The following is a 134,104-nucleotide window of genomic DNA, read 5'->3' on the forward strand; positions in this document are numbered from 1 at the left end:
ATATTTCCCTTGTGATCTCTTAACATGCATCTAGTTCCACACTCCCCTAGGTTGCCTCTTGACACATTGTGAAAGTTTACCTTCACCCACCCTTCCTTTTGTGCTTTCCATTTCACTCCCTTCTTTAAATTAGTAGAAAAATCAACCTGTTGGACTTGTGAGCAAGGGAAAAAATATGAAATAATCAGTGGAGGGAAAATGATAAATTAATTAAATAATTATAACACAATTACCATATCCCATTCTTCACTAATCAAGGCTTCCATGATCTTCCTCGTAATAGTTTAAAAAGATAAATCAAAGATTCGGCTCAAAGATTAAGATAAAAATATTAAGGATCAAATATCAAAGATCATGGATCAAATATTAAGGATAAAAGATTAAGTAAAAAGATCAGAGATCAAATATTAAGATAAAAAGATTAAACGATAAAATGATAAATATAATATGTCAAAATATAAATCAACAAGAAAAATAGAAAATGATAAACAAGACAATAACCAACATATCTCTTTCCAAAAGGATAAAATCAATGTAGATAGACAACACCTAATATAGGAAGGATACATCCATCAAGGCATAGATAGCTAGATAAGGCCTGATATAGGAAAGATACATTTGTCAAGGCATGACTAGATGCATATCTAGATAGTTACAAGATATATTAGGCAAGCAAGAGTGTTGGAGGTCGACTTAGTTGAGCATCAGTATTTCACTTATGATTTTTCGTGAAAGATCAATATCTTATCTCATAGAATGAAAAGTTTTGATCTTTGTTGTTGTTTTTGGTTTTGTTTACTCAAGATAATGATGCCCCTAGCTCCACTCCCATGACTAGGTCAAGGAGATGCCCCTAGCTGGGTATGAGGTATGGCGGGATCTAGGAAGGGTAGACAAATATTTATTGTGGTATGTTGATCTTGACTTGATCTTGTTGATTCCTACTTTGAACTCATGAGTTTTGATCCTCTTCTAGTAGCTATGACAAAGATAGTTTTGATAAGCATGCAAATAATAGCCAAATATGAAAGCTAAGAGATAAATCATGATAAAAGGTAGTATGAAAACACATAGATAAGATAAGGAATACATGATGGAGGATATGGATATGATAATTAAGATCACATAAAGGAATGAAAAATGAATTTGGATAGGATGAGGCATATATGATGGAGTGGATGACTTAGGGGTATATACAGATTTTTTTATGAATAAGTTTGGATGTCAATATACTTTGTGCTCTGATATGTGTTTCTTGGATATGGATGGTGGGATATTGTGGAGGATTAGGATCATGAGAGGCATTTGGGGGGATGTTGGGATCTTGAGATGGAGATGGAGAAATGCTTAGAGTTGCAATAGAAGCATGAGATGGAGTGGGGATATATTTCTTTTGACATGTAGGATTATCATTAGATGAGATGAAAGGGATTATTTGATCTTGTTTTGAAAGGGGATGATTGTATTTTATGGAAGGTATAACTTGATCTAGACAATCTATGGTGCATTCATGTGGAAAGGAAGAATACTTAGCATTGTTGGAGGGCTACCTTGTTAGAGGTTTCTTCTTTTCCATGTTTAGGGAGCAGATCCTTGTATGTATTAAGATCATTGTTTAATGTAGGAGTTTCTTCAATAGTAACATCACCATTGTCTATAAGGTCTTGGATAAGATGTTTCAACTTTATGCAATTCAAAGTTTTATGTCCTTTGAATCTATGATAGTCACACAACTCATTCTCTTTGTACCATGGGAGTTTCAAAATTGGTTCTTGATTTCTTACTTAGGTAATGTGATTATTTTAGCTTGAACAAATTTTTGCAAGGTGGTTTCAATATGTTCTCGTAGAGGAGTGAACTTATTTTTTTCCTAAAGGTTTTCTTATTGTTAGAAAGAGTAATACCTTGATCCTTGTATGTATTAAGATAATTGTTTAATGTAGGATTTTCTTCAATAGTAACATCACCATTGTCTATAAGGTCTTGGATAAGATGTTTCAACTTTATGCAATTCAAATTTTTATGTCCTTTGAATCTATGATAGTCACACAACTCATTCTCTTTGTACCATGGGAGTTTCAAAATTGGTTCTTGATTTCTTACTTAGGTAATGTGATTATTTTAGCTTGAACAAGTTTTTGCAAGGTGGTTTCAATATGTTCTCATAGAGGAGTGAACTTATTTTTTTTTCTAAAGGTTTTCTTATTGTTAGAAAGAGTAATACCTTGCATGTTTGCTAATATGGTAAATGAGGTTTGGATAACTTTTGAGTCCACTACACTGCCATTGGCAAAATTCTTGTTCTTCACCCAGAGACAATATTTATCACTAGATGTAGAGGAATTATCCTTGTCATCTTTGTAAATCTTTGCAATGAGGGCCTCTCCAATGGTGACACCTTTTTTGATGATTGAAATAAATATATTAGCACATTGGATCTTTAAGTGAAAATAAATTTAAATTAAATTTTTGTTTTGAACAAATATGTTGAAAAGTTGCTTCTTTGAAAGGTGATAAGAGTTCATTTAATTGCTAGATTTATCCATAGTTGCAATAAAGAAGTGAATGTCTCTCAATTTTTTTGTTTTGTGTTGTATAGGTCATTCATGGAGACTTCATGTTCAATGTTGTAAGCAAAGTGTGAAATGTATTAATTTTTTCCCAACTCATGAAAAGTTTTGATCCCATGAGGTAAATGTGAAAACCACTAAATAAATTGACCTACCAACCTATAGGTAAAAGGTGCATTAGGCAAGTATCATTATAAGCAACCTCCATACAAGCTAGGTAAAATTCCCTAACATTCTCACGAGGATCATATTTTCCCTTACAATTGTCAAAGTTAGGTGTGTCAAAATTTTGGGGGAAAGGTACCATTTGTATAGATCTATCAAGGGGATAAGGGCATATGTCCTCAAGTGTTTATCTCTTCTTAGTAGGTACCATTCACATATCTATCATTTTTTACTTCAAACACTTAAAATTTGGATGAAAGTCTCTTAGGGATGTCCAAGGAGATGAATTGGTATGAACATGAGTGGAGATAGGAGGTTAATTTTGTGGGATTTATGTGGATATGAGAGGTTGGATTTGTGGAATATAAATGTTAGAGAGTGGTTGTTTAGGAAGGATATGTGTGGGTATAAGTGGTTGACTAGGTGGAATAAAAGTGGAGACAAGTGGTTCACTCGATGGAATATAATTTGGATTAACTATGTTGCATGGGATGCCACTATATGAGTTTGTTGATAGGTAGAAGCATGAGACTTGCCCTTGGTTCAAGTTTTTGGTGGTTGTAAATGATTTGGGATATTGTTTATTGTGGTGTAGATATAGATTGAAGCAATGATGCTACATTTCTTGCTTGGGATGGATCTAATGGAAAGGACATGTTTGACACATGAGTGGTAGGTATAGAAGGTGCAATAAGAGGCTATTGATTTGGCGTGAATTGATCATGTGTCTCTTTATATGAATTCTATTGAATTATGGGAATTTTATATGGTGGAGTCATTATGTTAGATAGTGGTATACTTAGGATAAAAAAACTAACTATATTTTTTTGGCTAAAGGTAGTAAATTCTACGAGATCTTGTTCCTTATGGATAGGGATAATAAAACCTAGAGGTAACTTGACATCCTTAGCAAGTAAAAAGTAAAGATAGTAATCAACATTTGAATCAAGGATCATTTCTATTACACACATCCCTTTAGGATCCTATTAAAAATTTTGTATGCCTTCCAATGTAGGAGCTCGATTAAGATCTTCTATCAAAACCTTTAAAGATGAAGGTGGAATGTTTTGAGATTCCTCTAGAGAGAGTAAATATGAAGGCGTTCCATACTTATAGCTTTTGACTTGCCTCCAAGTTTTTATCATGTTTTGATCATGTGGTTGTCATGTGTAAATTGCAAGTTTGTAAGTTTGAAGCTTGTTTCAAGTGTTATTTTAAGTTTGTTTTGTCTAAAAGTTTCCTATTTTGCAAGTGTTAATATCTGATTGTATGTTTAATTTGAATATTTTCTAGAAAGTGTTAATGAACAAAGGTGCAATGGGATTGTATAGAAGTACAAAAAGATATTTTTAAAAGAACAACTCCATGTTATAGATGTCTAATACAAATTTATAAAAATATAATTCTAGATTATAAATGCACAACAAGAATGTATGCACAATTTTAGGTTGTAAAAGTGTAGCTTCAAGTTTTGAAGGTGTAGTTTTAGGTTGCAATAGCACAACTTTAGGTTTCAAAAGTGTAGCTTTAGGTTACAAAGATACAATAGAAAGTTGAAAAAGCACAACAAGATTATAAAAGCATATTTTACCTTAGTGTTTTCAATTTTAGCAAGAATCTAAATCCAAAATTGACTATCCTTTAATGCATAAATAGAAAATACTTAAAATATACCCAAATGTAGATCCAAGGATCCAAGGATAAAAAAGAAAGTTTTGTTTATTTTTTATGAATATGTGATTAAATATGCAAGCACAAATAATAAATAAATGCAGAAGGTACAATGTCCTTATGGCTTAATTTGGATAAATGTCCCCTTTTGGTTCAAGTAGGGAGGATAATCTAAACACTCAAACACACAAGACATATGAACAAGCCTACTCAAGTGGGTGTATCAATCTTGATATGCACAAGGAACCACAAGAAAATATGGCCAAAAATTTTCAACTAGGGGTATCCTCAATATGCCATAATGGTATGTTGAGGTCTAATTTCGTAGATGAAAGGGAACACTAACAAATAGCTAGGAAGAAAGGGTAACCCACTCTCCACCTTCATTTCTGTAAGGTGTAAAGGTATTAAAGGCTTTGTTCATATTGATAATACTCCACTTTCAATAGGTGTGTCTTTCATTTCATCCCCCTCTCTTTATACTTGGTTGGGGCATAGGAATTGAGGTCGTCCCCTAGAGTGATCACTTCTGTAGGAAGATTTCCTAAAAAAGAAAAAGAAAGATCACTTATTTTTTATCCTCAAGATCACCATACGATGCGAGAGGAGAGCATATGTATGTAGACCTTGAGGATTGAAAAATACTTGTTTATTTTATGTCCCAAATCCAACTATGAAAGGTTGATTTCAATCTCAATTTCAATATGAGGAAGACATAAAAAATAAGATAGTCTAAAGCAAGCAATAAATTTATTATGAATAGTAAAGACTATGTCACTTGAAAATGTAAAGAGGGGGTTAAAAATAAGTGCACCCAATTTTAACTCTTTCCGATCTTATTTAAGAATCCTTGACTCAATGTGAAGAGCTCCAAGATTGAAACTTGAGATACGATACTTGCACACACGCAAAAAGAGAAACCAAGAAAATGCTAGAAAGATAATGCTAGTGTTAATTAGAGGGTTAGATACAACACATATTAACTCATATTCGTAATATTTGTTTTCAATATTTGCAAATAAAAAATTAAATTAAAGTAAGTGTGATAGATGAAAATGGAACTAGGTATGACTAAGACTGAGATCCACTTTTATACAAACATTGGAATATGAAATCACCTAAAGGAGTGATCGAATTTGACTTTTTCTTATAGAAGAAAGTGAAATGACACTTTCAGGGTTTCCACTCCTTTTGCTGCTTTGGAAAGTGAATGAACTATGGAGATATGTTGAAGTAATGCAAAGCTATGAAGTAAATGAGAACTTAGATTGCTGCAATTGACTGATAATTAAATAAAGATTTTACGACAGAGACAAACTTAGATGGGAAATCTAACTGTTCACCTATAATTGCAATCTAAAGTTGAATCTGTAGGTCCAAGACACTCAAAACACCTTAATCTTTTGAGTATAAGCCACTATCTGGAAACCTGCACCATGAGATTGCTTGAAAATTACCTACGAAATCTGGTGAAAAAGTTTGAGGACAAAGGTGCCCCGACCACCTTGGCCTGAATAGGGGCACCCCAGCCGCCCTAGTCTAGACAGGGGTACCCCAATCGCCCTGGTCATAGGAAATCAAACCCAAATTCTGGGAATAGACATGTACTAGCTTCCTGATGTTGTTTTAGGATTCCTAGCTCCTCTGGATACCTATAGTTGCACACAAGAGGAAAAAAAAGGGTGTTGTGGATAGGGGTTTTCCTAGGTCAAACCCTAGGCTAGAAATTAACCCTAATTGAAATAGAAATTGAATTGGAAAAGCTTGCCTTTTTAGGGCAAGGCTAGATTTGAAATTAAAATACTTGAATATAGATGATTCTACCTTCAATAGGTGATGCAATGCTCTTAGGATAAGTCTTCCATGTGTTGATGCAATAACATGATAAATAACATAAAATGTTGGCAACAAGGCAAAAAATTGAGAGGGGGAGTGAATTAGTTTTCTCAAAATCTTTACTTAACTCAACCATAATTTAAGATCTGATAATTAACAATGAAAGCATAAATCAACACCACATCAATAACATACATAGCACCGATATTTTTGATGTGGAAAACTCGGTCAAGGGAAAAACCAGGGTGGGAACCTACCCACAATATGATGATACCCTGTTAGAAGTATATGAAATATTACAATGAGAATGCACATGCATTCAAGCACACTGCCTAGAGCTCATTGCTCAAAAACAACAAAGGGCTACAACCCAGGAAAGACTCACTGTCTTACAAACATATTTGAACTACATCTGGAAGATCATGAACTGAGAAAATAACATCTCCTAATGCCTGGTTATAGTTCTGGTAAAGCACATGCAACTTTTTCTCTTTCTCACTTCTTCACACTTCTTCGCACTACTTCACTACTTCTGAAAGATCAAAGCATTATTTGCACACACAGATACCTCTCTCATATTAGTATTACATTTATTTATACATATCATCAACCTATCTTTCAAGGTTGGATCAACATGCATCACAAATTACAAAAAAAAACCATACACGCTACAATATTAGCTGTGGACCAAAACAATGTTGGCTAAGACATAGTATGGACCTAAGTCAACACCTCGAACATGAAACACCTCCAAGAATTATTCCTTAAACATCTGCAACGTGCTACAATCATTATGTTGGCCAAGAACATGAAGAGCACCACCAGACTAAGAAAATCATCAATAACGTGCACAACAATCAATGCAAACCACGACATGATCTAGAAACATCCACAAGCATCATGGATTACCACAGAAATGTCTGCACCAACACCGCTTACTAGAATCTTCATTTTCATTATATCGAACTTTAAGAACACTAACTGCAATGACTGTCAAACTGAGAGATTCACTTGCGGACCTCCAAATCATGAACCATATGAATTGAGGACACACTAGAACATCCCAAACACTCTACCAAATCCGCAAACCAAGATATTGCAATGCGGAGCAATGCGGAGGAAAAAAACAAAATATTGACCAACATTGAACAACTGAAAAACCAACTGCAATACCAAACCTCATAACTCGATCAAATCACCATGCGAACCACTAAAAATTGAGCTAAATCAACTAGAGATACTTATCTCAAAATCCTTTAATCTACAACAACTCATCTACAACACACTAGCCAAACCAACTCACTTAATCTGACTACAACACTGAAGCACAAAGAGGAATATGTTGACATCAATGACAACACATCACTCAATCAATCCAAACACATGTTTGCACATTATCCTGGCATAAAATCCATCATGAAATCATAACATAATACAAAAATGTCTTGATTTAGTTTGCCACTCCTTGAATTAGATTTGCTCTTGAAGAAGAATAGTTGCTCTTAAATTGGAGTGAGGGAATGCCATAATAATAGATGTCAAAATGAATTGAGAGAGATGCCTTATATAGGGATTTCATAATTAAAATCACCTTTAGGCAACTTATATTTGGTGTACTTTCACATAGATCTAGATTTGGATAGGGTAGGATCGCCTTATTATCCTCATGAAATTCGAGGAAAAAAGTGTGGGACCAAGGGGGTGTCATTGTCTTGGTCTCAACAACTTTATCCCAAATTTTTAGGGATGCAAGATAATAGGATTCTAATGCGAATTTAAGCTTGGTGGTTAAAAATTTGATGTATAGATATATGAAAAAAAAATTGGAAGTGGAAATTGGGGTAGAATCAAGGATAGATCATGATAATAAAAGACAAAGGGCACACCTAGATTTAAGGGCCCAAATAATAGAGTGTTGATGTAATAAAGTGGAATAATACTCATAAGACTAAATTAAATATTAATTTAAATCAATAAAGGTCCTATAATGCATAGAGGAATGAGAAATACTAAAATGAGCACTAGGAGAGTGTGAAATTGGACACGCTAATAAAGGTGTACAATTTACAACACTACAGTAAGATCTAAATGCCTTGTTTTCCTCTGCTCAAAAGCATAACTATATGATGTAGTAGCACAAAAATATGGTGTAATAGTGTGAGAACGGTGAGGAATAGTGCCTAAAAAAGTTACAAAAGCACCAATTTAGAGGTGCAATAACATTGAAACAGGGTGCAAAAGCATTAATCCATAGGTGCAAAAACATTGAATTTTTGTGCAAAGTGTTGAAATAATTTACAAAAGAACTAATTTATAAAATAATATCATTGATTTAGAAGACAAAAGTGCTAATTCACTAAAACAAGACAAAGAAGGGAAAAGATTAGTGTAGATGTGCAAGAATGGGTTGCAAAAGCACAAATATGATGAATAAATGCACGTAATCTCAGTGCAAAGGTGTTAAAAAAAAAAGAACTGAATCATAGGGTAGATGTGCCAAAATAGATAGCCTATATGGAAGTCAATTTATAAAAGAATTAAATCAGAATAAATACACATAATTAATGAACAATAGTGCAAAAAATAGATAGATGCACTACATCATAATGTAGACGCATTGAATCAAAAAAATTATGTACGTCTGAAAAAGGCTTCAAAAACTACAATTGAAAAATGAGTGTCAAATGATGCTTATATATCAAATACACCTAATTTCAACCCAAAAACATTGAAAGCTTGTACCTTTTTAACCTCTAGCTCTTCTTAAAAACACATTTTTCTTACAAAATATTGTTAAGATCAAGGAGATGGGTCCTATCGAGCCACAATGTGATAGATAAAGTTGTGAATCTAGATAAAACAAAACAATACAATGCAAGATCCAATTCACAGTCACACTCAAAAGACTACGATCTATGCAATAATCAAATGATAAACAATAATACAATAGAGAAGACTTTATATTCCTCCATAGTTTACTTGATAAACTTGAATTCTTGATGTATGTTGCTCTCAAATTTTTAGCATAACCTTAATATCATCATGATATGATGAAGACTTGATTCTTGATGCTTGATAATGAATTCTTGATAGATGCTTACTTGCTTGATAATGATAATTCTCATGAAAATGCTAGCGATTTGATAATAAGAGTGATGTGATAATAAAAATTCATGTTCTTGATTTTTATAAAATCTTTTCTTATATTGTGTATTTTCATAAAATATCTATGTTTTTTTTCATAAGAGAATCTTGTAAAGTTATTAATAATATACTTAATTAAATTTTAGCACTCCTTTATTTGAATATATAATATTTTAAAAATTAATTTACTAATTTAATTTTATATAGTATTTTTTATATAAGAGAAATTGTGTCAAGGTTAGGATATAATTATAATAAATATAATATATATTAATAATATAAATATTATTACACAAAGAATATAATAATCAAATATGTAATTAATTCTATAATTTAATAAATTAATCATTTATATTTGACTTGGGTTAGGTTTATTTATACATACCGATTATTAAACTCTTTTAGACTAATTAATAATAACAATATAATAGTAATATAATATAATAATGAAAATATATTATTAATAATATAATAAGAATATAATGATAAAAAATTAGTAATAGAATAATAAAATAATAATCTATTAACTAAAATATAAGAATAATAATACTATAATAATAGACAAGGAAGAGCCTCACTTACTTCTTTAAACAACATTTGAAAGTGAAAGATGACAAAAAAATTCATTCCTTAATAAACTCAATCCATGTAAACAAACAAACAAATCCATGCTAACTAGCAACCTTGGTCAAGTTTCAATTAATTGATGACTGCAAGTTTCCAAAAAACAAAAATCACCATAAGAGAATGTTTTGTCAATTATGCTCTCTCTCTCTCTCTCTCTCTCTCTCTCTCTCTCTCTCTCTCTCTCTCTCTCTCTCCCCCTCGTATACATGTAGTCCTTGGTTGTCCCTCCCTATCAATGACACTATCTCCAACTCTCTATCTTTATTGCTCTCTATAACTCTCTCTCCTTGTATTTTTCATATGTGTATCTCCTTATCTCTCTACCCCTTCTTTATTTGTATCTCATTATCTCCACCTCTCACTTATTTCACTCCATCTCTCTTGCTCCATACTCTCTCTCTCTCTCCACATCTATCATTATCTTTCTAGATATCTCTCTCTCATTCTCTCCCTCTCTCTCCTCTCTACATATGTATATCTCCCTTTCTCTACATATGTATCTCTCTATCTCCTTCCCTCCCTTTATCTCTTCCTCTTTTATCCCTATCTCTCCCTCTCTTTGTTGCAAATATAACTGTTGTCGCAAAAGTTCACCCGCTTGATAAGCAATCCTGGTCATCAACCTTGTACAACATGGAAATAGCCTCTTAAGTGTGGGACCTTGCACTATTGTGATATTGAATCTCTAGAGAATGTCGACATCCTTTCAATCCAAATGCAGAGTGTTGGACCAACCCAACACATGAAATTCCTAATCTATTGATCTGACAAGGGAAAAGGATACTAAAAGAGGGGAAAATGGGTTTGCACCTAGATTGAAAGGGTAAAAGTACAAAGTTGTGTCACACTTTTATAAAGGAAATGGACAATGTTGATTCAATTTTTTAAATTAAATCAATAGAAAGTGAAATATATGTTTTGAATTCTAAAATGATGTAAAATAATAAAATTTATATTCTTTTATCTATTTTATGTTTGCATTTTTTATAAAAATTTAAAAAATTATTTGAATGTAGTTTTTTTTATAAAGTAAACACTATAATTTAGTTGCTGATAAAATACTGAAATTGAAGTTACACAAACCACCACACTTCATTTAGTAAATTTTACCTTTTTTTCTTCAATTTTATTGTGTATATTGATAACTTGAAACTTTAGTGCATGGATATATTTTTTACTACTTTTTATAAATATACAGTTTTTAATAAATTTGAAAAGTTGTGTGTGCTGAAATATAACTATTTCCAATTCTCACCACTTTTTTTCTTAATTATTTATCCAAATTAGAAAAGAATTATATCATCTTGACATAGATTATTTTCTCTATTGCATCATATTTTTTTCAAAAATTTTAAATAAATTTTAGTATATTTCCTTGACAAGACAATCAACCTTACATTTTAGTGTTGATGATCTACTTTCAAATAAAATAAAATATAAAATATAAAAAATTAATTAAAATATTAAAAGATATATATTTTGGAAAACTCACTTATATATCTATTAAAGGGTATTTTTGCATTTCGAAAAAAAAATTATTTATAACAGTGGGAGTTGTTAAAATATCAATTTTTTTAATTTCACTTATTTTTTTGGTAATTAGACCCAAAGTGATATAAAAAGTACATCACTTCCAATTGGAAAAGTTGTGGCCCATATATAACTTAGCTATAATGAATCTATATAGACCATATGTTTGACTAAAATTAATTTTCAGTTAGAATTACTTAAATTCACTTGTGCTGATAAGTTGGCCTGAAACTTGACACAATTTTGTGCTTTCACCCGAAACTGTGATCTTCCCGCCTATAACTACACAAAACATCAATAGAGCTACCCAAGATATACACAAACTTATATCCTAATTGGTCATCCAAGTGTGAGTGGAGGTTAGACATCTTGCAAGATGAAAAGAGGAACCAAGATAGTTCACAAATGACACTTGAGGAAGGATTAATATAATCACCTACAACTCAAAGAAACAAGTAGGATGCATTCAAACAATAAGGTAGAAATATTACACAAATTGAAAGAACTAAAGCAACGTAAGACAAGAAAATCTCTTGATATGAAGGCAAGGCAAAATTTACAGTCGCAAAGAAACATAGTTTTCTGCACGAGAAAGAAAGAAGATCCTAAGGAAAAATACAAAAAATGCCTTTATAGTTTCAAGGCATGACTCAAAATTGAGTCACAGCTAAAACCCTAACCCTCCTAGGTTTAGGTTACAAAATATCTGCAAGAGGAAAGATTAGGTCGACAAGAAAGATCTGATGGCGTGCAAAATCTCCTCTATGAGTGTCTAACATCTGGGAGGAAACAAAACTACTCTGTTGATGAAGCAACCCCTGCACACAAGTATGGTCGAGTAAACTCCTGGGTGAAAAAGTCTCTGACCCATAATAATGAGCATGGATTGCATATGAGAACAAGCCATAAAGTCCAAATTTAGAGTAATGGCGTTGAAATTCGACAACTACATTGAATTTTGATTGGATTTAGGGTGCTAACTGAGCTAAAAAAAATGTCCTCGACCATTGGGTCTGCAACCACCATACAAGGAGCATTTAAATTCTAACGACCACCAAGAAATTTGAATGTCAACCGTCGATCAAGAGATGTCACATGCAGATGGACGTGCGAGATCTCGCCACATTAATGCCCAAAAGGTCCAATGCACCGTTAAGTCGCAACTGTTCGATAAGAGATAAAGTGATCATCAACGATGGAGAAAGGTTGGGCCCACCATGTCTCATATTTCATTGAGACCAGACATTTCAGCAAGACTAAAAAATGCATACTGCGACTAAGAAAGTTAGACAAAAAAGGCCTTTGCCACTCAAGGCCCACACTTCCTATGTATCATGCGTCGACATGACATCCCTCGGTCCAGGTGTATGTCATTATCCATTGTGGGTCCTACATGCCACATCATCAATGATGTTGCAGAGTTAGGCTTCATGCACATGTTCAATCAATCACACAATTGCGCGATGATCTTGTCCATTAGATCAAATAAAAATGATTCTCCATAAAGGTGGTGAGAGAAAGTGAAAAGCACATTGATCCTCTTTGAAAATTGGCTGAAAAGAACCACCTTCGCAATCCCCCAAGTCAGGTCCCACCATCATATATCATGTAGTCACGTGAAAATGGAACATCGAAACAGGGAACAAAAGGAGAAGTGTTCTTGACCAATGCGATGGAGCGATAACAAACTCTACCAACCGATAGTGGGTAAAAAGGGGGCGGTCTCACCATGGACTTAAAACCCTTCAACCGGTAAGCTTTAAGCGATCTAACCGCCATGATCAATTTGTTAGACAAATCAGATAATCGGAAAACAACTGAGAGGGGGGTGAATTAGTTGTCATAGATTACAGGAACCATTAGCAATTTAAAATTTAATATCAGAACCCAAAACATTAATACCGAAATAGCAGATAAACCAATTAAGCATAAATAATAATCACATAATAAAAGCCATCCACATAACACCAAGATTTATACGTTGAAAACTCGGTAAAGGGAAAAATAGCATTGGGAAGCATACCCATAGTCAGATAATACTTTTGTAGTAAGTATGTGAATTACAATGAAGGGGCCTGCACTTGCAGCAAGGCCAATAGCCTAGAGTGCACTACTCATCACAAAAGGAGCCTCACTAACTACATACAAATCTAGACTACAAAAAGATAGCATCTCTTATGCCCGAGTATAGTTCCGATTAAGCTCAATACCAGAGGACTAAATCCTCTTACATAAACCCAATTCAATCTCCAATGATCAACCAACTCCTCTACCTGAATGATATTACATTATTTGCACGTTATATTCCTTGACCATGACTCTTACATTAACCATGATGATCTACAATGAGATCTTACGTCTATATATACAAACCCTCGACCATAAACAATCAGGTCAACCACCAGACAATAAACCGATTACATAATTACAAACCATATCGGCCTTAGACCAAACAAATAATATAAGACATCCTGAAAATACATCAATGGATTCTATCCACATGTTACATTAAAGCTGGTCCATAACCTAGATCAATCGGGACCAAGTATAGGTCCACACCCTTCAGCAATGATCTCCAACCGCCAAGTCTCGAACATGATCACCAACAACATCCTAAAGCTCCACCAGAAGCTGCACCAACACCCCTTATGCAATTCATCAAAGATCTCCATCAAAATCTCTGCCGGTGAAACCCTCGCCGAAACCAGAAACCAATCTTCTAAGCAAGCAGGATAGCATCCTATCTCCAGACCAAAACCAACTGACCAAATATGAGTATAAGTATCATGAACAATCCAATTCCATCATCAGACTATACCGGAGCCTGTCGGATCATGTCGGATCTAAGTTAACCAAAAACCACTCAACCTACCGGGACTAGAAGGGTGTCGGTAAAGCATCCAAACAGCTAGTGTTGGCATCAATGACAAAACATCAATGCAACACATAATCAATTCCACCAAATCGCCAACAATCTCCCCCTTTGGCATTGATGGCAACACTAGATGTGAAAAACATCTAAGTACCAAGAAATGCCAAACAAGTCTCTCCCCGTGGAAGACAACCAACAAACTCCCACATATAGCTCTGAGTATTACTCCCCTTTTCACTTTCTTTTTCATATCAATATCACTCCCCCTTTGACATCAATGCCAAAAATCTGACAGAAACATCAAAGCAAAAACATAAGTCTCTGATTCATAAAGTTGACTACTCCCCTTGAGCAGTACCATCCCACATCAGTGCCAGAATAAATAGTATCTCTGATAATGCATGTCGGACTAATGCCAAACCACACATCAATCAAGTCTCTATCGGAGGGGCAGAAACTCCCAATTTGTCTCTCGGGTACTCAAATGATTCCTTGGACAAAGGTTTAGTGAAAATATCTGTAATCTTCTCTTTAGTGTTCACATAAACTAGTCTAACTTCATTTACTTCCACCTTCTCCTTCAAAAAGTTATACTTGATAGATATGTGCTTTGTTTTAGAATGAAATACTGGATTCTTTGATATATCAATAGCAGCAGAGTTATCACAGTGAATAACTATCGGTGCATCACAATCCACCTTTATATCCTTCAACATTTTCTTCATCCATAAAACTTGTGTATAATTAGTAGCAGCAGCAACATACTCAGCTTCAACAGTAGATAAAGAAGTACATGACTATTTCTTGCTGATCCATGAAACCAACTTCTTTCCAAGAAAGAAATCTCCACTGGAAGTAATTTTCCGGTCATCAACATCTCCAGCCCAGTCAACATTTGTATATGCACATAAAGTAAAGTTATCATCCCTAGGTACCACAAACCATATTTTGATGTACCTTGCAAGTATCTAAAAATCCTTTTCACCGCCATCTCATGATTTTCTGTAGGATCACTCTGAAATATTGAAACAATACAAATAACATTCATAATGTCAGGCCTAGTTTGAGTTAAATAAAGCATACCTACAATCATAGATTTGTATCTTGTAGGATTTACCAGTGTAGAAACAGCTTTTCTTGTCAATTTCTCACTTGTGACCATAGGTGTACTTACCGGTTTAGAATCTCCCATACCAAATTTCTTCAATAATTCCTTAGAATATTTAGTTTGACAGATAAAAATACCTTTCTTAGCCTGAGTAATCTGCAAACCTAAGAAAAATTTCATCTCACCAATCATAGACATCTCACATTCTTTCTCCATATTCTTATAAAATTCTATGCATAACTTATCTTCACTTCCAAAAATAATGTCATCAACAAATACTTCAACAATCAGTATATCATTATCAGTGATTTTATAATATAAATTACTGTCAGCACTGCCCTTAGTAAAACCAAGCTTCAAAAGATATTTATCCAACCTTGCATACCAAGCTCTAGGTGCTTGTTTCAATCCATATAAAGCTTTCCTTAACCTGCAAACCATATCTGTATCATTTGATAGTGAAAAACCATTAGACTGCTCGATATAAACTTCCTCATCAAGATCCCCATTCAGAAATGCACATTTTACATCCATCTGCTAAACCTTGTAGTTGTTAGGGTTTCAAGCAGATCCGAAGCAAATATGAACTAACAATTATATGCAAATTTAAATACAAAAGATAAAGAAATAAAATAGGACACATATAACATAGAGATTTAACGTGGTTCACCCAAAATGGGTTACGTCCACCATACACAGTTGTCCAATCTTTCTTATTATCCAGCAAAAATAGTACATGAACATCACAATGCCTTAAGCATCCCAACCGCTTATAACATGTGTTTTTAGGGCACCAAATAAAGTCGGCCTTTTTAGGGTTTTATTAAAACGTCAGTTTTCATCAACAAAAAATGTCCAATTTTTTTTTTCTCAAGGGCTGTCGCCCTCGAACCCCCGCAACAGGCTACCGCCCGCGTTCCTGAGGCCCGGCCTAGCTCGGCCCCGGACCCCGACGAGAATACGTGTTGACTGTACAATACTTTGTTGATCAGTCGCCACATATCAACAATAGTTTTTATAAGCAACATAGGCAAGAAATAATCTCATAGCTTCAATCCTAGCTACAGGTGCAAAAGTCTCTCCGTAATCAATTCCTTCCTTCTGAGAATATCCTTTACAAACCAATCTAGCCTTATTCCTTATAACTTGACCATCCTCATTCAATTTATTTTTAAAAAACCCATTTGGTTCCAATAACATTTTTAATTTTAGGCCAGGGAACCAAGGTCCGTGTGTTATTTCTCTCAATCTGATCTAATTCTTCTTCCATAGCTTTCAACCAATATTCATCTTTACATGCCTCAATTACTGATACCGGTTCAACTTGTGAAATTAAACATACCTCATTAGTTGCTAGTCTTCTTCTTGTCATCACTCCATTGCTCTTATCCCCAATGATTTGATCTTATGAATGATTCAATCTCACATACCTAGGGGTCTTCTAACTTTATGTTCCTCTTCTTTGTTCTTCAGTTACTGTGGAATTCTCCGATGTTGTCGAAGTAACTAGTTCAACTCTTTGTTTTGGTAAAGGTGCTACCGGTTCAGATATAATCATTTCCACTACCGGTTCCTTCTCATAAACTTTGATTTGACTTCTGTTCAGCTCATCTACTTTAACATTAGCACTCTCCACAATTCTCTGCAATCTCTTGTTATAACATCTATATGCTTTGCTTTCATTAGAATAACCAAGAAATATGCCTTCATCACATCTAGGATCAAATTTACCAATAATATTTGTTGGCATTTTTTATGATTATGTTGTGATTGTCATTGATGGACACACACTTGCATTGAGATCACTTTTATATGTATGAGCTATGCTCAACCGGCAATTGTTCCCAACCGGTATGATGCATTATAGTCCTTAGACTATTGGTGTTTTGCAGAAAGTGTTTACCAATTTGAAGCGGTATGTTGACCCCAAGTGGTTTGAGGATCTCAAGCGGTACGAAGGATCAAAGTGATAGAACACATATTTCCCAATCTTCATTTTGTCAAACCGACAACCGGTATTTTGCTTAAACTGGTATTTTGTATGAACCGGTAATACTCTGTGATGAGTTACCATCTGACATTTTGTGATGAGTTACCATCCACCGATTGTTTGACGATGCCGACACTTCAATGGTGCTTTTTGTGTCATGTTACTAGATATGTCTAGATGCATTGAACCTAGGAAATTATATTGTAATCATATTGGACCGACATGAAATCAGATTCCTTTATAAGGACATCATGACTAGGGTTTTAGGTTGTTGCTTGGGTTTAAGGTGGTTGAAGAGTTAGAGAAAGGGTGAATGTGTTGAAGACTGAAGTAATGCTAGAATGCATTACGAATGAGCTATCAAGGATCTAACCAAGCAATCTGTGCTATTTTCTAGATCACTCACTTGTTGATTACTTACATCTTCGACAAGTCTGAAGCCCTTAACCAGGTAGGCCCAAAAGCCTTTTGTAAATCCTCTAACAAGGTGGTTCACATCTGTGGATCTAAAATCCTCTAGAGGTAGTCTTTAATCGGACTTATCTCCTAATAGAGATTGAGATTCCTAACAGGATCTGTTCTGGTAAAGAACATTGTATGACCTTAACCGATCTGGTTCCTATTCTGCAGATAGTTACTTGTGAGTTCCATCTCACCGTGGTTTTTTTCCCATTTGGGTTTCCACGTCAAAATCTCTTGTGTTATGGTGTTTGTGCTTCTGTGGGTGAATTCATTATTTTCTATTTGGTTTGCATGTGTGCTAACCAGTTTGTCTGCTAAACTGTTTTACCGGTTTACTGTTAGTCTAGCAAAGTGTTTGAGTACACTGATTTTTGGCATGCTAATTCACCCCCCCCTCTTATTATTCATCAATTGGTATCAGAGCCTACCTTTCTATAAGTCTAACCACTTGGAAAGAGATTTGGGTAATACACTATGAGGGAACTTGCTCATCAGCTCACTCAGTCTGAGCAAGCCTATGATGATCTTATGGTCAAATATAAGGCCTCTCAAGCAAAAAGGAGAGAACATGTTGAAAAGCTGATAGAGCTATCTGAAAATAGTTCTTCTGATGAAGCGGACATGAAATCCCTAATCCAAGAAGTAGAAAAGCTAAATGAATCCAATTCCAATCTGAGAAAGGAGTTGGAAGGACTGACTATCCGAATGTGCCAAGAGCTTGAGAACTAGAGGAAAGTTGAAGATTTGATAAAAGACAAAGATCATGAAATCTCCAAGTTGAAGAAAGAGATCAGTGCCCTAACTGCTCAACTCCATGTGAGAAAAGTGGAAAAGGAAGACATGCAAGGAGAACTGAACATGACCATCTCTGAGAATGCAAATCTGATGGAAACAAATGCTGCTATTTCCAAAGAACTCTCTGAGTCAAAGGAAATACTTGCTAAGTTCAACAAGAGTTCTGTTAAGCTAGAGAAAAAGCTTGAATCTGCCAAACATGTCAAGAATACTAATGGACTTGGTTATTCCAGTCATGAGGAAGGTGAGACCTTTGGTACAAATGCTAGAGCATTGAAGAAATAACCAACATCAAAGGATAAAGGTAAGCAAAAGTTTAAACCTGTTTGCTTTAACTATCTTAAAAAAGGACATATTGCCAATGTGTGTAGGAGTAAGGCTTACAATAATTTTCCTTATTTTCTAAATGATAAGCCTAGATCCTATAGATTCAATGGTAACTGTTATGCATGCAACAAGTTTGGGCATAAAGCATCTGAATGCAGGTTTGTTATGAACAATGCTGGAAGATATCCTCAGAGGACTCAAGGAGTTGGTCTGGAACCTTTTGTGAACCGGAATCACAATCGGTTTAATACCTTTAATTATCAGTCAGGAAGTGGTGGCTATCAAGCGACAGCCGGATGGAGAGAAAATTGTTTGATCTGTCATGGTCATGGTCACACTGCTGCAACATGCAGGAGGAAGAATGGTAACATGAATAATAGACCTTGGAGAGCACCTGGAGTGGTCTGCTATCATTGCAACAAACCGGGTCACATTGCCAAATTCTGCAGAACAAGAAAGAACATATCGGATGACATACCAATCACTCCGGAAGGAAAGATTGATATTGACACTGTTCAAGCGGATATGAACAAAACCTGGAAGAAGAAACTAACGGTGTTGCAAGAAGAACCAGTTTTTGCACCTAGTGTGGAAATAATGGAACCAGCAAACTAAGCATCAGAAAAGCTTAGGGGGAGCAAATGGCGAAATGTTTCAAACCCCTAGTTTACACCGATAAAAGACCTTAACCGGTATGCGATACTTGTCATTTGGCGGAAGATCGTAAACAGTAAAAGGCAAATTAGGGTTTACGTCCTAATGGTGGAGCATTAATTACGGTGGGTGAGGAATATGCTTAAAAGGATTTTTCAAATCATTTCTCACTATCATTTTTCAAGCGAAGAAGGTTTTCAAGTGCAGAGCGACGAAAAAAGTGATTTGTGCTACGATTCAGAGAAATTTAGAAACCTTGAAGGAGATTTAGAAGCAAATTACAAATGGTCAAGAGAAGAACGCAAAGCAGTGATTCTACAACCGATGAAGTGTGAGGCGAAGTAGAATCTGAAAGCCCTAAATTCTTGATTTCTGAAAGGTATTTCTCAAGTTTTCTATTTTTATCATGGCTTCCGCATCTCATACTAGCTCTAGTGCATCTGTCGATTCAGTAAGCTTCATTCAACACAAGTCCAAATACAATGCCCTATCACAAGTTCCTGCTGGAGTAATAGTGGAAGAAGGAATATCTGATTATATAGACTGTAAAATTGAAGACCTATGGTCTCTAGCAATCCACTCCTAGCTAGGGCTATTTTGTGGGAAAGATAAAAGATCAAACCGGAGTATAGTATTTTGGAGAAGAAGAAACTTCACAATGCGGTTTACTTCCTAGAGGATTTCACAGATGACTACATTAGAATCATTCTGAGTAGAGTTCATGGTGACAAGATGTACCTGGAGAGAACGCATGATATCACACCACAAGATGTTCATGTCGTCACTAGTTTCTGCAACGTCGGTGAAGTGCCAGCCTTGAGGAAGATCATCAAGACTGAAATGACCAAGCTCACCGGTTCAGCGAGCGACTCACGAGGAATGACTGTTAATTTCATCAAGGATGACCTCATGAAATATGCATGCATGGTGATTGGATACCAGATGTTCCATGCCAGCAGAATTAACTCTGCATTTGCTGCAGCGGTAAATGTCGCTTACTGGATGATCAAGGAAGATGCATCGTTTGACCTCTGCACCGGTATGCAAAGGCAACTCTTGTTGAATCTTAAATCAATCAAACATGATAATGCACTAAAATTCAGATTTGGACAACTACTAGTAGGACTATTTTTCTACTTCCAAGGTTACTTCCCCGGAGTGGGAGATATTCAGTGGTCTGCAGACCAACCAGTTACCAAGCAGATCAAAGAAAGCCTGCAAGCAGTTGGAACCAGCTACCCTGAAGTTCTGAACAAGTACTTTGATGAGTTCAGAAGCAAGATGAGTCTGAGGATGAGGATATCCAGTGACATTGTCAAGAAATATGAAGAGGATATCTGCTTTATCATCAATGTGGATGAATGCATAATGGAGGTCGTTGAGCCCAGATAGGAAGAAGTAGAGCCTATGGGCTATGAGGTGATGTATGATATGCTGGATGGGTATGCTTCTACCCTAATCGCCTCACCTCTTGATCCTAAGGCAAAGAGAACTGACACCTATCTGGAAAGGGTTGCACTGGTTGTAGAACCTTTTGAAAAGAAAGGAAAGGCAGTGCCTTCAACATCGACACTGGTTACTGCAGCCAGTCCCAAAGTGACCAAGCAGTCACCTGCAAAGAAGAAACCGAAAGCAGCACCTGCTAAAGTCTTCAAGAGGAAGAGGAAGAGGAAGAGGAAGACAAGGAATAATTCACCAGACTCAGAAGAAACTGTGTCTGAAGAAAAACCCAAGAAGACAAGACAAGCAAAGAAAAAGACAAAGAATGAACCAGCATCATCAACACCGGTAAATATTGACATTTTTTCCTACAAACCTTTGACACATTGTCAAAGAACCATCAAAAATATTAGGAGAAAAGAGTTGAATGATTTGATTGATTGTTTTGATGATTTCAATGATGATGAAAAGGAAGCAGTTGAACAAGAAATCATTAATTATTTATGTGTTAATGATCGGTCGCCTTTAGAAATTAGATCTGAGACACTGGATTCTTTGTATAACTCCTTAGACAATAAATGGCACATTGCCATAGAAAAGGAACAAGAAATGAGAGAGAAAATTTTTGCTCAACATTTTCCTGATGTATCAAATTCAAAACTTTTCGAAGTTATGAATAAATACAAAGGCCTCTTCTTCATGAGAAGAAGAAGACTCCTGTTATTGGAAGGAAAGGGTAAAGAAGTGATCAAGAATACACACACTCTTGCTCACGAAGCTCTTAAGATGCATCGAGTGGTTGAAGCCAACAGGAAGGCTGAGCAAGAACAACCAATAACAAAATTGGATGAAGTGTTTGATACTAAAGGAAACCCGGTTGTTGAACCTACAGACACTATTGATGTCGATGCTCTGGATGTAGAAGATGTTGTGCAAGACACACCATCTGAAGCAATAGGCCAAGAGAAGCAGGCTAAACAGGTTGAAAAGCAAGCAGAGGACAAACAGGAAGAGGTAGCAAAAAAACAGGCGGAGAAGAAGAAAAAGGAAGATGAGGAGAAAAGGAAATAGGAGGAAAAGAGAAAAGAGGATGAGAAGAAAAGAAGAGAAGAGGATGAAGAGAAAAAGAAATAAGAAGATGCAAAGAAGAAGAAAGAATGAGAATATAAGGAAGAGAAGAAGAAAAAGGAAGAAGATGAGGAGAAACAGAAATAGGAAGAAAAGAGAAAAGAGGATGAGAAGAAAAGAAAGGAAGAGGAGAAGAGAAAGGAAGAGGAGAAGAGAAAGGAAGCAAAGAAGAAGAAGGCAGCGGAGGATAAGGAAGAGGAAAAGAGAAAAGAAGAGGAGAAGAAGAAGGCAGAGGAGGACAAGGAAGTAGAAGTGGCAAAGAGCACGTAGATGGAGACTCCAAAGACAACCGGTAGTCAAGCCAAACCGGCTGACCTCACCCATCCTATTGACCTCCAGTCTGCAAACAAAATGGAGCTGCTACAGAGCATTAAGGTTGCTCAAGAATGCCTTGAAGTGTTAAGGAGGAAGAAGGAGGAAGATGTGATCCAAGCTGCGGTGGACACTCTTACCGGTTTGTTACCCAGCACAAACCTCCCCAATGTTGATTCATCATTGGCACAATTGAAGCTCCTATGCATAGTAGTGGATGATCAGGTGCAGAGCCCAGAAGAGGTAGCAGAGGCAAATGCCAAGAAATATCATCAAAAGGCTCTCAACATTGCCCTGGTGAAGAAGCTTAATGAGCTTTGGTCCGAACTGCAGAAAGCACAAAAAGATATAAGGAATGCTCTGGATGAGAGGAATCTACTACTGAGTAAGATTTGCCAACCCCATCTCTTCTATGATGATGTGCTTGTACAGAAGCAAAAGCTATAAACTGACTTGCAGTTATATATGAGTACCTTCAAGCTGTCGTATGACTCTTTTACAACTTATGGGCAAACCGTTCACCGGTTTCATATCCAGTATGCCAAAATAGAGCTGGAAATAAGCAACCAGACTCAAGATTTGCAGGAACTCCAACTAGTTCTAATCCCACGCCTGCAGATCCTTTAGAAATGTTATCTCAATCTGGATGCTTAATGGTGACTCAAGAGATGAGCACAATAGATGTCATGGAAGAACATGTCTCCCAGATGCAAACAGAGAAGGAAGTGGCTACCTCCCTACTTGAGTCCTGGTCCTTATCTATGAAACAATTTTTGTAGGACTTTAAATCAGTTTTTGACAAGTTTTATTCTTTAATGTCATAAACACTTATTATTTTAATGAAACAGGGGTTAGTCTGTAATATTTTATTGTCATTGTTGGCAAAGGGAGAGAAGTATAAATTTTGAATGTTTTGATGTATACTTTCATGTTATTTTTGTTAAGAAGTAGTATACATTGTATTTTTCTGCAAAAGGGATAGTGTATATGCTTAGGGGAAGTAATTTTGATTATGGCATATTTTTGTTGTAAAACGCTTAGATGTCAAAATTTCCTAAGTGTTGCCATCAATGCCAAAGGGGGAGATTGTTGGCATTTTTGATGATTATGTTGTGATTGTCATTCATGGACACACACTTGCATTGAGATCACTTTTATATGTATGAGCTATGCTCAACCGGCAATTGTTCCCAACCAGTATGATGCATTATAGTCCTTAGACTATTGGTGTTTTGCAGAAAGTGTTTACCAATCGGAAGCGGTATGCTGACCCTAAGCGGTTCGAGGATCTCAAGCAGTACGAAGGATCAAAGCGGCAAAACACATATTTCCCAATCTTCATTTTGTCAAACTGGCAATTGGTATTTTGCTTAAACTGGTATTTTGTATGAACCGGTAATACTCTGTGATGAGTTACCAACTGACATTTTGTGATGAGTTACCATCCACCGATTGTTTGACGGTGCCGACACTTCAACGGTGCTTTTTGTGTCATGTTACCAGATATGTCTAGATGCATTGAACCTAGGAAATTGTATTGTAATCCTATTGGACCGACATGAAATCAGATTCCTTTATAAGGACATCATGTCTAGGGTTTTAGGTTGTTGCTTGGGTTTAAGGTGGTTGATGAGTTAGAGAAAGGGTGAATGTGTTGAAGACTGAAGTAATGCTAGAATGCATTAGGAATGAGCTATCAAGGATCTAACCAAGCAATCTGTGCTATTTGCTAGATCACTCACTTGTTGATTACTCACATCTTCGACAAGTTTGAAGCCCTTAACCAGGTAGGCCCAAAAGCCTTTTGTAAATCCTCTAACAAGGTGGTTCACATCTGTGGATCTAAAATCCTCTAGCAAGGTATTCTTTAATCAGACTTATCTCCTAACAGAGATTGAGATTCCTAATAGGATCTGTTCTGGTAAAGAACATTGTATGAACTTAATCGGTCTGACCTTAACCGATTTGGTTCATATTCTGTAGATAGTTACTTGTGAGTTCCATCTCACCATGGTTTTTTTCCCATTTGGGTTTCCATGTCAAAATCTCGTGTTATGGTGTTTGTGCTTCTGTGGATGAATGCATTATTTGCTATTTGGTTTGCATGTGTGCTAACCGGTTTGTCTGCTAAACTGTTTTACCGGTTTACTGTTAGTCTAGCAAAGTGTTTGAGTACACTAATTTTTGGCATACTAATTCACCCCCCCTCTTAGTATTCATCAATATCATCTCTCCTGATATGACATTTACTACCAAATATTTGGAAATACTTAACTATAGGTGTATTGCCAAACCATAATTCGTAAGGTGTCTTACCAGTTTCTCCTTTGATATGTACTATGTTGAATGTATAAACCATTGTGCTCACTACTTCTCTCCAGTAGATATGAGGTAGACTAGCTTCCATCATCATTGTTCTAGCAACATCCAAGATATTTTTGTCTTCCTTTCCACAACTCCATTCTGCTGAGGTGTCTGAGGAGCAGAAAATTGTCTCCTTATACCATGCTTGTCACAAAAGTTATTAAACTCACCGGATGTGAATTCACCACCATGATCTGATTTTAAACATTTAATCTTCAATCCTGTCTCGGTTTCCACTTTAGCCTTAAAGATTTTAAACTTTTCAAATTCTTCAAATTTTTCTCTTAGAAAAGTAACCCACATCATTCTAGAATAATCATCAATTATTAGCATAAAATATCTATCACCTTAAAAACTTTTAACTCTAGCAGGGCCACACAAATCAGTATGAATAAGATCAAGAACATCATTTGATTTATCTTGTATACACCTAAAAGAGGTCATGACCTATTTACCCATTTGATATTCTTTACATACCAGATTATAGGGCTTCATAATCTTAGGTATATCCCTAACTGCCTTAGTTGAACTGACCTTCACAATGCAATCAAAATTCACATGACATTGCCTTTTATGCCATAGCCAACTCTCATGAATCTTTTTAATCAAACATGTCTTTTCACTAGAGTTCAAATGAAATATATTACCTTTTGTCTATGTATCGGTTGCAATCTCCAAGCTAGATCTATTAATGATTTTGCATTTTCCATCTTTGAACTGTAATTGAAATCCCTTGTCTACCAATTGTCCTACACTCAAAAGATTATGCTTCAAACCTTCAACATAATAAACATTGTCAGTATTGTTCTTACCATCCAATGATATAGTTCCATTTCCTTTGATCATACATGCCTTGTCATCTCCAAATCTAACTAGACCACCATCAAATTCTTGCAAAGACAAAAACTTCCCTTTATCTCTAGTCATATGATGTGAACAAGCACTGTAAATTACCCATTCATCCTTGTCTTCAATTTTAGCAGCAAGTGCCTTCTCTTCAGGTACATTCTCTTCCAGCGCTGGATCATCTTCCTTGATAGCCAGGAATACCCATTCTTTCCCATTGCCAGATCCACTAGCAGAGTATTTTGTCAGTTCATCATCTGAATCAGTAATGCCTTCCTCATCCACTATGTAGCATGATTTGTCTCCATTTTTCTTGTATTTATACTTGTTCTGATATCTAGGGTTAGGCTTAAATGATCTTCTAACTCTTTCTTCAAATCTTGAATTTCTTTCAGGACATATAGATGCAAAATGACCAATCTTACTACATGCAAAACATTTAAAAGGTTCTTTTCCTTCATACTTACTTCCTACCGGTCCTTTAGGTACTCTTCTAGCAAATCATGCTTCAAGTTTCTCAAACTCGTCATCTTCTCTTTTCATATCTTCCAATTCTTTTGCATATAAAGCTTTCCAGTCTTACTTACTGGTTATAGATGTAGATGCATGAAAAGCAGGTTCAGTCTTTATAGCTCCAAAAGGTCCAAATTATTCAAGCTCAAAAGCAAATAGTTTCCCAACCAAAGTATCTATGTTGACAGATGTATTAGCCATTGTTCTCAACTCATTAATAGTAGTAGCCTTCATTTTGTAAGTGATTGGTAGGGCTCTCGGGACTTTAGAAACAATTTCATCTTCGCTCAAATTTCCACCACAATATTTAATTCCCATAACAATCTCATTTACCCTTTCCATGAATGCAGTAATCCTTTCATCTTCTTCCATCTTCAAGTTTTCATATCTCACCCGGTAACCATCAAGTTTAGCAATCTTCACTGCAGAGTCACCTTCATTAAGAGTCGCCAACTTATCCCATATAGCCTTTCCAGATGATTTGTTTGTTAATCCCACTATTTGTTGATCAAAAAGTGCACACAAGAGGGCTTCTCTTGCTCTAAAATCATTCTCAAGCTCCTTGTCCAGGTTTGTCAAAGGACGATTGACAAATCCTGGATTATAGGGTGTGACACCATTCTATGTGATCTCCCAAATCTTCTTGCCAAGATATATCAGATGAGTCTCCCTCTGAATCTTCCATATTGTATAATTTGTTCCATCAAGCCTCAGAATATTCCTTTGAAAGATAGCTCCAGAAGAACTGGATGAACTTGAACTGTTAGTCGCCATAGGATCTTCCTCAAGTGGTTAAGCTTTCTACAGAGAGGACCAAAGCTCCGATACCAATTGTTAGACAATTCAGATAATCGGAAGACAACTGAGAGGGGGTGGAGGGTGAATCAGTTGTCACATATTACAAGAATTATTAGCAATTTAAACTTTAATACCGGAATAGAAGATAAACCAATTAAGCATAAACAATAATCACAGAATAAAAGCCATCCACATAACACTAAGATTTGTAATTGGAAAACCTAGTAAAGGGAAAAACCACGGTGGGAAGGCTACCCACAGTCAGATAATACTTTTGCAGTAAGTATGTGAATTACAATGAAGGGGCCTGCACTTGTAGGAAGGCCAACAACCTAGAGCGCACTGCTCATCACAAAAGGAGCCTCACTGACTACATACAAATCTAGACTACAAAAAGATAACATCTCCTATGCTTGAGTACAGTTCTGGTTAAGCTCAATACCAGATGACTAAATCCTCTTACATAAACCCAATGATTGACCAACTCCTCTATCTGAATGATATTACATTATTCGCACATTACATTCATTGACCATGACCTCTTACATTAACCATGATGATCTACAATGAGATCTTACGTCTATATATACAAACCCTTGACCATAAACAATCAGGTCGGCCACCAGACTGCTCCTACACCGATAGTGAGCTCATCTAATAACTAAGGTAGATGCCTTAGGGGTAGGCAAATTTCATGGAAGATGATGCATATGCCCCTCGAGGAGATTCTGGAAGATATTTAAGATATTGGAGAGGATTATCCAACATTGATATATTTAGAGTGAGATCCAGTATCATTCACCGACAGTCATTTATGTTAACAAAAAATTAGTGTTTTCTTGATGGATAAAAGGTCAATTACACTTCATTATTATTCACCCAACATTCAGAGTGATTTCAGAGTGATTCAGATCGACTTAGTGCAATCAGAAGCTATTTAGAGGTGATCAAATTTCTTCTTGTGCGATCACACTGACATTTGGAAGGATTTGTTGAAGATTTTCACCAGCACCATTCTAAGGGTATTTTTCTTAATCATGGAATCTGGATCATCTTCTGCTCCTATTTTTGTTACAAATCCAACTGTAGTAGAAGTTAAGGACCGCCCCAGGCCAATTTTCAAATGGTATCCACATGTGGCTACCAAGGAAGATTCGGTTGGAATGTTTTCTCACGTCCTAGAGGGAGTGGTATATGTGGAAGATGTTAGGGCCTATATTCATTGTCATATAAAGGACTTAGGTACTTTAGAGATCAAGGGGATGTATATGAATGAACTCGTGGGAGAATCTGGTAAAATCAAACTGGCATATCAACACATTGAAGATCAAGGGCTCACTGATATTCTAGATATTCCAGAGTTTGAGGATGAGATAGTTAGATATATATTGAGAAGAGTACATGGGGAATTCATATGGCTGAACTGACCCTACAAAATCACTAAGGAAGCCATTCAGGCAATTACTCGTTTGCCATCGGTAGGGCAACATTCAGATAAGAAAGTATCAAATGACTTCATAAGGAAGATCACCGACTCCATATCAGACAAGAGATTAGTGAAGGTGAGTACCATCATTGACACCAACATCAAATTTGGAAGCATGGTCATAGGCTACAAGGTAACTTAGTCTAACCGACTATGTTCAGTTTCAAGTTCATGTATTTTGGCCGCTTATAGGATGATGAGAGAAAATATCAAGTTAGATCTTTGTGACTGGATGCACTTTCCGGTATGGAAATCTATTAGTATTCTTAATGTTATACTTTTTGAATGATACTCCCGGTTCTGGAAGGAAGCAATGGGCTTTTGACATTCTGGTAGGAAGACAGCTTAAGCAATCAATTGTTGCATTGGGAAGTCTTAGAGATGACAAGGTATGGGGTTACTTCAAAACTTTTTAGAAATCTTAGAGGTCTAGAAAAAGATTACCTGAGCATATAGTAGAGAAATACTCTACTGACATGTGTTTCATGGTCAAGAAAGATGAGACCCTCATAGAGGCAGTCAAGCCCCAGAAGATTTGGATAGCTGAAATGGGCTATGAGGTGGATGCATTAATTCTTGATGTATATGAGAAAATTCTACTTGATGCAAATATAGATGAAGTAGGAAAAACCTTGTGGAACAACACATCAAAAGACTCTTGAGGTTGAAACTAAGTGTTAGATAGTTCAGATAACCAAAAGACAACTGAGAGGGGGGTGGGTGAATCAGTTGTCACAGATTACCGAAAGCTTTATCAATTCAAAATAATAATACTGGAATAGAAGTTAATCCAATTAAGCATAAACAATAATCACAAAATAAAAGCTATCCACAACACCAAGATTTGTACGTGGAAAACCTGGTAAAGGGAAAAACCAAGGTGGGAAACCTACCCATAGCCAGATAATACTTCTGCAATAAGTATGTGAATTTACAATGAAGGGGCCTTCACTTGAAGGAAGGAAAACAACCTAGAGCACACTTCTCTTCACAAAAGGAGTCTCACTGACTACATACAAATCCAGACTCTAATCCGAAGAAGCGTTGAATTGCAAAAGATAGCATCTCCTATGCCTAAGTACAACTCCGGTTAAGCTCAATACCGGAGGACCAAATCCTCTAACAAACTCAATTCGATCTCCATTGATAGACCAACTCCTCTGTTTGAATGATATTACAATATTCACACACTACAGTCCTTGACCATGACCTCTTATAATAACCATGATGATCTACAATGAGATCTTACATCTTATTTATACAAACCCTCGACCATACACAATTAGGTCGGCTATCAGATAAAAAACCAATTACATTATTACAAACCATGTTGGCTTTAGACTAAAATAAATAATATCCAACATATAAGACATCTCAGAAAATACAACAATAATTCTTGTCAACACACTACATTAATGTCGGTCCATAACCTAGATCAACCAGGACAAAGAATAGGTCCACACGCTTCAGTAATGATCTCCAAACGCCAAGTCTCGAACAAGATTACCAACAACATCCTGAAACTCTATCAGAAGCTGCACCAACACCAATTATGCAATGCATCAAAGATCTCCACCGAAAGATCTGTCGGTGAAACCCTCATCGGAACTAGAAACCAATCTTCTGTGTAAGTAGGATATCATCCAATCACCAGACCGAAACCAATTGACCAAATATGAATATAGGCATTATGAACAAGCCAATTCCATCACCAGATTATACCGAAGTTAACCAAATCATGTCAGATCCAAGTTAACTAAAACCACTCAACTAGTGTTGACATCAATGACAAAACATCAATGCAACACATAATCAATTCCATCAAATCGCCAACAATCTCCCCCTTTGGCATTGATGGAAACACTAGATGTGAAAAACATCTAAGTACCAAGAAATGCCAAACAAGTCTCCCCTTATGGAAGACAACCAACAATCTCTTGCATATAGCTCTAAATGTCAATGTTTCTCCCCCTATGATTTTTCTCTTCTTTTTTTTTTTGTCTTTTTCACATCAATATCTCTCCCCCTTTGACATCAATGCCAGAAATCTGACAAAAATATCAAAGCAAAAACATAAGCCTCTAAATCTCAAAGTTGGCTACTCCCCCTGAGCAGTAGCATCCCACACTAGTGCTAGAATGAATAGTATCTCTAATAATGCATACCAGACTGATGCCAAACCGCATCAATCAAGTCTCTACTAGAGGGGCAAAAACCCCCAATCTGTCTCTCAGGTATTCAAAAGATTCCTTAGATAAAGGTTTAGTGAAAATATCTACAATAGGTTCTTTAGTGTTCACATAAACCAGTTTAACTTCATTTGCTTCCACCTTCTCTTTCAAAAAGTTATACTTGATAGATAGGTGCTTTGTCTTAGAGTGAAATGTCGGATTCTTTGATATATCAATAGCAATAGAGTTATCACAGTGAATAACTATCAATGCATCGCAATCCACCTTTATATCCTTCAACATTTTCTTCATCCATAAAACTTGTGTACAATTAGTAGTAGCAACAACATACTCAGCTTCAGCAATAGATAAAGAAGTACATGATTGTTTCTTGTTGATCCATGAAACCAAGTTCTTTCCAAGAAAGAAAGCTCCACCAGAAGTACTTTTTCGGTCATCAACATCTCCAGCCTAGTCAGGATCTATATATGCACATAAACTGAAGTTATCATGCTTAGGATACCACAAACCATATTCTGATGTATCATGCAAGTATCAAAAAATCCTTTTAACCGCCATCTCATGATTTTCTCTAGGATCGCTCTGAAATCTTGAAACAATACAAAATAGCATTCATAATGTCAGGTCTAGTTTGAGTTAAATAAAGTAGACCTCCAATCATAGATTTGTATCTTGTAAGATTTATCGGTGCAGAAACATCTTTCCTTGTCAATTTCTCACTTGTAACCATAGGTGTACTTACCGGTTTAGAATCTCCCATACCAAATTTCTTCAATAATTCCTTAGAATATTTAGTTTGATAGATAAATATACCTTTTTCAGCCTGAGTAATCTGCAAACCTAAGAAAAATTTCATCTCACCAATCATAGACATCTCAAATTCTTTCTCCATATTATTAGAAAATTCTATGCATAATTTATCTTCACCTCCAAAAGTAATGTCATCAACAAATACTTCAACAATCAGTATATCATCATCAATGATTTTATAATATAAATTACTGTCAGCACTGCCCTTAGTAAAACCAAGCTTCAAAAGATATTTATCCAACCTTGCATACCAAGCTCTAGGTGCTTGTTTCAATCCATATAAATATTTCCTTAACCTGCAAACCATATTAGTATCATCTAATAGTGAAAAACGATCAGGTTGCTTAATATAAACTTCCTCGTCAAGATCCCCATTCAAGAATGCGCTTTTAACATCCATCTGATAAACCTTGTAGTTTTTATAAGTAGCATAGGCAAGAAATAATCTTATAGCTTCAATCCTAGATACAGGTGAAAATTTTTCTCCATAATCAATTCCTTCCTTCTGAGAATATCCTTTATAAACCAATCTAGCCTTATTCCTTATAACTTTACCATCCTCATTCAATTTATTCCTAAAAACCCATTTAGTTCCAATAAAATTTTTATTTTTAGGTCGAGGAACCAAAGTCCGTGTGTTATTTTTCTCAATCTGATCTAATTCATCTTCCATAGCTTTTAACCAAAACTCATCTTTACATGCCTCAATTACTAATACCGATTCAACTTGTGAAATTAAACATACCTCATTAGTTGCCAGTCTTCTTCTTGTCATCACTCCATTTCTCTTATCCCCAATGATTTGATCTTCTGAATGATTCAATCTCACATACCTAGGAGTCTTCTAACTCTCCGTCCCTCTTCCCTATTCTTCAGTTATTGTAGAATTTTCTGATATTGTTGGAGTAACTAGTTCAACTCTATTATGATAAAGGTGCTACTGATTTAGATATAATCATTTCCACTGTTGGTTCCTTCTCATAAATTCTTATTTGACTTTTGCTCAGCTCATCTACTTTGACATTAGCACTCTCCGCTATTTTCTGCAATCTCTTGTTATAACATCTATATGCTTTGGTTTCATTAGAATAACCCATAAATATGCCTTCATCACTTCTAGGATCAAATTTCCCAATAGCATCATCTCTCCTGATATAACATTTACTACCAAAGATTCTAAAATACTTAACTGTAGGTGTATTGCCAAACCATAATTCATAAGGTGTCTTACCGGTTTCTCCATTGATATGTACTCTATTAAATGTATAAATCGATGTACTAATTACTTCTCTCCAATAGATATGAGGTAGATTTTTCTTCCATCATCATGTTCTAGCAACATTCAAGATAGTTCTATTTTTCCTTTCCACAACTCCATTCTGTTGAGGTGTCTCAGGAGAAGAAAATTGTCTTCTGATACCATGCTTGTCACAAAAGTTGTTAAACTCACTTGATGTGAATTCTCCATCATGATCTGATCTCAAACATTTAATCTTCAATCCTCTCTCAATTTCCACTATAGCCTTAAAGATTTTAGACTTTTTAAATGCTTCAGATTTTTCTCTCAAAAAATTAACCCACATCATTCTATAAATATCATCAATGATTATCATGAAATATCTATCACCATGAAAAATTCTTAACTCTAGCAGGACCACATAAATCAGTATGAATAAGATCAAGAACATCATTTGATTTATCTTGTATACTCCTAAAAGAGGTTCTGACCTATTTACCCATTTGACATTCTTTACATACTAGATTATAGGGCTTCATAATCTTAGGTATATCTCTAACAACCTTAGTTGAACTGATCTTCACAATGCAATCAAAATTTACATGACATGGTCTTTTATGCCATAACCAACTTTCATCAATCTATGTAATCAAACATGTCTTCTCACTGGAGTTCAAATGAAATATGTTACCTTTTGTCTACATACCAGTTGAAATCTCCAAGCCAGATCTGTTAATGATTTTGCATTTTCCATCCTTGAATTGTAATTGAAATCCCTTATCTACCAATTTTCCTACACTCAAAATATTATGCTTCAAACCTTCAACATAATAAACATTGTCAGTATTGTTCTTATCATCCAATGATATAGTTCCTTTTGCCTTAATCATGCATGCCTTGTCATTTCCAAATCTAACTAATCCACCATCAATTTCTTGCAAAAACAAAAACTTTCCTTTATTTCTAGTAATATGACGTGAACAACCATTGTCAATTACCCATTCATCCTTATCCTCAATTTTAGCAGCAAGTGCCTTCTCCTCTAGTACATTCTCTTCCAATGTCGGATCATCTTCCTTGATAGCCAAGAATACCCATTCTTTCCCATTGTCGGACCCACTAGCAAAGTCTTCTACCGGTTCATCATCTGAATCAGTAATACCTTCCTCATCTGCTATGTAGCATAATTTATTTTTCTTGAATCTAAACTTGTTCCAATTAGGCTTAAATGATTTCTTAACTCTTTCTTCAAATCTTAAATTCCTTTCAGGACATCTAGATGAAAAATGACCAATCTTATTACATGCAAAACATTTAAAAGGTGCTTTTCCTTCATACTTACTTCCTACTGGTCCTTTCGGCGCTCTTCTAGCAAATAGTGCTTCAAGTTGTTCAAACTCTTCATCTTCTCTCTTCATATCTTCTAATTCTTTTGCATATAAAACTCTCCAATCTTGCTTGTCGGTTGTAGATGTAGATGCATGAAAAGCGAGTTCAATTTTCACAGCTCTAGAAGGTCCAAATTCCTCAAGCTCAAAAGCAGATAGTTTCTCAACCAAAGTATCTATGTTGATAAATGTATTAGCCATTGTTCTCAACTCATTAATAGCAGTAGCCTTCATTTTGTAAGCCAATGGTAGGGCTCTCAAGACTTTAGAAACAATCTCATCTTCGCTCAGAGTTCAACCACAACATTGAATTCCCATAACAATCTCATTTACTCTTTCCATGAATGTAGTAATCCTTTCATCTTCTTCCATCTTCAGATTTTCATCTCACTCGGTAACCATCAAGTTTAGCAATCTTCACTGTAGGGTCACCTTCATTAACGGTCTGCAATTTATCCCATATAGCCTTTCCAAATGATTTGCCTGTTAGTCCCATAATTTGTTGATCAGAAAGTGCACACAAGAGGGCTTCTCTTGCTCTACAATCATTCTCAAGCTCCATGCCCAGGTTTGTAGGAAGAGGATTGCCAAATCCCGGAGTAAAGGGTGTGACACCATTCTGTGTGATCTCCCAAATCTCCTTTCCAAGACATCTTAGATGAGTCTCCATCTGAATCTTCCATACTGCATAATTTGTTCCTTCAAGCCTCGGTATATCCCTTTGAAAAATAGCTCTAGAAGAACTAGATGAACTTGAACTCTTAGTCACCATAGGATCTTCCTCAAGCGGTTAAGCTTTCTGCAAAGAGGACCAAAGCTTTGATACCAATTGTTAGACAATTCAGATAACCAGAAGACAACTGAGAGGGGGGGGTGAATCATTTGTCACAGATTACCAAAAGCATTATCAATTCAAAACAATAATATTGGAATAGAAGTTAATCCAATTAAGCATAAACAATAATCATAGAATAAAAACCATCCACATAACACCAAGATTTGTACATGGAAAACCCGGTAAAGGGAAAAACCACGGCAGGAAGCCTACCCACAATCAGATAATACTTTTGCAATAAGTATGTGAATTACAATGAAGGGGCCTGCACTTGCAAGAATGCCAACAGCCTAGAGCACACTGCTCATCACAAAAGGAACCTCACTTACTACATACAAATCCAGATTACAAAAAGATAGCATCTCCTATGCCTGAGTACAGTTCCGGTTAAGCTCAATACCAGAGGACTAAATCCTCTTACATAAATCCAATTCGATCTCCAATGATCGACCAACTCCTCTACCTGAATGATATTACATTATTTGCACATTACATTCCTCGACCATGAACTCTTACATTAATCACGATGATCTATAATGAGATCTTACGTCTATATATACAAACCCTTGACCATAAACAATCAGGTCAGCCACCAGACAATAAACCGATTACATAATTGCAAACCATGTCACCCTTAGACCAAACAAATAATATAAGACATCCTGAAAATACATCAATAGGTCCTATCCACACGTTACATTAAAGCTGGTCCATAACCTAGATCAATCGGGACCAAGTATAGGTCCACACACTTCAACAATGATCTCCAATCACCAAGTCTCAAACATGATCACCAACAACATCCTGAAACTCCACCAGAAGCTGCACCAACACCAGTTATGCAATTCATCAAAGATCTCCACCAAAAGCTCTGTCGGTGAAATCCTTGCCAGAACCAGAAACCAATCTTCTAAGCAAGCAGGATAACATCTGATCTCCAGACCAAAACCAATTGACCAAATATGAGTATAAGTATCATGAACAAGCCAATTCCATCATTAGACTATACCAGAGCCTGTCGGATCATGCCGGATCTAAGTTAACCAAAAACAACTCAACCTACCGGGACTAGAAGGGTGTCTGTAAAGCATCCAAACAACTAGTGTTGGCATCAATGACAAAACATCAATGCAAAACATAATCAATTCCACCAAATGGCCAACACAGTCAACCCAAAACTAGAACACGGAGCCTGAATAGATGAAAAGACTCCAACTGCTCTCTACCAACAAAATGTACATAACACACAAGTTATGCAAAAACTTAGATCGATTATCTGCATGACAGGGTTGACATAAAATGGTCAACAATAACATGAACCTATTGATAATGAAGCTTGATTATATTTCTGATTTAAAGATTCAATTCTTTCACGTGTTTGGACCTTGAAATGGATGCACAGTTCTTTTGAAGCTATCACTTCTCATCTGAGAACTTTGTTGCACAAAAAATATCAATTTCTAAAAGGATTACCAATTGACCTCATGTGTTGTACAAATATATGGAATACATAGAGTAATTTTTTCCTCAATAGACCTTCCACACCTCTTTAGTGTACCCATTACTAAATGGCATGCCCTATCCCTTTCTATCTCTTTATATCACAATCTATATCTCTCTCCCTCTCTACCATCCCCCTCTCTTCCTCCCTACCTATATCACTCCCCATTTTTCTCCTTCCCTCTTTATCTAATCTATCGTTATCTCTCAATATCTCCCAATCTTACTCCCTCCCTATCCTCCCATCTCTTCCTCTACTTCCCTCTTGTAAGGACCCGCAAATCCTAACCTTAGAAAAATAACATAAATAAATCCATCATACATTTATTAAAGTCTACATACATTTACTAAATAACAAATTACCATTAATATGAGCACAAAATTCATCATGAATACCAACATAATAGTTTAACATGCATTTTTCAAATGAATTTAAATACCGTTAAGTTAAAGTACAAGATTAATTGTACAGGCAAACACGCATTCGTATAATAAATAAAGGTGAGATAACGCTAGATGTAAAGTGCATGTATAAGTTAAGAAAATAAAATGCAAATATGATAATTATCACAAACCCGGAGTTAGTGTGCATATAAAATAATTTAATGATAACTCAAAATTTACGAAATGCTATAGCAATTAAATAACTATTGTAAACTAGAGTTAAGGTGCGTGAGGAACTACGAATATCTATTGTTAATGATTTTAATAAACTAAGGTTAATGTGAAAAAGAGTAAAGATAACTTATCAACTGAAATCATATCATGCAACCATGCATTCATGAAAGAAATAAAAGGCAACTCATCAATGAAACACATAAGAAATAAGTCATGCACATGATTGACACGTTAGTAGGTTAGTGGGTTGGTGGGTTTTCCTTACTTTCTGTTATTTACATTCTCATTGCAACTTCCTATCACATGTTTGTTAGTAGACCTTATAGGCCCTTTACATAGCTTACATAGCTTACATAACTTGATCATGAGACCACATTGGTCAATTTTACAAAATAATAATATATAATAGTCCATAGGACTTTACAATGAATCTTTGTCTTCCGATGTATTGTCTCCATTGCCATTGGACTCACCTCCATCTGCACTATGGAAGATAGACATATCACCCAGACATTTTATCTGCCCAATCAAATGAATCTTACGCTTCCCAGTGCTCATGATGAGCTCTCGTCACTCACAACGGAGTTCCCTAACAAATCGGAACCAACTGTTGGGAATGGAACGTGTGTATGCATGTAGTATCTAACAACCAAACTATTGAACTTAGCTACATGTGTTATGGCAGGGAGAAAATTTAAATAACTTTTTAGCCAAATTAACCCTATTGGGGTAGGTGAAAAGAAAACCACCCTTCCCTGGTTTATCCCATAATGAGCACATATTTCCAAATTTTACATCCATCATAGACCCATAAGTTAAAATGAAACCCTTCTCGGTTAAATTTTTATTATACTTCTTCTTTTGTTCTTGATTTTGGAAATTTTCTATCTTCGAGTTTCCATAAATAGAAAAGAAAACAATTTCCTACCCAAATTGCGAAAAGCCCCTTTTAAATAATAATAATAATAATAAAAACATTATATAAATATATATTCATAAATTTGTCCACATAAAGAATAGTCAGTTTAAGAATTTGGAAGTAGTCGACTAAGATAGAAACCCGACATCAATGAAAAAGTTGAAACCTAGTACATGCAGATCGACTTATGCCAGAATAAAAGAAGTAGGGAAGGTGATACATAAAAAAACATTACCTTATAATCAAGTAGTGAGGAAAAGGGAGTAAGGGCGATTTGCACTCATAGCAATTTGATTAAGTCCAATTAGTAAAGAGTGGTTTAAACCCCAAGCAATTCGGTCCAACAATGTAAAAATGAGAAAGGGCGATAGTCTCCTTGATTTGGCTCTGTCGAATCAACCTTGCAAACCAAACATTAAGCAAAATGCTAAGAATCGGTTAGGCCAAGCAATCAATTTCAAAATGAAGCTGCAAAAAAAGGAAAATGAGAAGGGGGGCGATAACAACAAATTAACCAAAGTTTACCTTGCATCCAACATGGAAGGGAGGGCAGATAGGGCGTGAGATTTCCCTGTCAAACACGTGGAGAGAAGAGGAGAAAGGGTGGCTCTCCATAGGAAAACTCGATCTCCTTTGTTGGTCGTTCAAATTGCAGAGCAGCGATGGATAGGCATGGCTTATTGCTAGCTGCTCTATCCTTCTATTTCACCTTCCGCACCTTACCAAATAACCTAATTTCAGACCAATGACATGGAAAAATAAAAATAAGAAGGGCGATATAAATTTGTGGTTGACTTAGCAAGTCAAGGTGGGAAAGGGAGAAAGAGATGTGGTCTCTTCCCTCCCAGTAGTTCGACCTCCTAAAAATCGATTTGTTGAGAGTGAATTCGGAGAGAAAATGGAAATTGGAAATGAAATTTCCAGCCAGATTTGGATGTGAAATCAAAAGGTAGTTGGGCTCAATACTTATAATTGCTTTTGGTTGGGGGTTTGATCAAGGAAATATGGATCTAGATTGGAAAAATCAAGAGTGAATGGGGAGTTGGAGTGTAGAAATCAGAATTTGACTAGCCAGTTATGAAAAGCAACTAGAGATTTGACAAGAAGTTATAGATAGTTAGCCTCTATGTTCCTATTATAAAACTCATGTGTTAATTTCAATATATTTAATTTTAAATTTTAATATTTTTTTCGAAAATCTTAATTCGAATGTACTTTAATTTAATATTATAATTAGTTTATTTATTTATAAACTTTAAATTTGGTTTTTAATACTCAATGTAATTATTCTATTTAATTATTATTTATTAGTGTGTGTGTGTACAGGTTCAAATTCCGTGAATTATTGCCAACAAACTAGAAAACTCCTCCTCAGTCATATGTCTGTCTTCGACGATCGACCCTGCATCCACCTCACACTTGACGAAACATCAAATCATCATATAAAAGTTCAATTAACATCTTCTCATAATATCATTATATTAAAATCTCATCAATACTATCAAATATCATGATAATTAACATCACATAAAAATAATGTTGCTAATGGCATTTAATAACATAATGTCAAGCACATTTATTAACATCATAATATAAAGTGTCATCATTTATCAATGTCTAGCATAATAATATAAAGTAAAAATTACTAGTCTAAATTTGGTTTGTGACATCTCTCCCTTTCTCTTCCCATATATCTCTATTTATTTCACTTTTTCTTTTGATATATCTATCTCTTCCTCTATTTACCCTATTTCTCTCTCCCTCTTTTCATCTCTATTTTTCTATTTCCACTTCTCTCTCTCTCTCTCTCTCTCTCTCTCTCTCTCTCTCTATCTTCCTATATCCCCCTCCATATCTAGACACATCACTCTATCTATCCATCGATCTCTCTCCATCTCCCTTAAAATCCTATACCTCTATATCTTCATCTCTCCATATTTCTTCCTTCATCTCTCCCTCTATCTCTATCTCACTATCTCTCCATATCTCTCCACCCCTATGTAACTCCCTCTCCACCTCTCTGTCTATATCACTTCATATTTATATCTTTATCTTTCTATCTCTCCCTCTTTCATGTTCCCTCAATATTTCTCTCTTCCATCTAAGCCCCATCACTATCTCTATCTCCTTACTCTCTCTTTCTCTTCTCCCTCTATTCTCCCTCTCTATCTATCACAAAACTAACACGAACTTATTAGTAATGGAGCCTCATTATCTTCCTGATTTAGAGGTTTTTTTAGTCATGGTTGGATCCCTATAATTGAATGCATAGTTTATTTGAAGCTATCACATCTCCATTGACACCTTTATTGCAAAAACAACATTATTTATTAGTTGGCCTACCAATTGACCTTACGTGTTACACAAATGTTTATTAAAAAAATAGACAACAATTTTCCTAAGTTGACCTTCTATACCTTTTCGACGTACCCATTGTATGCCAAGGTGTGATTGCTAGTTTATTTAATTAATATAAAATAGATATGTGACATGCAATGTGTATTTTTTAGGTGTCTACACTTACTAATAGTCATGTTGTTGGATTGATTCAACAATACTAAAATAGAGAAATAACAAAGGTGTTGGGTGTTGACGTAGATAAAATAATTACAATTGATAAGACAATGAATGACAATGTGGATGTATTGTCCTAATTGGCAATTTCATATGAACACATGTGAATTGGAATAAACTAGGTAGATGCTTTTAATTACAAGCCCTAGACACATAATTTTAAATCTTGGGCATGTTTGTTGATAGATAATAATTACATTTTAAGAAAAGGGAGTGTAGATAATGGTAAAAATTAAATTTCAAAATAGAAAGCTTCAGTTTTAATCTAGTCTAAAATCACAAGCACAATCTACTCTAAGATGGACAATGTTCTATGAATCAAACCTTCAATATTTTGAATTGAATGATATGACATATCAAATTGCTAGATTTGATTTTTGAGTCAATAAAAAAGGAAAATGACTAATCAAATGTTACAAAATAGAAAATCATTATAACATGTACTTTTCTCCTCCACAAAATTAATCAGTGTGAAACCCACTAATTTTAATTTAAGATTTAATCACTTACAATATACATTACAATTAATACATAATTACAACATAATAAGATTGCTATGAAGATTTTTTGCTTGAAGATATCTTAGGAAGGGTCTTATACGCATTTGGAGATAACTTGGGTTTGTTGAAGGTGGAAGCCACTAGAACAAGTTCTTTGCTTTGGCTCTCCTCGTTAATCACGAATCTCTCCTACTAGCTCAAACACCAAAATTAAAACACCTATTGGTTGCTCTGCTAGATAAAAACTTCTCCATTACTGATGCCACAACGTTCACTATCATGTGCCACAGTGTCAAGTTCACCAGTCCATTCAGAATTTCAAAGCCGTGGTAAATAAGGAGCTACAAAATGAAAAGGATTAAAGTTTCCTATGTTCCTTCTTGTTCAATGCATTCTATTTTGCAATTGTTGGTGTCTCTTTTTTGAGATTGTTGTTGTATTGATATGTATATTGTTATTGTAGTACGTATGGGTATGTTATAGTTTTTGTATAAATGGTTAAGAATAGTCCTCATGTTCTCATTATGTACATATTGAAGGTGAGCATGACTCCCTCTTTCTAGTTATTTAGTATATATGTTGTCTGTATATATGCTGTGGTTGAGCAAGTCTGCCACACTCTTGATAGCTCTTTTGATCATATGATTGACATTTCTGCTCTCAATATCAAGTTGAGTTTTGCTCCCTGTACAACTCTTCTTTTTCCAACTCTCTTATCTTCTACATTTCTATATATAATCCTCTCTATTATTAATATAATTATATACGCTCCCAAATTTTGCAAAAATAAAATAAAAAACTAAATTACAATTAATAGTAATTATAACCTTAGGAGGAGGGGGGCACGACAAGTTTATTTATGGTGCTTGACATCAAAATTTGGAAGGTTGTACCCATTACCCACTACCCCAAGCATCATTCACCATCTTCGCTTGTATTTAAAAGCACAGACAACGACTTCCCTACGCCGTTATCCTTCTCCATACTCCGGCGAGATTTCTATTTTCTTTGGTTAGGAAGGTTGAAAGGAAGGATGGCCATTATTGTCAAGCCATACTCCATCCATATACATACATTCATATGCGCTCTTACGCATAGGTCTCCACAAAAGCGTATACGCATCGACATCCATCCATGCATCGGAAAATATCAAAGCCACGTCACGAGGTTCGAGCGCCACGTCGGTTGATGCACGTAGAATGGCCAGAGAAGTCTGAAACAAAACAAATGAGAAGAAGAAGAGCTTCAAACCCTCGAAAGCCAAATTTGATCCTGAAAATCTTCGAATAGTTAGTTTCTTACGTGTTAACTGTTCAAAATTTTTAAGTCATTTGAGTTTTCGCAGAGTCAAAATCACTCTTTCTTGTCAAATTACAGCAGGCTAACGTCTTTAAGAGGATAAAATACGTCTGCAGTTGTTTGAGATACTGGAGAAGTAGACATTTCACCAATTCATCTTAAGTATCGCAAAGGAAAAGCTACTGTTTGCTGAAGGGCTGGATATCTGTTTATTCTTGTTATTCTGGCGCTCCTATTTTCTTTTCTATTTCAAGCGCTGCTCTTATTGTATTATTGTCAGTAGGAGTTACGGAACAGACTGAGTGAGTTTTTTTGTGGTTTATCTCTTCGATTTCGAAGAAGCCTGTTCAGTTAAAGACTTCGATAGCTTGAATTTATGGTGAAATGTGCCATCCAGAGGTCCGCAAATAAATTGTATGGCCTCTCTACACCAAGAATTTTGGCTGGAAAATTTCGGAAATGGAGGTTTGCTGACCATTGTTTTGTGTGTTGAAAAATTAAATTTAGCGGAAAAGATAGCGTTCAAGAGATCTTTCTAATATTGAAAGCTGAAGGGCCTTTCTTAGGACCAACGGTTCGAAATAATATTCGGCACTTCAAAGAGACTTGATGTCTTTGCCACGGCAAAAGTGGATTGAAGGCCTACAATCTTCTTCTCTTTTCCGACCTCCTCCGCAGGATGCTCAGCAAAGACAGGTATTTCAACGAATCTTCTTCATTCTCAGATGGTGTACCGGCGTGTTTTCTGTTATTTAAAATATGACTTTACTAGCGCGTGCTTCTAAAAAATCTTCTGTAGGTAGCTTGGCCTCCTTAGTGAGAGCTTGACGTTTGAATTTTTTCATTGTTTACTCCAGCCACTGCCTTTCTTTGCAGTTTTATTTCGCATTTTACAGGATTTAGAGTTGACTTAAAAAGTAGTTAATAATTACGGAAATTTTCTATTTGTTTTTTCGTTTTCAATTTTGAAGCTGGATTTTAACTCCTATCTGAATCGCCCTGGATTTGTTTTCAGTCGTTTACCATTTATTTTTTTGATATGTTTCGTGCGTGTAATGAAGCTGCAAATCATTAGATCTATAATATATTACACCGAAGGAAAATTTTTTGTGATGCAGAGTAGACCGCACACAAGTAAGATACAAGTGTATCGAAAAGGAGCATGGTAAGGTATCTTTTAGTTACAAAAAATCTTATTATAAATAAATCTAAATGCACTAGTCCTGTATTGCACCAAAAGAAACTTTCTGTGAATGATCTCAAAGGATTGCAGCTGTAGTTCATCCGATTAGGATTCTTTTTTGTTTTGCCCCGTTAAGGCTGACATTAGGATGAAGTGGCTGTGGTTATTTTCCTTAATTGTTAATCAAATAAATGGAGGCCTAATATTTGCTACAAGCTGCTGTACTATTTGGAATTACATGAGATTGATAATTAGTCATGTTGCATGATGGTGAGTGAGGTTTGTACCTGGTTGTGTCATTTTTGCTTGAGATGCGTAGAGTATCTTCGCACCAACAACTGCAGTAGCATGTGAAATCTTTCTTCCAGACTACATAAAAGTTAAATGGAGAGGAGAGCATCACCCTTCTGCATCTTTCAGCAGTAGAATGTGAAGTCTTTCTTTTGAAATTGAATGACCCTAGATTCCTTTCTTAAGTTAAGCACATGCTTTACCATTCTCAGGGTACCTTTGTATCCATGTGGATGTAAAATTGTTAATAGGTTCACCTGTTCATTTTAGGTCGTGGCTTGAAAATGACATTCACATTGTGGACATGTGAATGATTTAACATGATAATTATATCTTCAGGATGAAAATAGCTATAAAGTTCAAACTTAACAAAATGACTAATCAAGAGCCAAAAAATCTCCTAGGCGAATGGTGTGCTTGTTACATGTGCACAGGTTACCTTTACATTTGTCCATGGAGTTCAAGCTGATGCAATGCATTACCATTTTTTTTAACGTATGGTAGTCTAGTTGAAGTCAGAGGCAATCTTGTCTCTTTTGCAGGGTGCATGTATATCATGTGGCCGTCAATGGTTCTACACCTGTAGTTTCTTTTCTGTAATTCTTCCAGACAAAACAAAAATAAATATATCTCTAATTTTGTTTTAAGGCCTCAGAGTGTGGTAGATAAGACATCTAGGAAGTTGAAGAGTCTGGAATCAAATTCTAAAGCAAGAATTTATACAAATTTAGAAGCAAAGAGTTAGAACCGTTTATCACTGTGACTGGAACTCAGTGAAACTGTTTTCTGTATGTTTAGGATGAATCATCTCATCTTGAACCCAGATATAATCTCTGTAGAATGGTAAATATCAAATATGTCTCAGGTATGTCTAGCTGATATTGATGGATTTTGCATGCTATTAACTCCAGTGTTATTGGATAAGATATCATTTTCTGCTGAATGAGAAATATGTCTAAGGTATGGTTACGTTGCTATTGATGGATTTCCATACAACCAGTCCCACAATGCTGTAGAATTAATCTTTGCTCTAGTCTTGCTATAAATCAAAAGGTAAAAAATAGGATTGCTAGTATGTCTTGTAAGTTGCTATTTTATTTAGGTTTTGGTCTAAGCACTTGTTAACTGGAGTTTATACCCTGCTTTTGTAGATAAAAGGTTGTATTTGGAAGGCTTCAAAGTATACTCTGTGCTATTAATGTTCAATAGTTACTGAGGATTATGTTAGAAAAGATCAATATCCGCATACCATGCATATAAGATTGCTTTAAAGGCCTTCATTACTGTCAAAATGGATAAATTTCCATGATGTGTGTAATTGTGTCTATGCACCCACACACACGTGTCTATGTGTGAGAGTATCTAGATTTGAAATTCTAAAGTACACAAGCAATTAATAATCATATATAACTTCTCAATTAAAATAAAAAATTTCAATAAACATTGGTGATTTAACTCTTTCTCAAATGTATGTTGATATAATGATTGCAGGGCACCACTTCAATTATTCACATAGATGTCAGCAAATGGTAGAGGCATGGCTCATATGTCTTGTTGCACAAAAGACACTACCATAGTACAAGCATCCGTTACCTCTTCTTTGATGTAGATTATCAGTGCTGGAATTTGACAATATCTGAACTTATAAAAAGAAACCCATATATTTCTTTTTGTTCTGAATGTGTTGTAAAAGGGACTGGAGAAGTAGAAGGAAAAAAAAGAAATATAATAACATTTATTTGGTTTTATTCAATTTGTGAGCATTTTGTTGAAAGAAACAAACAGCATGAAGAGAAGGAGGAGGTAAAGAAATGGTTTGGTATTATAACTTGAACTCAAAAGTTGGATAAAACTGTTGTTAATTATTCAGGATATATCAGCTAAGGTTGAACCATGACCTATTTCTGCGTAATTAGAATTATTTGATTAGAACATGAAATGATATTTTAGTCTCTAGATGACACCACTGTATGATGTATGGTTAATTTGATGCCAAATTATTTGGGACGTCTACAAGGAGGTTTGTACTCAATAGTCAATAGGATCAAACTCATAAGCTAATATAATAATATTCTTGCTTAGGGACCTTGTAGACTATCCTTCTGTTGATGTTGGTCTACGCGCCTACAAAGCTGGCCATTTGATCCCTTTTCTTGTGTTTCATTAATTTTTTGTCAAAGCATTTAGTATTGAGAGCTGAGAGTGTCTTTTCATTCTTGTTTCCCATGTTGCATACTTCATCTTAAGGTAAGATATCTATCTTCTAGGTTTTTTTGTTCATTAAGCAGGTCATGTGCACAAAAGCAAAAGATGGAATGACAATATGAGCAAAAAGAATGCACAACAAGCTGTTCATGGTAATGGAATCGCTCATGATGGAGCATTTGTAGGAGATTACCGAGCATCAAGAAAGAAAAAGAGAGATTTGGCAAGTCTTGGGTGAAATTTGGATTTTGAAGCATTTCTTAGAAATGTCAAAATAGAGCTTAATTGTCGAGGAGTGAATGAAGTGCCTGAGTGGGAGATAGGACAATTTCAAGTGATTCAAATTCCTTGAATTTACACGTAGATGCATTAGACATGAGCTGAAGTGGTAGAATTTGGTGGGGTATGTGCTTGGCCGATAAACAATGGTGAGGAAATTTAAAGCATGCGCCTAGCAAAGTGTTAAGTGGTAAAAAAGGATGGAGTGCATGCTTGGGAAGGTCATGTTAGCATAAGAGGTCAAGGAGCACATCCATAGAGGATTTGTTGACTTAAGGGATAGATGACATGCGTAATAGGGAAAAGGACAATGCTCAATGGGGAAGATAACAAAACACATGCTTGAGTTTGTTTGGCCAATAAGAAAACAAGAAGCACCAACATAGACTTTTAAAGTGTCAGATGTACCTTAAAAGTGTGCTTGAACTATGTTTCAGTGGTAGAAGTGGAAGAATTGTGCTCCTTTAACCTTTCAAGTGACATCAATGTTGAAAGCACGCCCTTAGAGTCTAAGGTTGCTCTTTGCCCATTTCTTGTGGATCTTAGTATTTCAAATTTGTCGCAATAGGAATTTCATGGCTGATGAAGTTGTAGGGGTTGGTGGTTAGGGTTTCAAGATTCTTAGAAGGTCCATCATGTGCTCCTTTAACCTTTCAAGTGACATCAATGTTGAAAGCACGCCCTTAGAGTCTAAGGTTGCTCTTTGCCCATTTCTTGTGGATCTTAGTATTTCAAATTTGTTGCAATAGGAATTTCATGGCTGATGAAGTTGTAGGGGTTGGTGGTTAGGGTTTCAAGATTCTTAGAAGGTCCATCATGTTTTAGAATGAAAGTTACTACCTTTTTAATTAAGTTTTCTATTTTAGATAATCATAGAGAGGGTTCTTGCATTAACTTTAAATTTTTAGCAGCTGCTGTATTTAGAAAGATTCTTATTTAGAGGATCTATCAAATTTTAGAGTGATAATCTACTTCAGTATCATAGAATGTGATGCCCCGATCATGTCACAATGAATTTAGTCAAATAAAATATTATAATAATACTCATTAACATGTTCAGGAAATCAGAAATAAATTAAGTAATAAATAAGAGTCAAGAATATATCTAAATACATTATCATTGCTCAGAAAATTGTCTTATTCAGACATTATGATTTTCTGTAATTCTAGATCCAAGAAATTAAAGTACCAATCAAGTAATTACGCTATGTAAGTCTGCAGGGGAGATAACAAGTAAGAAATAAATAAGATAATATGTCACACGAATTAAGGGACAGGATTTTTGGTCCAGGCGGCAATATTTAAAGCCTTAGGAATAATATCTGGATTCTGAACCATACCTTAATTCCCATCAGATGCAATTAGTAAAGGAAAGGTCAGTGATGAAGATTATTGAAGGAAAGGTTCAAATTCTTAAAAGATACCGATCTGAGGTAAACTCTTGGTCAAAGCAAATTCAGAGGATGCAAGTAAAGCAAACATGATTTGTTTATTAGAGAGAGAGAGAGAGTTTTATGACAGCGATTAGTTTGATTATAAAAAGACAAAACTCTTGTTAGTTATAAATATAGAAGGCAACATTAAATGAAGTTTGATTTGTTTGTTTAAATGAAGTGGTGCGATTGGGGAAGATGTGTCTTATCTGAATGATTACTTAATGAAGAAGGATTTCTCTTTGGAATTGGTCTTCTTGGGAGACATGAATAAGAAAAAACTTGTGAGATGAAAAGGGGGATATGTAAGAAGAAGAGAACGAAAGACAGACATATACTAGATGGAACAGCAGCCAATAGAAAGAGAATCAAATAAAGCATAGAGGCTTATTTGCAGATATATCAGCAGACTGGGTTAATGACCAAGTGCTGTGTATGATGCTACATAATCTTGATCACATTTAGTCATCTTATATTAATGCTTAGTAATTAATTTTAACATCCCTACTCTCTCTCTCTCTCTCTCTATATATATATATATATATATGAATATTTAATTATGATAGAGATTCCTTTAGAACTTTCATCCAAACTGCTGTCCCATTATGGAGGGGAGATATGTGCATATAAGGAACGCCAGTAGCATGATGGTCCATTTGAGTTGGGTAGCCCTAGGTGGGGCTGGGAGACCCAATGGCAGGTGTCATTCCGTGCTCCTGGGCTCGATGGACAGGCTCGAGGCACCTTATATGATCTCCCATGGTGCTTCATGATGTGGAAAGGTTATTGAGGAAAGCTTAAAGGGAATCCCACATGCACAGTATGACTATTATTATTATGATTAGAATTCTATTTTAACATTGTTGAATTATATTTTTATTAATCTTTTGATAACTAACCTGGTTGCAGGCTCTAAATCAAGATATTAAGCTGGCAATTTACATCCCCAAGCATAATCCAAACCCCATTTAGGAATTCTAGGGCAAATTGAGTAAAGTCCCAATAGGGGATGTTACATAGAGGATGTTCATGCTTATTACTAGATGTAGAGTGAAGGCCTATTTTTAAGCTGGTTTTAATTTATATTGTCTTTAGGATTAGGTTTATGCTTTAAAGTACTTTCTTTCTTGCTTCTTAGAGCTTTTAGTATTTAGCTTTAAAAGAATGATATTTGGGATAAAATAATGAATATCCTATGTCCCAAAAATTGGGCATCATGTAATCTTATAAATAAGTGTTTTGAGCACAAGTTATTCTTGTTGATAGCTGATGCTATGCTTATGTCACTTAAATCTTGTTCCATGTGTTATTTATTTTTGCTTGACAATGTTTATTATTTCCTAAATTGGATTGAAATGTAGATTGTAAAGTCAAACGTTGTAATGGCAATGTCTCTACCTAGATTGTCGGTCTCCATTTTAGCAAATAAGAAGTTGCCTTTTCATGCTTAGAGTTAGTTTCTTTTGTTTCTTGAAAATCTCATTTGTGAGATCAAATCTACTATCAATCTTCTCATATTTGAGGCAAAAAGACAGATAATTAATTATTTTATTATGCAAAACCCCTTGAGGAAAATTGCGTAGTGTGAATATTTTAAAGTTTGTTTATATCTTAAACTCTTGAGTAGTTTTAGATCTAAAAGAACTTCCCCTTTCAATTTGAAGAGGGTTTTACCTAAAAAATTAGTGTTTTAATTTTTCTTTGGCACCTACTATGGGGCACGAGGTAAAACATGCCAATCTTGTAGTAGGAAAATTAGTCTTATTGCCTTCAAGTCGAAGTTATTTCCATTTTGATGGATAAGGTCTATAGTAGAACTTGAAGGAAAGGAGGTCTCTCGTCTTTCAAGCATATATTAATAACCTTCAAGTGAAGACTCGTCTTCATTGACTATTTCTAAACTTAATGAGATATTTTTGGTATTGGACAAGGAGCCCCTACAAGCAATGGGTAAGAATGCCCATGGCAACAATGGTTTGCCCCTACTTCCTCTATTGGGGGGAGCTAGTATTGGTCCTTTGGTTCTTGCAAAATGCAATGAATTTCCAAATGGCTTGAGGAAGGGTTTTTTAAAGTTTCACAGTGACAACACATAGCACCTTGATGAGCACATTGTAGCCTTCATCACAATATGCAATATTGTAGGAGTGGCACATGAAGATGTTGTAGTTGAACTTTTTGTTGAGACTTTGTGGGGAGGCATAATAGATTGGTTTCACAGTTTCAACATCTTGTCATAGGCTCTAACCAATTGGGAGATCATGCACAAGAAATTCATGTGATGTTTTGAGCTAGCTGAAGATGGCCATATTCTATTTGCACAACTCTCGATTGAGGAAGGAAAATAGTAACCCATTGAGGAAGTTTGTTGCATAAGTTGCTTTAGTGTTATTTTGAAGCCATCTCTAGAGATCCTATTGAGTTTTATAAATACATTTCCATCAAATCACTTTCATGATCAAAGCCTGTTGAAATGATGAACTAGAACAAGTAGTTATGTTAGAAGACAACATGATTACCTTCAACCAGGCCCATGATTCAAAGTTCAATTAAACCTCTCTTACAAAGGATGGTGTTTGGTGTCACAAATATGAAGATAAAACTTTAGAAAAATGTTCTAGCTTAGTAATATTTAATATTAGAGACATCCTACAGAGGAATTTATATAGGAAAGTTTTAAGTGACTAAGCATGCTTGTGGAGTCAGAAATTTAATAAAGAGCATGGAGTAGAAAAGAGGAAAAAACACGACAAGAATCCATGAAAGGATCCACCAATGGTGTCCTATTCTCGAGAGCCCGTTTTTGTTCCTTCATTAGTAGATCATGAAAATGAGTTGGAATTTTGCTCAAATTCTATGATGAAGGACTATTGATCAAAGACGAACAATCTTTTGAGTTGGACATAGAAGGAATTGCACAAGTATATCATAATATTCTTTAATGAAGATAGATGTTTATAGAGAAAAGTGATGATCTATCTTTTTCTACTTAGCAAGAAGAGTGTGCCATATATGACAATTTGTCAAATGGATATTTCTCTACATTTGAAGGATTATTTGAAGAACTTGTATAGAATAGATTGAGGATAGTCAATTCACTCAAATTGTTTAAACAAGTGATTGTTGAAGAAATGGAGTGTCTTATTAGATGTTGATATCCTTCTTCACCATTTGATTTTGTGGACAGGAAACAAGGATATTATGATTCCAAGTCTTCTAGTTTATGTGAGCATTAAAGATGATGGAAGTTAGTTTCCGCTACCACCTTTGCTAGAATAGAAGTTTGTTGGTAGAGTATATACTAACTTAAAACTAATTCCATAAAGCTAACATATATGCTAACATTAATATAGTATTTTAGAGAATCACAGAGAGGGGTTCATGTATCAAAATTTCTACTACAGCAGCAACCGTTTTTAGAAATTCGCTTTAAAACAATGATTTTTGGGATAAAATAATGAATATTCTAAGTTCCCAAAATTGAGCATCTTGCAAACTTCAGAACAAGTGCTTTGAACACAATACATTCTTAATGATAGTTGATGTTATGCTTATGCTATTGAAATATCATTCCATATGTTATTTATGTCAGTTTCATATTGACAATAGAAACAAGAATTTGAAATGATTAGAACAATCTTGTCTCTTCAAATTCTACATAGGAGGACCCTTTAGTGCACAGTTTGGACCCTCCAACACCTGTAGAAGACATGGAGAGAAAAGCTAACATCATTGGAGGCTTGTGTGAGTGTTGTAGTATTTGAACTGAGGAGAAGTTAGCTGTATGAAGGATTGAACAAGAATTTAAGAGAACTCAGCTAAATGAAGGATTGACAACTTGATAGTGAGCATAGGAACAACTAATTGTTGTATCTATTTTTTGTACTTGTTTTCTATTCGTTTAGTAATCTTTGTTAGATGAGCAATTTCTGTACTAACTGACTTTACCAACTCTGGGGTTTTCTAAGTTAAAAGATCTGTCGTTTGAGTTGAATTTGTACTTGTTTCCAGCATTTTAATTTCTATTTACACAAGTATAATAATAGTTAATTAATTTATGAAATTATGGATCATCATGATCAAACCACATATAACTAGGGTGTAGTCTTTGATATGAAAAATACTCTTCACTTCCTTATAGCTAATATCTATAAACAGAACAACAGGCCATGGAAACTATTCAAAAAAATTGTGAGAACAAGGGCTGGCAAAAGATACACTCAGAGATTGTAATGGCCCCTCCTAAAAGTCCTTGTTATTTCTTTTAGGAAGGGTAAATTAATAATAAACTAAAATTAAAATTAAAGTTTTAATAAGGGTCAAGGGGCATGCGAAAAGTTATGTCCATTAAAGGAAAAAGGTATATAAGGAAGATCAAGCAAGGTGAAGGAAGAACATATGAGTAGAATACATCTTTTATTATCTGATTATTACTTCTTTGGAGCATGGAACTGTGGTTCAATCTGACCTAAGGAGAAACTCCTTAAGATCTGGAATTAGAGGATGGAATCTCTTTGATTTCCATTATTGAATTAGAGAACGGAAACCTGTGATTCAAATCTGGGGCAATTTCACCCAAGATTGCATTGGAGTTTCATGTGTTAATTAGACGTTGTCAATTTACTAGTGTACAGTTTTGGAGGCCTTCCAAAGATGTTTTAAATTAATTGTAATTCACAGCAGATGTAAAGTTAACTTATTAGCAGTTGCTCAAGATAAGTTTGAATTATCTAAGAATTCTAAATATAATACCTAATAAAGAATCATACATATTCGCTGAAATTTCTAAATCGATTCTATCCAGAAGCAATAAATATTAATCGTTTTTTATAAATTTAGTATAAATTATTATAATTGTATGTATGCGGTTTGATATATATGAAATTTTTAAATGGACATTACAAATCTTATCAGAGTTGGATCTTGCTAACATATGAAAAAGAAGTTAACCTTATGATGCAAAAAAACTCTTTCCATTTAAGTGACAAAACAAGTGAATATGGCAGATAGAGAGAGAAAAACACCTTTGGGTATAGTTCTTTCAGATAAGTTTAAAAGAAGATTGATACAATGATAGACATGTTGGGTCAAATGCTCCACATGAAGTAGAATAATATGAATGCTCCCAGAAATAAGATCAATAGCACACTATGAATGCTTGTTGGATTTGATGATAGATCTCTATGTCCCACTTTCATTCATTGAGAAGAACAAAAGTCTTAACCAAGGGTCATCAAAAGAAACCAGATTCAAAATTCGTGTCACTTGGCTGATGTAATAAAGGAACAAGAATCAAATTCTGATTCAGATTACTCAAAATGGCTTCCAAAGGCAATGCTATGATCAAACAAAACAATTTATTGGCTGGGAAGATGATCAAGGTGCTAATGGAAAATCAAGTAATGAAATTGCTGAGCTTGATAGCAAAAAATATGGCAAGGTTGATTCTTCTTCCTCTGAGATGGCAACCTAAACTGTCATATTCAGGTTGGCAATTTTGGTGTGCAATGCAATATTAATACTGAGGTCAACAATTCGCCAAATTTTCCAGTTATTGAATCTAGTGTTGGTCCCAAACAATTGATAAAAGAGGAGTGCATTCATATTATAGGAAGCATATTTGATATATTTGACGATGACTATAATCTCACAAGCCTATTTGTGAAATGCAAGGATGATAGTAGCTGGGAAAAATGAAACAAAATTTCCCATACAACATTAATGCAAATGTTGACAACTCAATAAACAAATATTTGTTTCAGTATAAATTCTAAATTTGATGGAGGTGAGGATGTCCATGGTTTAGCTGGTGGAAAGGATGGTTCTGCTTTTGAAACTCATGGTGAGAATTTTGAAGAACAATATTCAAAATTTGAGAATATGACAAATGAGATTACTAGAACAGGCGATGATTTTTATGATGACTGCCACATGGATTTAGAGTTATCCAATAAAATGAGAAGATTTTTGTGATATTTTTGGAAACTTTGATTGGATTTGTTACAAAATTTGAGAACCTCAAAAGTGGACCAAAAGGGTATAAAATCATTTTAGAAAAGAACATTGCATTTAAGGTCATAGATGTTTGTTGTGCTTTTATTTCTCATCTCAATATATGGAAAGCTCACTTTCTTGCTTTGATTCAAAGAGATATCCATGGAAGTTTGCAGCTATGTGAAGGTTGGGCCAACCCAATCAATTCTTTGCACTTGTAGTTGATGCCAAAAAGGAAATTGATCTTTGGATTGATGCTTCCTTTATTTGACTTTAAACTATGCTATAGTAAGAGTCTTTTTGTTTATTCTTTTTGAGGACAATGTAATGTCCACTCTTTCCTAGATGATCACTTAGTTGCAGAGATTTGTCTATTTCCATCTCTGTATACAAATCTTGTGGTTAGGAGATGTTAGCGCTAGCAAGGGGTTTTACACTTAGCCATTTTCTAGGCTTGGATGACTTATTTTATAGTTACTTCATGTTATTTTATCATAAAGTCACTTTTATGCTAAAAATATAAATATTATAAAGTGATTTTATAAGAAAGAATTATAAAGTTAAATTAAAACATAAAGTACCCCCTTGGCTCCCACCTAGACAACTTAATGATGTTTTAAAAATATGGTTTTTTTATTTAATGAGGAATAAGACCCTCAAGGGGTCGAACTCTCTAAATGGGAGTTTATTTTAATAAACTCAATGAAATTTAATAAAAGAAACCCTATTTGGTATGGCTAGGGTTGGAGGTCATTAAAAGAGCAAAGGTGGATTCATTTTGGCTATCTTTCAATCATTTTTACAATCAGCTTTTTGGGAATTGTGCTCTGCAATTTATTTTAGCAGCATAGCAACTTTGAGGAACAAAAACTCCTTGAAGACAGGTGGATTTGGACAATTACCCAGTTCACAGAATGGAGGGATTCATTCAGAATTCCTAATTGTGCTTCAATTCAGACTTGTTACAGCAGTTTTTGAGGATTATTTGCAGATTGGAGAGGGTTTTGAGACTTTATAAGGCAACCATACCTAGATTTGCAGCAGCCATACCCTCCCATAGCAGGCTGTACCATCCTATAGACCCCAATTTATCTATAACAGCCGTACAACATAGGAAAGGGTTTGAAATTGCTCCTATCTCCATTGTATACACCTATCAGCAAGAATCTGATAATTACTTCAGGATATAGGAGGCATATGTGGACCAGATTAGTGATTCATTGAGGAAAACTTGGTTAATTCAATAATCTTGCTTGCAGGCTAGGTACAATTCTTAGCAGTTTCAATATATTTGTTTTATTTAATTATGGTTGATGCCAATAAACTTGTTTGGAGTCATTGAACCTCCCTGGATGCTCATGTACTGTGATCTATTTGAGAATTTTCAATAACGTTACCTTGGTTGAGTGCTAGACTCCTGGTATGCAATCTTATTTTGTTTCAAATTAACTCTAGAAAGTTGCTACCTTACTGTTTTAGAAATCAGAATTCAGAGAATAAAAATTAGAACTTTATATTTTGCAAATTGAATTTCAAAATATTATATGTCAGGTGTATAATTCCATTCCAAGAGTTGTTCTATCATAACGTATCGAAACCACTTGAAAACTATCCTAAAACCTCAAACCAGCAGCATTAAAATTCAGTAAAAATTGTATCAAAATTGGCTGGGGATCTTTTGGTGGTGTCAGAGTAATGATCTTGCCAGCTTGAGGGTCCTCTGATCCTTTCTATTCATCTTGGAAGAACAAGACCTTATACATATTATACACGCAGAAGAGCACATGGACATTTGGACTTTGACATGGGTGATAGACTTGAAGATAATAGGAGTCCTCAGCAAGAGGAGAGGCAGAATCCTCCCAATCTAGGTGAAGTGCTAGGAACTCTGGCTAATTCTCAGCCTAGGATTGTTTAGGCACGAGACAGCCTTCAAGATACACTGGACAGGTTGGATTTGATTCGTCATAGGGATAGGTGTGGCAGTCATGGCAGGTCTGTTTCTGTAGATGGGAGTCATGGCAGTAGCAGTAGCAGGGCACCTTCATCATTAGGCAGTGCGCCTATTTTTCCTAGGCATGATAGGACTCATGCCCAAACAGCTGATAGGCCTATGCAGCCTCGTTTTCCTCCGAGAGATGAGCCACCACCAATGGACCCACAAGAGGGCGTTGAGTTTCAGGACATGGTTATGGCAGCCGGTGATGAGTGGGCTCGTCTCCCAAAGCATGTGAGAGATGCTTTTCCTTTACATCAGTACTGTATGCATTGTAGGGACAATATGAGGAATCATACTGATAGGTGCCCTCGAGAGCAGTAGAATAGTGATCTCAAGCGAGCTACCAGTAAGATTACTTTATCCTCCTTTGATGGTAGTGGGAAGATTAGTGCACGAGCCTGGGTGTACAAACTAGATATCTACTTGTCACTCAAGCCAATGCTAGAGAGCGAGGCCATACAATTTGCAATATTAAATGTGGAGGGTGTGGCTTATTCTAGTGGCACCATGGTTTGATCACCCAAAACCATGGACTCGTGCATTCTTACATTGAGTTCACTGAGCGGCTGATTGCTAGATTTGACCATAAGGATGTTGAGTTGTACTACAAAGTTCTTGCACTATTGCGATAGAGTGGACATGTTGAAACTTACATTAATGAGTTTCATCGTATTGCTGTTATGGTTCTTGAGATGCTGGACAGATGCGTAGTGATGTTATTTATAGAGGGTTTACATGATAGGTTGCGGGGATTGGTCAAGGCTCTTGAGCCGAGGACCCTTCATGAGGCTATACAGACTACCTTGGACCTTGAGACTACGCCACCACTCTCTTCTTATCAGTCAGATAAGAAATTTTCCAGAGGCTCTAAGCCTTTTTAGAGATCATCTCCATAGCACAAGAGTGCACCGCCTCCTCCTAGGATGGATCAAGAGACTCGTAACTAGTTGAGGAGGAAGAAGCTGTGTTTCACTTGTTAGGAGCCTTGGGAGCTTGGTCATAGATGCCTTGGAAAAGGAAAAACACTTCTCATTGAAGTCTACTCTGATGTAGATGATGAGCAGGTACAAGATACAGTTTTTGAGGGCAGCCATGATGAGGATTAGCATGAGGTTCCACAGGTAGAGCTTGCGTAGGATGAGACTTTGGGTACATTTAAAGTCACTATTGCTACTCTTTTAGAAGTCCCTAAGATCCACACCTTTTGGTTGAAGGGAGTGATTAAGGGACAACGTGTGATTTGCCTGGTGGACAATGGTGCTACACACAACTTTATTGATGAGGGACTGGTTGCTAGGCGTGGATCGTAGGCTAAGGACTTCGCTGGTTTCAGTGTGACAGTGGTAGATGGTTTTGCAATGAGGTGCACCAGGAGAGTTCCACAACTGAGTATACAGATGGGTGACTATACTTTGATCGATGACTTCTACGTTGTTGGTCTCGGTGAGATTGATGCAGTGCTTGGCATCTAGTGGCTTCAGTCTCTTGGCAGATATGTGCAAGACTTCAAGAGGATGGAATTGGAGTTTATGGTGGATGGTAAGGAGGTTGTTCTGAAGGCTCTTTTAGATGGTGGGCCTATGGTAATCTCAGCACATAGGATGGAGTCTTTGTTCAGACATGGAGACGTTGCTTGGGCGGTATAGTGTTACATTTCGTCCAAGACACCTTCTACACTTGATGAGCAACCATTTCATATAGATATCAAGACTGTGTTGGACAAACATGGTGTTGTGTTTGGTGATCTTCCTTCTAGGAGACCACCAGATCGTGGCTTTGAGCATGTGATAGAGCTAGAGGAGGGCATTAAGCTCGTCATTATTGTTCCCTATCGTCATCCTAAGGCATTTAAGGATGAGATAGAAAAGACAATTCGAGAGCTATTGGGGATGGGATTCATCAGGCCTAGTTCCTAGCCCCTTTGCTTCTTCTGTGGTGCTAGTGAAGGAGGATGGCACTATGCGCATGTGCATTGACTACCGTGCATTGAATAAGAAAAGAATCAAGAACAGGTATTTGATACTGTGCATAGATGAGTTACTAGATGAGCTTCATGGTGCTATGTACTTTTTCGAAGATTGATCTTCAATCAGGATACCATCAGATTCGTGTTCGTGAGGAGGACATCCATAAGACAACATTTAGGCACTGAGTTTTTGGTGATGCCGTTTGGCCTTACTAACGCACTTGCTACTTTCTAGTCATGCATGAATCATGTGTTAAATAAGCAGTTGCGTAAGTATGTGCTTGTATTCTTCGATGACATTCTGATGTACAATAGGACTTGGGATGAGCACTTGAGGCGCACTTGGATGAGGTACTTGGTATTATGGAGGTTTAGTCTCTGATTGCCAAGATGTTCAAATGTGAGTTTGGACTTACGGAGATATTATATTTGGGAATTGTGATTTGTGCTAATGGAGTGAGGTCCACCAAGAGAAGATACAAGCAATACTTGATTGGCTGCCACCTAGGAATGTTTTAGTTGCGGGGTTTCCTAGGCTTATGTGCATACTATAGAAGGTTTGTGAAGGGTTATTCACGACTTGTAGCTCCATTGACGAATCTCACATATAAGGGTGCTTTTATATGGACAGATGAGGCATAGGTTGTATTTGATAGGCTCAAGCAGGTTATGAGCACATGTCTAGCCTTAGCTCTTCCAGGCTTCTCTTAGCCCTTTGTATTGGGGTGTGATGCATCAGGAGAGGGCATAGGAGTGGTCTTTATGTAGAACTGCCACCCCATTGCCTATGAGAGTAGGAAATTGAGGGATAATGAGAGACTGTACTCCACCTACGATAAGGAGATGCTCGCCATTATGCATGCTTTGGCAAAGTTCAAAAAGTATTTAGTAGGTGGCAGATTTGTGGTGAGGATCGACCACACCAATTTGAAGTATTTCTTGGAGTAGAAAGAACTTAGTGAGCGCCAACAAAAATGGGTCAACAAAATATAGGCATATGATTTTGACATTGAGTATGTCAAAGGGAAGAACATTGTTACTGATGCACTTTCTAGGAGGCCTTCAGTTGCTATCCTATGCTCCTTGAGTAAAGTCTCAACTTTTAGTTGAGTATTCCAAAAATTAGTTTGCATGTGAGATTATGGATGGACAGATTTAGGATGATAGGTACATTGTGGTTGATGATGTGATATACTATAAGAACATAATTTATTTAGTTCCTAGATTGAAATTGAAGGAAAAGATTCTATGTGCCATCCATGATCACCACTAGTGGGACATCCAAGGTACTTCAAGACATACAGGCAGGTACGAGAGGGATTCTCATGGAAGGGTCTCAAGGATGATGTCTTGCTCTATGTTCGTGAGTGTATGACTTGTTAGTAGAACAAGTCAGAGCATACTTTCCCAGCTGGTCTTCTGCAACCATTGCCTATTCCAGAGCAGAAGTGGGAGGGTATTTCTATGGACTTTATCACTTGTCTTCCAAGAGTCCAGGGGAAGGATCACATTTATGTAGTTGTGGATAGGTTGACAAAGTTTACACACTTCTTCTCTATTGCAGCTGACTTCACAGCTTCTTAGGTGGCTGAGTTGTTCTTTCGTGAGGTGTTCAGACTCCATGGACTCCCTAGGACCATTGTTAGTGACTGGGATAGCAGATTGATAAGTATATTTTGGCAAGAGCTATTCCGACTTGTAGGTACAGAGTTGACCCCTAGCACCAGTTACCACCCTCAGACAGATGGACAAACAGAGAGTCAATAAGTGGGTAGAGAGATATCTGCGTAACTATGTTTCGGGTCAGCAAAGAACATGGGTGCGTTGGTTGTATTTGGGCAAGTATTGTTATAATACTACGCACCACGTCTATTGGTATGACTCCCTTTCGAGTCCTGTATGGTTATGATGCCCTATCATTTGTTGATTTGGTGTTGGGTGATAGCAGAGCGCCTAGAGCTCGGGATTGGCTACAGGACAGTTAAGATAACATGCAACATGCATTGAACCAACAGAGGGTGTATGGAGATTGGCACCGTGTTGAGAGGACTTTTGAGGTTGGTGATATGGTATTCTTGCGTCTACAACCCTACAGTCAGAGTACACTCAAGAGGAGTGGGGTAGAGAAACTCAAGCCTCGGTTTTATGGTCCATATAGAGTTCTGAGGAGGATTGGAGAAGTCGCATACAAGCTTGAGTTACCTTCCAAGAGTAAGATACATAATGTCTTTCACGTGTCTTGCTTGAAGAAGGCTCTGGGATAGCATGTGACTCCATCACTTGTTTTACCTCCATTGGATGAGGAAGGCTGATTGATTCTGATACCTGTAGAGGTTCTTAATATGAGGGAGGGGAGGTTGAGGAGCAAAGAATATCTGATACGTTGGAAGGACTTGCCTATAGAGGCTGCCATGTGGGAAGGAGAGATGATACTTCAACATCCAGCCTTGCAGTTGCTTGAGGGCAAGTGACTTGGCAAGGGAGGACTGTAATGTCCCCTCTTTCCTAGATGATCACTCAGTTGCAAAGATTTGTCTATTTCCATCTCCATAGACAAGTCTTTTGGTTAGGAGATGTCAGCGCTAGCAAGGGGTTTTACACTTAGCCATTTTCTAGGCTTGGATGGCTTATTTTATAAGTACTTTATGTTATTTTATCATAAAGTCACTTTTATGCTAAAAATAGAAATATTATAAAGTGACTTTATAAGAAAGAATTATAAAGTTAAATTAAAACATAAAGTACCCCCTTGGCGCCCACCTAGACAACTTAATGCTGTTTTAAAAAGGTGGTTTTTTTATTTAATGAGGAATAAGACTCTCAAGGGGTTGAACTCTCTAAATGGGAGTTTATTCAATGAAATTTAATAAAAGAAACCCTATTTGGTATGGCTAAGGTTGGAGGTCATTAAAAGAGCAAAGGTGGATTCATTTTGGCTATCTTTCAATCATTTTTACAATCAGCTTTTTGGGAATTGTGCTCTGCAATTTATTTCAGCAGCATAATAGCTTTGAGGGACGAAAACTCCTTGAAGACAGGTGGATTTGGATGATACCCCAGTTCAGAAAATGGAGAGTTTCATTTAGAATTCCTAATTGTGCTTCAATTCAGACTTGTTATAGCAGTTTCAGACGATCATTTGCAGATTGGAAAGGGTTTTGAGACTTTAGAAGGCAACCATACCTTCATTTGCAGCAGCCGTACCCTCCCATAGTAGGCTGTACCATCCTACATACTTCAATTTATCTAGAACAGCCATACAACACAGGAAAGGGTTTGAAATTGCTCCTATCTCCATTGTCCACACCTATCGGCAAGAATCTGTTAATTACTTCAGGATATAGGAGGCATGTGTGGACCAGATCAGTGATTCATTGAGGAAAACTTGGTTAATTCAATAATCTTGCTTGCAGGCCAGGCACAATTCTTAGCAGTTTCAGTATATTTGTTTTATTTAATTATGGTTGATGCCAATAAACATGTTTGGAATCATTGAACCTCCCTAGATGCTCATGTACTGTGATCTATCTGAGAATTTTCAATAACACTACCCTAGTTGAGTGTTGGACTCCTGGTATGTGATCTTATCTTGTTTCAAATTAACTCTAGAAAGTTGCTACCTTGCTGTTTTAGAAATCAGAATTCAGAGAATAAAAATCAGAACTTTATATTTCCGCAAATTGAATTTCAAAATATCATATATTTGGTGTATAATTCCATTCCAAGAGTTGTTCTATCATTGGCATTCTAAAACACATCAAAACCACTTGAAAACTATCCTAAAACCTCAAACCAGCAGCATTAAAATTCAGAATTTTTTTTTATCAAAATTGGCTGGGGATCTTTCAGATGAGAGAAAACTTATCTTACATTACGAACCTTGCTGGTTTCCAACTCTTGTTTTTGTTGTTAAGAGTTATTGGGAAATACAAGTACACGAGCTATAAGAATACTGAAGAATAAATTGACCTTATAATTCAAAGGATGGTATTGATCTTATGACATTAAAAGACTATATTGGCAGCTTGGTTGATGCAAGTGTAGTAACAACAACTTTTCAAGGACATCTGTAATATCCCCAACAATTTTTTTGATTTTTTTAACAGTTTTACAAGCACACCAACACCTATTAGGGTTAGAATAATGAAATTTAAACTAACTGAAAGGAACCCTACACCTTTTGATCACCGAGAGCCCAAGCTGGGAGGGTGAGAGCATATGGTGGCAGGGGATTGTTAGATGCAACCTTCTGAAAATGCATATTACAATAATGGGCAGCAAGCCAACCCCTTCCACTTTTTAGCAGGATATAGGAAATATTAAAATCTCTTGGTGGTAAACCAGCCAAGGATGATGCAAGAAACTGAAGAACAATCACTCTACTGCTTATGCTGCGGGAGGACTAGAAATGAAATTCACTATCAACTCCACCGCTTATTCAGCGGGAGGACAACAAAGAAATTTCAAAATCAACTCTACTGCTATTACAGAGCCAAATGTAGGCGGCAAGTTGATCTTTTCCACTTTTCAACGGTAGTTTGTTTTACAATCCATAAATGGTTGTTAGTAGTAAGTACTACTATCCAGCCTTACAATAAAGAGTACAATGCATAGAATAGAGAGATTATACTGTCCAATACTGATGAATACTTCCAAGCTTAACACACTTAGCAAACTCAAACACACTCATAGAGAAATAACACACCATTGATCACTAAATTGAAAAAGCAATCTGCTGCACCCATAACACGCAGAAAACAACCACTACCAAAATCACTGTTATGCTCATAACTCGCCTAAAACTTCATTGAATGACACAAGAACAAAAGCAAATGAAAGCTAAGATTGAGACGATGCAACAAGAACCTCAAACGTGCACCGCTAACACCACCAACAACCTGCATGCAACCCGAGGCAGCCAAGGAATGGTACGGCTAGCAGCAACAAATCAACTTGCAACCAAAAATCAGATTGAACACCCAAACACACACCAAAACAGGAGAATGATCGTTTTCTTGATACGCTTTCAACGAGCCAATGCCCAAAATGATGGGTCGCACAGGTAGGGAGATATGATCAAATCTTCACTTCAGCCACACCAAACCAACAACACTGAAAAACCACACCACACATTGAAAATCTGAAAATGCACACTGAAAACTTCACCAACATGCCTCCACTCAGCTAGGTACTATGTCTCAAGTATGAAACTGGCAAAACTAGGGAGCCACAACTCCGAAGCTCAAGTTCACTCACCATTCCGGCAGCATAACGATATGATTTCTTCAAGATGCTCAAATGAGGAGCCCATCCCTTGTATTTATAGATTTCTCCATCTGAAATTCAAATGCAAATGGCGCCCAAATTCATTTGAAATTCACTTCATTTCATTTCATGCCCCTTCCAAACATAGCATCCACTTCTCTTGGTAAGCCTAGTCGCACATTTCCCAAGGTCCACACTTGCAACATTAGAATATTAGATACACGAAATATATTCAATTTGGATGCCCTTTTTTGACTTGGGAAATAAAACATAACTTAGGATAAATGATATTATTTTTCCTTCCTAAGTCGTTCCTCCAAAAATAATCAGTGAAATAATTAAATATTAAACTTTAGAATAAAGTGATAATATTTAATTAATCAATTTTTAAATCGCCCACTTCACTGCCAAATCAACCATATGAACTGGAGCACAGAAAATACTAATTGAACTCTGCTCAAGACTGCCACAAATAGCTTTGCCTGAACTGATACTTACTAAAAATAGCAAGTCATGAAAACATCTCCGAAAGACATGCTCGTCGAACCCTGTGAGAGAGCTCGAAAAACCTAGAAAAACCTGAAAATCCAGTCCGCTGCCACCAACTTACTAAAAATAGTAAGTTCAAAAATCACTTTGGAACAGAATGCATGTTATACCACCGTGAAGCTCTCGAAAAACCCAGAAGGAATCCTCAATCAGAATTGCAGAAGCCCTACAAGAAAAGCATCAATTGGATCACACAAAGCTCCACAAAAATAGGAAACCCTAATTCCTCATTCTAATCAGCCTACAGGTCTCCGGAATAGGCCAATGGATCACTGATCACTCCTTACTGAGAAGGGGACTTTACAAGTACAGTATAATAAGGTTGCTGTGAATAAAAATAAATGTTTATTTGCCTACGAGGTTTTTATTGAGTGGTCAATTACTTTGATATTAAAGTTTTTAATCACACAAAAAAGTATTTCATAATGGGGGTATTAAATGGTAAGGAGATCATTGATATTAGGATATGGTTACCTGTTATGCTTATTAAGTAAACATATTCTTAGTAATCTTTGAGTGTACTACATATGGAAGGCTCTTTTTGGTGTGCAGATAGAAATATTGGCATATGTGGAGCTTTTTGGCCAGTATACTTCAGAAGAATTTCCACATGATATTGCAGAGGTACCATCTGTTTAGTTTTATTGTTTCTACTATGTAGTCAACATTCAATCAAAATGGAAAAATATATTACAAGTTCCTGTCCACGATTCTTTATGTTATAAAGTTTATCAGTTCTAAAGGAATTACGTTACACTTAAGTTTTTTCTTTGGTCTGTTGACATAAATTTATATCTTATGTTTGCAGATAATCCATTGCCACTATCCAAATGAGGAGGTTTGTCTCTTGGATGATGTCTTAGGTACTGCAAGCTTTTGGTGTTATTTTTAATTTCTTCTTTTCCCTTCTTGAAAAATATTTTGGCACCTCACAGCCAAATTTAAAGTTATCATTTCTGAAATTGGGAAAATTGTTGCTGCTGCCTTGACTTGTAGCAACATTTGTTCTTCACCATCCAGAACATGGACATACATTTATCCATCCGTTGTTGTCATTGATCATCGATAGAATTGTAATATATGACAAGAAGATCCCTCCATTCAGTTCCTTTATTTCTTTGTTCAGTCCATCTAGTAAGGTATGGATCCTTAACTGAAACATTAGATGTTCTACAGGTTGCTTTTTCTTTCTTTGGATGCCCAGCTGTTCTATTTTTCTTTTTGTATTTCTAATATTTCAAAGTTAAGTGCAAATTTATCAGTTAAATTTGTCTAGCTTTATTATTCAAAAACATTGATTTTGTTTATGGTTGGCTTTCTGGTCTGGACATCAATGTGATTTTGTTTTGCATAGCTTCATTTTCCCTGGCAGAAAGACTATCCAGAGCAATGGGGTGTAGCATGTTTAGGGATATTGAGAGTATTAACACATTACAACCGACCACTACTAGATAATGAAGTTGATAGAGCACAAAATGGAGCAACTGAAAGGAGTGCAAGTGGGAACAGTGCAAGTACGAGCAAGAGTAGAGATAAAGAACCATTGGGTGATTGTGCTCAACAATATCAAGAGAAGAAACCTTTGAGGCTTTTGACACCATGGATTACTGATAGTTTGCTTGCTACATCAATGGGAATAAGAAGTGACTATTTTCGTTGGTAAGATAGAACTTATTTAATAATTCTTGAACATTAATTTATTGCTACATGGCAACTTTTTTGAGTTAAATTTGCCAATAATGGTCAATTATTTTGTCATCTGGTGAATTATTAACTTTTAAGTTTCTGCATTGTATAAGATTGCCTTTAAAACTATCAGTATGTATTTTGCATATGTTATCCACTTGTCTTCTAAGTGAGGAAGGAGAGATACTGCAACATTTTGAGATGCTGATGTGCAGAAATCTAAAATTCAATTCACAAGTATTTTATCCAAATTAATGAACTTCTGTCTATTCTTTCTTGACAAACTAAGTGCCTCAGTAAGCCATTGCACAATCTGTAGCAGGGCTTATTTTGTGCATCCATTTAAATCTTTCTTAGAGATCTAATATTATATGTGCTTATTGGAAATGCTTTGATGAGGGTATAAAGTCTTGGGTGTCTATTTGTAAATAAGGAAAATAAGAATCAATGTATTAGAAATATTTGTGTTAGAAATATTTATAAGAATAAATATTTGTAATAATTTTAATTCTGACAACAATGTCTTAGAAATGGTTTTAAACTGATAATATTAATGAAAAAACTGCCACATTAGAGCAATCTAGTTCAGGAAAGTCTACTTCCAATCCCTTTGATATAAGCATTTGATATCTCAGCTTTTTTTTCTTTCTTAACACTACTCCCAGTTTAGGTTTTGAAACCCAGATTTTGATAAATGTTCCGAGAGGACAAAGAATATGATAAGAAATCAAGAAAATATGTACAAATTTATTATAAACGAAATCCTAATTGATGCTCCACCAAGAATCTAAATCTTTAGAAGTTCAAAAATTGGCTATGGTCTATGCAAAATCATGTGTGTTAGTTTAATTAGATTAAAATTTTATCGTTTTAACTGCCTCTGTTTTCTGTTCTGTTCAGTCACCAAAGGACCCTAGAAATTCTCAAACAAGGGTCATTTAGAGGAATTTCCTAAATGCATTTTAAGCAATTTTTTCTGTGTACCTATTCAAGGGGTTGTTCTCAAAATGAAGGCATAAGATAAGGATTGCATTTTCAACTGTTGCTCCTCTCTAGCTATGTTGATATGCATAGAGGACAACCATATTCTAAGCCACCTGCACTTTTTTTCTAGTTTCCTTGCCTTTATGAGATTAAATGTCATGTGTCACTAAAGCTGGATATTAGCATGAATGCCATGATTGTTTTATATTAAGAATGTTGGAAGCAAATGTAGTCACATTTGCTGTGGTAGTCAGGTCTCATCTACTTGTTTTAAGAATAGGAGTAGAAAAGGTTGAATATGTGTGTGCTATTCTTATAAGCATTCCTAAATATTGGGTTTCTTTTGTGCTTTCAGGTGTGGTGGTGTTATGGGGAAATATGCAGCTGGTGGAGAGCTAAAGCCCCCAATAACTGGTTTGTCACAAAACCTTAAAACTAGTAAAATATCTACATGAATCTGGGATTGGTGCTATCTTTAGGTGTTATGCTGCTATAACATTCTATAGCATTTTATTGTATTCACGAACAGGCATATACAGTATTACTTGAGAATGCTGTCTGTTGTCATGTTTCCCAAGATCAGTAGTTCAATTTATGGTAAATTTTTCTTTCTTTCTTTTTGATTTCAAAACTTTCTTCTTTCTCTTGGAACAACAAAATGATATGTACTTAACATATAAACTGTATTGTGGCTAGGATAAAAGCTAGCTAATTATTAGAGGGGAAAAAACTTGCAATCTTGGCTACAACCTTTTAAATTCCTAGTCTTGCAATAAACAATCAAAAGGCTGAAAAAGCAATATTTGGAGCAAATAGATACATCTTTTGTAATATTGATTGATGAAGAGTTGCAAATTTGATTTGCACCTTATAAATGATATAATCTCATAATATATGATATATGAAATATAATTTTACAAACAAAACTTATCACTAAATGAGGTTTCGGTGTATAGGTCTTCTCTTTCATGGCCAAGTGATACCCACTATTGGGTGAAGTGGCTGAAGGAGATAAGCTATTCTATAAGACCTGAATTTGTAGTGTTAATATTTAGTAGATGGACCTTAAAAGCTTGATTGTCATAATGTATATATCAAAGTATGATTTGAGAAGAATTGAAAGCAAATATTTTGGGTTCCACAAAAATTAATTAGATTAGTTCAAGATGTCATAAAGTTGGGTATCTTGCAATGTCCCTAATTTAGAATATAAATTAATAATAAATAATAATACAAAAGAATACATATAAAAATATAAATATGAATATAAAAGAATATAATTAAAATTTGATTAAAGTTAATGAATGGTCAAAAGGCATGAAATGATAAGTTGTGACTCCCTCAAACGTGAGATATAAAAGGGAGAAGAGAACCTTATTTGAGGGGAGCGCCCGCGGGGGGGGGGGGGGGGGAGAATTTGGAAATGAGAAGTGCAGATCTGATTGTGGAAGGTTGTGTCCCTTTCAAAGGGTAGAAAGAATGAAGAGTTGCAATCTTTCAAAGGGTGCTAATGGTGAAAGGGTGTGTCTCTTCCCAAAGGACATACATGATGAAGAGGTGTGACCTCTCCTTCACATTGAGAGATATAACGGGAAGGAATCAAAAGCATCTAGTGACATCACCATCGATCAGATCAGATCAGAACTGTTATTAAGCTACAAGAAGTAACATCCTTGTTGTTGGTGGTATGCATGGAGATGTGCTGAATATGTATGCTTAATATATGAAGCCTGATTATGTTGTTATGCAGAATTTAGTAGTGATATTAATATAGACTGCAATATGTATGACAGTCATACTTAATATTATATATATTCATAATACATGAGAAGTTAGTATACTTATAGTCTGAATCATGTTATTACTGTCAGTATTTAAGAAGATGGGATTGAGTTGCTCCAAAGAGGAGCAGTCTAAATCCAAGCAATAGGCTAAGTCCCAAGATAGGGTGGGGATCAACGACCCATAAGCCTTGAGGGGATAGACCCAAGATAGCTAAGGGCTTGGATCTGTAAACTTTGAGGGAACTTATTGTATTTGGTCTCTGAGCGCTTTGGTAACATACATAGGCCCTTCTCCCTTAAAACTGAAGTAGTAGCAGCATCTGATATTTATATTAAGAACTATGAATAATGAAATTGATCATCTAATGAGGAAAATAAATAAGCACATGTTAATAACTAATAAATTGAAGAATATCAATGACTGGCTTCATGATTAGTCTCTCAATCGATTTTAGTATATTGAAATAGATTAATTATGTTAATTAGGTAGGGGACATTACATATCTGGGCTTTGCAAAAGGGGAAATTGCAGTTTAAATGGACCTAGAGGGCTAATGGAAAGTGGCAAATGAAAAAGATGACAAAGAGGAGCTTTTGGCAAGTCATGGGAATCTGGCTAGGGTTTGTATGAGGATCTACAATTAGGAACTTGATCTTATGTTTAGTAACAATCCATTTCTATTTTGTGATTAGTCATGATTGAGAGGTCAATGCATTCTTTCTTCGAGGAAAAGTGTTAGTAGTCACCTAGGTTACTTAGCCTATCCATACCATGAAGTAGTTTAAGGCACTTGGTGTTTTCAATTTTCAACTTTGTGACCATCTTTTGTCATTGTGATTAATTGGTGTTATGTTGTAATAGTTCCTCTTTTTAAAAAATAATTATTGCTATAGACATCTAAACTTTGGATTCTAGAGTGGTTTAATTGTAATGCCCCTGCTATGAGGCCTAGAGGGCTAAACAAATAAACCAATGAAAATGCGAATAATTTTTTTTTGAAAAGATAAACTATGCATAACATTGAGTTACAAGATACAACATGCTAAAGGAAGGATGCTCAAATAATAACTAGCAAAAGTCCTCAAGGCCCCTCAATATCGTTACTCAAGTATTTCCAAAATACCCAACAAAGACAACCATAAGAATCATCATAAAATAATATAGCAACGTTTAATACAAATGATCATGATACACAATACATTGTCATGAAAATATACATATAAACATCAATTACATTACAATGTAATAACCCCCTTAATTTTTTTTTATTTTTTAATAAGATCACAATTACACCAATCACTCGTTAGGGTTAGAATAATGTAATCCAAACAACAGAAAGGCACCCTACACCTTTTGATCACCGAGAGCCCAAACTGGGAGGGTGAGAGCATATGGTAGCAGGGGATCGTTAGTTGCAAACTGCTGAAACTACTGATTATAATAATGGGCGGCAAGCCAGCCCCTTCCGCTTATCCAACGGGTAAACAAGATACTTGGCAGTAAACCAGCCAAGGCAACGAGAGCACACTCAACATGAATCACTCTACTGCAATGTTTTAGTAGGAGGACTGAACACAACAACAAAGCTCAACTCGACCGCTTATGCAGCGGGAGGACCATTACAAACAAATATCACTCGATCGCTTATGCAATGGGAGGACAAAATTACAATCATTCAATGTAGGCGGCAAGCCAACCTCTTCCACTTTTCAGCGGGGAATACAAGTATAAAGTAGGAATAATTGACTGTTTAGTACTACTGAAATCAACCTTACAATAAATGTACCTACATTACACTGTTAGCATCCAAGAAGCATTACATTCTCAATGTTATCAAAAGAAATGATTGCAATCTGCTACAATGAGAACTATGGAGATGACAAGCCAAAACCACTACTAACATCAATTCTGAAATTCTGAAAATGCATAGAAAACTCACCATCAACATGCTACGGACACACTAATATGCTTACAAATCATCCAAATCAACTTCAAATTGCATGAGAATGGAAGCAAATAGAAGGTATAGCATAGACGATGAGATCCAAACCTCAAACCAGCCACACGAACACCACAAACGCTCAGCATGCAACCCGAGGCACATCCAAATGGTACGACCAAGCTGGAAAATTCGATCTGCAACTAAAAATCTGAATCTCCAAATCACAATCTGCAAATTCGTGGACCATATCGCCCAAGGAATACTGATAGATAGGGCCAATACCCATAACAGTGCTACAAACACACAAGCAACTACGAATAAAACTCACTTCTTGCCAAGTACGCACCAGCAACATAGAAACTCCAAAACACACACTGAAAACTAAATCAAGCACTCCAAAACGTCACCAAAATCAACTATCCAGCTAGGTATTGTGTCTCAAGTACGAAACTGAAGCAACTAGGAAGCTCTTCCAACTTCGAAGTTCAGTCAATCACCATTCCGACAATATAACAATTAAAATTCTCAAGATTCCCAAATGAGGAGCCAAGCACCTGTATAAATAGATTTCTCAGTTTCGAATTTAAATCCAAATACCGCCAAATTCACCTTTCAAATTTGCATTTCATTTCCCAAGGTGGGCCCAAGCTTGGCACCACACTCATATGCCAAAACTCATGCCAAAAAGGGGAAAACCACGATTTGGCAAGTAAATAATACTTGGCTAATAAAAATAATATCTTCACATTCACTTTTGGTGTCCCCTTTATCAAATAAATATTTCACCTAGCTAGACTTAGGAAAATAACATTATGCACAAGTCTCAATAAAACAGTGTTCCACGGAAACGCGTTTCCCCCTCCTAGGCCCAAGTCCCCCCGTCCCTGAAACCCGTCCCCGAAACTTTTTCCCTTTGTCCCCCCGTCCCCGAAGCCCGTCCCCGCGTCCCCCCGTCTCCCCATCCCCAACATCCGTGGAACACTGCAATAAAATTGATTAGTAATATAAATAATTAAATATTAAACTTAAAGTAAAGTAATAATATTTAATTAATTCACTTATATCTCCAATACTGATTGCAACCAAATCCACAGGTGAACTGAAGTGAAGAAAAACACAGAACTGCACTGGATCGGAGCTCTGCCCAAGACTGCCAAAAATAGCAATACCCGAGTTGACACTTACTAAAAATATTAAGTCAAGAAAAACTACTTTGAAAATCTTGATCATCGAACCTAGAGAGAGAGAGCTCAGAAAACCCAGAAAAATTGTACTATCTAGTCAACCCAACACCCACTTACTAAAAATAGTAAGTTCATAATTCTCCTCAGAATTGAATGCATGTTATACCACCGAGAAACTCTCGAAAAACCCAGAAGGATTCCACGAACAGAAATGTAGAATTCCCACCGGACGGTCCTCAAATGGCTTGTGCAAAACTCCACAAAAATAGGAAACCCAATTCTCCATTCCAATTAGCGTACGGGTCTTCGAAATAGGCCAATGGACCACTGATTACTCCTCACTGAGAAGGGGACATTACATACAATGAGTCCATAAGGATATAATCTCCGGAAGTACAATAATGATATGAATGCATATATCTGGATCTTTATGGAGTTCTTCAATCTTCACTCGAGCCATCACAAACATGATGAAGGATGAACAAGACCCAGTGGGTGCAAAAAGCACTCCACCCAACCATGTGGTACTATTAGGTCCACCCCTTGTGTTAGGAGATATCATCTAGACCCACAAGACGGAAGCAAGCACACAAGGATACACACGGGACTCTTGTGAGACTCACAAAACTACTATCCCATAGACTCATCATAGTACCACCCAATTCTAGAGGCCCAAAACAAACCATGGAAAGATAAATAACATGAAGAGACCACTAGGTATGTAATAGGGAAGAGTGTCATCACTAGGTTGTCATGGGTTACCCTGGTGAGTCTTCACTAGGTCCCAACCCCAATCTTGGGTTACCCTGGTGAGCTCTATCGACCCCCATACAAACTCTAGTGGACCACACCAACCTTTCAAAGGGACAAGATTGGTGGATGCCATTCCAGGTCTTCTCTACTTACTCCGAACCTAAACAAGCATCCGAGAGTAAGAGAGGCAGCAATTAATCTTGTTAATGTGATCTAGCTACCCACCCAAGTTCTTTGGTTTAAATTTCCACTTGGTTACAAAACCCTCATTGAGTTAACCTGGCGACCTCTTTGGGTCCCGACCCCCAATGAGAGCCACTCCCCCCATGACTTGCACCTAGGAACCCAAAAAATGACACAAGACCTATGACACCCAAAACACGAGATGACAAGGTCCCTACCATAGCAAGACATGACTCACTTGCTAGAAAGAAGATTACAACGAGGAGTAACAAATGCGACTAAAAATATCCATCTAGCATTACAAGACAACTAGAGACTCAAAAACAAAATTACATCAAGAGACAAGAATAACCACACTAAAAAAGAATCCAACGCCCACTTAGCCTTTGGACACAAAATGCATTAAAACAATATTCCTATGGTTCCAAAATTATAAAAGCAAATCTTCATATCACATCGAGTCTTAGAAATAAAACAAAGAACATATCGGGCCAAACATAAGAGAGCCAGAACACAATTGTACTGATTTAAGCCATAACTTTCCACTTCACAGCATTCTCTTTTTGATTAATGGTAAATTCGATTACCCCTAAAATACCCAACGTTGACCCACTTGATACTTATATTAGACACAATAAAACTGACATTGCCTTTCAATACTTATAAAATCATAATCTACTCACACTTCTCAACTATTATCATTTATGATTGCACAACTAATAATAATACGGATGAACAAATAAAATATATAACTAAAATTGTATACAAGTTGACGAATTAAACAAATACTCGAGAAAAAATAAAATATATGCGTACTTATATATATATACGAAACTGAAAAGTGAGCCACTGAAAAACATATATACAACGCTGCTAAGACAAACAGTGCAAGAAAAGGAAGCACACCTATTTTAAGGATTGGTTTCAAATCAATTTGAATATCGATAATAAATAATATGGTATTACCTGGCAAGTGCATACCGAGATCACACGGATAACATTAAGGAGAGCATCAAGAAAAGACGGTTGATGATTATGGTAATGACTGCGGCAAAAGACAAGTTTACATGCCGACTAACAATCGACTTCTAAAGGGACATACCGACTTATTTGAATAGAAAGTGAATCATTAAAAAAATCAGTAGAAACACCATATGCGGGTTGAAATGAATTGTCTAGAGCCTGAACTGGTTATCACAAAATATCAAAGGACTATCAGAAGAATAAATAGGCTAAACCATTGACTAACCAAAAGAGCCAGCCAGGACAAAGAGAAGAAGAAAATTCTACGCATTAGCACGAATGGGATAAATATGAATATATTGAAAATAATACTCGGTTAACAACGAAAGCATTGCCGAATAAAAACCATCAGTACATAATCGGAGGCAATGAAGGCAACGAATGTGTGCTGAGGGTAGCAATCGACTAATGCAGTAGCCGCTAAGCGAACTAGAATCATACAAGGACTGGGAAGAGCGAATCGAGAATGCAATCCGCCGGATATCAAGCGAACCTAGAGTAGAGCATGCTCTGGCTCAAAAGGGGTAGTCACACACAAAACACAAAACCATGCTAAGGGGAAGAAAAGAAATCGATGCCGAACCAACGCTGCCCAAAAGCAAGAATGAGAGAATGCATGCCGATTTTGAGAATCGGTTAACCAAGGATGATTATCGATAATATTCGGTTAATTTAGTGACCCCAGGCAAACCAAAATTACAAGAAGGCAGATACGCTTTTCGCAAGGAGGGACAAGTATGCCGATATAAAAATAACAGCATTAAAAAAACAAAAAAAAAACAAAGTATATATACCGATTTTTAATATTCAGTGAACAAATGAATCAATCCGAAAAAATTTAAAAGAGGACATGCCGATTATATAAATCGGCTGATACAGTGAGAGAGGGTAATAGCTGATTCATGCATAAATTAACCACATGTATAGACATATGTATTTTCAACCCGACAAAGACAAAGGATTTGGGAAAACAATCACAAAGACCAAATAACAGAAACTTGGTTTCTTAATTTTATTGAAGCATTAACATGATATATTACGGAAATTAGACAAAGACGAGCATTTCCAACTTGGAGTCCAACGCCCGATGGAGAAGTTCCTGGAGCTGCAAGTGATCCACAAATTTCTTCAGGAAACTAGATTCAAGAGTCCCTTCCACCTCGCTATCAACACCAAATTCAAGATTCAAAAACCCCCTAGACAAATCATGACTCGAATTCCCCAAAACCCATACCAAAAAAAATACACGGGAAAATTCTTCATAGGAACCAAAATTTCTTCTCACCTGTTTTTTCGAAAAGGCAGGAGATATCCCCTTTCGAAAGTAACTCCCCATTCGAAAATGCATGCAAGATTCCTCCCACTAATTCCAATAATTAATTATATTTTGTAACTCCCTATTACACATTCAAATAATTTAATTTTAAAACAAACAAATATAAATTGGTTTTTAATACATATCAAGAGCACAATTAAAATACCAAATTAAATGTCTTATTTCCCAATTTAAATAATCAATACTCTGAGGCGGGGAATAGTCTTCTCTTGAATAGTCCAGAATTCATCTCAAACTCCCTCCAAATATTTTATCTTGAATATGAGTGTCATTGTCCTGTCAAATGCTTGGACAAACTGAGTAAGGAAATCATTTGCTTTTCTCTTTACATCTTCAATCCATTTTCTCAACTCTGTAAGTGTATCTCTTGCTGCCTCATGATTAATATGTAGTCCATGATCAACTGCAATAGGGAAACAAAGGCAGGATTCTCATGCCTCATCCCTACAATATATTGTAATGTCCCCTTTTTCGCTCTAGTTGTTTTGGGGACTGTTGGCCAATTTCGAGACCCGTTGGTCAGTCAAAGGTAGAATTAGGGTTTCCTATTTTCTAGAAGGATGTTTTGGCATTTTTGGCGGCTTGCATGTTGAAGTTTTATAGTTTTGATTCTGGATTCCTTCTGGGTTTTCAGAAAGCTTTTCAATGATGCTACATGCGTAGCAATCAATGGAGTTTGGTAAACTTACTATTTTAGTAAGTGGGGGAGAGGACAACTCATTTTTTTTGGTTTTTAGAGAGCTTCGCGATGGTGTGACATGCAAATGAATATGAAGAGTTTTCGGACTTGCTAGTTTTAGTAAGTTGCGACGACTGCTCAAAATGTGGTTAAAATGCTTTTGGACACACTTACTATTTTTAGCAGGGTTTCAACAGGTTTGTTTAGATGGCTATTTCTGGCAAGTCAGTTTGAGCAGTTGGTCTTCCAACATTTTCTGGAGCTATTTTGGAAAGTTTGAGATTAAGCTAGCTGAGGTGGTGCCCAGTCATCATTTATCCAATCACATCATTTCAAGATAAGGCGTCCAAATTCAATGTCCTGACTCATCCATCAAAGAGGATAACTACCAAGTGTGGGCACAAAGTTCAATGTACCTACCCTCACCATCTATTGGTTGAAAATTCAAAGGTCATGTGTCCCACTTAATGTAATTTTGTCATTGGTCAAGCATTAAATGCTTTATAATGGGTGCAACAAACCCTAATTAGGGTTTTCATCTTTCAATATTGGCCATTGATGTGGATTTGATCCTAGCCCTGCATTGTAATGAGAGCACTATATAAGACTTCACTCTTTCATTTGTAAAGGTTAATAGTTCAGCATAGCAAATAGTTCAATAGCATATAGTTAGAATAGAGTAGGAAGAGAAGGCAAAGATTGTTGCGAAGACTTTGTTGTAAGCAGCATATCGATTTCATTGAAGTTGATTCAGCAATTTGCATGGTCTCTACTTCTCATTTAATTTTCATGTTGTTTAGATGAATGGAAGAACTTTGTGCTTGATCAATGGTGAAATTCATTCATCCATACTACTAACACTTTGCTGTTTGTAATGTGCCTTGCGTAGTCAACTGGATCCATCTTAGCCAAGCTTAATTTCAATTGCTATTTCTTCTTTGATATGCATCATTTTGATGGTGTCTATGCTAGTGGTAGTGATTTGAACATCATATGCTTACCTTAGGAGATTGCACTAAACTTTGTGAATTTGTTGCTTTGCATGGCAATGCAAAGTCTAGTTGAGTTCCGCCAAAGATTGTCCATCGCTCTTACATTCCTAGGAGTTAGAGTAGCTTCCTAAATTCTTTATCCCTTTTTCCTATTTTTTAATCAAGTAAAAGTTCACATTCCAGCGACATTCAAGCATTCAAGATTCAACATAATTCCCCCTTGTGATTCCAGCAATATCGCATCATACACATGGAGTCTATCCAAGAGCACGTCAAGACTTGGCATTTGGAACCCTAGAGTCATCCCATTTGATTATGCAGTATAGCACTTGGGAGGATTTTGTTCAAGAGAGTATAGAATACTTAGTATTTTATTTTGTGTTGCATAGTGCATAAAAACACCATCAACTGGTTCCTAGTTCAAGAAGGACATGTATTGTGTATGTCACAATACTATCCAAAACCCAATCTCTTAGACTTGAATAGATTTGGCAACTCTCTATGGAAGCTCATTTCTCGAATGGCTACTAGGCCACAATAAATAGAAACACTTCCAATCTAAGTCATGGTAATGTGAAGGGGTCATGGTAGGTCAATGTGATGACTGGGTGCTCAATAGAATATCCAAGTAGGAAGACACTATTTGCAACAAGAACAATTAGCCATATCTTAATAAAGTTGAACCTAACATCTTTTAATCTTCTAGCACAGGGCTCATAAAACAACATAGTTGCCCAACACACAAGACAACATGGGAAAGCACATTAAGCCGATGTACAAACAAACTACCTCAAGATGTATGTGTGCACAAGATAAGTAGGTGTGTGTCAACTACAAACATGAATTTTTGGGTGATGCAGGATTGTGCCAATCCAAGCATGCTCTTGCATCATTATGCCATGGACGAGGATGCATTAAATGACATCCTTTCTACATTTGAAGGGTTGCTAAGAGAGCTTACATAGAACCAATCGAGGAAGTTAATCCACCAAACTGTTTAGACAATAGCTATTGAAGAAATAGAGCCTCATGCAAGTGGCCAATATGGTTCTTCAACATTTGAATCCTTTGCAAGAAGATTATCATATTTCTTTCTTTGAGGTCACAACTTCAAGTCTAGTGGATTTTGTGAGCATTAATGATGAGGGACTTTAGTTTTAGGCCACATTGTTAAAAGAGCTTACATAGAACCAATCGAGGAAGTTAATCCACTCAAACTGTTTAGACAATAGTTATTGAATAAATAGAGCCTCATGCAAGAGGCCAATATGGTTCTTCAACATCTGAATCCTTTGCAAGAAGATTGTCATATTTCTTTCTTTGAGGTCACAACTTCAAGTCTAGTGGATTTTGTGAGCATTAATGATGAGGAATTTTAGTTTTAGGCCACATCTTCACTAGAGACAGGAAGTTTGTTGCTAGAGGTTGATAGTTATCTTCAAGTGGTTAGTGAAGGATCAGAGTCGGAGAAGTGCATTTTCGTTCATTTGAGTATGATTTAGCATCTGAATTGCACCTTTGATTAGGATTGGATACAAAGAATTTACTACCAAGTTTTGACATGTCCAAAATCACCTACTAACAACAACAAATGTGGATGAAACTTGCCCAAACTAAAGGAGAAGTCTCCTCCAAGGCTTGCACACCCTATTAGAGGCTAAAAAAGTTATGTAACAGTGAAAAGAAGGGCAGAAATGCAGTCCCTAAGGCTGCTGCTTCATAGAGACATGGCTGGAAATGTGGTTTCAGAAATAAATGAAGTCTAAGCCCTCTTAAGAACCTTCCAAAATGTTGATGCTTGTACTAGATGTACACTGAGCAAGATATGATGCAAATATACTCCAATGATACCTAAAAAAGCTGGTCGCTGCCTTAATTAGCCTCCCAAAATGATGGCACAGCCCCTTAACAAGGGCAATCAACAAATAAAGTGACCCGAAACAAAAATAACACTCAAAAAAGGTTAACGCAGCAACTGAAGGGTTTCCAAAACCCTCAACTCAGCAAATGACAGTTTTAGTGATCTCTCCCAATTAGTGGCATCCAAGATTCAACAAGCATAAGTGATTAACAAACTCGCAAAATTCTGAACTCTGCAATAAAACCCTCAATTCATGAACTTTCAAATCTAAAAATTATCCAATTAGTGTACACACAACTCCTAGATGGAATTGCCAATGTTGGAGATGAGGGTATTCATCCTCCAAGATCCTCAAATCAACCAAGGGTTTTCAATTTTCGAAGCAACCTTGAACACAAAGTGCAAATTTTGTAAATTGGGTGGCAAAGATTGATCACAAACTTGATGATCCAAATGTAACCAAAGTGCCCTCCTATATCACTCCAATTGGGCCCTTGAGAGCAATTTCTTTAAGTAATTAATAAATGCTTTTGATTTAATTTAATTTTAAATATTTAAAATACTTTTTATTTTGTTAGTGTTGAAAACACTTTTTGTTTTAATAATAATATTATTTAAGTTGCCCTTTAAATTAAATTATTAGGCCCAACTTAAAATAGTATTAAAAAATATTTCCCTTGGTTTGTCCTTTAGTGTATGCGCAATGGGGGTAGGCTAGATGTCTTCTTCTCGATGCTATTTCCAAGAAGATGTCAAGGCAAGTTTGAAGGGCTACAATTTGAGAGGGTGTTGTCTGTGATACAAAAGGTTATCATCTAGATACAAAAGATGACAACTTGACGTTTAGAAAGGTGCAATACAAGTATAGTTAGGATACAAGATATGAAGAGTCATGAAAGATCCCAGGCAGATTTGTCTGAATTACAAAGCCAAACAATGAATCCAATGTATTTCCCAAGCTCTCATACAAATTCAAAGTCAAACTGGAAGATGAAGAATGTTCTCCAACCCCACATACACTGGAAGTGAATACAAGCAATACCCTATATACCACGTGGTGTATTTGCTGCAAATGGCATTCCTCCAGCTGCAATGAACCACGTCTCCACTGGAAAGATGGTAGGCCACGCTGAAACCCTACTGAGAATTGATGCCTCTGTCCTTAATCACCACACACAATGCCTTATAAGTCCGGTGCCAAAGATTGCTGAGGGCTACGTCCCAGCCAATCCTAATCCTGGGGTTTGCGTCCCAGTCTAGAAATCGCTCTCCAGAGCAAATTCATACAAGTTGTCAAATATGCAAAAGATGATGATAGAATGAAGCTCCTATCCCCTTATAACCCCTCTCAATTGCAAATCGAACCCTAATTGTCTCCAAGTGGCATGGTCTAGTGGAAATGTTATAATTTCTTATTTTAAAGTGGTCATGTTACTAGAAAATGACCTTTTTCCTCATAGACAGAAATCCGCTCACTGAATTGCCCTGAGACCAAAGAGAAAGATTTAAAGAATTTCAAGATCTTTCCAACGAGCTATCACACAATAGGGTGCGCATCCAGATGAGGCCAAAAATCCCCTTATTACTCCAAAATGGCTAACAACTTAGCCTTATTTAATTATTAAACGCTAACTTAGGAAATATTAAAAATATAACCCAAATAGCCATAAAATGCCCAACTGACATTACAAACCCTAAAATCATCCTGTCACCTGTCTGTGACTGAAGTCGGAAATCAAGGATTCACTGGTAGTCTCATCCCTAAAATCTAGGGATGCTCCTAAAATTTAGGAAACAAGCCCAATCTCTCTGAAACTGAACCCAAAGAGGCATCTCATGGAGACCCAACCTTGGGCATGATCAAACCTCCTAAAAAGTAGGAACTGCCTCCTAAAAACAAGGAATGTCTCCCAACTGATCAATAACTGCTAGAATACCAAGTCTCCAACACTGAATAACCATACCGGGTCTCTGTCCAACCCTGTCAGCCTACAAGACCCCATAATAAGCTGACTCACATGTCTCTGCTAGACTGAGCTAGAGTGGGGACATGACAAGTCACTACCTGTAAAGTGTCATTGGACCTGAAGAACCTATTAACCTATTCTAGCAAAAGTAATTACAAGTTCCTAATATAATAATCCTACATCCTTGTTACTGTGGGGATATTTAAAGCCGGTGCACAAGTCTGATCCTGGTGTGCTTGGGAAGGGCAGATCCTTACTAGATGATAGTGTTCATGGAAGAAACTCGATTGGAAATGGCTATTCTCATAATAGATGGGCTGCTCCCATTGTATGCCCCATATCTAACAAAATCCCATCTGGCAAAGGCTTATCCAGATCTATTGTTGATGTAGATCTTAGAGTAATTGAGCACTCCTAGTTGTTTAGGTTAACACAAAGAATTTTAAGTATTCCCTTATAGCATTACCTATCTTTTGTTGTGAGTTTTCTTGTTATTTTTCACTTGGACGAAGAGTGAGTATTGCTTAGTGTAGAATAGTGCAGGGAAGAATTGATTTGGGTTATAGGGGAGTGTTGTTTAATGAATAGACCTGATCTTTTCACAAGTCAAGGTTACTTTTGAAAGTTCTAATCTAGTTGGTTGCTAGTTGTCTTTTACATGCCTTTAGAGTATTGAGACTTGGGAATGCCCCCTGGAATCTGCATACAAAGGCTTTCTCTTTAAGCAACTAGAACCTGTTTTCTCTTTAAGAAACTAGAACCGATTCAAATGGCTGCTACACTGAAGATTTTCCCGTTCTCCAATGCCTGATGAAGACTGAAACCCTTGGTCTCTGCTCTCCACAAAGTCATGAAAATAAAATGCCAAACAATAATGAATCGAACTTCTTCTTGTTGAACATATATAATCCTCAAGAAGTTCGATTTTCTCCCATAAAGCACTTTAATAACATTAAATGTTATAATATTAAATTGGCATCATTAAATGCAATAATGACCTTGGGTTATGTGCACATAATTAATTAATATTTTGGCCCCCTTTTATGATGCCTAGACCCTCAACTTAAGTCACTTAAGTTATAATATAAAATTATATTATAACTTTATGATATAAAATTATATTATAACTTTATGATATAAAAATATATTATAACTTTATAATATAAGCTCATAACCAAATAAACATTAATATCTCCATAATTACTCAACATTTTTGCACGCCATTTGAACAGGGAGTTGACATGAGGAAACTGCATATGACCATACCCCCTTTACTAAAAATAGCAGGGGTCCATCTCTAACAGTCCAAGACTTACTAAAAATAGTAAGTAGAGCAAACGATATCCGAATGATGCCAAATGAAGACCAAACTGAAGCACTCTGAACACTGACCATACCCCCTTTACTAAAAATAGCAGGGGTCCATCTCTAACAGTCCAAGACTTACTCAAAATAGTAAGTAGAGCAAACGATGTCCGAATGATGCCAAACGAAGACCAAACTGAAGCACTTTGAACACTGGAGATGATACAAATCCTTAGGAGACCCTCTAACCATCCTCATTAGCCTATGAGGGTCAGGATGATAGACTAATCCTCACTGAAGAACTGATGTCAACAAGAGGGGGACATCACAGGTTACCATATGTAACATTATATTCTCTTGCCACTTCCTTGAGATTTTAAACAATGAAAATAATTCAATTCTATTGGAAATAAAAATATATGTTTTTAATGATGAGGTTTTATATATAGCAAGTCAATGAGTAGGATGATCTGGTCCAAATGATTGATTTAAAGGCTTCTGCAGACTTTGACATGGCGAATTTATGTATGAGTGGCAGCTGGAGGTCAAGGACCAGGAAAGCATCCTCAACTTATGCCATCAACTCCAAGATGGGCAGTTGCCAATGGAGCTGGAGTCATTCTAAGTGTCTGTGATGATGAAGTGGCTCGTTATGAGAGTGTGAATCTGACGTCTACTGCTGTACCTGTTCTCCTTCTTCCTCCTCCTACAACTGCTTTGGATGAGCATTTGATTGCAGGACTACCTCCCCTTGAGCCATTTGCAAACTTATTCCACAGGTGAAGTCTATTACTGTTTTAATTTTTTTCTCTCTTATTTCTCATGCATCTGCAGCTGAATTATTTGTTTAAATAATGTTCACACTGATTAAATTTACTGTGTCATGTTTTTCCACACAGGTATTATGCAATTGCTTCTCCCAGTTCTACTGAGAGACTACTTTTGGGCCTGCTAGAAGCTCCACCATCGTGGGCTCCTGATGCCCTTGATGCCGCTGTGCAGCTCGTGGGACTTCTTAGGCATGCAGAGGACTATGCATCCACAATGCGAGTGAGTAGATTTGATCTTGCCATGGTTGTGGTAGAATGCTTTTATACCTTTCCTTCTTTAGAACTTAGGATTTCATATTAATGTGTTGTTTCTACAAATTCTCTGTTAAATAATTTGAGAATAAATCTGGACCTAGAGTTTATTTTCTAGTTTTAAAGTCATAGAAGGAGAGCATTTTGAGGCAAAGGTCTGTATACTTGCTTATATATTGCAACAAGGTAATTTTTTATTGATGCTTTGTTGAATAGTAAGTCAAGGTTCTAACTGAATGTTTGGTGATATTGTACTAGGTCACTTTTTGGCAATAGATAGCTTATGTTTGACATGGAAACATTGCATTGAAACAGTTTTCAAATGTTTTCCACAACTTCAATTCAACTGGTTTTTACCTGTATTATCAATTATGTAATGTTTTCTAGATTTATCTCTTGCTCTAGAATATTTTTTTCAAAAACTTATAGGAGTGTATCAGCTACAGAAACATGATGATCTGACTCTTGGGATAAAATTTAGCTAAGTTTAATGAATGGTCAGAAGGCAAAAAAATATAATAATTTTCTAATTATCTTATACTACTTTTTAAAGAAACTATAATGTCCCCTTTTGGGGTTGCCCTAAATCTTGCTCCTACCATTACCAAGTCTGCTGGCTTCCTCTCTTTATTATTCTGAAATCAGTTATGAAGTTCGATGCTACCTTGAATATATCTATTGATCATCTTCTTAGTTCCATCCTTCTTCAAATGATGTCTCTTTCACTTTATACCCTTCATGGAGAAAAAGGGTCACATCCTTTGGTTATGAAAAGATACATATGTTTGGCAACAACTGCTGCCCTTTCGCTGCTTATTTAATCTTCACCTATCTCTCACTTCTCAAACCTGTCTTTACTGCTTTTCAAATCTACATATATCCTATTTAAGATCTGCATATCGTCTTCTTCTAGATGTGCATATCCTATTTCCTTCTTCCCCTTCTCAAATCTTATTTCATATCCCTCCATATACTTCTGCTTTGAATCTTCTCTAGATCTCCTCTAGTTCCACTTTATTCCTCCCCATTCCATTTGCTCCTTCTTCCCCTTTATATCTCGCAATGTGAGGGAGAGGTCACACCTCTTCATCATGTCTGCCTTTTGGCAAGAGTTACAACCTTTCACAATTAGCACCCTTTGAAAGAATGCAACCCTTAATAATTTCTACCTTTTTTAAAGAGTCACTTCCTATTTACTTCCCATTCCTTTCTTTTTCCCTTAATCCTTCCTTGATTCACATGCTCCATTATTTCTTCCTTTCTCCGTATCCCCCCATTCAAATGAAGTTCTCTTCTCCCTTTTATATCTCATGTTTGAGGGAGTCGCATCTTTTCATTTCATGCCTTTTGACCATTCATTAAACTTAACTAAATTTTAATTATTTTAAATTTTATTCTTCTATATTTTAATTTTAATTTTTTTTTATTTTGTTATATTTTAATTTTTTTTTTTAGCATTTATTTTTAAATCCTTATTCAAAATGGGGACATTATGTTGGTAAGTAATTAAGTGTACTTTAAAATATCTCTTATGCCAATTGAATGTACCAACAGAAATACATCACCTTTAACATAGCTTGGGAAACCAAAATTCAAGTTCACACAATCGTTCTCAAGAAAGACATTTGAAAAATTAAATTGGGGCACACAGAATAATATACATAACATAAAAGAATATTAATTTTCTTCAAGAAATTTGAGTTCCTTGAATTTTCTAAAAACTTTATACTTCTTTTTAAGGAAACACATCCATGTTTCTTGGAGTAGTCATCTATAAAAGAAACATAAAATAGTGTTTTCCCTCATGATGGAATAGACATAGGTCCAAACACATCACTATGTATTAGTTGCAAAATCCCATTTGCTTTGGTGACATTATTGGGAAAATATATACAATTTGTTTACCATATACATTCACCATGTACATCACACGGATGTTAAGATTATGAAGATTATAAGAGAGTGAACGATGCATTCACCATGTATATCACACAGATGTTGCAAGGCGAAATCCACAAGAGGCTGTCCAAGGAGGCAACAGAGTTAATTGAGCAGTATGGATCATGGTACATATAGTTTTCCACTTTCACATACCTAAGGATTCATGGATTTCAATCCGAACCTTACAGGCTTCCTAGGTATCCTACAGACAAAATGATACTACTTGAGGTGGTGAGACAACTTCTCGAGTTTGATTCTATCCAGAAGGACAAACACAGAATTGGGATGACATTTCCTATTTCGATAGGGAAGACATTGAAGGTTTGCCATTCCACCATTGCAGCTAACACAGTGATTGAGGAACTTGCATTGTATCGCCTTGCGACATACATGAAGAGAGAAAGGTTTGATCCGCATAAGAAAGTTGGAAGGACCAGGGGAGATAAGTTCGTACACAAGGTGGACGTAGAAGATTATTGGGCCAACCTAATGAATGAGCAAGCAATGAAAAGAAGAATGTGGTCCAGAATGTCCGTGGATTTCATGAGGAAGTGTGAACTTTTCCTCATTCTTGATCAGATATTGGATGACAAGGATCATACGCATCTACAATATGAGAATGAAATGAAGAAGGCAATTCTATTGCCTAATTGGTCAGAACAAGAAGTGACAGATTTGAGTGTATTGATGAGAGAAGTCTTGAGTGTATTGATGAGATGTAATGAAAGATGATGCTACTCCCATGGATTTCCAGATTACTTCAGTTGCCATTGGTCGTACTACAAAAGAGCCGGAATTCTAGGAAGTTGGTGATACTCTCAAGGCAATCAATTTCGAGATTGGATAGGGAGATAGAGAAGAAAGAGAAACATAAGGAAGAAAATATCAGACTTAGAGAGTATATTTTAGGGATAAGGCTTGAGAATGCCACCCTTATTTCCCCTATTGCAATTGATTGTGGACTACATGTAGATTATGAGGCAGCGAGAGATACACTCTCGGAATTGGAGAAATGGATTGAAGATACGAGGAGACAGGCGGATGATTTCCTTACTCACTTTGTCTAGGCTTTTGATATGACAACAATGCTCATATTCAAGATACAGTATCTAGAGAGAGTTTGGGAGGAATTCCGGCCTATTCAGGAGAAGACTATTCCATGCCTTAGAGTATTGAAGAGAATTCCTATGTCCACATTGGTCAGGGAGAATATTGTGCATAATGAAGACAGATATGATTTCCACGGTTGGTATTGTTCGTTAGCCATGAAGAAATCTGCTTATGAGCACGCACAAAAGGATTGTGCAGAGATGGGGGGATCAATTCATGAGATCCAATCGAAGGTCCTTGCCTCAATTGAGGAATTATTGGGAGTGGATGTTAGCGAAGCCAGTGGTTTACACTTCGCAGAATTAAGAGACAAGATGAAGTTCATGTACTTCAATCGGTTGGTCTCTTTGAAGAAGGGTTAGATGGATGACTTGTTTCTTTGTTGATTCATGTCCACAATTCGCAAAAGCTCATGCCAGATTGGGAGAACACCTTGGATGCTTGCTCGGATGCGTTGGACGTTATTGATCTACAACAGGATGCCTTACCTAACAGTTCCATGGAGGAATTAGATTCTATATTAGCTAGATTCTTGGAATATGCTGTGAGAGAAAGAGATGCAGGACAAAATCTTCTAGAAGATTCCCTATTTTATGACTAGGTGTCTTTCTATTGGGCCATATGTTGGTGGCTCCGTTTTTTATGTAAACCCTAATTAGGGCAACTCTAGGGCTTTGTTGGCATGATCTTGGCCCTTGATTTTGATTGAATCTTGGCCATCCATTTTGTTTGAGGCTCTATATATACCCCATTGCCTCTCATTTGTAAGAGATTTTTGAGAGTTGTTGGTAGATGCTACAGATTTGAATACAAATCATTGTTCTAATTGATGGTGATTTTTGTTTAAGTGTTGTCTTGCATTCAAGTTTGTTAGATTGAATGAAAGAATTTGTTGAATGTATTTGTGTGGAATTTATTTATCCATACCACTAGCCTCTTGCTGATTGTAAGTGTGCCTCGTGTGGTCAACTGGAAGTTTATGTGAGCTTAACTTCAATTGTTATATCTCCATTGTTATGCATTAACTTGAATGGTATCAATGTTTGATGGTAATGATCTAAACATCTTTGAAATATACCTTAGATGATTGCACTAAGCTTGTCTCAAATATACCTTAGACCTTGCCTAGTAGGATTCCACTGAATTCGTTCACCCTTTTCTTGCATTCTAGGCTTTAGAATAGAATTCCTAAACCCTATTCCTTTTGCCCCCTTTTTTAAATTCTTGTTAGAATAGTTTCAAGAGCTTCATTGTTAAATCCTAAGTTATCAACACACCTACTCCACATTCATGATAAGCAAAGTTGATATGAACAATTGCGTAAGTCCCCTAGTGAAAACAACAATTCACATCGACCATTGAGTTACCCACTCATCAAGATTTGACTGTAGAAACCTTGGAATCATTTTAGTTGATCTTACCCTTAGCATCTAAGGTGATTTTGTTCAAGAGAGGGTAAAGTACTTTGATATTTTATTCTGATGCTTGCATGTGCATAAAACACACATCAACAGGGGCTAATTCCGTGCCTTGGAAGAATTTCACCTTTGATTACTTTTCCTTGATGCCTTAGATCTGGCACTCATCCTTTGATTGGGGTAGAATTTTCATGTGGTCAAGGAATTCTGCTTGAGGAGGAAAAATACTCCATACCTTTGTTTTGGCGCCCCTTCCTTGACCTGGGCGCTAAATTGACCATGTGCAGGAAAATGTCTTGAGGAGGAAAATTCATCCATGAACCTTGTTTGACACTCCAGTACATGCTTGGGCGCTATTTTGATATGGTCATGGAATTTTGGGGGTGGAGGAATGGAGGAAAATATCTCCACCACCCCATTCTAGCGCCCACTTCTCCTTTTGGGCGCCAAATCCACCATGCCAAGGAATTCCTCCATGACCTCATTTTGGTGCCCCTTCCTTATTTGCATGTTGGCTTGGGATTTTTTTTCTAACTTAGCCATTTTTGCACACTTTCCAGATCAGGTTGCCATCTTGGGAATTGAAGTGAATTTTTGCTCAGCTAGACTTAGAAGATTTTTCAGTGCTTTCCACTTTGGGAATGAGTTCCGCACTTAGCCATTTCTTGATCAATTAGCCTACTTTTTCAAACTTTTCGGATTTAGAAATGTTTAGGAATGCTCAGTCTTCAGTGCCAAGAGCCCACCTGCCAAGAATAGACTTACTATAAATAGTAAGTATTTCCAAATGTTAAGATTGGGACAAAATAGGACGAGACGACACTAACTAAAATAGTAATTGCTAAAAATAGTAAGTTTGAATTTTTGGCAAAATTAGACCAATCCGAGAGGCAATGAAATCCCTAAAAAATAGAAATTTGCTCAGAATTCGCTCAAATTTCATTGGTAGGTTCCTTGGAGGGCTTTGATTCCAATGCAACGTTCTAGAGGAAAGGCCTCAAATCCAATTTTGAAGGGCAAAACTGTAAAATGGACAAAACAGTTTCTAGACTTGCAGACTTGATCAAATTGACCCCCAAACACTTGCAAACCGAGGAGACTGATGAGATTGCCGCGAAAAGACCCAACAAACCAAAACCAAAAGACCAAGAGGGCCTAAAAAGTAGGGGATCCCCATTTAGAATGGGGTGATGTGTGATTAGGTCACAATAGGGGTGATAAGGGGATCATTAGCTTAATCATCAATTGGAAATTTCAATGCAAATTACAATGCTGGGCGACAAGCCAGCCCCTTCCACTTATCCAGCGGGTGATAGATATTTCCACAATAGTTTGGCAGTGCAACCAGTCAAATTACAAATCTAAGAAACTGAAATGAGCAACAATCACTCGATCACTTATCTAGTGGGAGGACTGAAAATGAAATTACAATCTACTCAACCGCTTATTCAGTGCGAGGACAGTATTACAATAACAAAGAAAGGCGGCAAGCCAGCCTCTTCCACTTATTCAGTGGGTCTGATGTTACAATCCAGAAAGAAGTAGTTGTTAGTACTACTAATCAGCTTTACAATAAAGAGTATGAGATTTTAGATTAAGAACATTACTGTCCATTGCTGCAAATGATAATATAAGCACTCCCAAAACCAACACAGACCAACCACACCAAGAACACAGTGCACACTATCAATTTTCAGATTCTGATATGCAAACCACATTCTGGAAAAAACAGACCAGCAACCTAAAACTCACCAAAATACTCATAACTTTTCCCACATTCAGCGGAATGACCCCAAATCAGATGCAAATGAAAGCTAGAAGATAGGCGATGAAGCTAGGACTGATAAAATGCATCAAAGAGACCCCAAACTATTTTGCACGCATCCAAAGGCAATTACAGCAGGGTACGACCAGGCAGAAAATTCGATTTGCATTTAAAAATTCAAGACTCAAAGACAGGGACTAAAAACTTACATATATGATCGCCTATAGCATAGAGAAATAATGAGTCGATATCCAGAATGAACGAACGCACGAGCAGAGAGATATGAATGAAAATAAGCTATAGCCACACCAAAACCAGCAACCTGGAACACACACAGCACTACAAAATTAGAAAACTCGAACACACTTTGCAATGAATCCATCCATTCTTCTGAGTGAAGAACAGTCCCAAATCTCAGCTAGTCGCTATCTTTCAAGCGAGAAGCTAAGCATACAGTCTAGGAGGCAAGCATTCCTCAAAGCATTCCAACAACATTTTGGCAGCACTTCGTTATAATATTCATGGATAGTCTCAAATGAAGGCCAAGGCACATATTTATAACTTCCAACTCGAACCTCTGTTTCCCTCCAATGTGGGACTAAGCAATGACATTCAAATTCACTTTTAGTTTGTAATTTGCATTTCATTTCTCTTTTCCCAAAATCGCCCATCTCATGGTGGCAAATACACTTTATAAAAATATATCAATAAAGTGTATTATGGCATCCAAGGAAGTAAAGTGAATTATATCATAAAATTAACTTATTTTCCTCCTAAGGCATCCATCTTGCCTTAACAAAAATTCACTTATAAAAATATTTTCCTCAACCACAAATCGCCCAACATATAGAAATGACTTTTTAATATAACTTAGCAATCCCTTTAATAAATCATCCATTTTTGCCTTGAGTTATAATTCAACTAAAAACACCATTTTCCATCAAATACTAAATTTACCAAAACAAGCTCCAAGAGTATGGGAGATCAAATTGAGAGAACTACCTTGCCAGATATAGCCACTGCACTGAGCTGCAAAAACCCTGCCAAAAATAGCACTGCAAAAAATAGCAATTACTAAAAATAGCATACTGTTAAAAATAGTAAGTGTGTCCAAAAGTATTTTAACCACATTCTGAGCAACTATCGCAACTTACTAAAAATAGTAAGTCTGGAAAAGTGTTCAGATTCATTTGCATGTCGCACCATCACGAAGCTCTCAGAAAACCCAGAAAAACCCAGAGAAATTAGCTGTCTTTGCCCCCACTTACTAAAAACAGTAAGTTTGCCAAACTCCTCAGCTTGCTATCCATCGAGGGTTAAGCCTCATGGGCTGCGAAGCTAATTAGTGTTCCTAGGCTTGATCAAGGAGGACGGGCAGCCTCCAAGATGAATTGACGGATGGAAGGGTGAACCACCTTCCATGCTCTCACAATACAAGGGCGACCAACCTTGTGATTGCGGTTTGTAAATGTTTCAACTAATTCGTAATGAGACTATTATAGGAACCTACTTTGAAAAGGCAATTACTTATTTGGATTTCAATATGAATGATGTTTATGGATACCATGGTGTTTACTAATGATTAGTAGGATATATGATATTATGGCTTATGATTTAATGTCAATTTCCAATGACTAATATTGTGTGCAAGACCTAGACTAGGTTTTCTCTTATTCAAATGGTAAATCTGTATTCTTAAATGTTCTTTATTTCTTATTCTAATTGAAATTGTGGTTTTAGGGCAAAATATAGTAATATCCCCAAAAACATTGCATACTATCTTTGGTTTTGTCAAAGCTGAAATACTCCCTATTGGAATAAAATCTGTCCAACCTACATTAGATTCTTTTATTCCCTTTTTGAGAATTACACCATATACCAAACCTTTTTATTTTCTATTGCCATTCCTTCAATAGAGTCAAATAGGTTAAGCTTGTTCTTCATCTTGTACCAAAAGTACCTCTCATTACCAAACTTTTTGTTCTCCTTTTTTATGATGATCCACACTGCCCTATTGCATGGAGAAACATCAAAATCAGTCCCATAATGAGCCCATTTATTAGTCAGAAGGATGGCATTGTCTCCCTTGCATTTGGAATGCTTAGTAAAGTAATGGTAAGATTATTTCCATATAAACTCGAGGTTAGTTTCAAGAGTGAAGCTAATAGCCTTTTCTTATTGTAGTAGGGCAACATCTTTGTGTTTATCCATGTTTAAATACCTCTTAATATTATATTCCTCTTTGGGGTTTTGAGCCCCTAACATTCCATGAAGAGCAATTAAAGGTCAATAGAACATATCATAGGGAGGTGTCCATAGCATTCCTAAATTTGTCAAAGCATTTAGGAAGTTGATCGTTTATCTCCTTCCTCATGGGGCAGGGTTCTACCACTTTCTTGCTTCTCTTCCTCTTACTCCTAGTAATTTTTATCCAGCTATTCCTTGTGGGAATAACTTTTTCTCCCCTTTTTGGTTTGTTACCCTATGGAAGGGGGGAGACTACGGCATTAGGATTCAATCTCTTTGCTTTGATCTCACTCCTATCCTTAGATTCCAAGCCTCCTATAGGAGGTTCTATATTAGTTCCTCATTTGCTTTCAACCCCTTGAATTGGATTGTCTAATACCACACCTTGGACATTACTATCCCGTCCTTGAATGGTATTAGACAAGGAGTTCAACATGGGGTTCTAGTAGTGTCACAATTGGCATTATTATCATTACTGCCTCATTCAATATTGCTATCAGTAGTGGCATCTACTTGCAGGTCCTTGTCTAACACCAAAGCATGGGCATTATATTGTCCATGTTTTGACTTAGGCACTGAGTGCAAATCAATATTGGTATTGTAATTTCTATTTTCAAATCCTTATTATAGTTGGAATTAGGATCTAGTTGTAGGTTCTTGCCTAATACCAAGACCTAGACATCATTTTGCCCATGTTTGGGTTTAGGCATAGTTAGCAAGTCTATTTTGGAATTGTCTTCCTTATTGTTCCACCCATTATTGTTATCAACAATAACATCCATTTCTAGACTCTTGTCTAACACCAAATTATAGGCATCATTTTGTCCATGTTTGGAATTAGGCCTAGAGTGCAAAATGATGTCACCTTCTTTGCTGTGATCGTGTCTAATTTTATTGGAGTTTTTCAAGTAGCTTGAGTTAAGGCCTTTATCTTTATTCTCAATTTCAAGGATAATATTCTTGACTTTGGAGGAAACACCATTGGTCAATTATTGTGGGTTTTTTCCATTTTTTTGAACTAAGTCTAGTATCTTTGTTTCATTTCCACGTTTAATATGGTCCTCCTCTTTAGGTAGGTGTTCTGTGTCCCCTGGTTGAGCCTTCCCAGTACTGTATTTCTTCCTTTGTTTAATACTATTTTGGGCAATAGACTGTCTATTCTTGTCTAACACTATTTCTTGGGCATTTTTCTTATGTCCAGAGGTAGTATTAGGCACCAAAGATAGGCTATTGTTCAGTACAACTCAACAACATTCATCCAAAGGAGGTGGAGTAATATCTCCCAACCAGAGGCTTGAGCCATAATAATATGATTATCTAGATCTCCATTTCTATTTTGAATGAGATCACTATTTTTACTAATCACAACGTTTTGAGCATTTGAATTTCCTTTTAGTTCTGAAGTAGATTTAGTAATGCTGTCAGGCACATAGATAAAGTTATCTGCCCTAGCCAAAGCAATACTTTTGTTTGCATTTTCAACATTGTTAGCTAGCATCAATTCAATACTCTTGGAACTAGTCTCCAACTTATTACTACAATGCATATTGTCCAATGAAGCAAAAAGTTTTGCCAAAGAATTAAGGACATAATAAGAGTTTACTACTGCAAGTATTAAGTGGAGGGCTCTCAAGACTATGGAATCTTTGGGCCCAAGGGGTGATAGAGGCAAAATTAATATTATTGGAAGTAGGAGCCCTAACAGGGGAGAAAACTAAGCCATCCTTTAGGCTAGTTAAAACCCAACCCCTAGAAGAAGATTATTGGGTATTGAAACTAGAGGAATCCTTGGACCCCTCATGAGAGGCAACGAGAATCCCTTGACCAGATTTGGGTCCATTGTCTCCACTAGAAAAATTCTCTTTTCCAACAACATTAACATTAGGAATGCTATCTACAACAACATTTTTGGCTCTAGGGTTCTGTTGGTATGCGTTTTATCATTTATTAAACATTAGAATAAAATATCCAAGGATACCCTATCCTCTCTTGAACAAAATCACTACGTGTGCCAAGATTGCGAGAAAGACCACACGGCAACTCCAAGGTTTATATGAGCGAATGGGTGACTTTGTGTTGGATAGCTACCTTGGTTATGTATGCTGAAATACGAGGGGGGCTTACACTTGGCCTGTTCAATTCACAATGAGGATCTATCGTTTGGGTTTGGATCATGGACTTCAAGAAAACTGAAAAGGAGATAAGGTTTAGAAATTCTAATCTATTCCTAAGAATTCAAGAGACGGTATTGATTCAATGACTTTAATAACAACACTTTGCTTCGCCACACTTAGGACAACTACACAAAGTGAGTGCGGTCTTCAAGGGATGTGCTTACGATTTTCATACTTATGAATAATACCAACAGTTGAACAATATTACTCAAAGTAGAAGTTAAACCTCCACAAAATAAGCTTAGACTAACTTTACACAATGAACAAAAATCATTTGTTCATCAAAAGTATGAGCGGAAATTCACCATAAATCAATACTTATCAAATCTTGCATTCTTCTAACATACATGAAATAAAATCTAAACTATCATGAGGGATAAGAACCATGCCAACTCCAAAATAAGAGAGGTAATCACCATCAATTCGAACAATGCATTACTTATTACTTTGGCAGTTGTAAGCAACAATTACTTATCTCAACATGTTTTGCAACATGCTCCCATGATTTACAAATGAGGGGTGAGCTCAATTTATAGGCTCCCCAATTACAATTTAATGGCCAGGATTGATTTCAAATCAATGGTGGAGATTACAAAATAAAACCCTAATTAGGGTTTGGTACAACTAACTACCTCTCGACCAATGAGAAAATTACATTTGAGGACGCTTGTCCTTCTTGCTAAATATAAACCAATAATAAAATAGAAGGTTGTTACATTGTGAAGTGTGCCTTCTAGAAGCTTCTAGATAAGTCAAGATCGTTGAACCTGGACATGCTTGCTTGGAACAATTTGATTGTTGAACGTCCTCCTTGAATTCTCCAAATTGTGTCGAGAAATTGTGTAAGTATGGAATTTTGTTTGGAATACTCTTCTTGCTACCATTTGATCTTGATTGGGAGCTTGTCTTTGACTCTTCAAGAATTGAAATCCTTCAAGAAGTTTGGAATTTTTGCCAAGTCTGAAGATTTTTCTTGATGCTTGGAAACTCTTTCAAGTGCCTTGAATTTTGGAGAAGAATTCCCCTGTGCCTTCGCCACAATGAAGGAAATTGGAACTTTTTCTGTGAAGTATCTCCCATACTTAGCCAAATTTTGGCTAGTCAATTTTATTTTGTGACACCTTCATGTGGATCCTCTAGCACTTAGCCAAGATTTTGACCATTTCTATGCTCGAACACACTTTGCTTGTGTATTTTGCTTCAATTCTGTATCTGGCTTGTGCTGAGTAGAACAAACTCCGCCCTTGGACAAGGATTTTATTCATCTTCTCTTGACTGTCCCTTTTTTATTCTTCTTCTTTCTTCCTGTTTCCTCTCCAACACTTGGTCAAATTTTGATTGTTGTGGAAAATTCCACACTTAGCTTGGTTTGTGCTGAGTAGAACAAACTCCGCCCTTGGACAAGGATTTTATTCATCTTCTCTTGACTTTCCCTTTTTATTCTTCTTCTTTCTTCCTGTTTCCTCTCCAACACTTAGTCAAAATTTGATTGTTGTGGAAAATTCCACACAACCATTTTTCATGTGTCAAATCTTTTATTTTCTAGCCCATTCGTTTGTTTGACCCTTGATTTCTTGTGCTTATTTTGTCAAATTTGTTCTTTTTCTTTAGCCATTTTCTCTCTTCAGAATGGCAAGTCAATTGTCTTCGTCTTACCCTTGAGCCATAGGCAAATTTTTATGTCTTGCTTAGGTATCTTCACATATTCCATTTATGCCTAGTCAACTTGTGTTTGTGCAATTTTATTTTCTTCTTAACATGTGTAAGCCCTTAGCTTTTCTCTTTCAACCTTGTCTTAATGGCGGATTTGGAGTCCTTTATGCCAAGTCGGACTAGGCCAATGTTTTTGGCCAACTTCAATCTGCCTAAGTTGGACTTTGTTCAAGTGTGGACATCTCCTTGGGAGGGCGGACTTTGAAGTGGTTTAGACATGTTTATTTGCCAATGTCTTTATGTTTTTCTAGCTAGGCGGAGTTTGATCATGTCCTGCCATGTCTTGCTTTCTTCATGGCGGACTTGGAGGAGGTCATACCAACTTTGTTTTGGCTTTACTATATTCCATCATAGGCAGAGTCTAGTGTTGCCGGGAATAATCATTATGTTATGTTGTCATGTTATGTTTATGTTGTCGTCGGTAATAATGAGTTACGACAGTCAGTTAGTTAGTCGTCCCGAAGGGTAGTTGAACGCGACGGTTGGTCGCACCCCTTCGGGTATTATATATTGCATACCATTCCTTCTTAGTATCATCATGATGGTGGTATTGGGGTGTACTGTTATGAGCACTTGATGTACATGGACTGTTGAATTAATACAGAGACTGGTTATTTAATATATTTCTATTATGTTCTGTGCATTTACTTTCTGCATTTAATCGTTTAACCGTATGTGGCAAACATCTAGGTTTACTTGGAGATTGTCTTCTTATGCTTGGCAAATTTAGAAGATCTTTAGACATCCATCTTATGCTCCTTTCCATGCTTTTGTTAGCAAATTTTGTCTAGGCAGACTTGAAGTATAGCTTGCTTTATTGGATCTTCCTTGTGTTAGGGCGGACTTTCTCATGCCTTGGACATTCTTTGCTCATGCCTTGGCGGACTTTGAGACCTTTTGGACATGCTCCCTCATGTGTTCCTTGGCGGACTTTACAAATCTTTTGCCATCTAAATGTCTTGCATGCTTAGGTGGACTTTGAATGCCCTTGGACGTGGCGGACTTTGAGGTGTGCTTGCCATGTTCATCTTTGCTTCATGCCTTTCATCTTAGGCAGACTTGGAGCTTCATAGACCAAGGTGGACTTGGCATGCTTTATTCCATGTCTTGTGTTTACTTTTCTAGATGATGGACTTCAAGCTTTGTTGGACATCTCCTTCATAGGCGGAGTTGGCTTAGTCTTTGCCATCTTGCTTCTTGATTTAGGCGGACTTCATGTCTTCTGGGTCATGTTAACTTTCATCTTTCCTTAGGCTGGCGGACTTGAGCTTCTTCTTGCCATTTCACACCTTCAAGCTAGGGTGGACTTGGATGATGTTTGGACAGGGCAGAGTTGACATCTTCTTGGACATGCTTTCTTTGCCAACTCTGTTTTATTCCTTGCTTTTGCATTTCTTTTGCAACCATGGCAGACTTTGTATTGCTTTGGACATCGATCTTAAAGCTAGGCGGAGTTCAAGGTTCCTTTGCCATGCTTTCTAAGTGCCTTGGCGGACTTGGACAGCCTTGTGTCAACCTTGTTTAGCTTTAATCCATCATGGGCGGACTTGGAAACCTCTTGGACAAGGCGGAGTTAGAAGGTTGCCTGCCATCTTTGTTTGTTCTTGATAAGTGCTTGGTAGGGCAGAGTTTAGAATCTGTTGGACATTGCTTGCTTTAGTCCATGCTTTTCCAAGGGCGGACTTGTGTTGTGACCATTTCACACATCGCCCCATTGAAATGGGGACCCCCTCTTTTTCGCTTTTGTTTTGCCTGTTCTTCTCTCTGCTTTTAGGGTTTTGAGTGAGTGGTCTGTCTGGGCTAGGGCTAAACCTTAGGGGTTTCTTTTGGACATTATTCAAGCTAAGTCCAATCAAATTTTGAAAGTTATTAAGCGTCCTCCCGAGGATTGAGATTGAGACGATAAGGTAAGTTTGTCAGGAAGTCAGATAGGTCCCAGGTTAGGTCTAGTCAGGGTTTTTTGAGGGAAAATCCAAATTTTGTCTAAGTGTTAGCATTTTGAAGGTAAAATTGTGTATTCTTGCCTAGTTAAATTTTGATCATTTTTCGGTGGCAAGATGATGCCTGAAACAGAGAAATCGCCCCTGTCCTTCACTGGAGGCCCAGGGCGAATTTCATTCTAAGTGCAATTTCTTATTTTGCGAGGGCTTGCTAACTGATTCCTAGCCTTGAAGATGACCTAACTCTGCCTTGTGAAATGTTTGGAGACTTAAATTTTGAATGGATTAGCTAGAAAGGACAAAATCGCTCCTGACCCTCTCCAAGGGACCAGGGCGAAAATGTTATTTTATGCATATTTGTCACTGACTTTCTAGTTTGTTTTGTGCAGGGTCTCCAGGAAAGAGAATTGGACGTGACTTGATGTTTCTGAAGATTTTGAAGGCATGAAAATAATGAATTTTGAAGGATTAAGAGAAAATCGCTCCTGTCCTTCACTCAAGGACCAGGGCGAAAGGACTTAGCAGAGTCATTCTTGACCTTGTTTGGTCAAATTGGAACATCAAAGGCATGGTGGACTGCGAAATTAACGTGATAGAGCATCCTAACTTGATTAAAAACAATGAAATGATGGAGTTTTTGTCTAGAAGGGTAAATTCGCTCCTGTCCCTCTCCAAGGGACTAGGGCGAAATTCTTTATATGCACAATTTTAGACCTTTCTTGGACATTAACTCTTATTCATAGCGTCAAGTAAGATGAAATCTTCCCTAGCAAAGGAATTTCGAGATGAAAGATGAGGCAATTTGATCATGGTGACAAAGTTCGCTCCTGTCCCTCACTGAAGGACCGGAGCTTGATTTTCAAATTTGCACTGTTCTTGCAGGATCAGGACAATTTTATGATTGAAAGAGATCAAGGAGGGCATGTTTTGTCCATTAAATATAATTTGAGTGGTCCACAAAGGAGGAAATCAACCCAAGTGACAAAAGGCGCTCCTGTCCCTCACTGAAGGACCATGGCATTTTTTTCAAGATTGTCCTCTTCGTTTGAGATTTTGAGGCAAAACCTGACTTGGATGGGAGGGAAAAATGATGTTTTATGCCTTAGATGCGATTGAAGGTTTAAAGAACAAGGAAATATACCTAGAAGGCAAAGGGTGCTCCTGTCCCTCTCCAAGGGTCCAGAGCGATTTTTTTATAAGTGCAAATTTCTTGCAAAGACAAGGCAAGTTTGTGATTGAAATAAATGGAATAAGGCATGTTTATCCCGTTGAAGATAATTTGGAAGGCTAGCAAAGGATGGACAAGTTTGAAATGGCAAAATCGCCCTTGTCCCTCTCCAAGGGACCAGGGCGAAAAACCTAATATCTAGCCTTTCTTTCCAAGTTCGGACAAATCTAGGCCAAGGTGCAAGTTTGAAATGATGTTTAAAATATTTCGAGGTGGAATTGAGATGCAAGATTTACAAATTTTGATGATAATAAGGAAAATCGCTCCTGTCCCTCTGCAAGGGACCAAGGCGAAATTTCTAAATGTGCTCATCTACCTTACATTTTGAAATGATATTTTTGTTCCCAAGACTTAAGAGGTAGTAAAGTGTGATATTCTACGCCTTGAGGGTAATTTGAAATTGATGTAATCAAGAATTTGTGCAAGAGACTCAAAAGCGCTCCTGTCCCTCACTGAAGGACCAGGGCGATTTTTATAAAATCAACAAGTTCTCTCCAAGATTACGCTAAGGAAAGATTGAGCAAGATTGGAAGGGTCTTCTAAAGCATGGTGAACAAAGATTTACCTCCAAAAACTTGATGATCCTAGGCCAAATGCAAAAGTCGCTCCTGTCCCTCTCCAAGGGACCAGGGCGAAAATCTTTGGAAAATCAATTTTGCCTTGCAAAAACGAGTTAGGCATGCATGAAATGGATGAAGGGGATCATTACTTACTCCGCATTAAAGTTGACAAATAAAGGTGAAGGATTGAGACCAAAAATGGAAAATCGCTCCTGTCCCTCACCCAGGGTCCAGGGCGAAAATGTCCCAAGGCACTTCCCTTCTTAAAATCAAGCGAATTAAACTCAAGACTCCAATTTAAATTGCCACTTTAGATGCCTAGATGAAGTTTTGGCGATTAAAAATGAAGAATGCAAGGTTTAAATTGCAAGTTCGCTCCTGTCCCTCTCCAAGGGACCAAGGCGAGGTTATTGGTATTCTTTATTTTTACATTATTTCAATGTTGATATCCTCTAAAATCGCATCAGATGCCAAAATTGCCAACTTCGAAATATTTGGAAAAATTTAAATTAAATTGGCATTTAATAAAAGACACGTTGGCATTTAATAAATTAATTTTGAGCCTCAAAAATCGAATTTTTTTATTGTTAAGGCATTTAAAATTAATTTTTGTGAAATTAAAATAAAAAATGGAGCACTTAGAGGCTTATTTTCATTTATTTTATCAAGTCAGCGTCTCCTTTTTTTTGCAATTCTATTTATTTTTTAGGCCTATTTTGCCAAGTCGGCCTATAGGGGTAAGGTGGTGAGCGCCCTATATAATAGGGGTGTTTTGATCAAGTTTAATCCATCATTCACTCATTACTTCAAGTGCGAATTTGGAGATCAAGAAGAAGGTGCAAAAGCTGGTCTAGTTGGAGCGAATTTATCTCAAGTGTTGGAGGCTAGAGGTGGTGGAGTTGATGCTTGTGAAGACTAAAGGAGGCGCGTTTTGCTAAAGGGAGTTTTGGTCCACATTTTGCCTAGCGAATTCTCCTATTTTTTGCATCATTTCTTAGAGTTAATTCTCAAGAGGGGGTATGGCGAAATTACCTTGACACCATTATTGAAGATTTGAATTTTGCACTTTGTTTTGAAAATTCTAAGTTTGATGTAGCTAATTAGGAAATGATAACTCAAGATTTATCATGAAGTTTCCTAATTAATATCTTTTATCTTCCTTACTACTCTTTAAGGTATATTACTCATTATGAAATGTTGTGTAGGTGTCAAGATGGCGACTCCAAAGGCAGGAGCATCTACTAGTCGCCCAACTCTCATGAAGGAAGATCAGAGGAACGAAGAATTGGAGACCAAGATCGTGTCCAAGTGGAGCAATATTGGAGATACCAACTTGGGAAACTTCAGTGTCAAGAAGTTTCGAGAGGTCCCTTACATTGGCAAGCCATCACCTGTTGCAAAAAGAATAATTGAAAGTGGCATCATCAAGGCTGCCGGTTTCCCTCCAGCCATCCAGTGCTATGAGCTGACGATCGAGTGTGCCCGCCATTATGACTCACAATCAAGATCAATCGTATCCAAGGAAGGGAACACTTTGGCTTTCCTTTCAGAGGAGGCTATAAGTGAAGCTCTGCATCTCCCAGAACATAAAGATATGATTTACAAAAGCTTAGAAGGAGCCAGGTCAGTGTATGAAGATGATCCAGACACTTGCTTGAGCATCATCAATAAGAATTGGTTACTCAAAAGTCGTCCTCGCCTGAGCAAGATTCCCAATACACCACATAGGATCGACTTCCAGGAGGAGTACAGAGACTTGATAACTTTGCTCAATCGAGTTACAGGGGCTCCTCAAGCCTTCTATTTTGAGAAGTGGATGTTCTACTTCATCCAAGTGATAGTTCAAGGGAAAGGAACGATTCATTGGGCTAGAATTATTAGCCATTGCCTGGATGTGCAGTTAAGAAGACTAAAGCCTACCAAGTCATTTCACATGAGCTCATATGTCATATATGCCTTGATCAGGAGTTTCGAATATGCAGGACTACCTCACAGAGGAGTGATCGGAAGAGGACCCGGAGAGGTGAGAGTTTGTGACTCTTATGTTCATTTGCATCATCCACTAGGAAGTGATTGCAAGTTAGTCAATGATACCTTCACGATGAACGTCACTAGGATATTGCAAGGCGGGATTCACAATCGACTATCTCTGGATGCACAAGAGCTAGTAAAGAGGTATGGTGCTTGGTTCATCCAGTTTCAAAAGTTTACTTATATCAGAGTTCATGGGTGTCCTTCACCTCCCTACATGTTGTCGAGGTATCCGACAGACAGGATAGTGCTACTTGAGGTGACTAGGCAGTTGGCAGCTTATGCGAAGGCATTCAGACACAGGCATGGAAATGGAATTCCTGTGCCCATCATATTGGGGAATTCAGTTGAGGTATGCCCTAATGCTCAAGCCTTGAATGATGCAGAGAAGGAATTGGCTTTATATTCATTCATGTTCTTTGCCTTGAGAGAGAATTTTGATCCTTATGGGTATATGGAAGAGACAGTTGGTAGGAAGTACGAGCACGAATTTCAGGTAGAGGACTTTTGGATGAATCTCTCAAGTGATTTAGAAGTGAAAAGAAAGATGCATTCCAGATTACCTATAGATTTCATCAGGAAATGCAAAGTTTATAGGGTAGCAGATCAAGCACAGGATAGCGGTAGACATCTCCAGTCATCTTATGACAGAGAAGACAAAGCAGTGAAGATAGATTGGAACGAACCTGAGATTTCAGACTTGAGAGCTTTGATGGCTCCAGTTTTGTCATGTACTCGCAGATGGGTGGATATACAACATCAAAAGTTAAGAGAACATAACGTACCAATGACTTTTACTTTGGAGGAAAGACCAGAGGAAGGAGGAGCAAGCGCAAGTGAAGGCAATTCTCATCCTAGAGGCGCGAAGAGGAAAGAAAGACCTGAGAAAAGGGAACCCTCCAAGAAGAAGCAAGAGGCCAATCGAGATCGCTCATCAGGCACATCTTCTCGACATGAGAAAAGGACAAGTCAAGTTGAAGGACAAGAGAAAACGGTACCTGAGGTTGATGAGTCTATGGAGTCAATGGTACAGAATGATAAACCTGAAAAGGGGAAGGCACCTCAGCATTCATCAAGTCAATCTCCCCAAGTCAATGAACTACATGAAGAGAAGAATGATGATGAAGTGACATCTCCTCTCCGAGAAGACGAACCATTGCCTAAAGAAATACAAGTTAGAGAGATGAGATCCGCCATTCCGGATTGGTTGAAAGAGAGACTGACGAGGGTGATTGTGATTGAAGATGAAGATGATGTAATTGACTTAGAGAGCCTTATAGGAAATTCTCAAGAGGCAACGGAAAAGAGGAAGGCCACGAAGATGTCCAAGATGATCACAGATGAGACAGGGTCCAGGAAGTTGCAGATAGCTACACCAATAGTGGACAAGTATGAAGGTGAAATTCTTGCAGAGGAGTATGGTGTGGAAACGTTTGAGCTTGGTCCACTCACTGTTGAGCAGGCACTAGATGAGGCAACCGATTCATTTGAGGCACTTAAAGACAAGCTTAAGGAAGAAATGGAAAAGAATAGAAAGCTTGAGAGAGAGGTAGGCGCTTGGAGAGGCTACTTTAGCCATCTCAATCAGCCCTTGGGACGTCAGGATCCAACAGTGTCCCTTGTGCAAGCACTTCCCCTTGAATCAGTTGGCGAGGCAGAAAGAGTCAAGAGCTTGGTTCAGCTTATGAGCTCTTGGATTGACAAATCCCACACAGTAGCCGTTGAATTTACAACAAGAATGATGCAAACAATCCACCAAGCTATCCAGGTCCTTGAGATCATCCACAACCTGATGATAACGGTAGCCGCTTTTGCTCACACTAGAGATGTTATCATTCCTGTTCTGCAAGTAATTAGGCAAACACCAAAGAAGATCCTGGCACAAGAAAAGATAATGGATGGAGGAGCTCATAATTTACTCCAGTGGTCAACCCTACTACAGATGAAGGAGGTTCTTTTCGAGGACATCAGCACCAAATGCAATCAAGTTGAGGGCGTCATCCATCCAATTCAGGACAAGGTGTTTGAGGTGTTATGTACCATTCTTGGCAGGAGGATCGAAGTTGAGACAGATGTGGACCTTCAAGAGTTGGAAGAAAGAGTCAAGGTCATCTTTTGCAAAGATGAGAATGTCATCACAGATGGACAACGAGATCTAATGTTCACTACTATGCTCCTGATTGAGAAGATCAAAGAACTCGAACCTGGATGGGATACGGCTCTTCTCAAGGCCTTTGATCAGGTTATCCACTTGGAGGAACGAATGAGGAATCTTCTCGAGATTCCTATTGCTGAGATTGAAGGAATTGTGTCCAGATTCATTGCATATGCTAAGAAAGAGCATTGGAAAGGGAATAAGGTTCTAGAAGAGAGGTTGTTATAAAATGATGTGGCATCTTAATTATCATTGGTCTATGTTCCCTCGATTTTTGTGCCAATCAAATATTTGGCTATGCATTTAATAATGTTCAACTAAAAAGGGAACTTTTTGTAACAAACCCTAATTAGGGTTTAGGTGTCAGAATCTCAGCCGTTGATCTTCTTTTGATTTGGGCCGTTCATTGTAATTGAGGAAGCTATATATACCCTCACTCATTTTCATTTTGTCATTAGATATTAGAGATAAGCAGTTAGAAATTAGAAGACTAGAGCATTTGGAGAGAAGAAAGTTATTTTGTAGCAAGATTGAGCATTGAAGAAAGAATTTCAAGCATTTTTTGTCTATTTTGGCTTTGAGATCAATAAAATATTGCAGTTATGGTGTTTTATTGCAATTCTTGTGGCTATCTTCATGGTTGTTTACTTTCTTGAATCATTCTCAGTCGAAGTAGTATTTAAGTTTGAAGGACTAAGTGTTGGGCCTGATCTTTGGTGAGATTCACGTTCCAAACCACTAGCTTCTTACTGATTGTAAGGACGCCTTGTGTGGTCAACTGGAGATATTTGGATTGCTTGAACCTTCAATCATTATTGAACTATTGATATGTATCTTTATGGTAGTATCTATAATTCTTGATGATTTGAAAAATCACTAGTCACCTTAGAAGATCGCATCAATTCCAGTAGAGTTGTAATTCCTTGGCAATACTGAAATTGGTAGAATCTTACCAAGTCTAGCCTACATTGAGTCATTCTTAGGATTAGATTAGAATTCATCTCTTGCAGACTCTCTTTTGATCTTTTTTGAGAACTTGTTAGTTTTAGGAAAATCCTGTTCCTGCAGTTAAGCAAGAGTAACACAGACCAGCTTTCAAAGTGTGTAAGACCCCTTGAAGAAACAACATTCACAACGACCACTGGTGCTTATCCACACGTAGAGATCTTACAACGAAGAACCTTGAAGTCACCCCGATTGATCCTTTTCGCGATATCTTCAGCATTCAGAGGCTTTACTCAAGAGAGGATAAGGTACCCTTGGGTATTTTATTCTGTGTTTGATAGTGTACAAAATACACGTCAACAACTTGGAATGTGTTTTGCCATCCTTTCTCAAGGCTAGGTGGAGTTGGAAGACCTCTTGCCAACCTTGTTTTACCTTTCATTTTTCAAACCTTGCTGGCTTAACCTTAGGTAGGAGTTTAACTAACTCTTGCCATGGGTTTCTTAACTGAAGGTTGGAGTTTGTGAGTGATTGGACAACTTCCAATAGCTAACAAGCTCATATGGACATGAGGTGGACTTGGAAGATCATTGGACATCCTTTGATTTCCTCTTCAACTGCACTTTGGAGTTAGCTTGACCTTTGTCATGAGTTAGCTGATTGAAGATAGGAGTTTTACGATTGCTTGCCAAGTTTGTTTGTGCATGTGCGGACTTCAAGCATCATTCTTTGCCACCTTCCAACATGCCTAGGAAGACTTGAGGAGAGCCTGGACATCCAAGTTAATGTGCCATCTTCTAGACAAGGCGAACTTCAACCTTTGTTTGCCATTCTTCCCTTGGGCGAAGTTTGAAGTGTCTTGGACATGTTTCCAAGTTGATCAAGCCATTTTCCAACCTCGACGAACTTGGGTAGTGTTAAGACATTGCCTTGACATGCTTGGCTTGGGTGGACTTGGAGGATGTCCTGCCATTAGCCATGTTCAACTTCATGCCTTCGAACTTGGGTGAATTTCATATGGACAGCCATGTGCCTACCTCCATTAATACCTTTATACTTGATCAGCCATGTTCATGCCAAGTTTTATCTGGAACAAAACCCTAATTAGGGTTACCACCTTGCTTTTTACACTTAGAGACCAAATTTTTCGATTCTGAGAACATGGGGAGTGACCAAATGACCCGAGGAACAAAACCCAGGTTCTACTTTCGAAAAAGCAAAAAGCGAAAAAAGCAAAAAGCAAACCAAAAATGCTGCTTCTTGGATTGTGCTCAAAGTGCCAAAAACAAAATTTCTTAAATGTAGAAAAAAGCAAAAAAGCAAAGTTCCTAAAAATAGAAAGTTGTCAGAAATGACCCAAAGCAATTGCGATCCTTGTCCTTCAGACCTTCTAAGCAGTTTGACAATGTTCAAACACTATTCTGAGCATGAACTCTCTACTTGGCTTGGGATGACTTCTCAAAAAATCTAACTCCTCATTTGCAAAAGATTGGTGATTAGTAGTCGCGATGTCAAAGCAAAACCCTAGAAAGCAAAAACAGGGGGTCCCCATCTGGAATGGGGTGATGTGTGAAATAGGTCACAAAAGGTTCCTTGGCCTATTTTTAATAATTGGGCAATTTCTCCTTACATGCCCTCTTCATTAAGTCCTCCAAGGATTTCTAAATTTTTGGAGTATATATTTCCTCCAATATCAATGTCTATTGCATTTGGTCTATCAATTTTGGGAGATAAGTAAACAACCACTATCACATCCTTACGGAGGTGAGTGGCTTTAGTTTCCTCAATCCTTATAACATTACCAATGGGGTAAGAAGTTGTGGTGAGAATGCCCACAAAAGGGGTGGAATGTTTTTATTTGTTACCCATCTAGGGTAGGAAAGAGCGTGAATTTATTCATTTAAAGCTTTCGGTGACCACATTAGGGCATGAAACATATAGTTTCCAATTGTCCAACATTGTTTGCTAGTGGCTATTTCTCACATACTATGGTCTTTAAAGAACACAAGAAATAGTCCTTTTTGAACCATTTTGCAAAATGGTTCAAATAATCCTATCTTTTTAAACCAAATATTATTAATCCATTCATCAATGAATTTCCTTGTAGGAACTTTGTTACAATCTAAAGCAGCAAGAAAGATAGTAACACTTTGTAACCTATTTTCTTCTTTCCCAAAGCATCAATTATCTTAGGGTTAGGAGAAATGAGGATCTTCTTAGGGCTGGAAGGGGTAGACTACCATCTCCTCAACCTTGTCCTCTATTATTGATTTCGCTAGTAACTTGGGGATGAAACTTTGCCAAGGGAGAGAGAGGGTTTGTTTTCTTTGCGACTATGTCACATAATGACAAGTTTTGCCCTTGAAGTTCAGTGACCCTCTTGAGCCATTAGGAGGCTCGCCAAGTGCGCTAGTACCGATCTCCATTAGACGGTCTTTGCACTAGTGGCCCCAACCAACAGGGTTGTAATAAAAGAATTCAAAAATCAAACAATTCAAATTAAATTAAAGAAAACGTGGGAAGTAAAGAGTTTAAGCATTTGATAGAAATGAGGAAACGAAAGTAGAGGAACAAGGAAGGCACTAACTGGGAAGGATCACTTAAACCTCTTTGGAGGAGGGCAAATGCCTCCACCAATGAAGAGTGCCTCGACTGCTACCAGAGACCTCTTGTTTCCGCTCCAGTGAATTAGGAAAACAAGTAGGTAATTCCCTACATTTCAAAAGGAAAAGGCTACCAAATCATACTTCTCTAAATAAGGGCTGTAGATATATTTGCTCTATTATATCACATGTTTTCGGGATAATCAAATATGTTTATAGGTTCTTCCTAGCTTTGGAGAGATGTAGAAGACATTTGATAGTATGCTTGATCAAATGAGGCAAGTGATTTGCACAAATGAGCTTGAATTGTTTTTAAATGACAAGCATACTAAGGCCTATCAACACAAAGGTGGGAAGACAATGAACAATCCACTTCATATGGCCACCTATGTTGTTAAACCTCAAGGGATATGCATATAGACTTGCTAGAGTTCCTCCTCCTAATGATCATGAAGTAAAGGAAGGGTGTATGAAGACCCTTTAGAAGATGTATATAATTGATGCAAGTATACTTAAATAAAAATGGATTGGTTTTGTAAATCTTTGGGGTCTTAAACTCAACAAACCAAGGGATAGGATGGATAGGCTCATTTTTACTCAAAAAGACCCTATCGGATGGTGGACATGCAATGAGAAGGATACATTGGAGCAGATATAGCTTGCTATCCACTTTCATAGGTTGCTAGTTTCTTTGTTTTAGAGAGGAATTGATTGACCTATAGCTTCATCTACTTGGTCAAGAGGAATAGGCTTACCTTTAGACAAGCAAAGAAACTAGTTGTAGTCCATAATGCTTCGTGTTTTTAGTATAGATAGACTCCAACTAAATTTTGGGATGTTGATCACAAGGATGCTAGATACATTGACGAGGAGGAGGTGCAGCCAAGATTGGTTGGCATTACTTAGAATGAGTTACAAATTGATATACAAGTGGCTTAGTGTTAGATCCCTCTTTTGATATTGATAGGCTACATGGGGTATAGTTTTGCATTTTAACATTTTTCATTTTGATATTTGTAGTTAGAGAAGTCCACATATTAGTTATATTTTATGTTTGTATTTATTGCTGCTATATTTGGACCAATGAACACACTTTCTGCTAGTTCTTTTGATACATTGTATGAGTCATTGGATTATGAATGTCTAGGCTCTAAAGTTACACTAATTTTTAATTTCGATGTCATGTGTAGATAAACTTGTAAAAATTTGAGAGGATTTATCTATCTATTTCTCCCATCCTCTACCATTTCCAAAAAATGCTCCCCTTTCCACCCTAGATTGCTGTCCTAGAAACAACATGGAACATAGGTTATTTTGCATATGTATTCGATCCTAATCCATTTGCAAATTGTAATGTCCCCTTCTCGGTAAAGGAGTAATCAGTGGTCCATTGGCCTATTCCGGAGACCCGTAGGTTGATTGGAATGAGGAATTAGGGTTTCCTATTTTTATGGAGCTTTGCATGATCCAATTGATGCTTTTCTGGTAGGGCTTCTGCAATTCCGATTGAGAATTCCTTCTGGGTTTTTCGAGAGCTTCACGGTGGTATAGCATGCATTCTGTTCCAGAGTGATTTCTGAACTTACTATTTTTAGTAAGTTGGTGGCAGCGGACTGGATTTTCAGGTTTTTCTGGATTTTTCGAGCTCTCTCACAGGGTTTGATGAGCATATCTTTCGGAGATGTTTTCATGACTTGCTATTTTTAGTAAGTATCAGTTCAGGCAAAGCTATTTGTGGCAGTCTTGAGGAGAGTTCCAATCCAATCCAGAATTAGTATTTTCTGCGCTCCAGTTCATATGGTTGATTTGGCAGTGAAGTGGGCGATTTAAAAGTTGATTAATTAAATATTATCACTTCATTCTGAAGTTTAATATTTAATTATTTCACTGATTATTTTTCGAGGAACGACTTAGGAAGGAAATATAATATCATTTATCCTAAGTTATGTTTTATTTCCCAAGTCAGAAAAGGGCGTCCAAATTGAATATATTTCATGTATGTAATATTCTAATGTTGCAAGTGTGGACCTTGGGAAATGTGCGACTAGGATTACCTGGGAAAGTGGACGCCATGTTTGGAAGGGACATGAAATGAAATGAAGTGAATTTCAAATGAGTTTGGGTGCCATTTGCATTTGAATTTCAGATGGAGAAATCTATAAATACAAGGGATGGGCTTCTCATTTGAGTATCTTGAAGAAATCATATCGTTATGCTGCCAGAATGGTGAGTGAACTTGAGCTTCGGAGTTGTGGCTCCCTAGTTTTGCCAGTTTCGTACTTGAGACATAGTACCTAGCTGAGTGGGAGGAATGTTGGTGAAGTTTTCAGTGTGCATTTTCAGATTTTCAGTGTGGTGTGTGTTTTTTCAGTGTTGCTGGTTTGGTGTGGCTGAAGCGAAGATTTGATCAGATCTCCCTACCTGTGCGACCCATCATTTTGGGTATTCAATCTGAATTTTGGTTGCAAGTCGATTTGCTGTTGCTAGCCGTACCATTCCTTGGCTGCCTCGGGTTGCATGTAGGTTGTTGGTGGTGTTCACGGTGCAGGTTTGAGGTTCTTGTTGCATCGTCTCAATCTTAGCTTTCATTTGCTTATGTTTTTGTGTCATTCAATGAAGTTTTAGGCGAGTTATGAGCATAATAGTGATTTTAGTAGTGGTTTTTTTCTGCGTGTTATGCGTACAACAGATTGCTTTTTCAGTTTAGTGATCAATGGCGTGTTATTTCTCTATGGGTGTGTTTGAGTTTGCTAAGTTTGTTAAGCTGGGAAGTATTCATTAGTATTGGACAGTATAATCTCTCTATTCTATGCATTGTATCTCTTTATTGTAAGGTTGGATAGTAGTACTAACAGCCATTTCTGGATTGTAAAGCAAACTCCCGCTGAAAAGTGGAAGAGGCCGGCTTGCTGCCTACATTTGGCTCTGTAATACTATCCTCTTGCTGTATAAGCGGTAGAGTTGATTTTTTAATTTCTTTGTTGTCCTCCCGCTGAAAAAGCGGTGGAGTTGATAGTGAATTTCATTTCTAGTCCTCCTACTGCATAAGTAGTAGAGTGATTGTTCTTCAGTTTTTTTTACATCATCCTTGGCTGGTTTACTGCCAAGAGATTTTAATATTTTCCATATCTCACTGAAAAGTGGAAGGGGCTGGTTTGCCGCCAATTATTGTAATAAACATTTTCAGAAGTTTGCATCTAACAATCCCCTGCCACCGTATGCTCTCACCCTCCCAACTTGGGCTCTCGGTGATCAAAAGGTGTAGGGTTCCTTTCAGCTAGTTTAGATTTCATTATTCTAACCCTAACGGGTGTTGGTGTGCTTGTAAAACTGTTAAAAAAATGAAAAAAAAATGTTGGGAATATTACACAAATGTCCATAGGCACATCATTATTGGAACCTTTATGTAGAATCACAATACAATGGGTATAAAACCTTAGGCCAAAAAATAATCTATAATAAACATGCAAACTCAAAGTACACAAACATTGTATAATTATATTGATTCTCTGGTACATTCTTGATATCATTTGATGCCGCCCTTGCAGATTTATATGGGTCCATGAAATCTTGGTGTTAGTTTGAAACACATGTTATAGAAGAGCCACCAAATTGACTCTGTGTCTTGTATGCCTACGAAATTATATGAGGCCAGGGCTTAAATTTCATTGTTTTTACATGTTATTCGATGTTCTGTAAATGGTTCCCAGAAATATGTTTTCTCTATTTTCCCTTACTCACATTTAACCAATTGAATGTCCGAAGTGTCTGGGTGTGAATATTTCCATCTAGAATAGGTATCTTGGATATACTGGTCTGGAGAACTCAGAGAGCATTTCTGCTCCATGAAAAAGCTGAAGCAAAATGCTGAATCTGGGAGAAGAAAAAAGAGCACCACAAGTATACTAAAGTTAACAGAATAAACAAAAACCATCAAACTCCATAGGCTGCAGGTTTTCTTAGAAAGATGAAGTTTAAAATATCTGAGTCGAATTGTTGTCTTGTATCAATATGTTGATGACAACAGTATTTTTATTAACTCGACAAAGTGTTGCATTGCTATTTGCTATAAGAAAGGACGGCGTAGAAGAAGCAGGAATTGTTTGCTAATTGATGTAGGATATCAAATTATTTGTGTTTTCAAGGCATTGGCAATGAAATATTTCAGTTCTCTTAATTTTGCTACTTGTCCAGAATGTTTTATTTTTTATCTCTTCATGTAATCTGTTATTCCAATGAAAATTTCACCTGCTTCAGTTCTTGTGCATCACAGCTTCCAAAAAATTGGTTCCATATGCATTTTCTGCATGCAATTGGTACAGCTCTGTCCATGAGAGGTAGCATTGCTGCAGAAGCAGCCGCAGCACTGTTATTCCGCATCATTTCACAGCCTGGCTTGCTTTTTCCTCCTCCTAGACATGCACAAGGAGTTGATGTTCAGTGTGACATATATGGTGCGTTTGGTCCTTCAAGACTTGGAGAGCAGGTAAGATGTGTGATATATGTATATTACTATATTTCTTGCTTCTTGCTCTGTACTTTTCTTGCTGCTTAATTAGTCATTCTTTCACTTGTAATGTAACTCTTGGTAGTTGCTTGATTTTTTTTAGATAACGAAGTTCATGGATGTTTATAGGGGCATTTTCTCTATTTCTGTGGAAACATTAGTGAACATATTTGACCAGAATGCTTATGATATGTTTACAGATGGAAGTGTCTGCTCATCAAGCTAATGTAGAAGCTACAGCCCAAGGTGTAGCATCACTGATGTGCATTCATGGGCCTGATGTTGAATGGAGAATTTGTACTCTTTGGGAAGCTGCCTATGGTCTACTGCCTCTCAGTTCTTCAAAAGTTGATTTGCCGGAAATGGTAGTAGCAACTCCTTTGCAACCACCAGTTTTATCATGGAATCTGTTTCATCCACTTCTTCGAGTTCTCGAATATCTACCTCGTGGAAGTCCATCGGAGGTGTCTTTGATGAAAATATTCACTGCTACTGTTGAAGCAATCCTGCAAAGAACTTTTCCTGCAGAAGTGCAGGGGGAGCAGACAAGAAGAATACGCAATTCTCATGCTTGTGTTGGACTTCCTTCCAAGAAACTTGTTGTGGCTGAGCTCCATGCAATGATTCATTCATTATTTATAGAAACTTGTTCTTCATTAGAACTTGCTTCTCATTTACTTTTTGTGGTTCTTACTGTTTGCCTTAGACATGATGATGCTGTCCAGCAAGGTAGCAGAAAAACAAAAATAGGGGTACTTTCAAATTTTACTGTGAATGATCGGCAGGAGACTAATGGAAAGCAAAGATATAGCAGGCACAGGACAAACAAAGAGAGAGGGGCAGTAGCAACCTTTGATTCATATGTTCTTGCAGCTGTTTGTGCTTTGGCATGTGAAGTTAAATTGTTCTCTTTCACGTCACCAATGGTAGCTTGCCCACCACAATCTCTTTTACATAAAGTGGACGAACCAATTAGATCACATGGACCTATTGGAATCTTTCCAAATGGGATGTGTTCTGCAGTAAATCATACAAGAAGGTTGTTAGGTATATTAGAGGGCCTTCTGTCACTAAAGCCATCTCTTGGAATAAATCCAATGAGTTACAGCTCTAGTGAGATAGTTGCTGCAGCCATGGTAGCTGCTCACATATCAGAGCTCCTTCGCAGGTCAAAGGCTTGCATGGATGCACTATCTGTTGTAATGAGATGCAACTGGGATCCTGATCTGTGTTCCAGAGCCTCATTAGTTCTTGGTCTCATTGATGTTAATGGAAAGGCAGTTACTGTTATTGCAGATAAATCTGAACCAGCTGAATCACATGTTCAATGTGAGGCAGAGGAAAAAGCTAATATAAATAGAGTTGCTTCTGTAGAAAATTCTCAGGAACAATCGGCATTTATTCAAAGCCATGAAGAAAACCCCATATCACCCTTGGAAACTTTCCCCCATGGGCACGAGAAGATCATTGTAAAAAATGAAGATCAATGTCTTGTAGATGTAGCGATTGGTTATTGTAGAAACAATAATGCTAATGTACAAATGGATGCATCAGATAAAGCTGCTCCTTGTGCTTTGGAGATACATAAAGGGGTGAATGGGAATGTAGTGAACTTTGTTAAAGTAGTGCTTGAAGAGAAAGAAGATCTGTGTGTAGCTGCTGTACCATTAGTCTGGCAGAGGCTGGTTACAGCTCCTGAAATGAAAACGAGTGCTGAGAGTACATCAGCTAAACAAGGTTGGAGGCAGGTAAGACGCAGTATATTTCTATTCTGTTTGATGGTAGATCAAGTTGACATGGATATATCTGCTAGGTACTGTCATGCATGCATAGACCAAACTTCTAAAGTTTGTATTTAAAATATTAAGCTGTATCATATTTCTGTTTATTTTGAGTTTCTGTCTTGTGTTGCTAATTGTTTTTATCATGAGCATATTATTATAACTTTTTAGTCTGTAATGTTGTTCAAGAAATAAGATACATACAAAATTCTGGTGGAAACACCCAGCATTTGAGGCTCGTAGTGCTTCACATGCTACCTTATAACTCCATCTCCATTCTCAATGCCACTCATTATGTAAACCTGAAAGCTAACAGACATTTGTTGTTATTTTAATTTTTTTATAATAAAACCATATTTCATTAATATAAAGGAGTTTTCTCTTATATAACACAATATTGGTTTGGATAGCAACCAGATGCTAAGGTAAAAGTGCTGCTTTTGGGGTATTATAAATGAAGAATATAGAAAATTCAAGAGACCCATTCAAAGAACGTACTGAAAGCAAAGATAAACCTAGGCCGCTACTTTAAAGCAGAAGTATTGGTTGATGGCACATATTATATTCTATCATACAGTTTTGCTAGAATTTTAGGAAATTTCTAGTGTATCATCTACCAACCATTTTGAAGAATGAATTTTCTTGCTATTTAACCCCAAGTGTTTGGGATGTGGACGACATAGGATGGGGGGATGCATTTCATGGTCCCCGATTTTTTGGGTCATTTTTGGTGACTGCAGGAGATGACAAAGGGGACACGACTATATAAAAAATAAGGAAATTTAAAATATATAGGGAAATTTTAAGTATTCATATGATAACATTGATAAACAATTCATATATATATTATAGAATCTTAATACCTAACATTTGTGTCAAATTGAGAGTTAAATGAGAGTCAAAGTCAATCAAATTGGCAATCCAGTTACTTTATATTTGTCATACTTTGTAAAATGATGCTTGAAGTTGACATATTTTGTCAAATAATTTTTGTAATGTGCTTTGTGTAATTATCATTGGGTGAAATACAAACAAATTCTAGTATTGGATAGCCCAGTGGGTATAAAATTACAATCAAATTGAATCCCAAGCACATTCAGATTTATATACTTGATTTTTATGTTTGTCCAAGATTCGTAGGGCACCCAATTGTAGCTTATTGTGTAGAGAGAGGTGGAAATTATTCGCACACCTATTGTTTATATCAGCAGTCCCAACAGTTTTAAAAGCAGTACCAGTTCATGTTTTAGATTGAATTCTTATTGGTTGACCAATAGACCCATAAAGCTGCTTAAGGGTGGTTTCATTGCATATAAAGGGAGTAATATTGCTGTTAAAACAGTACGGATTGTTTCATATAGGGTCTTAGTACATTTTGAGTCTATATTGCTCTAGTTGTAAGCAATCCTAAATGGTATACATCAAAGCCTTGTCAAGTGCCTCCTTTTGATGATGAAGAGAGGAAGGTATTTCAAATGGGTAACTTTTTATTTCATCTACAACACTCCACCCAAATGAACTCTTAGTACCTCTCTGGCTTGTTTGTTGAATCTCAACCTCATTTCTACCATAACCCTCACTGCTACTCATATTGCCTTTTTCTTTGAAAAAACAGCTAAATGTGCCAAAAAAACGAAAAAACAAACAAACTGCCAGACTGTTTGGAATTTTGAAAGAAAGAAACAATTCAAAAATATTTCTGTAAATGAACAATGCATGCTAAACTTACCTCAATTGATATAGTTTTAACTTTTGATATTCCTCTTTCTTCTTTTCTTTTTTGTTGTCTTTCTTTGTCTTCTCCCAAAATGCAAAATGGAAAAATGAGGGAATTTAATGTTATTAGGTGTTAATTCTTTGTTTTAGGTTTAGGGTTGTTGTAGAGTGTCTGGAGGTCCTTTGGGCTGCAGGAACCTGCCCATTTTTTTTCTGTATCCTTTGTTTTCTAATTTGAACTGTTGGGCTGAAGAGGATAGTTGGTCATTCCAAGATGGTTATGCATCCCCTGGCCATCTCAGGGACATCTAACTACACGATGCTGTCCATTTGTCATTTATTGCCATCTTGGAAGTTTTTCCTAATTTTTTCTAGATTGGGTGCAGCCCCAAAGACGTTTCATACTTGTTTCCATATCCCTGAAACATATCTGGGATGAGAATGGTAGGATTTCCCTAGGGGACATGTCCCCATGTAATATAATATATTTCCTTTGATCAATATACATTTCTTTTTGCCTGATAATCTCAATATACTTGAATGAGAGTTTGAAATACATAGAGGACCTCACTCATGAAGGTGACCATGACTAAGACGTTTAAAACTTCCATTGCCAAAGAGAAGAGGAAGGCACCCATGACTAGCAACATTGTGGAGATGTGCATGTCCTGATTACGGAAGTGGTCATACACAACTCTTGTGAGGAACAAAACTGCCAGGCTACACGTCCATTAGCATGCACTCAGCCTTAGCTTCTGTAGATGATACATCTTTGTTGAGGATGCAACAGATGAACGATCAACAAACGTTGTGCCACCACTATTTCTTTCCTGAGAATACATTAATATGGACTGTAAAAGCCTCGTCGGCTTACATTATTGTGGGAAAGCAAATAATTATCATTTATGCAATAACAACCACATAAAATAGTCACCACAGGAGGAATATTTTTGCACCTTAAATCAGTTCCATTTTTATCATTAGCATTGATTACTGCTGATTCAACTTGAAACAAACTGGATCCCCAATTAATCTTGGAATTCTCACACTCAAATGTTTTATTCAATTCCTTTGTAATCCTATAGTATTGATATAAAAAATTCAAAATTTTACCATATGCAGTAAAAATATTTTACCAGAAAATCTAAATACATTGATGGTAAATTTCCTTTTCATCTGCAAGCCTCTGTTGTGATTATATTAAATTTAGATGTCCCTGATTGTATACTCAACAACTTTCCATTTCAACTTTGTGCTTGTACTGGGTTCATTGGGCTGTGGTCTTGCAGTGAGTTGGAGAACTGACCACCTCTATGAACCAGGTCAGATACATGCTCCTGAGCCGTGTTACTTTAACATTATACTTAATATCATCTTAATTCCCCAGAGAAGAGGTTTCACATCAAAAAACAACAAACATATTCAAAATTTCCCCAAGCTCAACTACCACTTCTGTCTCTGAAAGCAGGTTAACTACTACCTGTTTGATAATGCCACATCTCTGCTTTGATCCCCATTCCTATTATCCATTAATTTGATTTTTTTTCCTCCAAACTGAGTGGTATTAAAACTTAAACCAATACTCATTTCAGCTTCTTAGCATGACTTTTAAGCTCTGGCTCAATGTGCATTTAGAGTCAAAGTTTGTATTTGAGGTGAAAAAATAAAACTAACCCGATTCTCTGCAAATTTATCAGGTAGTGGATGCTCTTTGCAAGATTGTATTGGCATCTCCTGTGAAAGCAGCAACTGCTATTGTTCTACAGGTATGAAATATTTTTCTCAAAGTTATGCATAGCTGTCTTCATGGAGAGAGCATTGGCTTGGCTAGGCTTGACTTTAGTTTCTCCTTAAATTGATGATTAAAGAATTAGCCTAATAAAAAAAATGTCTCTATTTTTGGATTGTTAAAAGTTTTTAGGAGCTTCAAGTTGAAAAGCTGACTGGCTGTTATTTTTGCTTTAACTGCATCTATGGGTTTATATTACGCATTAATGTTATTTGTTATTATAATGTATTCTTTTTAAATGTCTCAACAGAGATTATCTCAAGAGAGTGATTACTTTCTCTAGTTAACGATTTGCGCTTGCTATAGTTTACTCTGTGATTGAAAAACAGTGTGTTGAAAGTAGAATGTCCTGATTTCTTTTTTTGATTATGGAGCAGGCAGAAAGGGATTTGAGACCCTGGGTTGCTAGAGATGACACTCAAGGTGAGCAGATTTGGAGATTAAATCAGCGGATTGTAAACCTTCTTGCTGAACTTCTTAGGAATCGTAATGCTCCAGAAGCTTTGATGGTCTTGGCCAATGCATCAGATCTTCTCTTGCGTGCAACAGATGGAATGCCTGTTGATGGAGAAGCTTGCACAACACCACAATTAGAGGTATCCATCGGTTCATTTGATCTATAATAGTACATGTCCCAGATGACATGACTGCTTCAATTAAACCATTGAGTAACACTGATGGAACACATTTCAATAAAATTTTGAAGCCAGTTTTACGTCTGCATCTAATTCAAAATGTATTAGCTAGTACTAATTAGCAATTTCATTTACTTTTTTGCATGATATATGTTTTTCTTTGTGGATGTCTGAAAATGGTCAAAAGTAGTAATTTTTTCATTTTCTGTCATAGCTCTAGGTGCAAGCCCAAGTGTGATGCATAAGTGCAGTTGTTTAGATGTATTTATTTCTTGTCAGGATCTGATTCAGCTCTAATATTGGAACAAAACATGGACAGTTATTGGAAGCAACAGCAGGGGCAGCTCAGTTCTCATTAGGTTGGGGTTCCCGTGGCAAAGCAACAGCACAAGGGCTCTGGAACCTATTGAAGGTAAATATCTAATTTCTATATGGGTTTCTTCAAGTGCATGTCACTTTTATTGTGTATTTTTCTTGGACAAATTGAATTATTTAGAGTTACAGAATTTTATACATGCAGTATCGTCTACCTGCTACTGTCCAATGCCTGTCGCATTCCAGTGCTCATGTTCGTGCACTTAGTACATCACTTCTGCGGGTTATTTTGCATGAATCCCTAAATTTTGGACATGGCAAATATTTATCAGAAAAGAGCCATCATTCTGAAAATGTGTGCTGTGTAGAAGACTTGGTTATTAAATACTGGCGTAGAGATGTGGAGCAATGCCTTGCTTGGGAAGTTCACAATCGGCAAGCAAGGGGAATGTCTGTTGCTCTTCTTGTGTCAGCAGCTAATGCATTGGGTTGCTCTGTAGATAATATCTCATATTTAACCTGTGGACATGGTGTAATACATTAGGACAAAAAATCCTTCCATTCCTTGAATACATTTCTTAGTTAAAGAGAGCATAGAAAATGTATTTCTTCAAATGCAGAAGGAAGTTTAGTGTTCTTTCAGAGCTGTAATGTTATTAGTGACATGGCTAGAAGACTCAATATTATGAGGGGCAATAGTAATACTACCCATTTCCACTGTGGGTAACAATTAGTAGGCTGTAAAAAATCCATTTTTGGATAGGAGATTACTAACTATTAGAGAAGTTTGTTCTTGAGGTGTCCTGTTCACTTTCAGAGAGCAGTCATTTGGGAATGTGTACTTGTATGAAGGTGTTGATCGCACGTTCATGAAATTCTTCATCAGTTTTTCTTAGCAACTTCTTAGTAGAAAGCTCGTACGAGTTCGGTTATCATGCATTTTCTGTTATTTATAGTTTTACTGGACATTCATTTTTGTATAATTTTGTAAGCTTTAACATGGTAACAAAAACATAGTTGTTTGACTCCAGAAGTTGCTTTGGACTTTAGTAATGAGGAAACCCTCAAATTTAGAGTTCTGGAAATGTGATGAACGATACTGGAAATTAGGAACTGCCCAAGATTATCAACTTCTTGTCAACCAGCAGTTCCGATCTTTAATAGTTTAAGCTAGGCTTTTACTGACCATAGGAAATAATCATACAGCACTTAAAAATAAACCCTGAAGTGAACTGGATTTCCAACTATGTAGAGTCATTTACTAAAAACAAATATGGGGAGTTAATAGGAACTATTAAATTATCATATTATCCACTAGAGATTCAGGGAAATCATATATCTCATATTATCTTGAATGATTATTTTGACAAGATTATTGATTTAAACTTTTGTTGTCTACATGCCATTGAAGGGTTTCTCCATTTTTCTTTAATTACCATATCTGATCTACATTTTCTACGGACAAAAATGAAGTTCATTCAAGTTGATGATACGGAGTTTGAGTTGGAGTTTATGGCCAAAGCATGCTTAAGAGATCAAAAAGTTGAAAATGGCCATGGATTTGAAGATTGATGGCCAATATGCATTTTAAGATGCTCTTGCTTCACTGATATGACTTGAATTGACATGTTTTGTAGCAGAAATTTTTGTGAGCATAAGTTTGCTTTTTTGTTATTAGGTTTTCTCCTTGTGAACCTATATGTACCAAATTTGTCTAGCCAGTACTGTGCATGAATCACCAATGATATGCACATGCACAATTTACATCGATTGAATAGGTAGTGGACCAGTGTAAGAGCAGGGAATGGAATGAACTATCTTCTTCACGGGGAAAGACTACCTTGTGGATGGCAGGAATGTTTGGCAAGGATTTAATAATGGTGCGGGTTACTCTTTGTTTATGAAGTGTTGACTTCTTGATATAGTTCATTGAGATTTTATCTAATAGATTCAAGGAGAGTGTCCAACCAGATAGATTTTCACTCTGATGTTTGATTGGACTATTTTGATTGCTTTCAATAAATTGGTTTATCGTTGGATTTGTTTTAAGGCTTGAGCTTGTTCTTCTTTGACAGTTATGAGAGTTGGTCAATATTCCTTTAACCTCCTGGGCACTTAGGTGTGATATGCCAAGCATGACTAGGAAAGAGAAAATGTGAGTAAAAAAGGTTCCTCTCAAGTTTTTGCTTTTGCGTTTTTGTTCGACTTTGATTTGTGTATAAATTTTGAGTTGTGCATGTTTTTATTGATGTTTGATTGTTGATTGAGTGTTTGAAACAAAGTTTGGAGCTCACCTTGCCCAAATGGAAATGTTTTAATGTTTGTTTTGTTGTTTATGTGGGTTTTTATGTATGCAATTAATCTAAATGCTGAAATAACAATGCAAATGAATATATTTTTTTATGTGCTTTTAGACGTGTTTGAATGCTTGGAAAGATGAAATCTAAATGTTTTGAACTGTACTAGATACGGAAATAAACAAATGCTAAAGTAAATAGTAAAACTAGGCTACCTAATTTTTTTTTCATATTCTATATATTTTGATGTTAAAATGAAATACATCTAAGAATTTCCTGCTGTTGGAATGACTTACAAATAAATGAAATGCTTTTATTTTATTTAATTCTCACGCACATGAATTAAATAATTTTTAATTATTTAATGCTAATTTAAGTCTTCACTCCCACCTCTTTAATTTATACTCACTTCAGATTCAACAAACTAATCAATGCTCTTAATTGATCAATCATTATTTCTATCTCCATGATGCAATCACTTAACCTTGTAATTATCTCAACTATTGATCATCAAAATTTTCAATCAAATCTCCACCATTGATCGATATCAAAAAACCTATAAAAGCAACCTTGATCATTTATTATTCACAATCACAGGTGTTTGAGCTTTCTTATGCCCACACTACAATAAAAGTGGGCATTAATAATACCAAGCATAGAAAGTGAGAAGAGCAATGGATGCCTAAGGGAATACTTGCATGAGGTATAATTTTGCCTTGATTTCAATTTGCATTTATTGTTGAACACTAGATGTCATTGAGAGGGGGCGGGGGACGGGGAGGTGAATCAGTAATTTCCAAACTTAACTGTTTTCTATCCTATGTGTATAGCGGTTAACAAATCTAACATAAAACAGTCATACCGGTTATATGGGAGGATGACACAAATGCAACCACACATAAATAGGGCACCACATAACACCATATGTACGAGGAAAACCCAAGATGGGAAAAACCTTGGTGAGAAACGTTGTTGGAGACTATTGCTCCAATCCAACCTCACAATGAAACATTCGGTTACAACATTTAGGCCACCAACCCAAGGAGTACCACTCCTATTTTAGGGCAACAACCCAAGGAGCACCAACCCCTGATTTTAGGGCACCAACCCAAGGAGCACCAACCCCTGCACTGAGCTCCAACTTAGTGATGTGCTGTAAATATAATCAATTACAAAAGTAATATTCTTGTTACAAAGGAACTTTGTAACTCTCATGTATGTCTCTCCACCAGTTCACCTCTACATAGATCTTTGTCGATTTTCTATTCACCTTTTCTCTGCAGCAATCTTATATCTTGCTGCAACCCACTCTCTGTTGCACCTTACTCTCTATTGCACTTTTGTTGGTTCAATCTCCTCTTCTCTGTCGATTCTGCTCTCTGCCGGTTCTCCAACCTCTCTCTCACATTGCTACTGGCCACCATCGGTCTTCTTCACACAGTCATATATCTATTATCTGATACCTGTTGGTTCTCAGCTTGCCTTCTCTGCAATCTTCTATGACTCTTCTCTGTCGGTTCAGTCACCATCGGTATACTCCTCTCTCACTCAATGGCAGACTGCTAGTTGCCTCACTCTTGCCGGTTGAACTCTTCAACCCGATTCTCTCTCACACACAGTCTCTTCTCTGATTGTCGAGTACTTGACTGATTTTCTCTCACATGCAGCAACACCAACAATATCTTTGGCTCGCACTCTTATAGCCAGATTTTCCCGCCCAAATGTGAGTTTGAACATTGACATGCTAGGGTTTCTGCCATGCACTGAATCTGCATCCGATTTGATCTTTGATCATCATGACATATCATATCTGTAGACGTATAAAAATGACCATAATCCTAAATGAATATTTCATGTTCATTTCTCTATTTGATTAAATCCAATTAAATTAAATTATCCACCTTCTTCTATTTAATTAAGTAAATTACTCAATTTATTTAAATTAAATTCATTATACCATTTAATGAATAAATCATTTTATTCAATTAAATCCCCCTATCCACTTTTAATTAAATTCAAATTCAATTAAATAGTTATCCTAAAATTGAATAAATCTAATTTATTTAATTTCCTCAAATGGCAACCAAATTGAATTAAATTATTTCAATTAAATCCTATTATCCCTCCATCCACTTGCAAAATCCCAAACCTCTTCCTAATCCCTTCTAGAATCTTCTAATCGCTTCTAATTAACCTAACCCCTCCTCTAAACTTTGTCACATTCCTAAGCAAAGGGAAGTCACTTCTCAAAAACCTCAAAGTCTTTGATAACCATTAAAGGCTTTCAACCTTCAACCACTAAATGGCTCAAAGTCTTTGATAACCATTGAAGGCTTTCAACCTTCAACCACTTAATCCTCAAAGTCTCCAATAACCATTAATGGTTAACTCAAACCCTCCTACATGGTTAAAACATTTGTTTTGACTCAACCTTCATCCAACCTAAGGGTCTCATCAGGCCATTAATGCTTTGACCATGATTATCTCTTAATCATTTGCACAAAGGTTTATCCTTGGATTAACTCTTAATCCAATGGGTAATCCTAATTTAAGCTTGACCCTTAGCCTCTAGATAACCATGAGGTCTTCTCAGGTATTTAATGTCTCCAACCCCTTCTCTCAACCCAACCCTATGTTGACACTTGTCACCATTTCATTAGTGCCAATTAGAAACATGGATCTCCAACTTTCAAACTCAACCCTTGATTAAACCATTCAATCTTGACCATCCATTGCCCTATTCTTGCTATAAATAGAGCTCTCATTCTTCCATTTTCAACAATCATCTTTCAAATTTGTAGCATCACACTTATGCTCAAATACATTCAAGCTTTCTTATTTCATATATGCTCATCATTTAGCCTCTCTTTAGAATATAAATTAGACTAAATATGCATGTTTAGAATACTTTCTTTATCATTTTAGCTAAATCATAGACTAAATATAGTATGCTAGGATAGTATTCATACTAATCTTGTCATCTTATCATTTAGTTTATTGCATTTTAAAATCATACCTAGTTTATAACGCATCTCATACTAAAATCTATCAAAGCATCCCTCGTTCTTGCATTTGCCATCCCTAAACCATTTTGCTAAGTGATCTGAGAGCAAAACATTGGTTTGAGGGACATTGTGAGATAAAGAACCATGGGACCCACCTTGGGAAGCTAAGTAATACTACGTTACTCCATAGCTTGCACCAAGAAGTCCTGTGTGTGTGTGTGGACTAGTATTTAGCAATATTTTCACATATTGAGTTTTATCAGCCCACTTTTCCCGCATACAATATCCAATCTGATATCATTTCCTTGATTGATGTTTAACACTCAATCAATAAGCCTCGCCCATCTGTTTACCTTGCGAACCACGCCTTCTCTCTTTTGTCGTCTGTAGCATGACTTTCGACCTTTTATCTGATTGATCACGTGCATGATGCGGTTTCCTTCATCCTCTTTGATCTGCAAGATCACTCTGTATTAGATCTCTATTGTTTCCTTGATCTTGAACCACAATCCTCTGCCTTCATTCCTCAAGCTTCACAGTCACCATAAATGTTGGACCAGTCGCCAACTACCTCATCGACTCACCACACCAACATGTGCATGCATGCCACTTCACCTCCACGTGGCCCCTTTGTTGGCGTCCACCTTTGCTAGGTCGGTTATATTGATTTGGATAGGATCACCGACCAACCACACAACCAGGTTCATCTACCGGTTCACAGACCCTGCCGATTATACCCTAACCGATCTGCCTTCAACATTGCACTTTGCTTTTCTTTTGGTGCAACACCTAAACCGGTTAGCACACATGCCAACCTACCTTATGCATATCGTCATGATGATGGGAGCCTTCTGCATCTGTACTTTGCCAGCTTACCGGTTTACATCTATACTGGTAGTATCTTCTGCATGTACTGGTAAGATACCATGCACATTGGTGACACCAAACTTCATCTACATTCCAGCAACATCCTCTGTTTGTAACTGCTCAACCCACCTTCTTCATCAATTGACCAGTTCTGCTATTAACATGTTTGTCAAAGTGACAACCATATCCTTCAATCTCTGTACCGGCAACTTATCATTGTCTACCCAGCTAATCCGGTACATATCCCTGATCTTATACACCCAAGGCAACTTAGTGTTTCACCAGTTCATCCGGTGTGACCCTTCAAACACTTGCCTTTAACTCTTTTATCTTATCTCCAAGAACTATGATGCATTCCATGCATAATAGGAGATAAGATCCACTTACCAGTGGGAGTGGATCCTTGTCATCTGCATCTTGCAATGCAACAATGTGGCTTCCTTGTTTGATCAACATATCTTCAAACAGGCACATGTGAACCAGTTGGGCACATTCACTGTCAGTCATCTCTGCAAATAGTGACTACATCTTTTATCCGATGGGAGTCTTGTTGTTTCACATCCACACAACATATCGGTGGCCTACCCATACTTCACCTCCGGTGTTGATGTGATTTTGGTAACATTCCCCCTCTTCATCACAATGAACAACCCAACATCTTGCTCTCTTGTTGGTTGGCCATAGTGCATTGCCAACATGTCACTTATCGGTCTGCAGTCCTTACGTCTTCAACACAAGTCAACACTAACTTGTGTATCAGTGACTCCAATGACCATTATGCTAGATGACCTCAATGACATAATTTCCGGTATTCATCAATGCCAACACTGCTCATCACTCTCCCATACTGGTTGCTATCCTATACCGTTTGACATCAATGACAACACAATGCCAACATTTATTATATTCTCTATTGTTATGATTGGAAGTTGTATTTCTTAGGCCTTTTGTGGTTAGGCTTAGTAGCAAATCACAGTGGTTCTAAATTTTCTCTCAAGTAGATATCATAGGAGATTGTTAAACCATGTCACGAATCTTGAGGGGATAGTTGGACACATTCCAAAAAAAAATACTAGTGCTTGCATGAAATTGAATTAATTTTACTTTTAACAAACAAAACTTTTTTTTTTCTCAGTAGAGTGGTACTATAGCAAACTAATTTAAAATAAATAAATGTAATTCCACATCTAAGATAGTGAATAATCTAAAATCTAAAATAGATTATGTAGACACCTAAAAGTTGCACAATGAATTAAGTGAATTTTATTCATTTAATTATTCTTAATTCTTCCTATTAATTAATATCCCTATTCTTCTAATCGCCTATTAATGAAATTAAGATTTAATTAATATACCCTTTTTCTATCTAAGCCATTTAATTAAAATCCCCCTTCTAGCCCATTTAATTAAATTTACATTTAATTAAATCCCCCCACTTGCAAAATCCTACAAATGCAAGTTGCAACCACAATTGAAATAAATTAATTTTATTTTAATTAAATTCTATTTTCCCCACCCACTCGCAAAATCCTACATCTCCTACTTGCCCTCTAAAACCCCTTCTAGATTCTTCTAATCACTTCTAATTTAGCCTAATCCATCTTCTAAATATTGTCACATCCCTAAGCAAGGGAAAGTCAATTCTCAAACCCTCAAAGTCTTTGAAAACCATTAAAGGCTTTATGTCCTCGACAAGTTAACCTCCAAAGTCTTCCAAACCATTAATGGTTAACTCAACCTTCTTACATGGTTCGATACTTTTTGCCTAACTCAACCTTCATCTAACCCAAGGGTCTCATCAAGCATTCATTTCTTTGACCATGGTTATCCCTTTAACCTTTGCACAAGAGTTTACCCCTTGGGTAAAAGCTTTGTCCAATGGATAACCCTAACCTAACCTTAACCCTTACCTCCTAAGGTAACTATGAAGTCTTCCCAAGCATTTAATGCTTCTTACATTTCCTCTCAAGTAGTCTTATGTGGACATTTGTCACCATTTCATTGGTGAGAATTGTAAACATGGATTGATTAACTTTCAATCCTGGCCCTTGTTAAGATTATCCAATCTTGACCATCCATTGCCCTATTTTCCCTATAAATAGAGCCCATTCCTTCTTCAAAAAAATCAAGTTTTTGTGCATCAAACTTATAGTTTCATAACATTAAGCATACTATCTCTCTTTGATAGAATAACATTTAAGATCATTTTGATATCATTATAATCTTAGATATATCATGTTGATCTCATATCATGTTAGCTTCATCTTAGTATCATTTTCATACTAGTTCAAGCTTCATATCAATATCTTGCATCCTATCATCATCTAGTTTCATATCTAAATCATCACTAGGATCTTGGTTGCATTCCATTTAGATTTTAGAATCATTTAGAATCTCGTTCTTTAGGTTGTCATCTTAAAGAATCAAGTGCTCTTCCAAGTTGAGAGCCACCTTAAATCTTGAAGATCCTTGGAGATAGAGGAACATGGAACGATTTTAAGAGTTTAGATCTATTAACTTGCTTTGTTTGGATTTCTAACCTCTAATGCAATGTTTCATGTGTGTGTTTGAATTGTTTTCTCCTATTACAGGTTGACACCACATTTCCAGCATACAGATTGTTGTTGGTGGATAATTTGTCCTCAAGGATCCAATTACTTGGTATCCTCTCTCTTTCTCAACTTTATATGCTATGATCAAAGAAATGTGGCAAAACAAACACAGAGTGTAAAAAATAAATAAAGGAATACATTTGTTGATGGTTGACATAGAAGCTTTGTAGTTGACAAAAGTTATGATTTTGATGAGCCTAGAGGTTGTGGGTATTTGTAGAAGTATGAGAAATCAAATGCAATTTTCTAATGAAACGAGACCTATTGTTGTGCCTAACAATGGAGGAGCAAAGGCCAAGTATTTTCAAGAATAGATGATAAAAAAGCCTTCTATGTTTTTTTCTCATTTATTAATATGATGAGATTCATAATTAGGGATGATAATTGCAATTTTTCCATGTTGAACACATTCAATCACAATTAGAACAATAGTTCAAAGGCCAAAATTAGTGCAAAGATGGATGTATGTGTAATATCCCTAACACATATTAATGCTAATATTCCTTAAAACCTTATAAATATATAATTTAAGTGATGTTATAATATTTAATATGTGGATTAAGTATTTAAAACCTCAGCCTTATAAAACCATTAATGATATAAATGCTTACAGTATAACATTTACTAAGTACTATACATCAAATTCCGAATACATTGATGTTACACAACAACATTTATGACTCAATATTATATTTCAAACTTTAATCTTTTCCTTGATATTTACAAATTTTATTCGATTCTATTTAAAACGAGGAAACTTAAATAATTCTTTTACATTTGCACAAATAACAATAATCCTTAATATTACTAGTTAGGTTGACAAGTAGAGGATAGATTGTATATTTTCCCCTTATTTACTAAGCCTAGATTACAAGACATGATTGTTTGAATTAATATAGAACATCCAATTTATAGATTGGGTCGTAAAGATTAGTAGATGAACTGCAGAGCTTTCCCCCATTGTATAGGTCTACAAACAGTTTTCATGTTGTAACGAAAATAAATACAATAGCATAAATAGTAGCTAAGATTGTTTGATTATATAGATAATCACCTAATAATTAATTATATTATTAACTATTTAGTAAGCTTCTAAAAAAATAGGTGAATCCTTAAGCATATTCTATTGATAAAAATACATTTTTTTTTGTAGCCATCACACAACCTTTGCATGGGTTTTCAAGTTGTTGTTGTAACTATAATATTCCTACACTCTCCTTGTCTACTGTTTAGTCACCACCACAACATCCCTCACTCTTGACCTCTACATCATCATGCCTGCTCAACCCCAAATGCATGGTCATATTGTTGATGAAGGGCTACATCCCTATTTATCCCTCTAGGCACTAGCATTTAGTCCCCCATACGATAAGGGGCTAACCCTTTTTAGCCCCTAGCTCTTGTTACAAGCCAAATTGGAGGAATTTTGGTAAATCAAGTCTAACTTTGGCATTTGGAGTCCAATTTTTACAAACCATATACTGTTGGAAAGTTGATTTCCATCTCAATCCATTGGTGTCATTATTTTTTCCACATTATATTGTTAATATTCTATAGGCCTCTAAAGTTAGATCTACCTATTTTAACTTAGGGGTGTTGGCATATGTGAATCAACATGAAGACATGATGACATTGTATGTTGTCATTGATGTCAATATGTTGGAGAGTGAACCGGTAATATGCTGAAAAGTGAATCGGTACAATGTGGAGAACCGGTATATGTGCAAATAAGTGAACAGGTATATTGAAGCTAAACAGTTGGCAAAGTGAACCGGTATAGTGGTATAAACTGGTATATTGAGCAATAGGTGAAGTGGTATGTTTGTCCAAGAGAACCGGTATGATGAAATGTGAACCGGCATATGGAATGTTCTCTATGAAGACTTAACATGATATGACTAACCGGTTGGTAGTCTTAGCTTAAGGGTTTCCGGTTGAAGTGTTCCAAGCCTGTGTGATTCAATCGATGACATCGTATGATGAGTTAGAATTGTAATGAAGATCAGCTTGAGCGCGTGAAGGATCTTGCATGAAGAAGATTGATCCTATCTACCTCGGGAATATGCGAAGTTTATGTAAATGGTGGAGAACACGTGATGGGTTACAAGCCACCATGAAAGCAGTGAAGAATGAACGATGGAGAATGTCTTGAGATTCAATGCAATGTGTTCAATGGTCAGGATTGAACCGTTTGAATTACTTAATCTAAATATTTTAGGGTTTAGGGTTTATGCTACCGACCTATCTGTTTCCTATAAGGTCGATGTTGTGTTTCTTTCTGAGGTTGTTGCCAAATGGTGTGTGTGTATCTAAGTGCAGAGATACGTGATTCTTTCTAGACCAGATGAGATAAGAGGATTGATTCCTGCATTGTGTGTGTGTAGAAGGAAGGAACTTAAGCAGATCTGCATTAGGCATTGAGTGCTATTATCAGATCATTGTAATACCTGTTGATCTTTAACCACTTCAACAGTTGGAAAATCCTTAACCGGGTAGCTTTAATCAGCTTGTTGTAAATCCTTTAACAGGGTGACTCAAACTAATTGAGTTGTTGAAATCCTCTAACAAGGTAACCTCTAACAGGGTTTAACCCTTAACTGGGTATTTAGCCATCCCTTAACAGGGTGATCCCTAACAGGATCGGTTCCTACCATAACCTATTGTAATAGTCTTTAACCGGACTAGGCTCCTAACAGAGCAGACTTCTAAAGAGTTCAAAAGCAGCTTGTGGGTATTCATCCCCACCGTGATTTTTCCTAGTTGGGTTTCCACGTGAAAAATCTGTGTGTCATGTGTAGTATTTTTCATGTGATGATTTAAGTGATTTGTGTCTGAAGGTAAATTATGTTGTATTAGCTGTTATTATATTTCTGATGATAGATTACCTATTCATGAATAAGGGTGAAATGGAAGTGTAGTATTAAGTTGAGTGGAAAGTTAAGTGATTAACCGCTTAATGCTTTTCACAGTTATTCTTAACTTTACCGGTTGCACTCTGTTTCAGATCGGGGTTACTATCTCTGATGATAGATTACCTATTCATGCCTAAGGGTGAAATGGAAGTGTAGTATTAAGTTGAGTGGAAAGTTAAGTGATTAACCGGTTAATGCTTGTCACAGTCATTCTTAGCTTTACCAGTTGCACTCTATTTCAGACCAGGTTTACTGTCTGTCAGACATTTGCAGTGTTTGCAGTCAAACCAGTTTGTGAATGCATTGATTCACCCCCCCCTCTCAGTACCGGTTTGGTACTTATTGTTCATCATTGAGTTATCAAGGGGCTCATAACTTTTGACTGCGGGCTCAAATTTTTCATGATTTTTGTAGCATCAAAAAGTTGGTTTTATCCTCTGCTCAAATTTGAGACCTATTTTTCAAAAAACAAAAACCAATTACTTGATATCTACATCAAACCTCAAGTTTTACATTTTTCTTCTTATTTTTTAAAAACATGCAAATCAAGTCAATTTTTTAGGAACAAAGATAATTTTTTTTTGCATTGTAAGGGTCTATATTATTGTTTTTCTTCAACAACTATACTTTTACAATCAAGTCATCACGGATCCAACCCACATTTCTTCTCTCACCCCATCGAGCTACTATGTGTGGAAAAAAAAATGGAGATCCATCAGAAGAAACAAGGGTTATACATAGTGAATATGGGTATAGAATTTAGCCTACATGAGTTGTAGAGAAGAGAAAATGGTTCAATATGTGTTATGAGGATTTTGAAACATTATGCATGTTTCTATCTCCTAAACTGTTGTTTCATATTGAATCTTGTATCACACCCAATCAAATCTAGTCTCAATTGGAGACCTTGTTTGGGAAGAAAGATACCATGAGGGGATTTTAGTTGGAGAATGAGATTATTGGCAGGAATCTAATAGATTTTGATAGCATCCATGAACTCTTCACCAAACTAAAGTCTTAGATTGCAATTATCTCAGTGTGGTATTGAGAAAGAAGACAACTGATTCTTTCTATGCTTGTCAAGATTAGTCTTGATTATTTATTATTTATTTCTAGCTTTTATGCAAGTAGAGATGCACTTGTTATAGGATTTACAAGGCATACACTTGATGCCTTTGCTTCATCACTTAGTAGGAAGTAAGAAAAGTTGGTATGGATAGGCGAATTGAGGACTTCCAAACCATAGGCTCTTGTTGCAACATAAAGCAGTAGAGATTATACGACTTTGAATAACAAACTCAAGAAATAGAAACACAAGGATACCAAGATTAATGAGCGAGCAAAAGAATCACATTCACAAGATATCTTTGATTCTTCTTATTTTTCTTCTAAGGGGGACTCATCTAAGAAGGATTGACCAAAGTGTGCGTATTGCAAAATGTCAAGAGATGATGAGCATTAGTGTTGTAGATACTAAAAATTAGTCAACTCTTGTGTCTCCTATTTTTAACCTAATAGTGCGTATAGTCTTTACTATTTGTCGATCCTATCATTTCCCGTTTCTCATTTCTTTTCTAGATGGTCTCATTTTCTCCCAATTTTGATTTTATATCATCCTTTTGACCTCTTTTCCTTTCCCTTGGCGTCACATCGGTCCCATTTCAGTCCTCTGACTCGCATTGACCCCCTTTGACCTAATTTTTCCATTTTGACTTAATTCTTCCCATTTTCTATCCGAACCTTTCCAATCCTTCCCAATTACACCCAGTTTGACCTAATTTAGGTCTCTAGATGTCAATTTGACTTAGTTGTCCTTTTAGGTTTAATTAATTGATTAATAATTTAATTGAACCCCCTATCTTACTAACAATTCTTCTAAAATTAAATAAATAAATTTGATAATTTATTTATTTGTCCCCTTTGTCCATTAATTAAATAAATTCATTTTATTTAATTAATTATGTCATAAACACGAATAATAAATTAATAAACATATTTATTAATTTATTGTATTTATATTGTTCTAAAATAAAGAATTAATAAATTTCATCTTTATTTGCTTTTTATGGTGAGATATTTAACAAATTTTATTTATTAATTATCTCTATTTATCCTTCCAGTCGAGGATATTTTTCACTATTTTTTTTAATTATTCTTCTATTTATCCTCCTAATTTTGAAATTTTCGAAGCTAATATCTTTCCTTGTTTTAATTGATTTTCAAAAATCAGTCTTTTTGGAAATATCTCATTTATTTTAATTTTAAATTTAAAAAATGAGATATGCACATTCAAAAGATAGCTTTCTTCCATCTCTCCCATTTTATCTTTGTCATCCTCATCCTTCCTCGAATGGCAACTTTGTCATTCGCTCAATCAGGTCTATCCAATTAACCAAAAATATTTTAAATGTCAATCGTCCGTCGAGTCTCGAGTATTCTATAAATTAAGACCTCATTCTTCATTCGAACATCTAATCTTAAGCATCCTTACTTTGTTGAAATACCTTAGAAATCATCATAGTTTTAGTGTTATCATTTTGTCAAAATCATTAATTAACTCTCATTTCATCTTAGAATCACATTTTGAATATATTTGATATCATCCTTGCTTTCATTCATAATTGCACCTGCATATTAAGAGCTACATCAAATTAGAGGAGAAAGGAAGAACAATGAAGCCACGTTTAAGGAATGCTATGGTAATATCATTTCTTTTTCATGTTATTTGTATTTCATTTCAATGTCTTTGTTGGTTAGCTTAAAAGGTTTTAGCACAATTGTTTAAGAGGTTTGTGATTCGCTTTAATTGTGTTAATGGTTCATGCACCTGATTTTACCAATCTACATTTGGTGAACCCAATGTGAACGCACATCTAATTTAATACCTGTTTGAGTTTATGATTATCTACAGGTTTCAAAAACTGAAAATTTCATCTTTCAAGTATTCCAAGACTAGAATTGCGCAGTTGTAGCCCAAACCTGCATTGTTGAAGCATCCTGTTACACAATTGGAGCATTTGGTTGCATACTTGGGGCCAATTTCCTATGTATTTAATCAATCCTATTGCACAATTAATCAATCTTGTTGCACAATTGATTAGGATAGATAATTTTTATTATTTATTGGTTTATCACATGTAGGAATTCTATTGATTAGGGAATTCATTTGCAAGTTTCAGGAAGATGTAACATGCGCATGCAGGGTTTTATGATGATTTGAATGTCTAACAATCAAATTTGTTTGTTTAAGGTTAAAATGAATCCAACAAATCTCACATAGCATAATTAGGAGGTCAATTAACCTTTCATTTTTAGTATACAACTCTCACATAGCATAATTAGGAGGTCAGTTAACCTTTCATTTTAAGTTCACAAATCTCAGATAACATAATTAGGAAGTTCGTAAGAATTTGTCAAATATAAACAAGATCTATAGCTCAATGAATAACACACATAGCAGAGACAAAAATTGATAAGAACAAATTGTATTATCATCAAGATACAAAATACTATCAACTAGATTAACCAATATAATGAAGATGAACTTGCTTATAAAGGAAAGACCATATGGATATGTGAGCAGCAAATCATGACATGTGGCCTAATGAGAAAAAAGGGCAGGTAGGAGAAATAATAAAGTATTCCACAAGAGGTGGATCACCCACCAAAGGTGGAATGTAACAACAAGATAAGACTACAAAAGGCACAATTTCTCCTACAAGCAACTTCCCTATGTGCACACTTCCCTAAGTGTCTCATATCCAAACTACAATGAAATGCATTACCCTAAGTCAACTTACGTAAAGTGTAATTATGAGACATAATTTACACCAACACCCCCCTTAAGTGCAAGTTAAGGGAATGCAGACTCAAGCTAACAATGCAAGATGGGTCTCAGCTACAAAGCCATGCTAGGTACCCATGTACAAATGTGAATACAATAAAAGAAAAGCAATGCAATCTCTCACAAATGGAGAAAGGGAGAAAACCTAGTGGGAAAAAAATCCCCCCAAAAGAGAGATGAATGTATGAAATAACTCTCAAAGAAGAAGTATGAGAAGGACAAAACCCCATTTGAGGAAAAAGTGCCCCCCATAAGAGAGAAGAAGAGAGACCAAGTAGCCCTACCTCAATGTAGAATTTGTACCAATGGTAGAATCTCAAAACTGAATGAAAAAATCTCCATGATCGTCGAACAACATTCCTCCCCTTAGGAAGAAACAAAACCAAAGGTGTATCCATGAAGTCTCCCCAATCATGAAGGGAAGATGTAGGAAAAAAACTCAAGATGTATGGAGTTTCTGAAAACTTCTCAAGTGTCCCCATGTCCATGCTGAAAGTTGCCCCTCCCAAATCAAGTGTACTAGGAAAATGTGAAAACACATCAAAGTCTAGAGTTATGCAACCACAAAACACAACAAGCTATGAAATAAAATCCTAATTCAATCAATAAAAACATGAAGACAAAGAACTGAAATAAAACACAAACCAATCACAAAGTGCCTCCTCCATGGTTCTCCATTGTCCTTCTTTCACCTGCAAAAGTGATTTTGTTGATTTCACCTACAAGTGCAATTGCAAGCAAGATTGTGAGATGAAAAAGACAGAATAAAGTAACTCGAAGCGTGGTTGTTGAAAATGAGCAATGAGAGCTCAATTTATAGACTTTTAAATCACATTGAACAGACAAGATCAACTCAATCCGACGGTTGAGATTTCATGCAAGGATGAGTTAAAAGAGAAATTGCCATTAGAAGTGAAGAGAAAAAGTCGTTAAATAAAAAAGAAAATGGAAACTTCCATTTGCACTCCAAATATTCCATTTAAACTTGACACAAACTATGACAAATGGAGAGAAAAGGGGAGGGGAAAATGAGGTGGAATTAATAATTTAAAAGTGGAATTAATAATTTAAAATTATTAATCCCACTCATAACTCAAATTAGACAATTAATATATAGAAATATTAATTGTGACATGGACAAAGTGGGTGAATAAATAAATATAAATTTATTTATTCAGAAAGGGACATGTCAAAAAGAGTTGAATAATTATTTAATTAATCAACCTAGGGGAAATGATTTGAATAATTTAAGATACCAACTTGATTGTTGAATTAGGTCCTAACAGTGATGATTGATTGACTAATAATTGATAAAAATTAATGACAATCGATTTAGGTTGACAACAAAATAGGACAAAAGATAAAAAAAGACTCAAGATTGATAATGATTTTGATAAGAGACTGACAAGATCGATTAATAAAGTGCCATGCAAGGTTGATAGAGTGTCACAGAGGACCGATTGAAATTGATTGATAAAGAGTTTGATAATTAATGACTAATTAATTATCAACAAAGAGGGAATTGAGTCTAATTATCAAGATGAGACCAATTCGAATG

General features: G+C 36.5%; 1 protein-coding gene across 4 annotated transcripts; it reads left to right on the forward strand.

The window, feature by feature from the left end:
• Positions 1-42,402: 42,402 nt before the first annotated feature.
• On the forward strand, positions 42,403-117,904 carry LOC131070776 (protein GIGANTEA). 4 transcript variants are annotated; one of them, XM_058006419.2, is made up of 15 exons: positions 42,405-42,924; positions 43,018-43,206; positions 64,227-64,298; positions 64,483-64,537; positions 64,671-64,813; positions 65,029-65,333; positions 66,700-66,758; positions 81,893-82,133; positions 82,254-82,404; positions 110,540-110,752; positions 110,974-112,521; positions 115,968-116,036; positions 116,437-116,655; positions 117,014-117,106; positions 117,215-117,904. In XM_058006419.2, the coding sequence occupies exons 2-15, from the start codon at positions 43,120-43,122 to the stop codon at positions 117,551-117,553; spliced, it is 3,594 nt and encodes a 1,197-aa protein (XP_057862402.1). In that variant the 5' UTR covers positions 42,405-42,924; positions 43,018-43,119; the 3' UTR covers positions 117,554-117,904. The 4 variants fall into 4 exon arrangements, with proteins under 4 accessions (XP_057862404.1, XP_057862403.1, XP_057862402.1 ...); XM_058006421.2 differs by having other exon boundaries at positions 42,403-43,206; positions 117,199-117,904; XM_058006420.2 differs by having other exon boundaries at positions 42,404-43,206; positions 65,047-65,333.
• The last annotated feature ends 16,200 nt before the right edge of the window (positions 117,905-134,104 follow it).

Source organism: Cryptomeria japonica, chromosome 3, assembly GCF_030272615.1.
Source record: "Cryptomeria japonica chromosome 3, Sugi_1.0, whole genome shotgun sequence".
NCBI classification, from domain to species: domain Eukaryota; kingdom Viridiplantae; phylum Streptophyta; class Pinopsida; order Cupressales; family Cupressaceae; genus Cryptomeria; species Cryptomeria japonica.

Excerpts from the sequence above, each read along its gene's own strand:
- LOC131070776 (XM_058006418.2), top strand. The coding sequence starts at position 43,120 with ATGTCTTTGCCACGGCAAAAGTGGATTGAAGGCCTACAATCTTCTTCT. Across the intron at positions 66,759-81,892 it reads GCTAAAGCCCCCAATAACTG|CTGGAGGTCAAGGACCAGGA; the intron begins GTTTGTCACAAA and ends TATGAGTGGCAG. Across the intron at positions 110,753-110,973 it reads CTTCAAGACTTGGAGAGCAG|ATGGAAGTGTCTGCTCATCA; the intron begins GTAAGATGTGTG and ends ATATGTTTACAG.